Source organism: Plectropomus leopardus, chromosome 21, assembly GCF_026936395.1.
Source record: "Plectropomus leopardus strain MGB_pleo_1.0 chromosome 21, ASM2693639v1, whole genome shotgun sequence".
Lineage (NCBI taxonomy): Eukaryota > Metazoa > Chordata > Actinopteri > Perciformes > Serranidae > Plectropomus > Plectropomus leopardus.
The window spans coordinates 14198879-14304863 of record NC_142196.1 but is presented as its reverse complement, the minus strand read 5'-3'; the positions used below and the strand labels follow the sequence as shown (position 1 = coordinate 14304863).

At 39.6% G+C, this 105985-nt stretch overlaps 4 protein-coding genes and 1 long non-coding RNA gene across 6 annotated transcripts; 1 reads left to right on the top strand and 4 right to left on the bottom strand.

Annotated features, from left to right (window-relative positions):
• Nucleotides 1–963: 963 nt before the first annotated feature.
• On the bottom strand, nt 964–65181 carry pola1 (polymerase (DNA directed), alpha 1). The gene is made up of 37 exons (XM_042510657.2): nt 65002–65181; nt 64371–64498; nt 63498–63594; nt 63334–63411; nt 63109–63224; nt 62901–62963; nt 62198–62299; nt 61934–62087; nt 61673–61838; nt 61370–61542; nt 61133–61245; nt 60091–60204; nt 59921–59995; nt 59676–59814; nt 59347–59501; nt 59153–59237; nt 58969–59030; nt 58631–58720; nt 58379–58495; nt 58116–58291; nt 57750–57879; nt 56980–57099; nt 56793–56883; nt 56585–56712; nt 56231–56380; nt 55202–55324; nt 40009–40041; nt 38903–38995; nt 38588–38793; nt 38306–38438; nt 37298–37429; nt 36436–36610; nt 35610–35791; nt 31195–31326; nt 21674–21790; nt 13500–13596; nt 964–1989 (listed from the first exon to the last, which is right to left on the bottom strand). The coding sequence occupies exons 1-37, from the start codon at nt 65048–65050 to the stop codon at nt 1853–1855; spliced, it is 4431 nt and encodes a 1476-aa protein (XP_042366591.2). The 5' UTR covers nt 65051–65181; the 3' UTR covers nt 964–1852.
• Nucleotides 65182–66569: 1388 nt separating this feature from the next.
• LOC121960421 (choline-phosphate cytidylyltransferase B) lies at nt 66570–80417 on the top strand. Its single transcript, XM_042510091.2, is given in 9 exon segments — nt 66570–66798; nt 72694–72793; nt 74016–74132; nt 74284–74435; nt 75805–75883; nt 75971–76113; nt 76301–76489; nt 77988–78076; nt 78078–80417. Coding segments are annotated over 9 exon segments (1083 nt in total). The 5' UTR covers nt 66570–66717; the 3' UTR covers nt 78211–80417.
• LOC148186034 (uncharacterized) lies at nt 72764–77446 on the bottom strand. The gene is made up of 3 exons (XR_015775318.1): nt 76916–77446; nt 75741–75860; nt 72764–72876 (listed from the first exon to the last, which is right to left on the bottom strand). It is a non-coding gene; the product is annotated as an uncharacterized LOC148186034 (long non-coding RNA).
• Nucleotides 80418–80470: 53 nt separating the features above from the next.
• pdk3a (pyruvate dehydrogenase kinase, isozyme 3a) lies at nt 80471–93074 on the bottom strand. 2 transcript variants are annotated; one of them, XR_015775317.1, is made up of 12 exons: nt 92687–93074; nt 89307–89448; nt 89120–89191; nt 88014–88198; nt 87838–87927; nt 86620–86697; nt 85892–85968; nt 85657–85758; nt 85468–85575; nt 85250–85363; nt 83910–84124; nt 80471–81126 (listed from the first exon to the last, which is right to left on the bottom strand). XR_015775317.1 is itself a non-coding variant. In XM_088071775.1 (12 exons), exons 1-12 carry the CDS (start codon nt 92787–92789, stop codon nt 81092–81094), a joined length of 1227 nt encoding a protein of 408 aa, XP_087927901.1. In that variant the 5' UTR covers nt 92790–93074; the 3' UTR covers nt 80471–81091. The 2 variants fall into 2 exon arrangements, 1 of the variants encoding a protein (XP_087927901.1); XM_088071775.1 differs by having other exon boundaries at nt 84004–84124.
• A 3125-nt stretch (nt 93075–96199) lies between these two features.
• On the bottom strand, nt 96200–105599 carry slc51a (solute carrier family 51 member A). Its single transcript, XM_042510446.2, has 8 exons — nt 105365–105599; nt 101713–101864; nt 101544–101617; nt 101068–101226; nt 97740–97851; nt 96933–97079; nt 96565–96670; nt 96200–96479 (listed from the first exon to the last, which is right to left on the bottom strand). The coding sequence occupies exons 1-8, from the start codon at nt 105438–105440 to the stop codon at nt 96334–96336; spliced, it is 972 nt and encodes a 323-aa protein (XP_042366380.2). The 5' UTR covers nt 105441–105599; the 3' UTR covers nt 96200–96333.
• Between the last annotated feature and the right edge of the window lie 386 nt (nt 105600–105985).

Here is a 105985-nt window from a genome sequence, read left to right as displayed (position 1 = left end):
GCCTTAGGTGGAGACTATTTACAGCTGTGCAACAATACACTATAATACACATTTGGTGTACAAGTGAGTATCTATGATCACATTTACGTATGTGGGATCAATTCAGGTTCATGACAGTGAAGAAACCCATCACCCAGTGCAAACATGTAGCTTATTAGCATGTTATAGTTTTTGGACATTAATGTAGGCCTATATTGCATGAGGAATTAATTATACTGTTATATAGGAGTTGGAATCTCCAGACCCAATGATACAATATTATCTTGATACCAAAGTCATGATACAATATTATTTTGATTTAAATTGTTTCAACGTCAAAGAGCATGGCATAGCAAAAAATGTGATATATGTTAATTTACTATCTTATTTCAACTGAAAGTGATGTCCCCCAAAGAAAACGTCTGTCTTCTCTAATAAAATAAAGATTTGTTCATATCACTTCGATTGCTTTTTTAGTCCACTAGATACATTTAGCTTCAATAAAAAAAAGTTTAGATTATTATTCTTGTAGACTATCAAAAGTTAAACTTTTATTTGCAATATTCATATATTAATAAAAAAAGATACTTGGCACCTCAATAAAATATAGCCACTCAAAATATTGCAATAGCACACTGTACACTGATTTTTCCCTCCAAACCTAACTTTATCAAGTTTTGGCCACACAGGCATCACTCCATTGTTGGTTTTGTTGCTTTGGTAGGATTTGCTTAGAAAAATATTCAGCATCAAGAGACAAATTATATAAATATGGCACCAAATTAAGTGAGGGAATGCTTGATTTATGCAACCAAATGATCCAGCAATTTAAAAGTGGGAGATTTTGCTATCTTTAATTAATTATTTTATAATAAACTTTATTTTTATGGCATGTTTCATGTATTACAGAGTGTAGCGCCACTACAGAATATCTATCTACCCATTTCTGTCAACCCCACATTCCAATAACACAAGATTAACATCTTATCCATTTAGCTTTTTATTGAGGTTTAGTATCAAAACGGTACTCATCAATATCAGAATACCCAACACGAAATATTCTGGTCATTACAAAAATCATTACCCACCTGAGCGATACAAGTGGGATACATAGAAAATCACAGGCATTAAAACACAATCTGCACAGCGGAGGGAGGGCAGAGGAGAAAGAGTGAAAAGGATGAAACGGCATCAGTTAAACAGAGGCAGTGGAGGAGAAGGAGATCAGCTGTTCGATACGGAGACAAAAGAGCGAGGGAGCAGCGCGTGTGGCCTCCCTCACCCCGTCACTCCCTGCATCCTCCTTACTCCTTTCTTTCATCCTCTGATCTGACACACACACACACACACGGAGATGCACACACACATACGGGATGAATGGTGGTAATCAGAGCAAGTGTCCGATCGCTGCAGGCATCCAGTGGTCTTAGTGGCCGGGGTCACTATCATTGGCTAATTAGCGGCTTTTGGAGTATACTGGCTGATCTGAGGATAGGTCATTTTTACACATACGCTTGCGCACATCTGGGCACAGCTACCCCCCTACACATACACACACTCACACACACAATAGACTGTCATTTAGGTATGATTGCTTCTCCCCTTTACCATACAGAGTCAGGGTGATGGGGTCAAGTCATGAGTGTCTATGTGAGGAAACAGCAGAAAGGGAAAGGTGTGATTGGGTTTGAAGACATAACAAGCCCATTAGGTTCAGAGAAGATGATATAGGGGTAAAGAGGTCAAGGCCTAAAACCCTGCTTTATATTCGGAAACCGAAAAGAGGTGACTGAATGTGCAAAAGTCCTGTTTTGAGGCAGATGTTGGAGCTTCTTGGCAGGTGTTGTCGTTACAGATGTGTGTGTGTGTTGTTTTACTTGAGGGAGGAGAAGGCCTGGAAGAGTTTGGCCAGGTTAATCTCCGAGTAGCCGCTGGTGGCCAAGGCTTTGTCCGGCACTTCCTTCAGCCTCCGATACACTTCTCTTTCTCTGGTCCACAGCTTCAAGCTCTCTGGAGGTAAAAAGAAAAGAGGAGAGAAGAGTTGTCAGAGCTCAATGGAAGATCATCACTCTCTCAACTGCATCAACGTCAATATTAGCGGGACGTGTGCATTTCAAACTAGTGAATGATTCACTCCTGGATGACTTTTACCCCCTCCACATCTGTGATTAGGTTCTGCAGAGTCCCACTGGAAGAGGAGCAGCGTGCATGTCAGCTTTGTCTGATCACTAATAAACAATGAGGAGCATTTCACCCTTAACTGGAGAGCTAACAGATCCAATGCTATCTACCAGTGATGCTATCACTTTGAGGGGCATCGCAGAATTGGACAGATGGGTCGATGGCAACATGTGCACACACACACACACACACACAGGATCACAGGATCGATAGAAAAGCCCAATGAGAGCATGAAGTCAATATCTTGTCCCTGTTATCCCTTCGGGTGGGCTGTAATAAGGCCAGAGAGAAGACTGAGAGCTGCTAGCCCAGGCAGGGTGGTGACTAAAACCAAATCTTTACAATATTATACTGGAGCGTCAAGTGTAGATAAAGTATCATGAAACCAAGTAATAACACACTATCATACCAAAGAGTGCAGCGAGCTACATCAGGAATAATAGTGTGATGACTGGAGAGGTCACTGGGAAAGAAGCAGGAAAATGGAAATGGGAGAAAGTTTAGTTCTCTATATGACTGACCTGATTTTACAGCATTTATTCCACTTTTTCATATTGGATATGAATTAGGTTTTTCTACATGTTTACTTTATTTAAAACATTTTGTTCCTTAGATATTCCTCTGGTAAAAACAGTGTTCATACACATTTTGACCAATAAATTTCCACAACTTTTCCATAAATTTAAGGGAAAATTTTCATGACCACACATTCTCTGAAAAGACAGTGTATAACGTTAAATAAAAAATGTCAGGTCAAATTTACAAGTCAGTTCCTTAAAAGAGGCTACGGAGCCAGTCCCAAAGCACATAATGTATATGAGCACTTGTGTTTACCAAATGCAAATCTGAGAACCACCTGGCTGTCAGGGAACATGACGTGAAAAAGCTGGTTTATGTCTTCACAGTATAATGTTCGTGAGAATAGCACCCGCACTACATCTGCAGGTAGGGCTTCGTTCCTGGACACAGCACCTGAGTTGGTCCCTTGTTTAATGGTGGACAAGAGGGAGGCATTGAAGCCGGCAGCAGGTGTCACTCAGGTCAGCGAGGTAAAAAATGTGTGCAGCAGCACACATTTTTGAGGAAATGTCAAATATCTACCTACAAAATTCATATTTGTGTGTCCTGAGTCCTGGTCTTTCCCATGTTTGTCCACGTGAAGTCAGACATTAATAAATCTGCATTTAACAGGCATAACGTCAATTTACATCTCAACTAAGCAAAGCTGCAATTGGTGTTAACCCTATAAACATCACGTGTAAAAAGTACTGCTACTATATGTACATGTGCAACATAACCCAGGAAAAACCCACCAATGAGAGGCTGCTAGCAGCACCTGAACTCAGTGCAGAATTCTTTGATTCACTTATAATCCCTATAACATTTTTTTCCTGAAATGCAAAGGCTTTGTAGATCTGTAAACACATAAAAAAAAATACATAACTAGTTACCATGAAAAATGAACAGTGAAAACCACAGTACCCTTATTAGGAGTGCAACTAGAGCTAAAACTAGAGCTTAATTAACTAATTAATCAATTAGTCGATCAACAGAACACTGACTGGCTATAATATTCAACTGTATTAATAATCAATTAGAAACTTTTGCCCCATAAATGACAAAAATGAACTAGCTGTTGTTTCTGAAATGTGAATACCTAGAGTTTTTGTATTCTTTGAAAGTAAAGTGAAGCTTTTTGGCTTCAGACTGACGGCTGCACAAAACAAGCACTTTGAGGACGGCATCTTGTTGTTGGGAAAATTGCGAGGGGGGTTTTCACCTCTTTTTCTGGCACTTTATAAACCAAACATTTCATTGATTGAGAAAATAATCATAGATGAATCGTTAAGGAAAAAACAGTTAGTTGCAGCTACATTAAGCTTGGGCAATGTGATGGTATATGCTGTGCAATGGTAGAAATGTGTCCATCGATAGAGATTTGGCAAAACCATATCTACAGCAGCTATTCGGGGTTGGTTATCATGGGATTTTGTGTGATTTCGCTAATCCAGCTGCCTCACAAGGTAATGTAATTTGTCCAGACAAAGAGGAGAGTGAAGTTTAAATACAAAAATCTAAAGCACTTGAAATTATTTTTCTCAGGAACCATAAAACTTTAATTTTGAAATAATTTTAGTTCAGTTTAATTTACTGTCTTCAGTCTTGTTTTTAACTCAAGTGTTGTCTCAGGTGAGGCAACTGTTTTTTGTTTGTATGAAAGTTAAAAAAAAATAATTCGGTGAAGTACGGTATGGTTAATTTAAAACTTTTCTTAATTGAATTTATAGAACAATTACTGTTATATATAGCACTACCATGATATAAAATGACATACACTGTGATAGATTTTGGCCATATCACCCACCAAAAGCTATATCTCTACTTGACATCTCCAAATTGTTTGTTTTGTTTAAAATTATTGTAAAATACTCAATTAATCAACTAATTGTTTCATCAGTAGTCCAAATCTTGAATATCGAGGGTAAGAGTTAAAGTGTTTTGCTGCAAGCAAACAAATTTAGAACTTGTCTAAAATGTGACTTATTATTTATCAAGATCACATACTGTATATAAACACACACACACACACGCACACACACGCACACAGACACAGACACACACACAGACACGCAGACTGTCCATATGGCCGGCTGTCATGTCCTCACCCTCTCCACAGCCCTATCTCCTGTCTTCGTCCTTCCTGCCCGCTGCATTAGTGGCTGCTGGATAAATACCAGCCCACTGACTGCCCAAGGGAACAAAGGTTAGATACACAGAGATCAACAGTGAGGGACACACACACACACACACACACACACACACACACACACTAAAAGAGCATGCACACGGACGATTGGTGGTAGTTAAACACTTAAAACGCACACTAACTCACAGCCATGGAGACTCAAAAACATCCATGTGTCAAACAGTAATCACACGTACACAGAGGACGGTGTGGTTGACTTAAACGCCAGCAGCAACTATTACCAGATGATCCTCATGTTAGCAAGGACCTGGATGGAGGGAGAAAAAAGGGAAGAGGAGAGGCAGGGAGAGACAAACTAGTCTATTTATCCAGGGTATAGAAGGGGGGTGATGATGCATGATCAAGCGAAAGCAATCATGTCATCATTTCTGAAAGGTAGAAGAAAATAATTCTCCCCCTCCTCTTCCCTTTTCCCCTTCCTCACTCCTTTCTCTTTTTCCACCTCAATCACTGTGTGGCGAACAGATAAAAGAATGATTTAAGAGTCACGGAGAGGAAAAGAAAGAGGGAGAGACCTTGCTGCAAGTCGGAGCACAGTGGGGAGTGCAGTTCAAATAAATAGCCTCCCTTAAAGAGCGAGCGTGAGGCGGAAGGAGAGAAGAGAGGGGAGACGGCGGCGCTGGGAAGGCCGAGACGTGCAGGAAAAAAAAAAAAAAAGGAGCGGAGTGGAAATAACAAGAGAAAGATGTCGACTGGAATAAAAGATAGAAAATGATGCATGGATAGAAAGCATACTGTACACACAAATGCAGCTTCAGATCCCTAAAAAAAAACTTTGCCTAATTGATTGCATTAGACATCATCTCTCTTCCTCATGCACACATTCACATGGACACACACACACACACACACACACACCAACACGCGCACAGTGAGTGTATCAGGGGTTATCTTTGCTCTAACTAGGTGTTGTCACACACTCACGCATACTCTGGCGGTGCTGGGCACGAGTAGATCGGGGCTCTGCACGCTCTAACTAGGTGTAAATACAATAACAAGCCTGTAATTAAGTGAGCATGATGAAGTTAATGGAGATCGGCCATTCCGTCGGCCGCCTCCATGAATATTCCATTAGGCTGGTGGCGACGGGCAGCTGGAATAGCAGTTAATTTAATCACCACTCGGAGCACAGGGAAACTTCTTTGTGTGAGTGTAATTGCACAGAATGAATAATTGATTTGACAATCGCACCCGCGGATTTTGCCACCCCGCTTTGTATCGCTGGAGAAAGGGAGGGGAGAGTGGAAGATGGAGAGAGAGAAATAGAGAGAGAGAGAGAGATGGGAAGAAAATGGAGAGGGAGAGGAGGAGAGAAGGAAGATAGAGCGAGAGGGAGAGAGGAGTGGGAGGGTAGAAGAGGAGCGAATGCAGAGTGCTGAGAGGTGGCAGGGAAGCTGTCGGTAAATGGATCATTAGAAAAGCGCAGCTCAAGGACAATTTATATTTTATCAATGCGGCAAAATTACATTATTGCTCACACACGCAATCATACTGCCCACACTCAAGATTGAGACCTGGAGGGGAGGGGTGATGGAGGGAAGAGAAAGGCAACAGATAGACAGAGAGGGAGGAAGGGAAGGGGGGTAAAAGAGAGCAGGAGAGAAAGAGAGAGAAGAAAAGTGACATGAAATGATTTGAAAGTCATTGATATGGGATGTTCCCAGCTAAGGAACGGACAGCATGTTTTTTTCATAGTGTGTGTGCTTCTCTGTGTGTGCGTGTGTGTGTGTATAATCTATTAGAGATCTCCTGCAGCGGATGAAATTACCTCCATGTTTTACTCAGTTGCAGCAATCAGGCACAAAAATGCAATATACATGTAGATAAGACAGGCTTGCAAATGTGCACACACACACACAAACGCAGCGTAGCACCGCAGTGAGCGCACACATTCAAGCTGATCAAATTACATTCAGCGTTGACTCAGAGATCCTCTATGTCAAGCTATTTTTATTTATTGTGCTTTATTGTGTATGTTCAGTACACATGTAAACGCACACATTCTGACTTTGCTGAGGGGCTGGACGAACCATAAAAACCAAGATGAATTTCAAACAATATGGGTGTAAAGCTACTGCACGTTATGACTATTTTATCTAAGCTCATATTTCTCTGAGTTTACTATACAATACCTATGCAAACATTCAGTGAAGAGGCAGATGACTGTCAATAGTTTGATCAAACGATCAAAACCAACCACCTTAGCTGCTCTGAATACTTTCAGACCTTCTCAGCCTGTCTGAAGCTCATGTGTTGCTTAGTCTGGCTGAATTGGCCACTGGTTTGTTTTCCCCTTGGTAAACGAATCATGGGTTAGTTTGGGCAGATTTGAACACAGCAGTTGCACTTGGATGCAGACCAAAAGAACCACACCAAGTCTAAAGGAAGTGGGCTCAGTTTGGGTCAGGAGCAAATTCTGGAGCGGTTAATTTGTGGTGGGACGTGATCCATGTTTGAGCTAAAAGCATCCATAGCCAGGTGTGCTTTGAGCAGAGCTCATTGGTTTTATGTGTCTGGGGGTGTGAGTGCCACTAAATGCATCACTAAAAGCTTGTGTAGCTGTTTTTGTAAAAAAAAAGAAACTGAACCAAGGGGAAAACTCAACAAGTTAACAAACTCACCTGCTGACTTTGTACCAGAAAAAATTACCTATAGCTTTGAAAATTGCCCTCAATCTCAACCGCATTCATTCCTACTGAAATCAAAAACCTCTAAAAAATAGGTAAAAATTGTATATTTATATTTTGAAAAAACAGTTTCCAACACATACATTTATTTGTAGCGGCACACCACGATTAAAAGATCTGCCACCACATACTGATTTTATATTTTTCTGAGATGGACAGTTCAATAGAAGTGCTGTTGGAACATATATGTCGTTCTATTCCGTTCGTTTCACCACACTGTCATAGCGCAGAGTGTACTCTGGGCACAGACGGAGCAGCAGAACACCATGCACAACAAGAGAAAATAGTGTATTTGTTGGGACTATTTCCAACTGTGGATTAATGCACACGTGTCCAGTGCAAAGGTGTGGCTCAACTCAAGAGTGGAAGGAAAACTTTTGCAAATCCAGATCATCACATGTATTTGTCAGTGAGCTCCTTTGTTCTTATATTGAAAAATAGAAGGTGATAAGATCTCCAGTAGGTGTTTTGAGAAAAGGTAACACAGCCTGTATGCCAGAGATGCTCAACTGGCTTTGCTTGGGGTCCACTTTTGCAAAACGACAGGAGGCCAGGGGCCAATCGCAGCAGCCACATACAGGATTTTAGAATATTTCTAGGATTTTAGGACATTTGTGGGATTTTGAGACATGTCTATGATTTTAGCATGTTTCCAGGATTTTAGTGCATTTCTAGAATCTTAAGGATGTATCTAGGATTTTAGCATATTTATAAGATTGTGGGACATTAGGGACTAAGCTATGACCTCTGTCGGGGTGTGCGGGGATCCTGCCTAGGCACTTTTTTTTATAAACAAGCTCTATTTTGATGCTATTTTATGCACTCTGGCACAACTAGCACACTATCGGGACCCGTATTTGGCCCACAGGCCATAAGTTGTGTATCACTGCTTTATGTTTTCTGCCATCGCTGAATAAAGTGAACTCTGGTGAGAGTTGGTGCTTGTTTTTGCGTTCAATAAATGGAGGTTGTATGGACTTGTTAAAAAATAAATAAATAAATAAATAAATTTATAGTTTATTTTAGACAAAGAAAACTTTCAGTCCTGTGCCAAAACTCACATACTAAGACCAGCGATGACCAGAATTAACTGTTTATGATCTTTAAAAAGTGGTGGACGAAGCAAAGTTCACTTGCATTTGAAACTTGCCACTGTAGTGTCTAACCAGCTCTTCTAGTATCAAATGAAGCTTTTTACATTCACTTAGAAAAGCACTATCACCCCCAGAAAGACACAACAATGTGTGCTAATAAATCTCTATAGGTATATGCACACACTCCCACAGAGTCAACACAACAGAGTAGAGTAGCGTGTATAGGATTGTATGTCTCTTCCCTGTAATCTGAGCTGTGTGGCCCCTGGGTGTGTAATGCAGTAATATGGGGTATTACTGCCCCAGGACTGAGGGATAACACCTTAAACCTATATTTTATCGCAGCGTGAGTGTGTGTATACATGCATCTTCCTCCGTTTAAGGAAAGAGGTGGCATGAGCGTGCATGTGAGCTGGATATCAATCATTTGGTGGAGACAGTGGTTTGTCATAGTTGCCAGACAAGATTAACTGATACAGTCGAACACTGTAAACACTTTATCAACAACACAGTGACCCATATCTGCTGCTAAACACAGAAAAAAAACATCCAGGCCATATTCTGGGTACTACAAGTAGAGCTGTTATACAACTGTAAGCAAATGTTACCCTATTGTTCTCCATCATGGCATTGAGTTAATGCTGCATCATATACGCAGTCTGTCATTAAAGACTGATTAACTTTATGTTGTTGAAAACACATTTTAAATCAAACTTCCGTTACTCTAGTGGTGCTACACATTTTTGTCACCATCCCTGTGACACCAGTGGAAACTTGCTGTGAATCTTAACTCTGCAGAGTGCTGGGCGGTGCTGGGTACTGCAGCCAGGATGTAGCACCATATTCTGTCATTCAAACAGGTTTTTTGGGACGATGTAGGGAAAGTGAAGGTCTTGTGTTTAGGAAACCAAACCACAAAACAGAAAGGGTGATGATTTGATGGACTGGCTGCTCAGGGAACAGAGGGAGGTAGTTGCTTTTCAACTGACAGAGCCAGTAAAAAGCAAACATGCTGGTGTCTGGATATGTTGTAGTGTTTAAACCCAGAGCTTGTGGGTGATCCAAACCCTCCAGGACCTTCTGTCTAGTGTGTTCCCTAATCTATGACCCTATACGGTCCACTCAGACACTCCTCTCACCATCAAGAGAAAATCAGGCTGAATCACCAGTTCACACTCCGCAACTGCGACTACATTGTTTGCTTTTTCAGCAAACTTTAAAACCACCGACAGGTGAAGTGACATTGATCAAAGCCTCATACTATAATGTTTTGCTGGAAAACCTTGGGTACTAAACACCATCACAGATCAACTACCCCAACTTCATGGCAATGGCACTCGCCAAAGTCAGTGACCCCCGAAGCTGGACAATGTGCCATGCCACACTGAAAATTCCCCAGAATTCCCCATGCCTCAACAGGTCAGAGCCAAGTCTGACCAATGGTGGGGCCTCTGACCTGTCAAGACATGGACACAGGACCTCTGGATACTTGGTACCACATGGTGTGGTACCTGCACGTCCCACAGCTGATCGATCAGATTGGGATCTGGGGAATTTTAAGAGGCCAGGTGACTTCTTGACAAATGTTTCCTGTATGTTAATGAGCTTTGGTATTGGCTGTGTTTAAGAAATATAATACTGCATGTGTCAGTGGGGGTAACTTTATGTGGAAAGGTCCTGGGAACAGCTTGTCTACAGTTTTGTCTGCACAGTCTTTAACGTGTCTGACTTTGAAATATCAAGTTCGACAGACGGGACCTGTGAAACGTCTGATTCCTGGTGAAAGGCACTGATCTGGTATCAGTGCTATAAAATGCTTCCAGCCATCACGTCATGATGCTGAAGTGCTCCATAACAATGTACTGTGTCGTTTATTGTACGCTGTACCATCTATATGTAAAGTTAACTGTTGGCACACTTAACCAGTGTTTTACCGTGAGGTGAAAAACATACTGTGAGGAACAAAATAAGACTGAATATCAGAAGAGAAAGCCAAGCGCGGATCAAAAACACTAAAAAGCACAGGGACATAAAGAAAGGAGGAGGCCAAAGAATTGATTGGCGATGATTTCTTGCATCTGGGCGAAGACAGAAATAAAAGAAAGCAAAAATGGAGGCTATAATCATGTTAGTACTCCTTCACGTCCCCCCTCCCTCTACACCAGTCCAATCCCTCCATTTCAGCTCCCTCCATCTTCTGAGTGGTCATCTGTTGATTACACGTTATATTTACCTCTGCTGTCTCACTCTTTTGCTGCCTCACTCAGGTCCTGACTGGCACGCACAGTCGCTGAATTCAGGCATACATACATAAATAACATACATACATAAATATTTAATCAAATAAATAAATCACTCGGCCCAGCGGCCCTTTCTAATCAAGTGACATCAATCAGGGAGAACTATGGGTAAAGAGGCCTTGTGGCTGACGCCTACTGAGCGCGCCCAGAGCGCTGGAGTAGCGTCTATTTGAGTCCAAGGGGGGAAATATACGCTCCATGTCCCATTATAGGAGAAGGGCTATCCTTTCGTCAGCGCGCCCATTACTCCCCCTATCATTTCCCCAAATCTAAAACCTGTTTTCAATCAACACAGCCAAACGAGTGCCTGTCCAAGAGAGCGAGAGAGAGAGAGAGAAAGGAGAGAGTGAGCAAAGGAGAGAAAGCAGTAGAGATGGACAGTGAGGGTAAGGGTAGAGGGAGAGCGATGGAGGGCTCTTTCCTTCTTTCTTCCCGTGATTGGAGCGTTTTGCATTCTGTATGTGTGTGTGATTGAATCCGTCTCCTAAATTAGGGCTGTCGACTCGAGGAGCTGAATGTCCTTAACCCCCCTCCCCATATCCAATGCCCATACTCTGCTACATGTGTGTGTGCGCGCGCGTGTGTGTGCCACATCATTGGTGAATACTATAAGTGTAGCCTGGGTAAAAGGTTTACTTTGAGCCATTGATTGCTAATGGTATGTTGTATGTGTATTTGTGAGGAAGCATTGTTAGGACATCAAAATTCAAACTTCAATAGCCGTTCTAGTAACTTGATTTCAGTTCCAAAGGCGGTACTGCAGAATAATAAGACAGCAAAAAAATGAATAAAATGATAGAATTTTTTTAAAAAAGCCAGCCTGTTTTCACAACGAGCACTGCACAAAACTTTAGAAATCAATCCTGTAACAAATAGAAAAAAAGACTTTTGAAAGTTAGGTACAAGATCTGACGTTGAGTATAGTAACAAGCAACATGTATTAGGGCAAAACCGCACACAGAAATCACGATTGGGTTCAAACCCCGGTTTATGAGGCTCAGTTCAGTACGAGATTGAGACCGGTACAGTGTAAAAAAACCAACAGCAAATGAATAAAGATACTTTTCTGTGTCTTTTCATTCATTTTTGACAGATGTTAATGCCAAAGACATACAATCCTCTTGCTGGGGATTGAGAGAATCTGGACAACTATTGTCATTATAAAAATAAGGCTTACACTGTGCAAACACTAAACAAACACCTTCACAAAAGGCAACAGGTCAAAACAAGCGATAAAACTAAAAAGCATCTGTTATGCTATGAAACAGAGCATACTAAATACATATAATATTAAAAAATAAATCTTGTGCATTTGGGAGGAGTGTTTCAATTAATTCCATCTTGGCTATATGTCAATGTAAATGCCACTTGCTTCAGTATTTTTATAGATATTTTTTTATCCCGTTTGCTTTTGTGTCTTAAGGCTGCTTGAAAGCAGCAGGGGATAAGGAATTAATTTTTCCTTGTCTTGCTGATTGGCACATCTGGATGATACCATCAGATGTGCGTTCGCATGTTGGATGTATTTCCATTCACATACTCAACAACTGTGAAGCGACGCCAACACACCATCAACATCTTATACATAACTCCCACTCAGTTCCTACTGTAGCTGACCGCAAACCCGCGGTTGGCAGGTAGACCTCATTTGAGCCTGTTCACAACCTTAGATCCTCATGTGAGGTTCTTTTGTGTTGTTCCAAAGTCGAGGCTTAAATCTAAAGGTGACCAGGCTTTTGCCGGTCAGATTTTGAGAGGGGACAAAGTATGGCGCAAAGGGACACACAGAAACAGAGAGTTTGCAACTTCAAATTCATGTCAGAGATGAGATGATGATTTTTGTTTTCAAAGTTTTGAACTAGGCTGCATTGGTTTTAAAAAAGCTGACCTTTCAGAATGATACAGATCCTTTTCAGTGAGATAAGAGACAAGGTTGGTAGAATCAGTGACCTCTTATTAAACACTTCTTAAAACTAATCTAATTTTTCTAGACTTGATTTTATGTTATGTTGTCTTTTTTTTAATCCTGTCTTGATCCTCCATATTATTATTATTATTTTATGTATTTATATCAATTTAAGTTTTTTATTCATTGCTTTATTTATTTTATTTCATGTTTTACTGTATTTACTTTTTAGTTCGGCATTACTGTTTGGCTTCAACTGTTACATCATCTTTGGGCTATCTTGCTTCTGCTTTGATTTGTTTGTCAAAACACTTTGTCAACTGTTTTTAAAGGTGCTAATTAAATAATCCTCTATTACTTTTATTATGATTCCAGCGCTGGCGTTACATTTGTATTCATCATAGTGCATTGCTAACCTCAGCACGTTGCTAACAGTAAACAGCTTAAGGTTTCTGGGCAGAACTTGTGCGTGCAAACTTTGATCCCGCATTACGTGCATCAGTCTACAAACCATGTATTCTGCTTTGGCTGCATGAACCAAACCGTGACATACCTGATCATGTATGTGTGTGTGCATTGTCTTACTTTTCTCGTCACCCTGTAGCAGTTTGGCAACTGCGTAGTCCCAGTCAAAGATGAACCTGTAGAAGCAGAGCTGGTTGTACAGAGCCTTCTCGGAGTACTGCAGAAAAAACACATAGAACAACACGCATTAAAACATTGGTACAGCGACAAACACAAGGTGAACAAATATAATATTGAATTGAATGTGTAATTATATTAGTAACAGAAAACCTGTATTTAATTTGAATCAGTCATGTCATGGCTGATTCGCAGTACAATAAATAAGGTCAGCACTGGTGCCAAAACTGCTGCAAATGCCACCATGGCCGGAAGTCACATCTGAAAAGTAATACAATATTGTCTCCAGAAGTCCTGACAGTGTGAAATTAGTTATTTCTCTGTCTTATAAGCAAAGCGCAGTGTAGTTCCTCCTTTTTGTCCCACGCAGAGTTGTGTTTTTAGCAGTTAACATGACAAATGTCGGCAGCCGGTCAAATCAGCTCTTGATAATTAATATAAATTCTGTGAGTAACTTGATTACAGGGCAAAATTAAACTTGGGTGTTGTCTGGTGCATGGGGCTTAAGCATCCCAAGACTAACAGAAAGGTGCATCACTCTGTAACACCACCGTACAACCATACGTGGACTGAGTGTTTTCGTAGTCCTAAACATTCCAACAGAGTGAGATGTCTTCTCACTAGCTGGTCGCTGAATTATATTCATGTTACAACCAAACTCTTCTTCACTTCCCTGGAGTCAACAAGCACAAACAGATATAAACAGGAGCAGCGCCACTCTGCCATAGCAACTCAACGTGTGTAAATTTGCCGTACTAACTATTACACCAATAACGGTACTGCAGGAAGAATACCATCACTAATTAAATTCATGCCCTACTTTATAACCACAGTGGTTATGTCAAGAAACTAATACCCCTAACTGGAAAATACCTCTGCCGAGTCTATTTCACCAGTGTTTTTGACCATGAGTTGCTGCTATGTGGTGTGTTTTTCAGGGGTGATTTTAGTGATTTGGGGGCCATGGGAAAACATATGCTTTACTTTTCATCTTTTCTCTAACTGGGAATACTGGTAATGGCAGTGGTGAAAGAAGTACTCAAAACTTCTGTATTTGCAAAATACCACAGGCCAAGCAGTCGCCTTGTTCCAAACCAGCATGTTTTAAAGGGGCTCTGCATTGGTGGTGAATGCAGCATTACTCATCAAACTGCCTTTGGCCCAGTTTAACAGGAACCAGTATACTCACCACTTGTTAGATATGGTTAACTAATCAACAGTGCCACTAATTCATTTTTTTCCCTGTTTGTTTAGGTTATTAATCCTCATTATATCAGTCTGCTATTGGTGTAGAGTTGAGACCATGACAGGGCAACAGATTAATAAACCTCATTTACCAGTTTTAGAAACAGGTAGAGTGAACGACACTCTCCGAATGCGTACCCGACTTGAGCGACTATACCTCCTCCCTGAAAACATCTCCCTTCCTCTGTGTGACACAGTAAAGCAAGAAAACAAATTTGCTTGCTTTGTTAATCTCCACTGCAATTAACTGGAGCCACACGACAGCCTGCCAGAGCGAGAGAGAGGGAGGGGGGGCACGGAGAGGAAAAGCAAGACAGAGAGTTGGGAGGGAGAGAGAGGAGAAGAAAAAAGAGAAAGAGAGAAGATACAGAAAGAAGTGAGAGATAGAGATACGGTGGGGAAGAGAGAGAAAGAAAAGAGGGGATCAGGCCTGAAATACCCTCCCTCATAATAGTTTGTTGTGATAAGCCATTGTGAGAGAGGCATGCGAACAGCCGAGGCTGTCAATTTGATTAGCCATTATACTGCATGTTTAATTGCAGTTATTGGCTCGTCATTTCCCTGCTACGCTGGAGAGGGCACGCTAAGCCCCGACCCCACACTGCCATCAGGTGTGTGCTGAGTGCTTTATTATTACCACCAGGAAGAATCCCCTGACAATTCCTGTGTGTTTGTGTGAGTGTGAGTGAGTGAGAGTGAAGTGAGTTTGTGTGTGCCCATTATACCTGCCAATCGGCAATGTGCGTAATTGTAATTTCAGTTTTTACTGCTGCGGCGTAATCAAGTGGCAAGAGTATCTAATGCAACTAAATGCAAACTATGTGATGAGTGTGTGTGTGTATATGTGTTTAATGGCTTTCTATGGCTGTCCACATGGCACACACAGCTGTTGACCATTGATGCACTGCCTAGTCAACAACCAAACCATGCACATCCCATAATGGAGCCTCGGTTACGGTTGCCAAGGTTGAACAAGCTCGGTCGGCACAAACACTGCGCACCACTTCTTTCTCTTGAAAATCTCTCTCTCTTTCACACACACACACACACACACACACACACACACACACACACAAAGACACACACACACACACACACACACACACACACACTCAAACAATATAATGCTGATTGTGGGCGGGCCAGACGCTGCATACTGATTGACTGACAGGTGTCAGAAAGGCGTGGCTAAAATGTTACAGGGTTGTTATTGAATTTAGAGCCCCTCAACCCCACCTCACTCTCTCTCACACTCACACACAGACACACACACACACACACACACTGCAAAACACACACGCCTACCTCGTCATTCAGCTCGGTGCTTTGTTCCTGCACTGACACCATTTCAATTTGCTCCACAAATCTGCAGCATTTTCAGCCTGACTGCCTAAGGAGCAAACCAGCTGTGAAATTGCCTCTCTCCCGGGAGCGTAGGACCCCCCAGCCCCCACCTCGTACCCCTTGCTCCTTTGCCTCCCTCTTTCCCCGACTGACTCCCCCGACACATATGTGCACATCCCGGGTGCATGTACACATGCAGTTAGGAAGCGGGAAATGTGTGTGATAGAAGAAAGCAAGAATGGAGACGGGATGTATAGAATAAAGGAGAAAAGTAAGAAATAAGAAAAAGAGTCTAAATCGCACAAATTGATCCAAATCACAGAGCAACAGTCTAAAATGTCTCACACAATGAAACGAGCACTCAAGACTTCCTCTGAGTCTTAAAAACACCTGTCTCCATCTTTTAGGGGACACACATGCACACACACATCCGACCTCCAAAGAACTTTTGAGCACTACACTGTCGCTCAAGTACACCAGTGAAGCAGTTAATGAAAAGGTAGTCAGTCAGACAATATGTCTCTGCCTATGTGAGGAAAGATGGTGCAAAAACAAAAACACAGAGTTGATAGTGGATGAAAAGTCTGCTGAAAAACTACCACCATTAAATGCTTTTGCTTGGATACGGCTCAGAAGAAAATATCGCAGCAACAGCGACAAACGAGGCCTCGGCCTCACACGTTTTTCTCTATGCTCCGGCTTAGCAGCAAACACGCGTTGTAAATAGTGAAGCTACGATATCCGAGCCCACACACAACCGCAGCTGCAGAAAGAGAGAGGGAGTGAGAAAGGGAGGGAGACGGAGAGAAACAAACATACATTTTCCCTCAGCTGTGAGGCCACAAGGCTTTAAAACTCTTGAGCTTTTTAGATGCGATGAGCGTTATTGCCGGTTGTGGTAGTCACGCCGATCAGCTTCACAAGACACCATAATGAGTCAATATATGTAAATCTTTACTAGGCAAACACGGCGGGAAACAAAGGCATTTAACTGGTGCTCTCGCCCGCAAGCCTCCAACGATTCAGCACCGGTAATTTCTCCCCATTGAAAGGCATAATTGCCTGCTATTTGAAGATATTCATGCTCAATTTTTGAAATTAATTTCAATTGGAGGGAAATGTAGAAATGTCAGCTCCAGTGAAAGGGATTTGATTTCAATTATCCTCGCTCAAAGGACTGTGATTTCCAAATACACTTAAGCAAAATTATGACAAGAATTTTTGTTCGGCAAAATTCAGTGTTTAAAGAGCGATTAGGCGATAATGGGGCAGCTTTGAGCCGGCAGTGAATGCAGCCGTCTCCCTCTGAAAGGCACTCAATTATCTCTGATTGCTCCCGCTATAATGTATCAAATAGAGATACCTGCTATTGCCGTAATTTGTGTGAAAATTAACATGCTGCAATTTCCACTAGAGGGAAAAAGGGAGCTCTAATGGGCGCCTGAGCGTACATCAATAAAACGAGGGGAGAAAAAGAGAGCGACAGAAAGGGAGGGTGAGAGGAGGAGAGAAAGAGCAAGCCAGGAGAAGAGAGAATGAGTGTAAGAGCTAAGGAGGGAGGGGAGGGAAAGAGAATGAAAAGAAAGGAGCAGGGGAAGAAAGCATCGAATAAAAGGGGGAAGAAAAGGAAAGTCAGGACAGAGATTTGAGACACGGTGAGAGAAAAAAAGCCTATTTGAGTTAAGCGCTGCGGAGGGAGGGAGAAGAGCGAGGGAGAGATGAAGAGCGAGGGAGAGAGGAAGAGAAAGAAATTTAATTTACTGAAAATATTACAAATTGCACCTGTGCATAACTCCCCCAAATTACCAACCAATCAAGGCAGAGTGCCTATTACTCTCCCATTACATGGAGATCAGATCACGCTCTGAATCTGTGTCCAGAGAGGGAGGGAGGGAGAAAAAGGAAGAACCAGAGTGAGCGAGACGGGTGGAGGGAGGAGAAGAGAGGAGAGGCAGCACCCACAGTGATGCTAAATGTACCATGATGCAACAGCGAGGAAAGAAGGGAACGCAGAGTCACAAACAAGACGCTCCTTTACAAAAGCGCTGGCACAAACAAGTGTTTTTAGTGAGGCAAAGAAGAAACTGATTGTCTTTCTGGCTGATAATCTATGATGATACTGGCAGATAAAAAGCAGAATGTGGCCAGAGAGATCCAGCTAAAGGCACAGAAATCTGATGGAGCGTCCAACAACAAAAAAAACTCAGAGTGGGAACTGATGTCTTCCCTAGTTGTTTGAGCTCAGACTATCTACCAGCAGCTCAAACAGCCAGGAATGGCCTCTTGACTACTTTGCATAATTGGCAGCAATTTAATATGTAAGCTGCTGGGCTATTAATCTCCATGCACTGGCTTGATTCAGATAACAGTGTTACCTAATACTGAGGAGTCAGTGTTAGCCTAATATGAACTATGTTGTACCAATTTCTCAGAAGGAAAATCTCTCTTTTCTGCGAGAGGTCAGATTTACAGGTCAGCAGCATTTATTAGGGTTTAAATATCTTACTAAAGGGCACTTTAGCAGGGCAGACAATTGATATATTGTCAGTCTACAGTGTGGCCAGTATAAATATTAAAGACTAGTTTTAGGGATCCATGATAATATCAGAACTTCATCTGAATCATTAGATATTGGCTTGAAAAAGGATCAGAATTGGCCAACATGCTGATTTATGCTATCACAAACCAATATATATACTTTTTTAATTGACAAAATAAACATTTACAAAAAAAAAATCAACCCTAAGTTGAAGTATGTTACTTATTTTGCACAATTAATGAATATTGCATACATTAAAAAAGCATTCTTATTCATGTCTCCATCTGCTGGTGGGCTATCATGATAAGAGTATGCAGAATATGATGTTAATTCCACTACAGAAGAGACTTGATTAAGACCAAAATAAGGTGGGGGGGAGTGGATATCTTGGCATAACAGATTTCAGCATAAAAATCGTGCATCTCCTATTATTTCAGTTGTTAACTGTTATATACATACATTTCAAACCATACATCGACTCAAAAATGTGTTTTTCCTCCATTTATGTCCCCTAAAATGTCTGTAAATTACTGTGCTGACTTGTATTTGTGCAAAATTTGTCACTATTGAGGTGCTTTCAAATTCTTTTACTGAAGAGGGCAATATCTGTGCACTTCCCTAAAGTTTGAGATTCAACAACACAGGCAAAGAGCAGACTTATCAGTAAAGAGATCAGAGTTAGCATTAGCACGGCGAAAGTTTTGACAGCAAACACGGTGCAGACCTATCTGCACACTTTTAGTGCTGGAGAAAGAGGAAAGCGAAACCTAAGCAGCGGTGGTGGTTTATGCAATACTTTTCAACTTTAGTGTCTACTTTGCCTGACACTCACGTTTGTAACATTATGCTAACAAGACCAAACCAGCATATTGCCCAGGATAGAGATCCTTCAACCACATGAAGGCCTCCTGACTGATCACAGTAGGGTTTGATTCACATTTGAACTGACTACGGTACTAAATAATCTTTTCTGTAGAGGTATCTATAAATGTATTGTTTAAAATTTATTCTTATTAATATTATTATTATTATTATTATTATTTTCTACTATTATTTTAATTTTAATTTTATTTTATATTTTAATTTATTCTTATTAATATTATTATTTTCTACTATTATTTTTATTTTATTTTATTTTATTTTATTTTATTTTATTTTATTTTATTTTTTCCTTTTTTCTGCCCTTTCTTTTTTAGTTTATTCATAGATCATTTAGAATCTGTGTTCTGTGGTCGGCTGTGGGTATCTGTGTGTTTGGCTGTGTTTTGATGGGATGAATGTGTTGTGATGCAGGTAAATGTTGTTTGAGGGGAAAAAAAATTGTCTGTACAGTAACTGTTTTATTTAATATTGTCAACAAATAAAAAGACATTTAAAAGAAAGAAATGATTACGGTACTCAATGAAACCTTTTTTCAGCACTTTTCTTTCTCTAATGACAAAAATGTAATTTCAGTGTAAAAAAAAACTAAGTCTAAAATTCTCATTTTCAACATTACTATTTATGTAAAACATTTTATCATTTATTTAGAACATTTTAGAGTGACAGGGCGTAGTGTGGGAACACTGTCACGTTCATTTCTGAAGAAGCGGTTAAGTGTAGTAATCTAGGAAAGTAGTTTTATTGGGCATCAACCTCATGTTCACACCTGCACTGTTGATAAAAAGACTTGAAGCGTAAATAAATGCTTCAGGTGAAGTTTAGCTTGTGAGTGTCCAGCTTTTGATCTTTTGATTACAAATACTGCCATGACTGTTGTCTGTGTTGAGTTTATAAAAAAAATGTAACTACACTTGCAATCACTTTCGGCTCACCATTGCCCTGACTCTGTGACTCAAACAAGCTATAGGGGTGACGTAATCTCTCACTCTATACTCTAGGTCACTCTGTCACCCAGTCTCACGTACCAAAATTTGACACCTAATGATTTAACGTGAATCAGAACTCGGTTGTACCAATGTAATTTGGCTGGTAGCCTTAAAGGTACCCAGACGTGTACCAAAACCTCATTCACACTCATAAAACACAAGGAATCTATCTGATGGGTCAGTTCAAAATATCCAAAGGTTTACAAACAAATAATGAACTTAAAAAAATTAGCAAATACCATGCAAACTTTGCTGATTAAGCTGTTTGTAGGTTATCCTCATTTGTCCTCCACAGAAGTACATAACAGAAATATGCTGTGAGAGAGTGCAGAGATCAGACAGAGTGGTTGAGGAACAGGTAAAATGAAGAGAGGCTACAGGTTTTAAGGCAGAGAAAGGGTGCATGAGTGAGCACAGAGAGTTAAATGTTTTATTCAGCCCGCAGTTTAAAGTGCCACGGCCTTCAGGCACAGCAATGGCCGCCTAAGTGGCTACAGTGACAGCAGAAATTGGCCTTCTGGTTTACAACCTGTCGCCACAGAGCCAGACACAGCAAAGCAGCCAGAAGGGGAAGATGGGAGCAGAGCACGCAAGATAAAAAAAAAAAAAAACAAATTGACAAGAGGGAGTTAAGGCATGGCTTGAGGCAGGAATGGTAAGAATTGGACTGAGAAAAAGAGGACAAAAAAATTGATTCAACCGTCATGCTCAAATTGAAAGGGAGAGTGTTTCTCTTAAATCCAGTGGTCAAGCTAACAAAGTGTTCATAAGGCGGCTACAAGAGCTGCAGACACACCGTCACATGACAAACAGAGGCTGCAGACAAAGAGAAGATTACTTTTATCATTGTGTGTGTGCGTGTGTATATATATATCTATATATATGTTGAAATGTGATACTTATGAGTAAAGATGTACAGAACATATGTGAGGAGAGACTTCAGCTCCATAGCACCATCATCTGGACAAAACGTACAGAATGCAACAAGGTGTGTGCAGTCATCTCAAACTCAGGCTCACAGTGTGTGTTTGTTTCCCCCGCTCTGGTGTTCGTATTTCTCTAACCAAATAGGTGAATGCATACTCTTGTGTATTAAGAGTGACTTCTGACGTTTGTGTTACCTCAGGTCTGAGAGTTGCCCTGGTGCAGGCAGGGCAAATGGGTCCGTGGCGTGAGAAGGCGATTGGCAGTCGTCTGGTCCTGTTCTGGCAGGCCTGGTCCTCACACACCAACCAGCCCTAAAGAGATGCATCACACATGTTACAACTCCAGTAACTGTGAAACTTCCAAACTTTAGCAGAGCTGCAACCATTGGTCTGCAAGAGAATTGTTTGGCAACTGCTTTTATATCTTAGTACTGAGTATTTTGGGTTTTTGGATTGTTAGTCCAATAAATCAAGACATCTTAAAATGCTATCTTGGACTAAGGGAAAGTACAGGGTTCCCACACATTTTCATGGACAAGATTTCAAAACTTTTTTGTAAGTTTTCAAGGACCTAAAATGGAATTTCCAATTTGGTAAAGCACGCACTTCACTGCATCTGCGGCGCTTGCCAGGCGGTTACAGTACTTTTCCACACACACAAACACAGGAGAGACTTACCGTATATAAAAAATGGGTTACGTATATATACAAAACCCATTTTAAAGGGGAAGGCTTGGTCAGTAATAATCATGGAAAATGAAAACCTAAAAGTTTTCCATTTGTTGTAAGCAGCAAATTTGTTGTTTGAGTTAAGTTGCCTTACTTGACACGTCTCTCGATTTAACTACTGCAACTACTGACTACAGAAAATAAATTTGCCGTTATGTTACATTGTATGAAAAGCTATGCCCGCAATCAATGCCCGGACTACTGCAACAATGTCATTATATGCAACATAATATCATGACTTTTCCAAAACTTTTAATGATTTTTTTTTTTTTTTTACTAATTTCATGACTTTTTCTGGACAGGTTTTTTCCAGCTTTTCAATGATCAGTCTGGTTTCCATGAGATTGTGACTGCTTCGAAGACAAAACTAAATACTGAAAACCAGAATATCATTAAAGTACAGTAAGTTAAAAAGGCACTGCTGAATTGACCTATTTGTTAATTGCCATCGTAGGATTTTTAGTGCTCTAACGGTTCTTGCATTCATACTGAGCCTTCATTTATATTCTGCATGTACTGAACCATGACCGATACATGGTCATGGTTCAGTACATGCAGAATAAAACTGGTGCACATGATGTGGAACCAAAGTTCACAAGTGCAAATTTTGCCCGTAAACTTTTAGCTGTAGCATGAGTCAGTCACTATTGTTGAGGACAAATTAAACAATGCAGCTAAACAATCCACCTGCAGGTTTCCGTTCAGCTACAACAGCACTGGAGAGAGTCGTGAACAAAGTTGGGGTATCGGCATTGCTTAACCGTTGTAGGCTATGTGATGAAAACAGACAAAATGCTGCTTTAAGCGGTCTTTAGACACAAAAGTTGATCAAGGTAATACAATTACTGAAGGCATTTACATTGGCATATAAGCCAAGGTGGGGCACACGTGACACTTCTAATGCTCAATGTTTATTATTTGTATTATTCTTTTTATTTAATGTTTTTAATTTCATATCATATGCTTTTCTGTTTTAAAGTGACCTGTTGCCTTTTAGGGAAGTGCTTGTTTAATGTTACTACTGTGTAATACAGAAGTGTGTGTGTTCATTATTCTATAATGACTGTTTTCCCCCGAAGTTGCCAGTGGGCAAAATGCTGCCTCAGTCTCCCGCAGGAGGATTTTATCTGTCCTTGAAACTTGCACTACAGTCTGTTCAAGATAAATGAAAAGAGACATTTTTTTTCCTGCTGTACCGAACTCACTATGAATCCTAAATCGAGGTATGAACCAAACCGTGACTTCTGGGTACCGTTTCACCCCTAATGATTTTTTGAGCATTCATCAAACTGTGTGACTTTCTGCTACTGCAACACTGCTTCCAAATTACTTTAAATTCTAGCTTTCTCATGTCCAAAGGAATCCCTGATGAAAATATCACAACAGAAAAAAAACATTTAACTACCCTACGTGATTACTTGTTTATAAATGTGCTTGTGTTGCCATTTATTTTGTTGATAAAAGGTGTTCTTAAAAATTGACCAAAAAAAAAAAAAAAAAACTTTTGTTGCCTTGAGCCACTTTAAAAACTGTTTCTGGTAATGAGGACATTTTGCTGAAAATTGTTGCTTCAATTTAGCGGCTCTAATTCGGCACAACACAACTGACAAGAAAAGTAGTCGGAGGAAGAAAACGAGGGGTTGTAAAATAAAACCAAGAGACAGGCAAATAAAGAGGGAGCAGAACTGAGGTTTACATCTGACTTCACATCCCACCCTGCTCTCGCTCTCTTTACATTTGAATGTATCCTCAGCTGCCGTGTGTCGGGGTCCTGCTCTGTGAGTACTTGTCAAGACAGGCAGAGCGGTGGACAGCCAAAACGGCAGTAGTTAGGACCCCCTGGGGTGAGGTAGTGACCCTGGGCAGGTGCTGTGGTCTAACCCTCTCAATCTCTGCGTATTCTTATAGACCCCTCCACCCCCTCTGCTTCTTATGCCCTGCCATTACTAAGGGGGTTTAAAGGGGAGGGGGTTAATGCCCAACTAATGACAGAGCATAAGACCCACCGCCATCAACGCCTTTGCCTCTTTCCCCCCATCTAGCTATCCTTCCTTCCTTCTATTCACTCAAAATAAACCCCCTCAAAAACTGCTGCCACCTGTCTTTCTATCCACATCCCCCTCACACACACACACAGGCACACACTGTTTCTCTCATTGATTTTTATGTTCGGCTTTGTCTAGTCTCCTCATCAGTTTTGAGCAGCAACAGCTAAAAAAGAAACATTTCTTTTCTTTACAGTTGACTCTACAGTACATAAACTATTTTTCACTGCGCAGAAAGCTTCGATAATCTGTCATGTCAAGGACCGACCAGAACGAACTGAAGCTGGTCAGAGGGAGAGGTTAACTTTGTCCATTTCCTCTTTAAAGTGATTCATAAAAGAAACGGTGCAAATAAAAAACAGAGAAATAAAACGATATAAATTGGATGTTTCTTTAACAAAAAATGTTGAAATAATTTTGGGTGTATTTAAGCTTTGACACCGATCTACAGAAACTCTTCTCTCTATAAATGTGCGGTACAAATCAAAACTATTGAGTGCAAATTAAACCCATGAAGTGTATGCAGATGTGATCTTACCACCTTAACACATCTGGACACTTTGTCAACTCAGATGGGGATGAGAGTGGACAGCAGTCACTGCGCTAACTGGCTAAAGTTTTTAGATTATAATGCAGGTTTGGATTTAAGTTTGGAGTAACTGCCATAAATTTTTGCTTTTCTTTAGTAGAAAACAGCAAGTTTCCATCCATGTTTTTTAATATGTTGCATTCATGTTCCCCTATTTAGCAATGTAACTTTTCCAATAAGTTAATTAACAGCAGCTGGACTTCCTAGAAGTATTTAGCCTCATTTTTACACTTTAATCACATACTTAAATTACATGGAAATTAAGAGTTTCCTTATGTGGAGATAAAGGGTTAATTCTTAGGCACAACAAACTCAATATGTAGTAGAGGTCGTGAACCACACTGAGCCAACAAGATGACCAAAGAAGCAATGGCTGGTACTCGTGAAGCAGGGTTTGTGGCAGTCCGCCATGCTGTCAACATTTTCTGGGACATGCAGAGTTTTTATTTTTTTTGAGTTGGGCTGTTCATTCGGAGAGCTGTTGGTAAATACATATACATAAAGGCTACTCTGTTAATCAGAGCACCAAAATTTTGGAGCGCAGAGTATAGATCGAGCAGCAGAATGCCAGAAACAGTAAAAGTGAAACTTTAACGTTCATTGATTGATAAAGAAATAGATTGTTCGAATTCTTAGAACAGCGTTCTCATTTCAGTGTTGTCCAAAGTTTTTCTAACAAATCTGACATGAAACTGGCTGCCATCCCATGGAAAATGTGCACCCTGATTGACAAATTGATCACATGATCAGTTCCTCACCAAGTGACTCAAACTCAACAAACTGCTGCTAAGGGGGGAAAAAAAACTTTTCAAGAGTTCTTTCTTTTTGTCTTCATCTAGATTCCAGACCATTTGTTTAGATATAGATTTGATTATTAAAATTGTTATTTATTACAGTTTCTGTAAATCATTGCATAGCACATTGAGTGTCAGCTAGACTGGATTACAGTAACTGTATGACAAGAGAGGCTGTACATATACAAGTTGCAATTCCAACCTACAATCTCAATTCTTTATTTTAATATTAAAGCCTTTTCCACAATCTCTGAGCAGCGAGAAAGATCCTACCAAGACAATTATTTAAAATAATGTGAAAACACTTTGCAAAACTGGATTATTGTGTGGAGTAGGTGTATCAGTCACATACATTATCAATTAATAAAGTGCACATTACACTGTAAATGTCTTTTTGTGTGTGTGTATATAATGCAACAAAATAGGGCATGTAAGACTAGAGAGGAAAAGGAGTGCTTCAGTCTACACACACACACACACACACACACACACACACACACACACACACACACACACACACACACACACACACACACACACACACACACACACACACACACACACACACACACACACAGCTGTACCACAACACATCTGCACAACCGGCAAATCTCTTCTAAATGAAAACCAAACACACACGTTCACACGAACACACACATATGTCCCAAATCAATTAGAAAGTCCCAGAGTTCACAGCTTTACCCACAAACCCCAGCTCTAGGACTAATTACATAAACACCTCTGCCGCTCTTGTTCAAAGAGCTGAGCATCATGGGAAATGAGACTGCCTCGCTGTCCCTGATAAAGACATGTGCGGGACAATGACTGGCGGAGGTGGCAGATAAGCAGCATGAGTGTGATTTTGTTTGATCTGCGATTTTTTTTGTGTGTGTGTTTCTTGTGACACAAGCCTCGGCACACACTGCTGTTCCCATGGGACGCAAAAGAGGAACAAATGGACACACACACTGCATTCAGTGTGAGCACAAACATATTAATTGTTTCCCATTCACATGCATTAAAATGATTTAATAAGACACATCAAAGGCTCAAGTGCCCAGGACTGAGGGGGGGCTGAAAGGAAGAACAGCTACCCACAATGCCCTTGTGCTCTGGCACTGTGACCCAAAACCCATCCAAGCACACTCAAGAAAAATAAAAAATACAGCTAGATTAAGTGCAGTGGACCCGTGTGAGCAGCACAGAGAAATGACTAGGCAGGAGAGAAAAAAAAACTCTAATTGAGGCATTTTGCCGGTGCGAGGGTGGGGGTGTACAGTCGGACGTAAGAGAATAAAGGCTCATAATTGCATAATTACTGCAGTGGATACCTGACACACTGAATGCAGACGTCAAATGAGTTCCACATAATTTAACCAAACAGAGGCAAGACCAGGCCACGACAGGGCCCACCACGAAATATACCCTCTATCTGCTGCCTCATCTTTGTCTGTTTAGATTTTTTTTTGATACTCGTTTCTTGCCAAACGTCTCTGTTCTGTTGCATTCTTACTTTCTGTGGTCTGATACTTCAGGATCGTCTTTATTACTGCAGTTGGGACACATTTGGTCAAGAATGATTTTTTTTTTAAAGGACTACTTAAAGTCTGATATACAATGTCTATTTGTATATCAGTTACTGACCCTGTGTTACGCGGGATTTGTGAAAAAACTTTAGAATGTCTACAGGTGAACGAAGGATGCAAAAAGCGAGGACATTCTTCAAGTGTTTAAGTCAGGGGTCCACATTTAACAGCAAAACTATATCAAAACATCTTTTTTCAAACTCTCACACAATTTGTGCAGCATAAACCAAGACTCATATATCCAGCTGTCTGCTCAGTTCTTCCCAAACAAACAGCACTTTTCGACAGAGAACTAGAGGAAACTCAAACTTATCTATGTTCTCTTCAAAGCCAGACTCCATAGACATAAAAAGTTATTTTACTTCGCTTACTACTTGAACTGCTGGTCAACCGTTGCCTCGATCAGTTAGTTAGTTTGTGTTGTCGTATGACTTTGGTGAATCTGAACTAACCCTTTAAAACGCCAAAGTCATACAATAACACAAACAAACTAACTGACCGAGGAAACGGTAGACCGGCAGCTTCTGTGTTCAGCCACATAAAATTACTGTTTTTGTCTGGAATTCAGGAATTCAGCATAACACAAGGTGAGTAATTGATATAAAAAATGGTTATTTGGAGGGTGAAGTATTCTTTTGATCCCCAACTACTATTAACTAACAAATCATTTCAGATCTATTATTAAATCTTAACACTGTGGAAAAGCCTCTCTGACATGACTCCTGAAGCAGAGGAATCCACCTGCCACACACACACACACACACACACACACACACACACACACACACACGAAAGAGCTCTAACAGTTTTTGTGCTTCAGCAGTCAACACTTCTAGCTCTAAAGTGAATAGACCTAAAATCGGTCTACTTCACAAACATGCACTCTCTGTTCCACACACACACATACACTCACAGTCTCTCTCTCTCTCTTTCTCACACACACACACACACACACACACACACACACACACACACACACACACACACACACACACACACACACACACACACACACACACACACACACTGAATAGAGCTCAAACGGTTCCACTTTGTACCTCCTCCGCTTAATCAAAGCTTCTCTATTCAACAATTTGACCTTTTGTTCAAAACAGGATTATCACCTTCTCTGGTCTTCATTCACCCTTTCTCTCTCTCCCTCCCTCTTTCTTCTCTTGCCCCTCAGCCCGTTTCCAGGGGCGACCCGCATGACGAGGGTAATTGCAATAATTTGTTAAATGCCATGGCAACGGTGGTTAGATGGGAGGGGTTACAAAAAAAAGAAAAAGAAGAATTGGGTGGTTCAGGAAACAAGCGAATCTCTCATTTTGCCAAAGAAAGCAGGACGAGAGGAGGAAAGGATGACAACAGAGTGTGTGTGTGTGTTTATGACAGTGTATGTGTAACAGAGAGCGAACAAGTGTTTGCCCATTCTCAGGGTGCTGGTTTATTGATAATGGTGGGGATGGGGGGGGGGGGCAGGAGGTAATTTCACTAATGATTAATGTCTCTGGTCTGAGCTTAGGACGCCAACACACATGGGCGTATATTCGTGTGTACACACACACACACACACACACACACACCCACACACACACACACACACACACACACACACACACACACACACACACACACACACACACACACACACACACACACACACACACACACACACACACACACACACACACACACTGAGGTGCAGAGCCTTCACTCTATCTGGCCAGACAAACAGCTCTATTTGAACTCTCCCTCGGCCTGAAAGGAATCCTTAATTACACAATATTACCCCTCTTCATTGCCCTGCTGTGTGTGCTGTGTCCGCTGCTGTTCGGCCTCCAGTAGTGTGTGTGTGTGTGTGTGTGTGTGTGTGTGTGTGAGAGTGTGAGTTGCTGTGTGAGGTGTAAGTATTCAGTGGTAGCAGCTGTTTCACACATCCTGACAAAGGGGTTGAGGGGGACTCGCTCCCCGCACATTCACCAAACTAATTGATTTCTGTTCAGCACTGTGGGAGAGTTAGCCCCACGTACACACACACACACACACACACTTTCACAGACAGTGCATTCCACTCACTCAAGACCAAGGTGTTAGAAGCTACCAGAAGAAAGAGAGAGAGAGAGAGAGCTTCGCAAAGGCAACACAGGCATCCAGTTTGCTTCACTCTCAGGCTGCTCGTCAGGGGCAGCGTACAGTGTCAGTTTGCCCTGCTCCGTGTTTTGCTTCACATCCTGTTCTACTCGGGCTAAAGGGAGTTATTACACACACGTGAACTAACCACAGACACTTGCCTCATTCATGGACTCACTGCTACAGCTTACAGCACGCTGCTGCTGAATACTATAGGGGAAACATTGTACTGTTTTTTTGGGGGGGGTGGGGCTTAATATTTGGCATAAAACTAAAACTACCTCTTTGCAGTTGTTTGCCTCTGCAAACCAGTTAAGACTCATTTGTAGCCAGGACAGTTGGCTTTAAATGTTGCTGCAAAGACAAATTCTTTGAAAAAATGTCCTCAAGTCCTTCTTGTGATATTGTATTCATCGGAACATTATGGACGGACAGAGGCATGGACAACCCGAAAACATAATGCAATTATATGGCAGCAGTTTAAAATTTCAGGGCTGCAAAGTTAGCCCAAAATCTACACAAGATAAAGTGTGCTACCATTTTAATAACTGATGAATACTGTAACTTATTTTTCGGGTGACAACTTCTCCAACTAAAATGTCTTTTTCCAGCAACTGATTAGCACTTGTCATAGTTTTATTTCCTTAACAATTTAGCTAAAAATTATTACACCATGGGCACATTTAATCATCTCATGACATTTCTGTATGCATGCACGTATTCGATCATGTGGCTGTGCACATTCGCACATCTGAACTCATACGTGATTCATGGTCTTCTATCTTTACATTGTAAGCTATTCACATTTTCAGATCTAAAGAGCCAGTGATCCATACCTTCACACCTGGCGTGCTTTTGAGACGGCAAAATGTGTCTAACTGCAACACAGTGAGTGTTCTTTCCAGCCAAGAGTAGCCCTGTTTTACTGAGCCAAATTTGCTTGATCTCAAAAGTCAAATACATGTGATTTGTTGTATTTTTAGTTCCTACTGATTCTCCAATGACCTAGTTCTCCCAGATGTATCATTTAAATTTCACCTTATCTTCTTAAAAAACTGGCAAAGAGCGCAAGTTAAACTTGGTATTCAAAGTAAGAATGGCCATTTAAGTATTTTCATGGATCATGCTCCATCAAATCTCTCTGCTGCTCTTTTCATTTTGTAGCATAATGTGCTCGGTGCCCTGCTGAGGTTTCCTTCATCTCTCGTCCAAAATCTTTCTGATGGCTTTTCTTATCATTACAGCATCTGTTGAATCCCACATTGTTAAATACAGTCTAACCCTCTCACGAACACTTAGTGCAAGGTCAATTTTTACAAGTTTTGACTATTTCATTACATAGAGCTGAGTTTCTCTTAACACTTGAGCTTGTATTTTGTCAGCTAAAGCATTATTCATATCTAGCACATATTCAGGAACATGTGTGTGGTGCACAAACAACCACAATGCTCAGCAGTGCATAGAACTTAAAAGGTAACATTTGAAGTACCAAGATGTACATTTAGTGTAATATTTTAGATAAACTGGTGCATATGTTTTGAAGAAATTTGTATTGGTGAACTAACAGCAACTCCCTTTGGAGGAAAAGGTTTAAAAAGAAAAAAGAAAAACAGGCTGGACAGCTGTGCGAGTCTAACAAGTTGCAGCATTAAACACTGAATGAAAACTAAATGAAGTCCATTTGTGGCCCTGCAGGTGGTGAAGAAGTAAATACATGAATGTGTGTGTGCTTGTGTTTTTGAGTGTGTGTGCAAAGTAGAGGTTTATTGGAAGAATCCATAGTATTCATCAAAACCTCAGTCACGCTCGCAAACTGGCACACAAACAGAGAAATACTCACAGAGTAGTATTTCTTGATGTGACGGCGGATGTCAAGTAGCAGTTTGTTGCTGATGTTGACAGCGTAGTCGATGGGGCGACTCCCACAGGGGATGTGACAGCATCGCAGCAAGCTGGGCTCCAACTTTAATCCCTGAAAAAGAGGAAATGTGTAACAACAGATTAATTCAAATACACACAATATCAGCTGTAGCCATCAAGAAAAAACTCTTCTCATTGTGGTCGTTTTGTGACTCTTTATGGCCTGTTTGCATCTCTCAGTGGTCTTTTCACATCTCTATAAGGTCGTCCAAAGACGATAAAAATGTCATCACACTCGACAAAATTCCACGACTTTCCCAAAATATTTCATGATTCAATAATTGCATGCCTTTTTCAGGCCTGGAAAATGTGACTGCATCCTAAATTTCAAATAATGGAGTCCGTAGGCGCAATAGCTATTAGGGGGCGGCATTTACAACACGCTCACAGCAATAACTTTAATATCACTCCCACCAGATTTCATAATTGTAGCCTTTTGAATAAATATACTATATGTGTGCACAGGGATTCTTCACAGATAAGAAGTTAGGTAACATAGCAACCCGACCATTACCCTTAAACCTGCGTAGAGGACATGTCACAAGTGTGGAAGGTGTGAGGGCTTGAAGTCCAGGAAATTTTAACTTTATTATGGCCAGAAGAAAACAGGTCAACATGACCTCAATACCCCTGAATTTTCCACTTGACAGCAAGGTTTATAGTTGAATGAATGCAATGAAAAAAGTAGCCACAGTACATAACAATTACACTAAATATAACAGCTTTAAACACTCGCTCCTTTAAACCTCAACTCCATTTAACTGTCGCTTTGACAGCAGCAAAAAAGAAAAAAAAAAAGGTTTCTGCAGGGAAGTCAATGGCACACAAGTATGCATGTGACACCCCCCCACCCAGCCACACACAGTTTTCTTGTTTGCCTACATCATTCCCTTTTGGAAAAAAACTACCAGATTTTCTGCCAGTTCAAGTCAATCAACTCCCCCTTAATATGCAGCTACATTAACCCCCTCCATCTCCTCCTCTTCTTCATGTGTTTTTTCTTTCCTGTCTGCTCTGGATGAAAGCAGCCTCCCTTCTTCTCTACTCCTACTCTTTTATCTCACTTGTTTCATTCCAAACTTCATTTTGATAACAGGCTTCTTCCTCCCAAATGAGTTGTATCCATAAAAATTATACAACGCTCCCTTGCCAGTTAATTTACGGCTGCACAGTTAAATGAAAACATGAAACACCCAGAGTTGTTTCGGTCTTGTGTTTATGTGAGACTTGTGTGAAATGTTAAAATATTGCGATTCAAGAATTGTTTCTTTCAACATTCATCAGTTTTGTCTAAAACCCAAACATCTGTCATTTTTCTAACTGAAAGTCTGCACTTCAAATAGCCTTCTGTAAACCCGTAAAACAACAGTTTACATCCATGACTGTGAAAACATGGACGCGTCGCACACATCAATTCAGTATCTGACCAAATGTCCTCCCTTCTGTTTCTGATGTATGACATTTAATAACGGCCAGAAAGTGTTTTTGTAGAACATTATGATGTCACAATTAGGGTTGCAACAATATGAAACTTTCACAGTAACCATCCAAAAAAATACTGTGGTTTCATGGTGTCACTGTATTACGGATATATTATTATCAGTTACAATGGACCTCAAAAGGAATTTAAAATTTAAAAAAAGCTTTTTTCTTTGTTTGGTTACACAAACGTTTTATTACCCTTTTGAAAACAGCAACAACAAAGATGAAATTCTTCACCCAGTTGTACTGTTTTTTCTTTTCTATAGATAAGCAAATGTCGATTTATATACCACGGAATACCTTGAAACTGGTATGCCACAAGTTGATCTTTGACTTTTTGGCCATAAGCATAAATTGAGAGACCACAGTGACCTTGATCTTTAACCTTTGACCACCAAATTCGAATCAGTTAATTCTTGAGTCCAATGGGACGTTTGTGCCAAAAGGCCTTCTTGAGAAACTGCGTTACTAAGCATGGGACTGACGGGGTCATAGTGACCTTGACCTTTGACCACCAAAATCGAATCAGTTAATCACAGAGTCCAAATAAACATCTGGGCCAAATTTGAAGAAATTCCATTAGTTCTTGAGATACAGCGTTCACTAGAAGGGGACGGATGGATGGACAAGCTGAAAACGTCGCGCCTCAGGACACGGCTGTCACCTGCACTGAGGCACAAAACATTTACCCAGATAGTATTTATCCACGTCTTAACCTAAAACTTGATTAAAAGTTAACTCAAGGAAATCCCTGCAGCTCTATCCAGCTTCTTCTCCTCCCACACATAACCTTTTCATCCCCAGCTACCCCCCCACCCCACCCCAAAACAACTTTCCTCCCCTGTCTGTCCTCCATCATCTATCACCGCCTCCTCCGAACATCTCTGGCTCCGTGTCAGCGGTGGAGTCAAGGCCCATCTGTCCTCCCCTCTCACTGAGCTGTTAGACCATGTTCACCACCCTAATTAACTTAGTGTCTTATCAGTTTCTCTGTGTGTGCGTGCATACCAGCCTCTGACGCATGCTAGACAATTAACACCAGTAATCAGACAAATCCTAGTCGTTTAGTGTAAAGTTTGGAAATATTCCAACCAACGTTTCAGGACCACATCAGAGTAGGAAATAGGAGGTCCTCTTTTTTTCTCTGAATGTGCACAAGTATATGATGAACTAAAGCTGAGTCTAACAAAGCTTTTCTGGCATGATTCCTGTGCTAGTCTCAGTAAAACATATCAGCATATCTGCTGAAATGTGTAATGATCAACTTTTTATGGAGGTTGTGTATAATACTCCTTTTTTAATTTAATGCGAGTTCTCTCCGCCAGCAGAGGAAGAAGGGTTGTCAGTTTTATTAGTGTTTCTCAGACAAGGAAAAGCTGCATGCCCTGCTCCTCATTAGAAGCTGATAAAACACACACACACACACACACACACACACACACACACACACACACACACACACAAACACACGACCTTGGCCTGACAAATGGTAGGAGATCAGTGTGTGTGTGTGTGTGTGTGTGTGTGTGTGTGTGTGTGTGTGTGTGTGTGTGTGTGTGTGTGTGTGTCCATAGAGCAGCAGGGGTTAAGGAAAGGCTTTTCAAGTTGTGGAGTCCAAACTATGCCAATGAAAACAGAGTCCGTATTGGAGCCAAGCAGCTGTCTAAAAATACAGACAGAGACACAATATGGAGGATGACTAAAGCATGAATCCCTCACAGGAAGTTCGACTGAAATGCCTTCAGAAAAACCATTCTTCCACTTTCAGACTCTTTATCCGTGTCTCTGCTGATTAATCCAGTGAGACACACCATGGTGATAAAAGCTCTTTAGTATCTCTTTGGTTTTTTTGTGCAGCACACAAGAACAAGACGGCATAACTTGGTCTCCTCTGGCTATTGTGACATAGGTTTAGATCAGGTTTACCTGGCCTAAAATAGTGCAGTCTAATACAACAGTGCTGCTATAAATCCTCTCTTCATATAGGTCATTATGCTCAGTTTTGCTTATTGAGGTGCTGATTCAACTGCGTGGCAATGCTGAGTTGTATCTATTATGCAGACAGATGTTCCCATTATTTTGTCAACCACATTCATATCATTACTATAGGATAAACAACAGAGACCCTCTTTGTATTGGACAAGGCTGCATTCTTTTATCTCGGTGTACCTGATAACCTGGCCACGGTCGATGCCCTAAGATCCAAAGATTCTTAGACAGAGGATCACACATTTTTTTATTTCTCTTCAAGAAAAAGTGTTTCCAGAGACTAAAATTTAGGTGTCTTACTAACATCAAATAATTAGCCCAAGAACTAGTCTGAGTTTTTAGACAAATTACTACAAGGACTAGCCAAATGTTTTGACTAAATACTATTGATGAGCTACGAGTGAAGAATTTCTTTCTTTTGTGAAAACTTTTCTCAGAAATCTGAGATAATAAGCTTGTTAATTAAAAAAGGACAACATTTGATTTTTCGAAATAAAATTTGTATGTATCCATAAAAAGAAATGTTTTTTTTCTATTGAAATTCCACTGATACTATCTGCATCAGTGTAGTAGCCCCGAGAGGGGCTTTGTGCTGTGTTTACATCACGCCCATCTACAGGGCAATATGGGTGTGAAAAGCATAATTTGCAAGATTTAACATATATTGGTTCATAGATTACTCATTGAAAATCTAACATTTTGATTAAGCCACAATGTGCTGAAGTGTAATGCATCCACTGTGGAAAAAAATATCTGCCCCTTTATTCTCTACGGCCACAGAAAAACAAGTAAAAGAACAGCAGAAGATCAAGAGAGGGGACTCTCATGGAAGCGAACATTGTGTGCATATTGACTTCAACTCACAGCTCCTTCAAAGACGCTGTCGTAGATGTTGTCAGTGCCACACTGAGGGCAGGTGAAGGTGAACCTCTCGCAGTCTTTGTAGCGCTCCTCGTCAGTCAGCTGGACCGGAGCTCCCAGCATGCCATCAGCCTCCTCCTCCCTCTGGTACTGCTGGTGAGCCCGAAACTGACCCGGGTCCAGACCTGGTGTGGACACAAAACAATTCTAGTTGACGCCACAGATCGTTTTATCCTGTCACATTCTCTTCATTACACTAATCAATAAGAAATGTTAACACAGAAACGGGACAGAGCAGGCCAAATATTCTGGAAATTTCCCTCTAAACATCTTAATTTTGACTATTAGACAACAATGAAACATCTATTTTGTACTTTTATTAAGCTGTTGTGATATTAGGTGTGACAGCTTTTCTATGTTTGGCTGCCTCAGCTGTCAACAGACTATAAAACAGGAATTATGACTAACACTAACACATGCATAAAGAGAGATTAGTACTATCACTCAAAATAAGCTGCATCCCACAAATACCGTATGGCCAGTGTTTACAGTGTTTATTTATAAAACAGTGTATCTGTAAACTGCAAATGAGTCGTTTAATTACAATAAGTCGCATTATGCAAGTTGATGTCAACAACACCAATTAAAAACATTCCACATTAACATTTGAATTTTTTTTTTAAATTAATTTCTGTAACTGCTTGTATTTTAAAGGCTTAACGAAACCTGAAATCCCTCAAATCATACTTGAACACCACAGTGATGTTGGGCCATCCACTCTTAAAGACTGAAGTCTTGCACTGTCTTCTAAAACCTGTCGTTAACTTACCAAGCCACGTGGCGATGAGCACTCCGTCGATGCCCTCAATGGGGTCACAGATGCGGGACACCACAGGGTGGACCTGCTGGGCGAGGTAATACTGAGTGTCCAGACTGAGACCCTCCTGCTTCTGGAGCTGCTCCAGAGCGTAGGCTCTCTGACTGGCTGCAAGCGTGGAGCCGTCCTTGGGGAGAAAGAAAAGACATGAAGTGGTGTGAACGGTTGCTTGTACTTTTAGTGTATCCCAAAAGTCTATCTTTGGATATTCTTATATTGGTATCAGGGCAAGTTAGATTTAAGACTTTTTCAGACTTTTTTAATGCCACTTGGAATGTATTTTGAGACTAATTTTCTGATAACCAAAACTGAAGGACAATTTTATTTTGCCCAAATGTTTAGTAAAAAAAAGTCCAGTAAAAAAACAACCTTTTTTGAGTAAAACCCATGGAAGACAATGAATATATTAAATAATCATAAAAGTATCTTTTAGGTTTTCAACTGCTTGGATTCCCATCATAACAAGTTTAAGAAGAGGAATTTATTCAAATTATTTAACAAAAAATAAATGTTACCAATTGTTTTGAGATTTTACGAAGCAACGTCAGAAAAAAATGATTCATAAAATCCTACATCGCATGTCTGAACATTTTTAGGAGTTTTTTAAAGATTAATTTCAATCATTTTAATACTGATTTAGAGCTTATTTTTGGATTAATGAATTCAATGCCTTTTAAGATTTGTTAAGGATCTGCGGGAACCCTGGGTACCTATCTATTGTGTTCATTGCATTCTGGGATTTTAATGATTACAAAAGGACTAGTTGACCAGTGTATCAAGAGATAATATTCCTCTTTCTCTTCTTTACACACACCTTGCAGATGATGTAAGAGACTGTATCTCCAGCTTTGACCCGACGACCACCCTGGGAGTTGATCCATAGAGCCACATGGACATGAGGGAGGCTCTTTTTGTCTGGATAGTCCTGAGGATCTTTAGTCAGAGCCTGGACCAAAGAGTGACAGCAGCAATGAACAGACAGGTAATGGCAAAATACAAAAGAATAAACCAAATAGAGACAAACATCTTCCAGAGCCTCACATAAGTGTGCTGGTTTGTCACTGCCTGTTTCCCCACTTTACACGCTGTACGTAGTACATTTAAATTGCTGGTTGCCAAGAGGACGCATACAACACAGCTTACATAAAGGTATACTATGCAGGAATTGTTGGTTATGGTTTAAACACAACATTAAAACTTGGCATCTCTTCTCTACACTACTAGTGCTTACATTACAGTCCTGCATCGGGTCAGGTACCTGCAAATACCAAGCAGGTGAAGAAAAAAAAGTGTGGTATTTTGTCTTTACTTATTTTTGGGGGTTCAGCTTTGGGTGAAACAAAGAACATGAAGGTTAGGTTGTGGATGTTGGATGATAAATATACAGAAATAAAATAAGAATAATAATGTAACTCATTTTTTGTATCGGCTGTGTCTTCTGCATCAGCTGGACTATTAGTATTTTAAGCCACTTGGTCTGATTTTTGCAGCTTCCTCTTGGATGCGTTTTACCAGATCACTTTCTTCTATTAAAAAAAAATGTAATAAATGAAAGACCTCACATGTGCGCCGTTATCGGCTGGGGGATACACAATGTCCAAAACACAAGAAAGTAAGAAAAACTAAGAAAGCAGAAGGCAGAGTCTCTGCAGATAAATACAAAGCCACACACCTCTAGTGGGTCCTAAGTGATAACTCAGAGGGATTACTTCTGCAGGAGTCTATATATTGTTTTTTAGGAAATTCCTGCATAGTATACCTTTAAGGCTTTGCTAATGTGGTGCAGAAATGCACATACACACACACACAGCCATGTCCTCACCTTGTGTATCTCATACTGGTTGAGTGGTATGGTTCCAGCTGCCACTTTCTCTCCCACCTCCACCAGATGTTTCTGGATGTTTTCCACAATGACGTCACGACTCTGATCAGACAAGATTTGACCGATCACGTAGCTGCAAGAACAGAGGAGAGCAAACACATTTTATCATAACTAACAAGTACTTCCACAGTTTTTAAAAGATCAATGAATATATTTTAGGTCCCACTGCGATGCCTGATATGTAGCTTCCAGTCACATCTTTGCTTGGTTTATCTAACGTACTTGCCACATTCCTTGGCCAGGTCACACCAATCTCTGCGGACGATGTCCAATCCTTTGAGCTCCTGCTTGACACTGTATCGTCCCTCCCCGTGGTTCTCCACCACCAAGGCAGCGTACTTCTTCTTCTTTAGCAATAAAAGCGACTTAAACACACCGTCAATGTCGATCTCCAGCAGTTTGTAGAGCTTATTTACTTCTGCCTTCACCTGGGAACAACAAACAAATATTCAATGAAAATGTCAATTCTTAAAGAAAAAAAAAAGAAGAGAACACACAACCTCTCTACTGCTGGGTGAACAAAGAGACAAAACACACCTTATTGCCAAGTTTGAAGACTTCCTCCAACGACTTGCTATTGGTATTGATCATAATGGAGTCCGTATCTCCATAGATGACTTCCAGATTCATCTGTGTCGCACGAGACAAAAATGACAAGTATGAAATGAAAAGTATATAAGCAAGGAAAGACAATATGTTCATAAACCAAATGTTTTAAAATAAGTCAAATTACTTTCTCTTACAGCGCAAAATCTATCTCAATATCTAATCAGAACTTTTTATTAATTGATATAGGCTTATAATAAACTTGCACATCATTAGCTGTACTACTGGACTACTTATGCAGAAATATTTGATGAATTCACATACACAGTCCAAGGTGTTTTAATGTCAACTCTTTAACCAGTCCCTGCAGGGTGTTGCCTCATTTCTACAAACCAGCTAATCCCTATGGATTCTGCATTTTGTCAAATCACTGCAACAGTTATTAACATGTTTGATGGACCACGGGCCATTTCAATATCAGAGTCAAGTTGTTGGGACCGCTAAACATGTCGGACAGTTGCCCGTGCTGCTGTGTTAGCTTGGCTAACTGGGCAGAGAGGGCAAGAGGAGAACGACTCATGGAGACAGTCCTTCAGCGTCAAATGGCAGCAGCAGCTGATCGTGACGACATGCATCACAAATTTTTTTGTGAAAAGCTGCCGTGAAATCAGGCATCTCAGGCCACAACCATCCCAAAAAGAGCCTGTGAAATCCTTAAGGGACTGTCTAATTTTGAATTCTTTTTTTTCTACTACTGATTTTTTTCTTTACTTTCTTTCATTCAAATTGGTCTTCATCCTTTTTATTATCCTCCTTATAGCCCTTCTCTGTGCTCCTGTAAGATGCATATTTCCACCCAGGCATCAATAAAGTCTAATTTTAAATTAGAATTTTTACCTCTTAATAATCAGGATATGCATACCAGACGTGATCCAGCACCAAAAAAAGTATCATGCACCGATATACTGCAAACATTTTTTATCATTACATTCACTATTATTTAGGTAACTGTGAAACTGATGCGGATTTAAAGTCATATCTTCTTATTGTACATTTTCCTTGACTAATTTTGTATTATTAGTTTGTTAATAACCCACCTTCTGAACCATGTCTTTGGTGTGCATCAGAATCTGGAGGAGAAAGCAGACACGACAGCATGAATGGAGACTGATACAAACAACAAAAAGCTCTACTACTCGTACGCCATTTCATCACAGTAAACAAACAAATCACTCAGGAAAAAACAAGGATTAAATATTAAGCTTCTCTGTTATGTATTCATGTGTGTGTGTGTGTGTGTGCATTTGTGTGGACACTGGAGTAGAGCAGGTGACTTGCTTTTAAATGGGGGATAATTGGCTAAGAGGGCAATTATGAGAGCGTGCTGTGACAGGCGTCTTTTCAACCCACACACATCCCAGCCGTGCAACACACACTGAAACACACACGCACACCTTAATGACTCATAATGGCCTTTATCACCCGCAGAGTGAGTGACGGACAAATAAGAGAATTCTGTTAACGCAGGTTGTCCACTGTGTGTTTGCAAGAGGGAGAGAACTGAGCAGCGGAGGGATCCCAACAGGTGGGGGCCCAGAGGAGGGGAGGGCAGGGTGGGGGCTCCGGGTGGCTAATCTGGGGGGTCGGAGGGATGGAACGCAGTGTGACCTGTCACCAGCAATCTGCTCCTCAATCAACCACAGCCGCATATATACACACCCAGACTCACACTGTGCTCCGTGTGGGGACAAGGACGTGGCTATTTCAGAGTGTGAGGAAGGGGCGGGGTCGGGCCGCGGCAGGACCGGGGGGGTGTTCCACTCCCTGAAACCAGAGTGGGACTTAAGCATGCTTTATGGGCTGCTACATACCAGTGTGTGGCGGGGGGAGTTTGAGTCATTCACAGAACAGCCTCCTCCATTAGGGACTGCAGTCAAGGTCAAGGTCTCACCAGAAACACACACACACACACACACACACACTCATGCACACACAGAAATCTTGGCCTAAGCACATACAAACTGATTTGTGCTGCTGAGCTTTAATGCAGACAAAATGACTAGCCTGTCTCACGCTAATTTAGGACACAAAGAGGAGAGCACGCAGAAAGTCTCAAATTCAGATTGAGCGAACAGGCAGATACATCTTCAGAGCAAAACTATGGTTTTTAAGACATTTTCAATACCTCTAAAAGCAAAACATTACGCATTGTTTGTGGTATAAAAGCCTTCGAGTCATGAATGAAAATGCTCTTTTTCTTCCAAGTTAAAAATGTGACTCAGAGCTGCATTTAGTTTGTGTAGAGCAGGTTATTTAACATACAGAAAGAAGCTGAAGAAATGATCATTGTTGAGAAATATAAAATAAAACGTTAAGGACTGAGACGAATTTAGACATGCACATGAAAGATTCTACTCATTTCAACATAATTTTGACCAAAAGTTGAAGTGTATCAAACACTCCAACTAAGAATGGCTGGTGTCTTCAGTGAAACAGGCTACTAACACAAAGGTTGCAGATGTAGTACAGTAAATGTCACAGTGGGACAATCTAGACATAGACACTGAACAGGATGTTCTTCTGTCCCTAAACAAATGCCACTGAGGAGTGAGGAGCTTAGGCTGCATCTTGTGACACGACAAAGTGTGTTTCTAAAACGGTGAAATTTTGGCTTAAATGGCGGAACGTATCTGACTCATTACAAAGAAAATATAATGCATCAAAGCACTTTTGTCTGGGTCTGGCTGAGCAGGGAGCGAACCATTTTGAGGGGCTTTTTCTTGTTTTGAGGGGGAGGTTTTTTCCCCCCAAAAAAACAGGGATTTCATGTATAAGGCATAAGGCCATCAGAAGTATAACAAACAGAGTACAACAAGTATACAACTGTCCTACAAATGCAAATAGCAGGTCTTGGAGTACTTTAACAACCAAAATCCCTTTAACAAGTATTGAGAATGTTATGAGCCATTTAATCTGCATTAAGGATTAAAATATGGGTGGGTGAATAAATGTTTTATCATACTATAATATTGTAGTGAAATTTCTAGAAACTAAGATTCGATTAAATTGAGAATTAATTTATGGATAAGTAACCACACAAACTAGCAATCGCACATCTTGCAGAGACAGGTATGGTATGACATTGATTGATGATGACGGAAAATGCTGTATATCATTTACTGCCACAAAGTAGTCCTGCTCATTGAATTGAAACATTCCCCTTGAAAAACTAATGTAGCCTTGCTGTGTTCAGACATTCAATAGCACTTTTATTCATTTGTGTGGGTCCATTGCATTGGCTGATCTAAAGTGGTCCCATTCAACTGGATGTGATTGCTTGAGGTGAAAAAAAAAAAGAAAAAGTAGTGGCGTCCACTGAAAAGAACTTTTGCTAAAACATTGTCCAGCAATGTGCTGCAGTGTGGAAAATCAAATCATTTTAAGCACATATTCGGTGTAGATGACACTGTATTCGTATGGTTTACCTTAAGGATTGCCACAACAAAAGTTAAAGGCGATTGCTGCCAGGATCATTTTCCAGATGTGGAAAAATCGCATTTCACAGTAAAATGATCAACCGCTTATATGGATCAACAATATCATAAATGCCGCTCAAAACACTTGTTGACAGTAAGCAAATAGTTTGTTAATATTGGGTCTTTTAACACGGCATCATATATAAACTAGAATTACCGCCCTATAGATGTATGCCTCCACTCACCCGTCACGTTTCTCTTATAGTTTATATCCATGTCTGTGAAAACATGGATGCCTAACATGCCTCTCCCCACAGCAGCACAGAAAATCTACCCAATCAGCAGCTTCAAGGTGGACACCCAAAATCACAGTCATCAATTCAGTATCCTACCAGACGTCTCCCCTACTGTTCTTGTCATATGATATTAAGTAAAGGCCAGAAAAGTGTTTTTGCATAACATTATACTGTCACAGTGAAGTTGACCTTTGATTTTTTGGTATATAAAAGGTCATCGATTTGTCATTTCATCCTATTAGACGTTTGTGTGAATTTTTGTTAGAATTAGAATATGATTTCTTGAGTTCTAGACAAATATATGTTTTGAGAGGTCACAATGACCTTGGACAACCAAAATCAAATTAGTTCATCCTTGACTCCAGTTGGACGTTTGCGCCAAATTTGTGGAAATTCCCCTCATAGACTTCTTGAGATATTGCATTAATTAGAATCAGACGAACAGGCCAACAGACTGACGTACAACCTGAAAACATAATGCCTACAAACAAGGCTGCTGAAGGTACTGAGGCACAAAAAATGTGGTTATTATAAAAATAAGCTAAATGTAATCAATTTGAACCAGAGAGATATGATCACTTTTAGGGGTTTCCACAGTATTAAAACTCACTGAACAGCATCTTGGCAACTGATAATCCTTCAGATTCACAGATCTCAAACCAGACATCCCCACTTGAACACCTACTAATATAGATAATAAGGGAGTGCTACCTCAGTATAAGTCAAAATCTCTTAATGTTGACACATTTCTATTGTGTCATGGTGTTTTGTCATCATATCAACATTTCTACATACAAATCTAACATTTACTATAAGCTAAAGACTTTACAGTGTCACTTGTTACTCTAGTAAAACGCCAAGAAGAAGCACTGAAGGAGGAGAGAGAGATTAAAGGAGAGGGGAATGATCAGAGAATAGATGGAAGGAAAGGGCAGAGAAGTGATGAAGAGAGAGATGTGGGAAAGACAAGAGGCAGAGCGACAGCACAGTGAGGCGGGAGGGGGAGGCAGGCGAGGTGAGAATGCGTTGATGTAATTGATGTGTGGACTCATTTAGACAGGTTTTCCATATGCTGTCAGTCCCAGCAGGACAGACTGCTTTAAGGAATGAACCGCGTGAAAGACAAGTCGTTTGACCATGATGCAATGTGTGCAACTGACTGCGTGTGTGTGTGAGCGCTCATCTTTAGATACATACCGACACACACACATACTGTATGGACCAATGCAAACACATAGCCCCAGGGGGTACAAAGAGCGTGTGTGTGTTCATCGTTCCTCTGATGACTACACTAGTCACCACTGTGCATGCCGCTCATACTGGAGCAAACAACTGAAAAAGCCGGACTCGTGTTACTTAGCTTTGTCCAGACGCTGTGTCCTTCAGTAATACAACTCAGTCTTTCACATCAACCAGGTTATCGAAATAAGATGAAATACAGAGCTGCAATGATTAACCATTTTGACTTATAATTTTATTTTATTTTAGAAAAACTTTACTGGTAATAGCTTTTAAGATGCAATTACTTTCCTTCTCATCTGTGACCGTAAACTGAACGTCTTTTGGTTTTGAAGAAGTGGACGGACAATCCAAAGACATTTGAAAAAGCCACAGTGAGCCCTGGGATCTTATGACAGCCATTATTCACCATTTGCTAGCATCTAGCAGACTTAATGAAAACCTGGATTACATACGTCTTTAAGTTATGAAGATCTGATATTTCCTCGTTCCAATGACGTATGGTTTCTCAGAGTCCGATGTCAATAGCTTGGTGTCAACAATGAGTCACAGTGAATCTCCTCTTTTCTTATTTTACCCATTTATAAAAATCTTTTATAAATCTTTTAATGACTATTTCTTTTCTTGTATCACGCCTAAAACATCACTCAGTTTTCTTGCGTTCATGTCTCTTTCACTTCTCAGCCCCTTATTATTAAAACACTGAAATTAGGCTGGACAGTAATTGAGCAGCTAACTGATAGGTGCCGCACGGCGTAAAGGATGAAGATTTGTCAGTAAAAAATGATGATTTTTTTAAAAAATTACACTCTTTATCCCACGTCATCCTCCCATTTCAGACCAAGATGGAGGCGAGGGCTGTTAGGTCAACAACGTCCGGAGGTCAAATTAGTGACATGTGTCTTAATATGCATATAGCTGAGGTGGAACCATGTCATTGTTTTATAAGTAAAGTCAAGTCAGGCAACTTTGAGTTTTGAGTCATGATGCACTTTTTCTGAGGGCAATTCCAATTTTAAAAAAAGAATAAGAAAAAAAAACATTCCCAAAAATTAATGACTGCTTTTATTTATTTTGAGCTGTGTTAAAAGCTTTTTTTTTATTTGTTAAAATGAGGTTGTTGGCAGTTGTGTCTGTAATTTTCAACATGCATGTTTTTCAGACTGCAATTTGGTTTTTGTGACACCCGCATAGTTTTTGTACGTGAACAAAATTGTCATTGGTGTCATTTTTGCCAGTTGGTAATTAATATAACGGTGGTTTTTCATGTATCTCTGCTGCAGCCTGATTGGACACTAACAGTCTGCTTCAGACAAAGTAGATCTGAGGATTTAAGCACCGACTTGCTGGGTCTGGATAATGGTAAAGTTAGTTAAATCAGGAAAATAAGGGAAGTTACTTGATTTTGTCAAACTTTATAAATAACATACTTTTTTCATCTTGGGACCTTTGGGGAAACTATCAAGTGTTTTTTTTTAATGAAAAGGCTCAAGTCAAAGTATTGGTGTTAAAGTCCAAGTCAAGCTGCAAGTCTTTTTAGATGTTGTCAAGTCAAGTCTAGAGTAACTAAAACTTATGTCTTGAGTCTGACTTGAGCCCAATCATGTGACTCGAGCGCACACCTCCTGTATTTAATAAAGTGCCTTCTGCTGTACTCATGTATACGTGTTGCCATTAACTACTGCTACTCATATTTTTTAAGACAACTATTAAGAACAAATGCAGGACAATCCAGCATGCATAAGTAAGAGTAAGGCGTTGAAGGAAAACGGGAATAAGTTTGCGCTGATCGCTCATTTCACAAGCACACACCACCAAACGGTGTTTTAAAGGGTTAGTTTAGATTCACCAAAGTCACACAATAATAGAAAACAAACTAACCAATCAAGGCAGCCTTGATTCAGCGAGGTACAATGACTGTTTTTGTCAGTGGAGTCTGTCTTTGAGGAGAGAATAGATAAGTGACACTTTTGGTTCAGTTCCCCATTGGACAGGGCTGACTTTTTAGGAAGTACTGAGTTGTATAACTGGATAAAAGAGACTTGGATTATACTGCATGAATTCTATGAGAGTTTGAAAACTGATGCTTCTATATAGTTTTGCTGTTAAATGTGGACCCCTTTTACTTTAGTTAATGAAGAATTTTCTCTAGTTTTAGATTCTTCATTCACCATCGAGGTAAGCAAGAAAAATAAAGTCTTCTTACACAAATAGTCATTTGGGGGTGAAGTGTTTCTTTGAAATTGATTAAAATATTTTTCAATAAACCGTCAACTTGAAGCAGAAAGTAACTTCAAGAAACTGCAGTCTGTAGCTGCAGCTTTGTCAGACCAACTAGTATTAGACCTGACAGTAGTGCATGAGTGCTGTGGGGAGTTCTTGTGTTCATTCAGTATTTCAACACTGACTTGCACAATTTACAGGTGACATTTTCACTTTGTGCTCCCCATTTTTAAAACATAATGTACCCAACAATCTGCCTTGAGACTTGAGGACACAGACTTCAGGGCATCTGACCCTGCCAATGTTGCTAAAAGATGTAGTTGGGTTAAGTGGTGCTGCTGTAGTCTGTAACACTCAAAGCTGCCACGAAGTGAACGAGGGAGACAACTACAGGAGCACAGGTCCACGATAAATGACAAATACTGTCCAGCTGACTAGTGCAGCTGATTTAAACCTAAATCAAGGTTTTCAGAACAGAAATTAAGTTGGAAAAGTTGAGAGTGAGATACTGGAGGTTTGATGTTTTTACAATTAACACCATCTATTCTTTAAAACATTTAATATCTCATTGTAAAATCTGCATGCGCCCAGTCTCTGACTTGACTTTTCACAGCTTGCGATCCCTTTTAATTTAGTGCTTTTAACAATGTCTCATGTCTTTGCATGTGCACCCCTGTGTCTGCACATGAGCTGTACCCATTAGCTGTGTGATATTGCACCCTGTCATGCTAATTGATGACTGGTTCAGCCTTGTTGTGATATCTGGCTTTTCCCCAGCTGTTGCTCAGCCATTTGCTCGCCTTATCTATTAGTGTTATGTGTCTTGTTGTCATGTCCCTCTCGTGTTATTCTTCATTTCATTCCCCCCACCTCCTCATCAAAATATCTTTTGTCTTTTGCCAGGCTGTCATTTTGAATAAGAATGTGGGTCTTAACTGATCTGCATTGGATGAGTGACAAATGGTTTATAGATTGAAAGGAAGCAATAAAGATAATACAGAGATACACACAAAGATGAAATCCATCTCCCCCCACACACACACACATGCACACACCCTCTGATCAGCAGATCAGAGGCAGCATGTTAAACCTCAGTTCGGCAGAGGGCCCTTGTAAAAAGAGCCTGGGGCACCAGTGACGATTGTTTTGAAAAGCACTCAGCTGAAAAGCATTTTGGGATGACAGTCGGCCGACTGAAATAGCACCTGTGGAGGAACACACCACTGTCAAAGCTGGGGGGGGGCGTCGTGCACACAACACGTACACAAGGCGTGTGTGTATGTGTGCACATACATACACAAACACCCCTCTTTCGCTAACACAATCTCGCACACAAAGATGCATAAAAGATTTGTAGTCCTCTCTTCTGCTCATGTGAGCTCTCAGGTGCACACACCTCCGTACACACATGCAGAGAATGAAAATTCTTCTTTCACTGAAATGATTGCACTTGCATGCAAGAATGCATGAGTGCAAACACACACACGCGCGCACACACACGCACACCTGTCCTGGCAGATGCCATTGCTGTGTTCTCATGTCTGCTACTGGGAGGGTCAATCTGTTGTAAAGCTGCGTCTGATTTAATACAACCGGCTGAGATCACAAACGCCGGCGTTCATCGAAAATAACTCGACAATGACAGCAATCCTCCTGCTGTCTGCTCAATTAAAAATGTGGTACTTTAATAGCTGGAAAGGACACATCCTGGTGTGTCACTTCATCCGTGGCGCAGTCAAAGTAGTTACCAGTGAATTCTTAAAATGTTGTCAGGCAAATAAATAATGTACGTGTGGATAGCCAAAAGGGCTCATTAAACTGTGATATTTGAGATAACAGGCAATAGACGGTTTAGGAGGATAAAATGACCTTTGTCATTACACATCAGCTTCAATCTCATAAAATGAGACAGGTTTAACTTGTATGAATCTATTTTAGGGATGCACCCATCTATCGGCTGCTGAAATCTGTAGGAGGAGACCCAGTTGTTTGAAGGAGACATTTGGTGATGATTTCACAGCAATGTAAACCAGATATTAGATAGGGAATTATGACAGATTTTATATAATAAAAAGACTTTTGGAGCAAGTATTTTTAAACATCTTTTTTTATGTTAAAGACGATTATATTGAAGGTTGTTTAGTACATTTTTGGGGTTGAATTTGCAATCATTCAAATACAGTATAATGAGTGAATTTTAAAAGTTAGAATTTTTTATATAAAAAAATAAATATAATGAAGATTTATTTGTTTCTGTGGCACAAAATGAGGAAAACAAAATAATCAACAAAAACACATGTCATTATCAGCTATTGGCCAAGAATTTTCAATCTCTTTCCACACAAGCAGTGTGTCCCTGAAATGGTCAGAAACATTTCCTGGATGGTGGCTGTGTGTGAATGGGAGCAGGGACTGGTATTCAAGGAAATAAAGTAAGCACATGTCAGTAATTTAGTGGGCACTAAGCATAAAGGAGGCTCAAGTTACAACTTTCTCTCCGTCCTTAAATCAAGAAGTAGTAAAATGTTAATATATTGTTCTATTTTTGGTTCAATGAAACAAATGCAGTAAAGGAGATTAAAGGGATTGAGTTCATTAGGGTCATAAGTCTGGAAATATTGAGGTTATAATAGAAGTGAACATGAGTATCACCTACTTGTCAAGTCAGTTTCAACCATGTACTAATTGTCCTCTCATTTACAACTCTATCAATGGCCCTGATAAAGACACCATATGTCAGATCAATCCGCAGTGAATTATAATCCCTGCTATTAGCCTGGTCTCACATGGCCTCATTAGCAGGTGTTGCTAAAGTCGCAGTTTAGATTCTGAAACCTTGTCCTGTCCACTGTCAGCCCTCACAGACAAGCTAATGTCGCCAAAATAGCAGCGCTGCTCCCATGTGACTATTTGTTAAGTCCACTCCTATCAGCAGTAAAGCCAGCTCTGCGGAGTACCGGACCATGGAAACATGCAGCCCGCATTTCCCCAGATATGAGCGTGCATACATGCGCTCACACACACATCAGTGTAGGCAGGCTTATGTACTCTTAAATCTAATTCGGGGAAATGTAAAAACGACCCTTGTGATTCTGAGACCGCAGCAGCGTTTGAGACCCTGAATGAAAGAAATGGGGGCAACAACATTTACTCACAGCACATCACGGCGCAGCCTGACGGACGCACACACAGACGAGACATGATAGGCTGCTTTAGGTATTCCTGCGTCTAATTCGGGGAAATGATTTGTGATTCCTGAGACAAGAGGAATGATACAGAAACTGAACGAGGGACACTGGGGGCAACAATATTTACTTAGACTTCATTACCAGCACACGCAACCTCACACACACACAAGTGCGCACAGAGGTTTAACCTAAACCAAACTTTGACCTCTCCACACCCTCGCTCCGTTACCCAAGCCCGCTTCCATCCCTCACTCTGCATGCCATCCAATAATGTGAACTACGAGCTCCTGTCAGGCTGTTTTTAAACACAAGGACAGAGACTCAATTACAGCAGAATGGCTTTGCGGAGTCGTCCTCTGTCCTGAGACACACACACCTGCTAACAGTTGTCAGATTTGCTGGCAAAAGGGTCAAAGGTCAAACCAATCTGCGTTCCACAACAATCAACGGCTTGAAGCAGCCTCTGTTGTTAACATCACTCGATTAGGAGGAATTAGACACACTAACACACACACACACAGCTTGTGTTCAGATACATAAGGTGGTTAACATGCTTTAAAAAACTGCCAAAATTACAAAAATGGGTAATAAAAAAGAGCTACTGATTCATTCTGTGCCATTTCTTCCATTTAAAACACACGTAAGATGAACTGCACTCCAGGAAATGCAGCTTTTGTGGTGCCCTTGACTATTAACAGATACTCCTCTATTTGCTATGACTAGCAACATTAACACCAGCAAAGAAAATTAACACCAACGACGAGCCAAATGCTGTAGAGTTTTTCCTGCAACAGATCTGTTCCACAAGAGCATCTGCAGAAAATCTTCCTTTCTTTCCATTTAATTTTCTAAAGTGAAACCGAAGTCAGGGATTCACCAGCCGGCGGTCGATGGACAATAAAAGTCTTCCTGGTATGACAAATGCATTTATCAGCCTATTATAACCACATGCGTGTAAGTTGTCCGTGTTTCATATATCAGTTTCTCTGCACCCAACTGTTCTCTGGCGAACATACAAAAGAACCCAAAATAACGCTGAGGGGTTGAGGGGGACATCAATCTGTGGCTGTGTAATCCTAAACCTTCACCTTCCTCTTAATACCCATCATCCCCCCCTTAATACCCACACATACCAGGACAGAGTAGGGCCACAACAAATGGTCCCCCGACAAAGGGCAGAGTTCGGCCAGTAGCACTTGTGCGCGCACACGCACAGACACATGTACGTCGACATATACATGCAGACGCAGATAGATACAAGACATACTCAAGAAGCGCACACAAGAGTCGGGAGGGGAGCTAAGTGGGGGCTTTCCCCTCTTAAGTTGGCACATCTGATCAGAAGAGCCACCGCCAAGGGTCTGTCATCCCCCCCTGAGCCCCCTCATCTGAACCCTCCCTGGGCTGAGAAACCACTGTGGCCCCTGGGTCTGACCCGTCCTGCCGCAGGGGGGTTAGGCCTCAATTTAAAACGAGAGTGAGAGAAAGATGAGAGCTAAGCCAATCAATAAATACACAGAACACATGCACATTCACCCTGCACACTCGTCCAAACAGATGAAGGGAGCGCGCCGAGGGGGCGGGAGGGTGGATTTACACCGCGGACAGAGAAGTGGTCTGTGTACGTGTTACAATTACAAAAATAAAAAGCCTCCTAAATCACGATATGAAAGTAGAGTGCAAATGTGACGATTAAAATGGGGGTCGGGGTGCAAACGGCAATACCCACAAATACACTAGAAACCCCGCCATAAATGCCAGCTGGCCTTTCTGGCTCGCTGCAGTCGGAAACTACCAAGAACTACTTGGCTTACGGTTATTAAACTGTTGCCTGGACCAAACAGCTCTATGCATCTTTACATGAGCCAGTCGGCATACATATAATAAAAAAATATACTGATAATAAACCTAATTTAGAGTGCACGAGATGTAGCTTAACTTGCTCTAAAAATCAAAATGCAAGAAAAACAAATGGCAAAACAAGGGCAAATAGACAAAACAATTAAACAATAAAAATAAAGTCGATAAAATGTATAAGTGAAAGTAAAAACTGAGACCAGTAAGAGTAATAAATTAAGAGAATGAAAAAATGACATTATCTAAAAGCCCAATTAAATAAGTGTGTTTTCTGTTGTCGTTTAAAATTGTTCACAGAGCCTGCATCTCTCATGGCTCTTGGTTAGGTAACATAATTTTGTTAAAAAAGCTAAGCTGCCTATTTTATTGTGTATGGTTAGTGTTTGAAAGCCCTGATACTAGAAGTTAAAAAGACCAGCTTTACGTTCGTGTAGTCAATCCAGAAATAATTAGATTGTTGACCTGGAGGATCATGACAAAACTTCCACATTAATGTTAAATATAATGCAGTTTAAAACAGTAGTGACTAACACAATTTATCAGATAAAAATGTAATTATCCAACTGCATCACAAATGTTTGCAGATATCAAAGATTCTTCACAGAATATCTAATAAATGAGAGCCCAAATAAAGACTTAAGAGCACTAAATTATCCTCAACAACATTATTTACAGCATCTCATTTACAGTGGGAGTCCCTGGTTGTTGTGTTGATGCTGTGCTCTCCAAAAACACACAGCCTGCAGTATAAATAGATTGGTGTCTAGGATCATGGATACAAAGTAAACAAAACACTTAGATCGTGCAAAGTGGGATCTCGTACTACCTCAGTAAGCTGAGGTCCATGCCGTGTACTCAGCACACTGCGGGTTCAGATCTGATGGATGACCTTTTGACGCACACGTCGCTCTAATCTGGCATATCACTCTCCACTGTATGCAATGTACTAATGCAACTAATAAAATACAATCCAATTAGTTTAATGTCCCCTCGTCAAACTGGGTAACTTCAGAAGACTGAGAGAAAAGTGATATCGAAGCAGGTCATCAGCAGGTTTCAAGAGTAGGTTTAAAGGGACAGTTCAACCCAAAATCAAAAATACACACTTTTATCAATCTAGATTGTTTTTGGTGTAAGTTGTAAAGTCTTGCAGATATCAGCTGATAAGATGTTTGCCTTCAGTTGAATATTATGGAACTAGACGGTACTCTGTTGGTGGTTTAAAGAGCCAAAAAAAAAATACATTTGAGAAATTAAACAGCGATGAATCTTTCCAGAAATCATGATCTTATCAAATAATCCACAGACCTTGTTGTGAGCAGTTAGGAACTATCTTCTTTCTACCGATCTAAGCCACCCATCTGTAACACTGCACAGAGGAAGCCATGCAACGTTACAGCTTAGCCAAGGAGGACACCATTAATGTTTACTGTTATCTGGCACTGCCATGAGCGCGAGCCTTTCGTCCGTGAGTAGATGCACTCTTCCTTCGGTGCAGTGATACAGTTGGCAGGTGTAGTTCAGTAGAAAGAAAAAAAGTTCCTACATGACGCTTCTCACAATAAAGTCTGTGGATTATTTGAAGTAACTGTGTCATGATTTCTGGTGTTGAGTTTTTTAATGTATTTCTTTGGTGCTCTGAAGCAGCACAAACTGAGCGCCATCTACTTCCATTACATTGGAGAGAAAGCAGACATATCTACAGCTGATATCTCAAACACTCAGCAACTCACACCAAAATAATCTACACTGATAAATAGCACTACAGGTAACAAGAAAAAATAAGTATCTCTGATTTGGGGGTAAAATGTCCCTTTATCTTATCTGTAACCTTTTAAATGTTAATAAATCTATTAAAATCTATCAGAATATCTATTAACACAATCGGTATTCCTGGCTGAGGTTGGCATGTATACAAAGATGACTATTTCTATAATATAAAATACAGCAGCCTCTTAGCACACATTATATGAGGCCTATTATCTGTCTTTTAATTTTAGCATGTTGAGTCAACATTGAGTTTTCATATCAGTCACTGGGATCACTTGAATCTGTCAGGTATGATATATAACACACATTCCTTCAAGGTTTTTTCTCTTAAACTCTGACACTTTCCTTTGATTGTTTCCTTGAGCTCAACCTAAGCCTTCTTTAAACATTTTGTTTTTTATATCTATACAGTCTTCACTTCTGGAACAACCAGTAAGAGGACCTGCAGGCATCAGTATTAAGGCAGTTTCTCACAAAACCTTGATGTATATCCTGTGTTTACATTACAAATACAACTGCATCAGTGTTTTTTTTCAACCTCTCCATTTTTATGTTTTAAATATTTGCTCCTATGTTCAGTTTCTGTCATTTGTATTACGCAAAACATTTCATTGCCACTTTCTGAAAGGATTATCTTCATATGTTTCTATGTAAACATGTTGTTTAAATGTGTATGTTTATTGATGAACAAAAACAAAATGTCACTTAATATCATAAGCAAGGGCCAATATATCCATGTCAGCGTATTTTTGAACGACTGGATCAAAATAGGAAACGCTTGTGTTATTACCACCCTGATATTCCTCAATGACAACACTGCGTAGTTGTGCACCTTATAGGAGAACACTTTAGTTACTTGTGTGTGGTGTAACCAGTGCTGTCGGTGCTAACACTGCAAAGGATAAAGGATAATGTTTAGAATATTTTTAACCTAAACTGCTACCACTTAACTACAATACACTGGGATTATGCTACAAGGAGAAATGTTGTGTTGTTTTGGTTGAAGTTTGAAAAAGACTTTTTAACCAACTCTATTTATATTTACAGCATTTTGTTATTCAGGGCTGTTTGCAGAGTGCAGCAATGTCACTATTTGAGGTACTGTAAATGTAGCTGACTTCGTGGCTGAGAGTGGTGCCACTTCCTGGATGAAATGAAGCCAGAAGAAGGCAAAATGTAATTAACCCATCCACCTCTGGCACACACAAGCAGTGCGTCTCGAGGGAGAGAAACTCCCACCTGTACCAGCGAATCAAATCTGCACCTTTTACAATGTAGCTCTGTCAGCCGAACAACAAGCGTGACTGCAGGCACAAATGGACTGACAAAATAACAAACACGCACACACTGAGTAACTGCCCTGCCCTCTATTAGTGAGCACAATGAGTGTGTAAGGGGATCTTAATGAAGGACTCCCCTGAGGCAAAGCTTGACGCCTCTGCTGAGGATGTGTACTGTTGGAGCTCATTAAATGAACATGAGTACAACCACTGACATGGTGGGACAGAGTGTGTGTGTGTGGTGTTCAGTTACAATACCAGATTTAGCTGTTTATGTCATGCAGTACACATGCTTCTATGGGCCAATTTATTGAGCGTGCACGCCCGTTTTGTTCCATTTGTGTGTGTTGAAAGCAGTCATTCCACATTCAGACTTTACATGGAGAGTGTGTGAGCTTCATGTTTGCGCCTGTGGCATTTTGTTAGTGGAAAATACTTACACAGAGCTATTGATATCACAGACAAAACAACAGGTCTCTTATTCTGATTTTAACTTGAGGCTATGGCCATATTTAGAGCGGAGAAGGCCACAGGGTGAAGGAGGAAGAGATAATGTTGTGGAGAAAAAGGATAACAAAATGTGAGACAAGAGCACGAGAAATAGAAGATGTGGCAGAAGTCAGAGAGAAAATGAAATAGTAGGAGTGTTGCGTGACGTGAAATTTGATGCAGCAGTGCCCTCTTGTGGATGAAAATGAAAGTATTTTCATTTTTATTGAGGTGCCTCCAAAAACTAGAATCTAAATCACAAAAGGACTCATTATTTAATCACTCCAAGCGTGTTTTGTGTGTTTGTACACCCTGCATTAAAAGGTACCACTTCCATTTAACCATGATCATCTTCTTTTTGAGCTCATTTGGCTCTGTATTAGCTATCAGATGTCTGGCAGTTAACACGTTAGGCAACTATTAAGGCTAAAATCACTGATGCATTGATGCGCGGTATGCAGGATACACTCACCTCTCTGCCCTTGTGTGTGACCAGGGCAGCGAGTGGCTTGGCATAGAAGCGGCTGTAGCTGAATCCCAGGCAGCCGTACATACTGTTGGCAGTCAGCTTCAGAGCCTTCTGGCGAATGTCGTACTGATGGACAGACAGACACAAGTTAGGCAGAATAGATTAAAGGATGGTAGGATGGGAAGGAAGTTATGAAGTTTATAGGTTAGGAGTTGCCTCAACAGTAAATGAAAAAAGTTGACAATAGAAACATCTCAGCTAGGTGCAAGATTAGTGACGTTCATCACCATGCTTAGACGGTTGACCACACCTGAGCTGAGTCTATCAGCTTATGGGTATACACTATATGCTTGTGGTTACCATTTTACTTAAGTTGGACTAAGAGCTAACTGTGATTGTCTATTTAAACAATTGTGCAGTTTTAAGTCTAAATGAAAATGTTCAAACAGCACCAATGCACTTGCTAAAGAGCTATATGCTTGACTATCTATTTTCGCTGAGAGCAGAAGACTATAATACACTCAAAATACTCAACTGCTGTCCATCAATAAACTAGCACGATCCAAACATCTTTTCACTGATCTGTGGTTGAATAAATATGTAATTTACTGCAGTGCTTTGGATTTTGAGGATGACAAAGCATCCCTATATTTTTTATTCCGCATACTTTGGCCATAAAAAGACTTCGGTACATAAGAGAAGACAATTCGGGTGTCACAATGCACATATATGTATTTAACTCTTAGTTATGAAGGTTTTGGTTTGGCACACAATACAAACCAAATAATACATTGAACATTCCTATTACATTTGGAAAATAAAATATACATTTATTATGTCTATACCTTTTACGAGTAACTTTAAATTTTAAAAAAAGTGAAAAATAACTTTGGAAACTAACAAAAGGGAGGCAAGCACTCACACCAACTTATATATTATTGTTGATATTCAAGATCAACACTGGAAATAATTACACAGTGTGTTCAGCATCTGAGTGTTTCAGTGTGCATGTGTAGATATATTTGTGTTTACCTGCAGGTAGACGTCCGGGTTGATGTCTTGCTGTTTCATCAGCTGTTTGACCTGTTTACGCCGCTCGACCAGCTTCCTGATTTCTTTGGGCAGGATTCCCATCTCCAGGTCTGAATCTGGAATCTCGGGAATCTCCTCTGGGTCATCTTCCTGTAACCATGGAGATAAAAGCTGGAAGTCATCTTTAAGATCTCCTTGAGGATAAAAAAGGCTGGGGACCAGGATGTTGAGTCTGTTTAAACCTCCAAATCTGATTTCAACTGGTGAAACTCTGAATCGGGTACAGCTTTAAACCATAAGTTTAACAAACACACCTGTTTCTGCAGCAAACATATGAACAAACTGTGCACGCACCTCATCCTTCTTCTTCTGTGCGTTACGAGCCTCCCTCTGCACAGTGGTGAAGCAGATGTTGAACTCTTGGATGATTGACGGATACAAGCTGTTGAAGTCGAGCAGCAGCACAAACTTGTCATAGAAACCTGCGTAAAGGGAAAGAGAGGTTATAGAAATATGCATATACAGAATAAAAGGACACTTTAAACTAAAAACAGTGACTTACCAACTTTAGGATCCAGCACCAGACCTCCAGCATATGCTGCTTTCTTTTTCCGCTTGCCTTTCCCTGCATCCACATCTTCTTCTCCCTCGACCTGGGACACAGAAACAAAGAGAAAAAGGGCATAAAACATTTGTCACATGACTCAACATTACAAAAAGAAGCTGTGCGTGATTGTGTGAGGCTTTACCATTTCCAGCTGGGCCTTTCTGAAGGAGGGCTTGTCAGGGACGATGTAGTTTTTGTCGTGGAAGGCATGAAGCAACAGGAACTCGTTCCTCTCGGAGCGACCGCCCATCAGAGTGCGAGACTGCAGACAAGAAGCAAGGTGGAAAATAAAATTAACAAAAGGAAACGAGTCATGAAGCAGAGGCTGCATATGACTTGAGTCAATCAGAAGCATGGTTCAGGGGTGATGGCATCTTTATATCCCATTCAAACTAAAATCTAAAATGTTATCTGTTTCCCTGTGTATTTTATTTTGTAGTTCTCCCTGAAACATGTTTGTTGATCAAAATATGCTGGCTCTTGATAAACATTTTATGATTTAACGCTTTACTCTTCATTCACAGGAGAACCGGGTCTAGCTTTTGTCAGCAAACTGTTTTGTTTCGGACTTCAATTTTCAGTATTTGTATTCCAGCTGTAAAATAAACGAGAGGAGCTGCTGCCTGGAATTCAAAAACCTCAATGATTGCCCATTCCTGTTTCTTTTGTCTAGTGTGTTTAAACTGCTTTCTTTAAATACTGTTGTTGGTGCAGACATTTCTGAGATCAGGATGCACTTTAAGCATCAGTTATTTGTATGTTAGTATCATGACATTCAGCAAATTGTGAAGCGACTGCAGTTTTAATTACTGTTTGCGTTTTCTGTTCGTGCTGAGCAATAAGGTCAGACAATAGCTGTGTTCTAACATTTAATGGTTTTTTTTTGTTGGAAATAGTATTGTTGTGCATTACCATGACGTTGCCGGCAATGTTGGTGATCTGCAGGGCCAGCGGCAGCACGTTGAGCTCACACATGATCTGGAGGATCAGTTTGGCGTCTGTCCAGGTCAACTCCAACAAGTAGAGCAGGTGAGGAGAGTCACTATCACACAAACACAGACAAACATGTTTTAGGATACAATTTAATGGTAAAGCGATTCTCATTTGTGTTCTTTAAAAAGAAAATAAATAAAACTTTACATAGAGCAGAAGATCAAGAGAGTTACTGACAGACACTTTATTGTTTTCTGTTGCAGCATAGACGCAAGAGCAAATACATATTTGCGAGAACAATGATTTTCTCATTTGGTTAAACTCTCACTTTAAGGACAAACAAACCTGTAGAGATTCTTGATGTTTTCCGAAGGGATTGTGACTCTCTCTGTCTTCAGAACTTGTGCAGTCAGTTCGGTCAGATGGTAACTTTTACAGCGAATCAGCTCCTTGGCTGAGATCTCCACATCGCACACCAGACGGCCACAGGTTGCACTTTTCTCTGCAAAGGCACCACGACCCTGCCACGCACAACAAAGATTAGTGATGTAAAATATGAAACAAAAAAATACATCTACTACATCACAACAGATTTTCATTCTTCTTACTCCTAGTTTGGGCATATTTGCCCTTCTGAGGCGTCCGATCTTAGACCAGTGGGGAACCTTGCACACATTGATCCTCTGCAGAATCACTTCCAGGTCAAAACCAAAGATGTCGTGACCCTGCAGGAAAAGACTGAGGATTAGCGTACAATTTTTTGCCCAGATAAAACACTGCACCATTATCTGGGCAAATGTTTTGTCTGTAACTGATTCAGAAAAATTGCACAGAATCAATCCATCCAAACATCTACTCACCACCAGCACATCAGGGTCGATTTTGTGCAGCTTGGCCAGGAAGAAGCCAAGCAGAGTCCGCTCTGTAGAAGCTATCTCCACCTTCCCATTCTGACAAAAGAAAGGAGTCAAATCATCAATGTTTTTGTCAGTACAAATATACTCTCAATTAAATATAAAATCCCATCAATCAAGATATACTCTCAATCAACTCTAATAGAATCTGCTTTTTGTACAAATTTAACCAAACCACCTTCCTATAAAACCATGTACAAACAGCTTTAATTTAAGTGCCACGTGAATCAAATGTTTTATATTGTTTATAGTCCTTGGATCTGTAAACCACTGATCTCTCTCACCTTCTTCCTCACAGCATCTTTGAAGTCGTAGGGGAAGATACAGTCAGCCGGTTTACTGACCACTGCAAAGACAAAAAAATATAAAGCCTGTCCCATTTTACTCTTTTTTCATACTTTCACTTGTCAAATTAGCTTTAAAGTTCTATCACATTCATGCATTACATAATGAGTATAAATAACATACCACAGAAATGGGTCTGGTATGGAGGCTGAGGTGGAGCTTTGTCCATATGGAAGCAGTGGTGGACCAGTGCAGCCAGGGACACAATCTGCAGAGGAACATTTTTATCATCATGCTCTTGCTCATTAAGTATCTCAGTTTTTCGGAGCACATGATAAAAAAAGCATGGCTAAATAACACAGCAAATTCATCCTGACCTCATTGTGGTGTGTCTTGGGGTTCTGGATAGTCTTGAGGCTGATGGACATGACGGTGATGGGTGGAGGGGGCAGGTCTTTGACCACAGTGACCAGGTCACTCCTCAGGGCCAGAGCCTCCACCTTACACCAGCTGACCGGCTGGCTGATCAGCTCTAACGGACACAGGGACTATATGTGAGACTTACAACATACAATGTATTGTTCTTATAAATAGCCAAAACCCTTAAAAACAAGTCAAGTTAAACTAAATCAAAGGTATTACATTTGTTATTCGAGCAAAAAGACTTATAATTCAGATTTTATAGACAAAGGGACATCCTCCTCACGTGGTGTTTTGATGTCCAGCCAGCAAGGCCCCTTTATCTTCCTGCTGAGGAGGAAGTGCTCCAGACTGGAGGTGTTGGTTCCAAAAATATGGGAAAAGGTCGCCCCCTTAAGGCCTGAAGGCAGCGCAGGGAACTCAGCCTGCAAAAATGAGATTAACCACATGAAAAATAGGTTATCATTTAAAATAATAAAAGGTCTGGATCATTTCTACCCAGCAAGGGTGTATGTGCACACATCCACTCACAGAATATCTGACTTCCAGGTACTCGCACTGGGTGGGCACATCAGGAATTTCAAAAGCATAGCTCTTCTCCACTTTCTGTAGGACAAACACAAAAAAGACATGCATGATGTCAAACCTGCCAGAAAATGACATTCATGCTAGAGAGTCCATAACTAAAGGTTGGCACTGACCTTCGACTTGAACTTCATGATCTTAAATTTCTCCGAGAGTTCGTTGAACTCCTGGTAGACATCCATCATTCCTACAGGAGTGTCGGACACCTCCCCTGTCTTCGTGTTCACTTTCTGTTCATGAAAAAACAGCCAAAAACTTGAAAGAATTCCTTAAAGTGTTTTCACACACACACAGAGGTTACATGTGAGACAAATCTACCCTCAGTAACTTTGTACTGTCTTTTAGCTTTACAGATTTTTTGGGGATGGGGACCGCATTGTGTACTGTGTCTTAAGCCTTATTTGCATGGAATTAGTATTACAAGAGAACCTCGTGTAATTTACAAAATGATCCCCCCACATATGTGTTGTGTGCAGCTTATTTGCATGGGTTAAGTGAAGTCTATATTTAATTCAAATTTACTGACATTATTCCCCAGATATGATGTCGAGGCTCGATTTAATATCAGCTTCCTGAATGACATGAGCTGAATTTGCACCCACAATGCTGTCAAAACTTTCATTATAATTGCCAACACAGCCTCCATAAATCCTGACCAGGGAAGAGGCACGGAGAAAACAAAAAACCCACATTATCACATGATCTCTGTGTTTGCAAAATATGGTATGTAATTTGCAATGGAATGAATACAAATCATGGACATAAAAGATTGATATGGGATTAAGATCACAGAAGACCTCCAAGATTATTACAAATTACTAGAGAGCACCAGGTGATACTCGTTCTATGTGAATAGTGCTTTAAATAGTAAAAACATCTATTCACACAAATGAAGTACAACCTTACTTTTTAGAATTCCAGCAAACACAAAAAAACTTTATATTGTGAAGTGTTTTGGAGAAGTGATGGCAACCAAATTTGCATTTGCAGCCCTAATTCTCATTCGAGTATCACATAAGAGCGAATATCTTCCAGTATGAGCTTGGTGGGTTTTCCAAAAAAGCATATAAAAGGGGAAGAATACTGGTTCTTTCTAAGAACATGGTGATCTTTTTTCTGTAATATCCTGGCAGTAACATGACAGAGTGGGAAACTTACATATTCGCGGGGCAGGAAATACATCGTCCGCTCGATGTTCTTGACAGTGACGCAGCAGCTGACATGAGACTGTGCAGACTCAATCCACACTTTTCCAAATAAGTACACCACACCTAGGCCACAAATGAGGTAAAAATACCAGGATGTGTTCCACAAATCTATGCAGAATCTCTGGATTATGGCTGTACATTATATAGCATCCACTACATAACGTCTCAGGGTGTGAATGTGGCTCACCTGGTTGGCTGTAGGGGTCTTCAAAGGCATCTAACCAATAGAAGCGAAAAACCTGCTCCCCCTCTGCCCCCTCCACCAGTGGAAGTCGGCTGGAGTCGACCTGTATCTCTGCAGGAGCCTCGCTGGCTCCACCTTCCTCCTCTTGTCCCCAAGAGCTTCCGATCCTGCTGGATCTAGAAAAGGATGGAACATTTTTTGACATGTTAGCTTATTGTGTATAATGTATGTGCAGTACTTTATGACTGAGCGGGGAAAATTATATTTGCTAATGTAGGTGAAGCAAACAAACAGACAAAAACATACAATAAGACGGGGTCCTGAGGCTCTGCTTTGGGCTCCACTTTAACAGCCACCGCTGCCGCTTTCGGTGAAGCGTCAGCATCCTCTTTAAGCGCAGGTTTCTGCTCCTCAAGCCCGACCTCCATCGGCTCATCGAAGTCCACCCCGTCAAACGCCAGAACATCATTCACTGAGAAACACAGTGTCATAAAAGGTTAGTGATTTTTTGTTGCTGGAAGCAAGAAAAGGGGCAAAAGCTAGAACAGTTTCATCTGTCTTTCTTACCTCCTTCTTCATCAAACTCATCCACTTTTGCCCTCTGCTTCTCCACAGGAAGAGCAGGTGTGGAGGGAGGGGGGCGGGGCGACAACCTGGGGGCCGGGTCAGAAGGCGGAGGCCTGATAACTTTGGCCTTTAACCCCGTAGCTGAGGGTGACTCCTAGTATTGCAGAGGTGACATACAACACAACACGCTGTAGTTATTGAATTCAAATTGTACAATTTCACCAGTGATGTAGCATATGGATATTTCCGAATTGATCAGGATACCTTCGGCATCTGAGGTTTGATAGAAAAGGGATTCATGGGTGATCCAAGAGACTTCTTTTTCTTCAGAGTGACCACTGGTGGAGGAGCCAGAAGTGTTGGTTTCTGGGTAGACAGAGTGAGAGACGGATTTGAAAAGCACTTATCACAGCATATAAGATTAGGCATCTGGCACGAATGACAAAAGATGTAATCCAGTTTAAACAGTTTACTGAGAAAAAGGCAAGGTAAAGAAGCAATGTGCTCCTGTGCCTGATGCAGCTCTCTGCCAGACTAAATTGCACATGACATCACTCACTTAGTTTAAAGGAGAATCACTATCAACACACAATATACAACCATTTGTCTTTGTACATTTTTATACATTACCTATGTTTTATACAATTCCTGGAAATTAATTTTGCTTTTTTTTTTTAAATCAACTTATATTCACACTTACACTGGTTGTAAAATAACTAAAAGGTCACTTGTTTAATTCTTGTCACTCTTACATTTAATCACATTCATTTGGCCCTTTAAACTACATGACTTGCTCACTCATTAAACATCAGCCAAAGGCCTAAACGTAAAAGTCAGTGTGCAGAAACCATTTGGATGACTGTGGGGAAACTGCTCACTCAATACTGTCATGACACTGTCTCAACAGAGAAGTCATATTGTGTTAACATCAAATTGTGTTGCATTAGGCTGATTAAATGATACCAACCTCAGAGTGCAGGTCCTGCAAGATGTCTCCTAATATGTCATCTTTAGACAGGTCCACGTCTTTCTGCAAGAGACAAAAATATACTTACAGTCAATGCAAGAGCAGGAGAAAGAATAAAAGATCTCTTTATGTCAAGCTGAGATCTGCACAGGGCACACTTTGGAATATCTGTAATAGAAGCGAGTCAGTGATGCCAGCAGAAACACACCTCAGCAGGCCTCTTGACGTTGCTGTTCATGAAGAGGCTCTTGATGGTGTTGGGCTTAGCTACAACAGACTTCTTCACATTTTTCTTTGAATCTCCTCCTTTAGGACCACCTTTTCCTGCAAACACACAAAAAAATCACTTTATTTGCAAAACTATGCACTGCAAATTGCCCCAAACTCACAATACACTTAAATTGTTGCAATGCGATATTATATGGGTGTCTACCTTGGTTGTTTTCAACTATATCATCATCCAAATCATCGTCAAAGATTTCTCTTCCATCCTCCACATATCCTGTTCCATCTGAGAGAAGAACAGAAAAGAAAGTTTTAACATTAGACTGCTCAGTCACACATAATCCCGCAGTGGACACAGGAGGAAAGACTCACCATCATCAATAATCCAGTCATCCTCTTGTCTTTCTCGTACCATCTTTGAATACTGCTGCTCGTCCACCTCCTCATACACACTTGTTAACTCCTCCACCTGAAAAACATGAACACTGGTTTCAGGAAGTCTACCGGCATAAAAAAATTACAATTAAGAGCTTTTTAATACCACTTTTCATTAAACTTAAAACAAAACCTGAGATGGACATACACACACAAAAGTAGTTTCATGCACTTTCCAACTAAACACATTGATGTCAATTCAAAATAAACAGTACAGAAAATGACACTAATGATGATTACCACTCTGCATATGCAGAAAAAATAAACAATCAATCAATGTCTTCGTTTAACAATGCAGACTTATTGCATGATCTAAATACCTGGAGGGGGTGAAAATAGGAGCATTGCACACATACAAGTGCCTTGTCAATTTCCCTGTCAAATAGTGTTTTTATGTTTCCTTCAGCACCAACCATGATAAGTCTGCAGTGACGTAAAAAAAAACATTTAAGACCCATCAAATCTAAATTAAAGACAATGAAATAATTTTAAGGTCTTTAATTAGAATAAATGTATTCTAAACGCAGCCATTCTGGGTTGACCATGGCTGATTATTTCTATAATCAATTCTTTCAAATAATCTATAATTGTTTCGTCTGTAAAATGTCCAAAAACAGTGGTAAATTTACACCACAATGTCCCAGCATCCAGGATGCTTAATGAGTTATTATCGAAAACATTGCTGATTATTTTTCTGTCAATCAACTAAGGATTAATTTACTTATTTGTGCTCTGAAACAGAGGAATATTAGCCTTCTTGAAGGACGGCAGCCTCATATGTGGAAACTTTTAAATCTTGTGATTTCTCACCTCATATTTGATCTTCTCCCCCATCTTGGCCTTCTTAAGCTGGTCCAGAGCTGATTTCCTCCCCACCTTCTCTCTCTTCTCCCGTCTGGAGCGAGACCTGACCAAACCAGCTGCATCACCTCCGTCGTCTGAGGACAGAGACACATGGACATGAATACGCAGAAGCAAGTATGAACATGACAGCTGCATGTGCAGAGATGTATCAAGACAAATGTTTCACACTTAATGTCTGCGCTTTGAACACGACCACTTGTTTTGACTTCACGTTAGCTTATTATGCCTCTAATGGATAATAAGAAGAGTTCATTCCTGCATTTTACTCACAACACTAAGGAAGTTGCAGCGGAGACAAAGTCATGTCAGAAAACTGACACCGTAGTTAGCTAAATTATCTCACACTAACGTTATGTCTGTTATGCTCTCATAAGCTTAAGCAACGCTAGACTCATATGCCAAATTGTTAGCTTAACTAAAGCGAGCTACGTTTCAATAAACACACAGTATTAGTGGCCTATGAGCTTCCCTTGTTGTAGTAAGGCAGCGTAAGCTAGCTAATGTTAGCTAACTTCTCTCCTTTCCCTGTTCAAGTCAGCTGAAGTCAGCTAGCACGCGACGCCAAACAAAAACTCACCAACGTCCGGAGCGTCCATGTCTTTCTCTGGGTTTGACACCGGAGCCATTAACTTGGACTTTTTTTGCCTTTAACGTTTCCTCACTGACAGCTGCTCAAGGCAAAGACAGCAGGTCAACACAACAACAGGATAGTCCGCGCCAAATCGCCTTCCCGGGGAAACTCATATGCAGGAAGTGACATCAGAGCGCTATAAGCCAATGAATTGAGGTGGTGCCCGCACGTGTCTGTCCGCACGGTGGCAGTGTTGTTCAACTGTGTTGTTTACTCATTTTGACCACAAAAGTACAGTATTTCTACAATGTAAGCAAGTGAGACATGTTTAAAGGAAATGGTAAGTCACTCTGTAAAACAGATTTTACATTTATAATACTGTTCAGTTTTTCTGCTCCAATACTGTAAACTTTATTCTGACATTATTATTGTTATTATTATTATTATTATTATTATTATTATTATTATTATTATTATTATCATTATTATTATTATTATTATTATTATTATTATTATTATTATTATTATTATTATTATTATTATTATTATTATTATTATTATTATTATTATTATTATATATTTGATTTGCCACTTTTGAACCTTATTATTATCTTGACTTTTTTATATTTTCTTGTATTTGGAATCTTTCCACTTTTTATTGCAACTACTAATATAAACAATATGAAAAAATATAGCCTGTATTATACAGTACTCTAACATAAAATATTTTAAATGATGAGACCACTTGCAGTTTCTAAAAGCTAATTTATTACGTTATATTTACGTTTTAAAAATGAAAAAATACTGTATTTGTTTTTGCATCTGTGTCAGACATAAATGCAGTCAGAAAGGAAAGTATATGTATTAAATATAATTAAACAAAATCAAAGGCAACAAATTAAATATACAAACGAATATATAATGAATCAAATATACAGAAAATAATATTATAACCTTATCCTGCAATAATCATTCTCAAGTTACAGGTTTAGGACATTAGTATCCCTCTTTTTTACAAATCAGTGGCTTTGCCTGTGTATCCCGATGAAGCTCGTTTCCATGGCGACCAGGCGGGACTTTGTGGGGCACAATAGATTCCTGTCCCATATTGGGGCCACAGAGCCACAACAGTGTGTCCAACAATGCAAAACAAAGCTTGTTTTGTCCTTCATCCCCTCAGCCTATTTTGGATTTTATAACCTAAACCAAAGTGATAATTCATGCCTGTCCCTATACTGTACGTGCACACTGGGTTTATTGCCATTGTATTATAGCCTATTGATAACTTAAGAAATTGTTTGTTAATATCGACAACTGGCTAGTAGCCAATTGTGTACAATATTACCTATTTAGGTGGCAGTTCATATTTGTTGCTGTCCTTTTTTTAGGCATTTTTGTTTTGTAAGAGAGAATTGGTTACTTAAAAAGCCACAAGTTGCATAGTTTAGTTCCTGACAAAGCCCCCCCTGTAGAACAATAGGAAAATGGTTCATGTATGTACAGCCCAGTAGCTGTAAGGTCTGCTAAATGGACCGTGGCCCACAGTTGTCGCAGCTCATCAGCGGTGAGCAGCTGATCTGTCCTGAGGACTGGACTGGACAGACGGGCTGTGTCCCTCTGCTGGTCCTGCCCGCTGTGCTGGAGCAGACAGCACAGAAGACGGATAGAAAAGCAAGCAGTGACTAAATATCTTACTTTATATAGAGTTTGATTTTGGACACGATGGTGAAACAGCGACGCATCAGAGCGCGCTCCTGTTGCGCGGCTGTCGCGCCTTTCTGTAGCAGAAGAGGACCAGTGAAGGTAAGCTTGCTGCGACTTTCAGTTTCACCAAATTCTGCTTAGTTATTCTGGTCCACCAGCAACGGTGGGTGAGCCAAGTATTCTGGTGGGTAAAGGGAAAAGAGAAAAGTAGCCTTGTGTAGCCTGAAGCAAAGCTAAAACACCCTGTTTAAATTTCCGTGCCAAACTACAAATATACTTTTGTGTGGTGCATCTGTTAAGTACCATGGGTGTGACTGTGATGGTTAAAATAGGATATACTATCTTCAACTGTACACAAGAGACATTGAACAGTTGACTGAGCTTTATAGTATAATACTTTTATTAATATGATTATCACTGTTTTGTTTTTTTTCTATTTTGCAAAGACAGTGTTTTTTTAATGTCTCTCATCATCCTTTTTTTTTAGTTTTTATTATTATGCCTGATTGTAAGCCATATGAAATACAAAGTAAACTATATCATCTGTGTTTACATTAATTCTCCGTACACTTGACACACAAATTGTTTTCTTCCGGAGCTAATGAATAAGTAGTTACACTCAGTATCATCTCACCGATGGTGCTATGGAGCACTCCACCAATCCTCACTGTTTATACTGATACGCTGCTGCATCTGTTCTCTGATTGGTCCTTTCTGGGAGCTCTCTCCTCTTTTCCGTCGCCATGGCGAGAGCTCGTCAGCTCCGCACACAGAGATCGTTTATTGAAACAATGATTCACTCACAAACAGGATCATTCTTTTTTTTAAACTGCCGGAATAAAAAAAAGTATTATTATTATTATTATTATTATTATTATTATTATTATTATTATTATTATTATTATTAATCTATTTATTTATTTATTTTTATTGGGATAACAAGGCAAGGTATATTTATCACACTTTTTCCCCATATTTTCTTCCCTTACCAAGACCCCCCGTAAAAAAAAATAAAGGCAATAATGGAAATCACACAAATGGATATATGGACAGGATAATTCTAGATATTTCAATTATATTTCTTTCCTTTTCAACTCATCTTTACCCTGGAGTAACAATTGCCTCACAGTCATGAGACAATGGACACCTGGGCACAGACATGCAAAAAACCTGCACACTTTTCCTACACAGAAACAAGACATAGGCCTACACACTTTGTGGTGCTTCTGTTTTTTTTCTCGTTGTTGTTGTGCATGTCTTTTTAGATGTGCATCTCTTTCTAGTGTCTATTTGTAAGTAAGTTGTTTCCTTGCGGTTGTTTTTGTAGTTATTTTGTGACTCTTTACAGTTTCTTTGTATCCCTTTGTGGTCTGATTGGGTGATTTTGTGTCTCTTTTTGCCTCTTTTTATATTTATTATGTGTCTCTTTGCATTTCTTTTGCATCCCTTTTTAGTTGTTCTGTGTCTCTTTGTGGCATTCACGTCTCTTGGTAGTCATAATGCATCTTTTCCTGTTTTTGTGGGTCTTTGGGGTCATTTTGTGTCTATTTATAGTTGTTAAATGTGTCTTTGTGTTTGTTTTTGTTGTTATTTTTATCCTCTATTTCATCTGTATCTTTTTACAGTTCATTTTCACCTCTTTGTGTGTTTTTTGTGTGTCTGTGTTACTTCAACTCTCTTTGTTATTCTTTTGCTCCTTTTTAATTGTTATTTGTGTCTCTTTGCAGTTTCTTTTTGGTCTTTTTGTGTTTCTAGTAATTTTGAGTCTCGTCTTAGTGTGTAATTAAGTAACATTTTGCAGGTGAAGACCAGGGAGCCTCTGACACTTTGGGCCCCTGGGCCTGTGCCTGGTAGCCCTGTTCCGTTATCCATCTTTGCCTACAGTTTCATATAAAAGATTGATGACTGACTCTAGATCCACTGTATTGCACTTGTCACTTCCCTGTGATTACAATGACCCCAAAACACCTATATTTACACTACTGTCTACTATAGGTGATCCAATGCTTTTAACTGAATATATCTGCAAGAATATCAAGATAAGAGCAGAGTTCATCCTTGTTTGTGGTACCAAAAAATGGCTGCTGAGTGAGACCTCCTCGCTGCCTCCTCCTCTCTGCAGCAGGGGATCAGAGAGGTGGAGGAGGACAGACAGAGAGGCAGAGCAGGGAGTGGGCGGGGGAACAGAGGAAGGAGAAAGAGACAGAGCTGTTAGAGGAGAGAGGCAGCGTCTCACTGATGCTGAGTCACATTACAGAGGGACCACAGCCGCATCCCATGAGTCTTTGGGAATCATGGAGGAGCTTGAGCACACCTGCCCTCATCCCCGGACGGTAGGGCATTTGAATGTGTGTGCTTTTGTGATGTCTTCATGCCTTGCAGTGTGTGTGACAGGGAGGGAGAGGAAGACAAAGGATGCTGCTTTCTCCCCTGTTACGAAACAGATCCCCTATAGCATTAGGCTGAGGGAGATGCTCAGAATGCTGAGTGGACAGTGTGTGTGTTTGAGTGTGTGTTGCCAAAGAAGGAGGGGGGTTACACAATGGACTATAATGCATGAATGTCCTGCTGATGAGACATTGCGGCAGTGAGGAGAGCCTCCTGTGTTTGGATCTTTATTTCGTGTAATCCCTCATCCTGGCATTCATGTTAGTCTCCTCATCTTTGCCTTTCCCTCTCCTCTGTCTTCACTCTTTTTTGTTGTGAGGCAGTCTCGTCTTTACTGCCGTTTCTTTCTCGTGGCCCCGTGTTTCTCTTTTTTCCAGCTTTAATCCTTCTTATGCCAGATGTTCTTTGCTTGTGCCAGAGTGGGTTTTACTGTGCGCGCTCACGCCACTCACCCTGATAGGCCTGTGCTCTGTGCCCCCTGGTCGGCGACTTTAAGCTTTACCATCTGCTCTGTGCTAAGTGTTTGTAAGCCACCCTGTGTTCTCACCATGCCCAAGGAATCATGGGTGATAAGGGTGCTCCCCAACTACAACCTCTATGCTCTTTTGTTGTTGTTGTTGGCTAGTATTGAAATTGGATACCTCTCTGTTGGAAATCATGAGCAATTAAAAGGTTTAACACAGTAATACTCAACTTACAACCGGGGGCCTGATACGGTGCCAGGTGGCACGCCAACTATTTTCTAATTCACACTAAAAATATATTTATTCATGCCGGGAATAATTTTTGAACTTTGAATGTAAATATGGTAATAGAGTGCATACAAAGCATCAAAATAGAGCTTGTTTATAAAAAAAAGTGCCACAGCAGGATTAAAAAAAAGAAAAGTAAAAACACAAAAACAGGAACTTATGTGAAAAAAGTGTTAAAAAATTTTTTAAAAAAAAATTAGAATTAGAAATATAGTTTTCTTGGTATTCTTCCTTTGTGATTAAAATTTTCTAATGATTCTCTCTCTCTTTAAGCTACATTTTTAATGCCTTTTTTTCTCCTTATTCTTGAAAGGAATCAAGCCAAGGTGCTCAGGTTTCAAAGGGTTAAACGCTTGTGAAAGTCATCTGAACACAGCACAAGAAAACTGATGTCAATTCAGGTTTTAAAGGTGTAACTAGCCCCTGGCCTCCTGCTATTTTACAAAGCAAGTTGAGTGTCCCTGGTTTGACATGACCTGACAACATATTCAATGCCAATCTACAAAACAGATGAAGGATGTGCAATTAATTGGGACAATAGATGGATAATCCATAAAAGAAGTCTCACAGAGCATAAAGCATAATCATTACACCAAATGAGGGCATTTTTTGTGTTTTATATGTTATATGGGCTATAGGTTTAGAAGCAATTCTCATGAAGCCGGGGAAAAATAATCCTAAATATCAAGGTGATAAAGTAATTTAAGGGTTTTTTTGTTTGTTTTTTAGAGCTGCTAAACATGTCATCTCTCCAGATGTTTGTGTTTGTTTATCAGAGCTTTTTTATTGTATGAAAAATGAATCCTGGCTTGTAAATACTTTATAACCCTAAGGAGGTCACCTGAATAGCTTATGTTGTGCCTGTCATGCAGAGATGGGTAACACAGTGTGGCAGGTTCCCCTTAAATTATAGTGATTAAGAATTACGACAACGCTCTGTGAAAACCCTGTGATAAAACAGCTGCAACTTTACGTTTCAGAATAGTTTGACCATGTACAGTACTTTTCATAATATTCAAGATAACAGAGTGCCAAAAGAATTGTATATCATCTGTGGAAAACATGATAGTTACCAAGGAAAAATCATTCTGGAGAGCCTTCATCCTGTTTTGTCTTTAATTGTTCTCTGACTGTTAATCATTCGGAAACCAAAACACAGCAAATGTTGAGGATGACCAATTTTCATTGCCTCCTAAAAAGATGCAAAAACCTTCTGACATTGCTAATTTTAGGTCACAGGGTAGACAGCAAAATCTTGAAACCTATTTTTTTATGCTGGAGTAGAGCTCACAAAATTAATGTTCTTTTTTTTAAAGCAAACTCAAGACCTACCTTTTTAGTTTGAAACTTCAACTATTTATTTATTGACTATTTATGTATATGTTTTTTGTCTGTTTTACTATAGACTGTATATTGTTTTATTATTTCATTTTATTATTAGATTTTCTATATATTATTATTAGTACTGTTATCCTTTCATTTACTTTTTAGCTATTATTTAGAGTATTTTATGTATTTGTTCACTTCAGTATTTATTTGTTTTATATGTATATATATATATGTTTATATATTTATCTTTAAGTTTCATCCTGCTTTTGGGTTTTCCTCACTAGTGTTTCCTCAGTTCCTGGTTTTAATGAGTGCTGTTATTTTAGATCTTCAATTGGTTACAAAGTCTTGCTTTTTTACCCATGTACCCATGTGTACTTCCTAGATTTCTTTAGAGAGTAGCATAGTTAGATAAACATGTGCATATATTATTATCTGAATGACCCAAACTTGAAGGTATTTTTAAAAATTTAAATATTTCAGGGAATTTGAGAAAACATTTGGGCCACCCTCTACTACTGGGGGTAGGTGTGCTCTACTCGCTTCATTTTCTTTAACAAATAACTTTTAGGTCTTGCTCTCTAAACCTGTGCTTCAAAACCGCTGATATGATGTCTGATTGTCCTAATCGGTGTTGTTGAAACATGCAATCAAGCTGCACTCTTGTTTTGTTGCTGTTCAAAGAGGATATGATGACGTCAGTCGCCCGCGGTGTCCACAGAGACTGAATCTGTTTCCATTTTTCATCCTCCTCTCACACTCCCACAGCTTTCTGCTCTGTGCAGACTCCGATTCTCATTTACTGGTGTGAATGAGATTCAGTGAATATTCCCTGCAGTCAACAGATGGCACACAAAGACAAATTTTCCAGCAGGCTCACACTGCAACACTTTAACCTTGATGCAGCTTTGACAAGCGTTAACAAGAAACATCATTTATCTCACTTGTCCCTTTTTGCCCTCTCTGTCTTTGTGTCCATACACCACTGTCTTTTTTTCTTTATTTATTTTCTTGATTTATCTACAAATGATCATTATTTTCTCCCCTGTCAAAGTCACCACTGGGAGTCACCTACATCTCGACCTCTTCCATCTTGTTCTCCCTTTAGAATTTTAGCTTATTTCCAAAAGGGTGACAAATCAATAGCCCTGCCCTTGTTTTCTGCCACACACACACACACACACACACACACACACACACACACACACACACACACACACACACACACACACACACACACACACACACACACACAGAGTGATCAATAACACTGAGTGCAGCTTGCAATCCATTGTCCCAATATGGAACAGGCATCAGCTGTGGTCAATAACCTAATGGAGGTTACTGTAACAGGAATAAGCGAGGAAAGAGAGACAAATTGTGTAGCTTTGAAGGAATGAGGGCGGACAGGTTTTCTAAACGCCGGTGCTTTAGATCAACATCAATCTCCTATATTCATTTATCCTCCAAAATATGATGTTTGTGCTGTATTTGATCTGTTAACCAGTCTCTCTGTTTGTCTCAGACTCTGACAGAACCTGCCATCTTTGCCCGGGAGACCAGTTGTGATTGTCGCGCCCCTCATGAGAAACTCACCATCGCTCAGGCCCGCCGAGGCACCCCAGGTACAGTAGACCTCCTACTGCTGGGTCTCCTTCTCTGATCCATTTCCTGCAGTTTCTCATTCTTCCAGCTTTCATGTTTATCTCTGTCATATTCAGTGGTGGAATGTGATTAAGTACATTTACTCAAGAACTGTGCTTATGTTGGAATGTGAGGTATTTGTACTTTACTTGGGTCTGGTTTTTTAAATGCTGCTTTATACTTTTACTCTACTACATTTCAGAGGTAAATATTCTACTCTTTATTTTAATACATATATCTGGCAGCTTAAGTTGTTTTACAAATTAAGATTTCTTTGCACAAAAAAAAACATAAGAAGAGAAGAAAATATGGTTTATATAAGTACAGCTGCAACAATTAATTGATTAATAAGTTGATTTAAATTAATTGCCAACTATTTTGATAAACTTTTTGGTCTTCTTGTATTTTTTAAATAATTTTGAGTTTGGAGTTTTTCTTTTTTTCTATTTTTATTTTAAATATATGTTTTTTTTTCTGGTCCCTAAAATGTTGAAGTTTTGGGTGTTTATCCTTTTTTAAATTATTATTTTTTTGGCTTTTGGGGCATATAGTCTTTCATTAATAAATTTAGTTTTTTGGGGTGTTTTATTTTCTTTCTTTTTTTTTTTTTTTTTAAATTTTGAGTTAAGTCCACCTTCTCATTATCATTCTATGCAGTTAGTGTGACTGGTGTGCACTTGTACATTCACTAGTTTTACAAGTACACACTTTAAGTCTCACTAGTTAACTAGTAAAGTACAAAGACACTTCAACTAGTTAACTAGTGAGCATTTTGATTAACATTAGTCAACTAGTAAAGACAAATGAAATCTGATATCAAGAATATGTAATAAATGCTCAGAAGGCTTTCCATACATCTAATACTACTATTACTACTATTGCTACTGCTAAAAGTGCCACTGCTACTGCAGCTCAACAGTATCACTATCATCACAAGTAGTACATATTAATACACATAACTACTGATGCTTATGCTACTGAGACAACTGATACCTTTTCTACTACGATACTGTGCTACAACTACTGCAAGTGCAGCTACTACTATCACTACTATTAGTAGCAATACAACTGTCATGACTGTTGCTTCTCCTACAGTATCACTATCATCAGAGCTATTACTGATACTCTAACTCTTAGTATGATACCAGTCATATATATCACTTTATGGTGAGTTTTGATGATTGTTTTTCTGTGTGTTTTCAGTGGACCGGCCAGTCAGAGTATACGCAGATGGCATCTTTGATCTGTTTCACTCTGGACACGCTCGCGCTCTCATGCAGGCCAAAAATCTCTTCCCCAACACCTACCTCATAGTAGGAGGTAGGACAGTCCCACTGAGACAAAACACACACACACACACACACACACTGAGATTCCACAAATGATTCAAAATGACTTAATACAGATTTGCCTGACAGTGATGTATCTGCTCCTGTGTTTTGTGTTGTTTCCCTCTCATGTGCTTGAACAGTGTGCAGTGATGAGCTGACGCATAAGTACAAGGGTTTCACAGTCATGACAGAGATTGAACGTTATGAAGCGTTGAGACACTGCCGCTATGTTGATGAGGTTTTGCGAGACGCACCCTGGACTCTCACACCAGAGTTCCTAGAGAAACACAAGGTGTGTGTGAGTGTCTCTGTGTGTGTGTGTGTGTGTGTGTGTGTGTGTGTGTGTGTGTGTGTATGAGTGTGTGTGTGTATTGTTGTCTGCAGTGTCAAACTGTGCATTAAGCATCCAGACGACATAATCAAATTCTAAGGCCCCAAATAGCCTCTAACAGAGTTAGGAGAAACTCCTAAAATGTAAGGGCGTGTCAGTTCTAACTTAAGGACTCCCCTGAGTAATTTACAGTCTTTTGGCACTAAAAGTAGGCATTAAGTTTGAGAGAAGTTAGAGAGAGTCCAGAGTACTTTTAAGTCACTAAATTCTGGTCACAATCAGTCAGAAACTGCAGATAATGCGCCCTATTGTCTCAGTGTTTAGAAAAAAAAACCACATCAGTGATAAACTTCTGCTTAAACTTAATGTTTTAATGTTGTTTGAGTTAATAAGAAGTAAATCAACTCACTAACAAATCAAAACAATCCAATAACACTGGAGATGACTACCTAATTTAATTAAAAAAAATTCTATTTAATTTACAATTCAATTTTAAACTTACGTATAGCTTGTTTAATTTGAACAAATTTTATTTTTTATTTAGTTTTATTTTAAAAAACATCAGTTTGATATATTTTTTAATATAAATGTAATGTGTAATTTAAATGTTTTTTAAAATTAATTTAAAAATATTAATTTAATTTAATTTGATTTGATTTAATTTAATTTCATAAAATGTAATCTAAACTCTTTCAATTTAACTCTTACAATTTAATTTTCAATTGATTTCTTAATTAATTTGAAAAAAAAAATAATTTAATGAATTGAATTGAATTTAATATAATTTAATAAAGTGTAATCCAAACTAATTCCTTTTCACATTATTAATGAATTCATTAAAAAAATAATTTCACTAAAACAGTCACCTGCCAAACTATCACTGTGGACATAGTAGTGATTACATCAGTGATTACATCAATATAGAAACATGATGGGAGTACATCAATAAAAATGCCATTATGCCATCTATAGCAACAGGGGTCGACTCCCCTGCCCTTTCTCTTGGTTAAGGATTTCTCTCTGTAGAAGCAGCTGCCAGCAGCTAAGTGAATATATCTTAGAAGAAAACTTAAAGTGCCATTTACGAGGACTTGCTAGTGGTCAAATAAGACACTGAATATGTATCCACGGCTTTTTGGCATGTGTGTGGAATGCATGTGTGTTTATGACCAAGCCCTCCTCGTGCATTATTTTAAGTATGTGTATTCTTCAAAACTCTAATCTACTTTATGTTCATGTGAGTGTTTTTTTTTTTTTTTTATTTACCTTATTGCTGTCTGCCAGTGCAGTGTTTTATGCCATACAGTCATGTCCTTTGATTGCTCCTCAGATCGATTTCGTGGCTCACGATGATATCCCATACTCCTCAGCAGGAAGTGAGGATGTCTATAAACACATCAAGGAGGCAGGTCAGTGTGAGATAGCAAGAAGATGAAATTACTCTGTACATTTCCTCTTAAAAAACACCTCTCTCTGTTTTTGTGCGTGAATTCTAGGGATGTTTGTGCCGACACAACGGACAGAGGGAATCTCAACATCTGACTTGATTACTAGAATTGTCAGAGACTACGACGTCTATGCCCGACGCAACCTCCAACGTGGCTACACAGCCAAGGAGCTTAACGTCAGTTACATCAACGTGAGTGCACGATCAATTCTTTATGTCACCTTCATGGTATAATGGGTATAAACAATTTTGCATTCAACAGCTTAATGCAAAAATTATTAGGTTCATTTTTTTCTGGTTAAGGCTTTGGTTCTTCACTGATGGTTTTATTTATGCAACACCTGCATCATGGCTTCTCGTAAACATTCAATCCCCTCAGGAGAAGAAGTACCGGCTGCAGAACCAAGTGGACCGAATGAAGGAGAAGGTTCGCACAGTGGAGGAGAAGAGCAAACATTTTGTTTACCGTGTGGAGGAGAAGAGTCACGACCTCATTCAGAAATGGGAAGAGAAATCCAGAGAGTTTATCGGCAACTTTCTAGAACTTTTTGGACCTGACGGGACTTGGGTAAGAAGAACTCACATTTGCTGCTGATGTAAAGATGTGAAGCAAACGGATCTGTAAATGTATTTTGATATTAAACAACAATGTGTTGAGATTTTAAAACTTTACTTTGAATACTGCAATTTCTTGCAGTCTGCAACCTCACCACTAGATGTCACTAAATCCTCCACACTAAACCTTTAAGTAGCAGTACTTAAGTTAAAGAAAATACTTAAGTAAAAGACCTGCATTTAAATCTTACTGAAGTAAAAGCAGAAAAGTAATAGCATCAAAAGATACTTAAAGCAAGTGCCATTTATACAGAATTTCCCATGTCAGAATAATATAAAATACTGGACCAGAATTGAATGCGGCTTCCAAATAAACTCAAAACAGCTGCCCACAGACGCCATGATAGATATGATCAACTCGCTGTATTTGGTTACTCACTGTTTTGATCCAGGAGGTTTCAAGCTTTGACTGATTTGCAGGATGTGAGGAGAGTTGCTGGGTCGAGCTAAACTGATTTGTCTGACTGTCATGTCAAAACCAAATCAAAAACCCCAAACAAACACTCCAAAATAAATGTGCATGTAGCAAAACAAAGTTATTAAAAAATAAAACTAAGATTAACCAAACAGATGGCAGCTGAAGACTGTATCCTCTTAGTGTCTTCCCCGCGAGACTCATTCAGCACACCTGCCTTTAATGAGAGGATCCTGAGCTGCCAGGTCAGGTGATGCGTTCAAGTGACTCAAAGAAAATGAGAAATTATAAAGAATTACTAGAAATGGCTCACACAATTATTTATCTATTAGCCATTGAAACAGTTTCTTGTGTTACATTCAGACATTTCAGACATTTCACAAGCTTTGAAATCTATGAAACAGGAGCAAATTGGTTTGAAAATGAGGAAAAACTGGCAAGAAAGAAAAAAGAAAAAGACAAGAGAGGAAATAATTATTAGAAAATCACTATTTAATTCTATTTAAGTCAATTAAATTTACATTTTTAGCATTTGTAATCAGTTTCCTTGTTTGTTTTTTTGTTTTGGTTCGTGTTTTTTTTTTTTTTTTTTCCTTTTTTTTTTTCTTTTTCATGTGTTAATTTTCTGGTAACTTTTTACTAATTGCTTGCTTATTTGGGGTAATTTCTTGTGAGGTTGCTCATTGCCTTCTTCCCGTGTTTTTGAAAGAGATTAAGCCAATTTGCTCAGTTTTCAAGGGATTATTGAGTTTATCACTATGATGCTGCAGCTGGTAAATCTGTAATCTGGAGCTAATTTTAATGACTTTGGGACTATATACTGCTTGGAGAGTCGTTAGAGTATGTAAGAAGTATAATCACTTATTTTTGTCGCTATGTTTCATCAGTGTCAAATTGGCCTATGGAAACATTGTTTGTGAGAGTACCTTTATGTCATATCAGATATAATTTAATATTAAAAAGGTTTTTTTTAATGAATGGACCTTTTTGCAGTTTGCTCTAACACTTTTTCTCTCCCCCTATTCTCTCTGTACAGAAACAGGTGTTTCAGGAGCGCAGTGGACGAATGCTGTCTTACGCTCTATCTCCCCGAGAGTCGCCTTGCAACAGTCCTCCCATGAACTGTCCCCCTGCGTTCTCCCTCACCCCCGTCTCCCCCTGTCCGCTGGCACAATGCACGGCCCTCGCCCCCAACCTCCCCCAAAGGAGCATCTGCCTCTATAAGCAGCATGAGTGAAGGTGATGAAGATGAGAAGTAGACTGATTGTTGAACACACTTAAACACACACACACACACACACACACACACACACTCACTCACAAACACACACCTCACTCACAGTGCACTGCCTGAGAACTGTTCACACACACACACACACACACACACACACACACATACATACACTCTGACAAACACTGGTTGGATACTGAAACAGTTGTCCTCAAGGTGGACGGGGATCATGGGAAATGAAGTTCTGTGCTGCAGAGCTAAGAAGCCATCACTGTCTCTGTTGTCTGGGCAACCAAGCAGACAGAAGAAGGACACAGGAAGAGGAGGATTTATGTACACAGTGTCACATATCGAAAGAAGGCCCAGAAAGCTTTGCAGCGTTTCTCTGAGGATTTGCTTTGGATTGTCCAGAGCTGATAGAGACTGTCCGTCAGCCTGCTCATAACGTCACCTCATTGCTTTTTGTCCTGTTCTGTTTAGTTCAGCATTTTTATGAAGATGCCAAGATTTCGTGCAACTACTGTGACCACTAGATGTGAATAGGCACAAAGTTACGGAGCATTATGTGTGACGTTCAGTTCAACAGGTCATGTGAATCGACAGGAACAGGATTCATTCATCGCTGAGTAACTTTGTGCTTGTTGAACAGCGAGTTAGAATTAAAGAAAAGACACTGCACACCTTAGATTAACACAAGCGAAGTTTTGGACAACTTCTTGGCACTTATACACATCAGTGCTAGTTTGCAAAATCAGTAATCTACAATCCTTAATTCACTTGTTCCCACGCTACTGTTATGACCACTAAAACTAATCCCTGAGAAAATCATATGAAATTTATATTAGCCTGTAGGAACAGCAGCGCGTATGTTCCTGAAATGCATCCAAAACTGAAATGATTGGTGGAAAAACTAGTGACAGACAAAAGAATTTAGGAGGTGGTGTTCATCACCTCAGTTGTACAGCTTTGTTTGAAATCAAACAATATGATATTAGTTGTAAAGTTCATGTGAAAAAAAGTTTTGAAATGAAAATGGAAAAAAGGAGTGTCATAAACGTAGACACTAAAAGGAGCCCCTTTAATATGGAGGACTAAAAGTGACTTAAGTATCGATAGATAAACAAATAAATGTATATATATATGAAGTAATAAATAAATTAATATTGAAATTAATAAATAAATGTGTGAAAAGTTAATATGGAAACAAACAATAGAATAAATGCTGAAATAAATAAATGCATAAACTATAAAGGAATAAATAAATTTTAAAGTAAAGATGGAATTAAATGTGTAAATGCATAAACACAACTAGACTAAAAGTTAATATTTGAACAGGACATTATTAAATACTTTAAATTATTTCTACACTTTTTTACAGCTATATTTTTTTTTATTCTGTATTTCCATGGCTGTATGTTAATTAGATAGGCTGTCCTAACCTCTTCATATATTTATTCATGCATCCATATTGTATTTCTGAATTTATTTCATTTTCACTTACTTATTCTTGCATTTATATATACATTAATTTATTGATGCTTTTGTCATTTTTTGTCCTCCATACTTAAGATCTGATTTTTGAAACACCTTCATTTATTCGCTTCTTGAATGTAAACCTTGTCTTTGAGACCACACCTACAGCAGACCGAATCTGTAATCACTCTAATTTCTAGTCACATGCCAGACAAATATCACTTCACAGTAATAAATTAGAAGAAACATTTATGGATTTTCAGCATAAAAAAGCCATGTGTTATTTTCGACAGTTTGTCATGTTTTATCTATCAATGTTTAGCAGACACTCTTGCTCTTTGAAATTTGATGTCAGCTGTTAATCGAACCTGGCAAACTTGGAGATGCAGCCTTCCTGTAGGACCCTGATGATACTTGAAATATACAATAAATGAAGCCCTCCAGGTGAACTGTCAGGTCCTCATAAGCCGGATAATCACCTTAACATTTTATTTGCTGTTTTCAGAAATGTATATTAAAACTTTTTTTTTTTTTGCTCAGGTCTGCTCACTCATGCCAGGATGCCCAGAGCAGACCCCTCTTCCACCCCAAGTTACAATAAATACCCTAATAATGCAATGTAGAGACCTTAATGTCCTGTACGCACTACATGTTAATCTGCACTATATGTACAAACTTTGGGAATGTGTGTCTTTTTTTATTTTTTAGATTTCAACGTTCAAACGGCTTGATATGTAAATAAATCGAAAATCTATAACCGAATGTGAATTAAAGTGCATTTCACCTTTTCATCAAATCACGACAGACGGCTCACACACGACAGCAGTTTTCTTTATTGTCTGGTTTGACAAGTTGATCTCATGCTAAATCACATTATCAGACTGCTCTTATCACCTTTTTTTGGTATATGTTTACATTGCATTAATTGCATATCTTTGCATGAGCGCCTCCACAGTGAGGAGTTCATGCATACAAATACATTTGTTTAAGCTGGAGGTACAGTAGGATGGAAACAGTGATCACTCCACACTGGCTGCATGTACAGCAAACACATTATTTATAGTTATGTACATAATATCTTCTAAAATACCAGAGGTACAGAGATGGTCTTTTACAGTAAAGGTCGACGACTACTGAAGATAAAAGATCCTCGGGCCTCTAATTTACACATCGAAATTTTGACAAAGATGAGAACTTTGATAACAGTCCTTAAATGTGATGATTATGACTGATTAAAGGAGGTGAACCGAGGCATTTAAAATGAAGACGAGTGTTTCTAAATAATGTGTCTATAAAACTTCCTTTACAGCAGGTTTGTCACTGGGGTCTCTCAGTGAGACTGGCAGGTTACAAAGGCATTGGCAGTGATGAAATCGTTCAGTGAGGCTGAAAAGCGGAGAACCTACAGGATGAGGACGCTCTCCGCTCTGAATTCTTCATCTACACTCCTTTCTTTTCACATCAGATGGAGCTGAACAAAATGAGAGAAGGAAGTCATTTTAGATTATTGTAATTCTTAACATATGGTGCCAGGTTTGGGCTATGTTAAACTTATCTTTTTCAGAAAGTCCAAAAATTATATTGCTATTATTACAGTTTTGAGAGTGCAAGTTCAGAACTAGGATCCCACCTGATTTTATTTAATCTTCCACTAATATGATTGTATGAAAGACATTTAAAGGTTAAATATATGTCAGGTCAGTAAAGTGCATCAAAAAAGTTCCTGATGGTGATTCATGTGATAAAATCGAATGGTGTGACGCACCAAAAGATTGGTTACAGATGCGTAACGTTCACTTGAGAGAAAAAATTCTGCTCTGTTTTTCTGACAATAAGGTTCAGTTGGTAACTTTTATAAAGAATACTTTTGATCATATTTGCTGAAACTCACTTTTTCCTGTCAGTAGTACATGACAGGTAATCTGTGATTTGTGAGATTTAGGTTCTACTGCCTCCTTCCGAGTACTCCTAATGATATTTGCAAAAATTCACAATGCCTAAACAATAAAAAACAACAAATCAGAGCCAGAAGGGCTCTCTAACAAGTCAATCATTGCTTGCATACACGCGGTCAACAACGCAGGCTTCCATGACAAAGACAAATAAACAGAAAAAGACAGACAACCAAAACTTGCCTTAACTAGTACTTTCAAAGAAGACCAACGTCTTGTCTGATTGGTTGTTTTTTTCTGGCATGTCAGATTCTGGCAAATGTCACTAGAGCCAAGACAAGGCCTGAATTTTTCACATATTATCTGTCACATGTGCTACTGTCAGGATGCAGTGACAGTTTCAGCAAATTGGACAAAAAGTTGTTTGTTTGGGTTTTTTTGTTTGTTTTCTAAAGATGATTATCTCGTTAGATCAGAGAAATACAGAGGCTAAAACTCCTGAAATGTCATTTGCGTAATACTACTACTACTACTACTACTACTTCTACTACTACTGATAATAATGATAATGATAATTATAATAATTTAGACAATTAGTAAAAATGAAAAAAAAAAATAAATAATTAAAGCAATTTAAAAGTTATACAACATGGGACAAAAGGAGCTACACATGAGAGAGAGTAGAACAATTTTTCTTGTATGCAAAAGATAATTATTTTGTTAATTAAAATATCATCTTTTGGACTTTAGGGACTCCATAGAAAATTAATTAAGAAAAAAAACAGATTTTTTGTCATGAAAACTTAAAAAATTCTGAGATAAACTTTTGTAGTTAGTTAAGAAAAACAGGGCAAATTTTTTCCCCCAAGTGAATACATTACACAATCCTAATAAGTGCCACTTAAATTTTTTCCCCTGCTGACTTTTCCAAACACAATCTCTTAGAAATCATTTGAGAAAAATCATTAAAAGTAATTCTGTTACAATGTCAAATATAATAAGTAGTAAAAGACAACAGTGTAAACGCCTGCTAAGGTAGCTATTTCACTGTGATCCCTAATAAAATAAATTAAACTGTCAGGTGTTGATTTCCTGTTTACTTCAGCTGTATCTTCTAATGTTGTCCTCTTCAATAAAACCAAAATGTACATTTTAAAAATACGCAAGCTTTGTTTCAAACTCATTCAGAAGACTGTCAGGGTTAGTTAGTAATACAACAAGTGAGTCACGAGGCTGGCTGGATGAAGCACTGTTAGGGTCACAAGTCCAAGCTGAGAGCATGTATCCACCATGGCAGGAGTAATGAGTTTGCAGGATGATGTAATGATGTATTCCCACTTTTATAGTCCTTGAAAGATGTGGCAGGTCCATTCCTCTCTGTGCAGGTTCATACAATACATCATGCTGGTGTGGCTGAAGCTACTAGGCATTTTCTAGGCATCCTACAGATGCTCCTTTGGTCCTTTAGAAGTTTTTAAATCAGGGTGCAAAGCTGGCGTAGAAGCAGAAATGTCTGATGAAAGTCAGTATTGCCAGTCAACTGAATGAAGGTGGGAGTTCAGTGAACGTCTATGAGACAAAATACTTTCTTTCTGTAATATTCTTACATTATAAATTAATTTCAAGTTGCAGTAGAGCCTTGAAGGCAGATTTTTTTAAACATCAAATATGCTAGAAGTAAGGCTTTCTCTTTTTAAGATGAAACATAACTTCTTCATCTTTAAACTTGATGAATTGCTTCCTATTCTTTTTTCTTTTTTCTCATCTATAGGCAATCCTGTTTTTCCGTGTTCCCAAGCTTCAATACAAACAGGTCTTTGCTATGCCAATGACACACTGGCCTACTTGTGCGTTCAGTCAAAAGTGTCTCCCAAAGGAAGGAAATGAAACCTCCTCCTCTTCCAATTCGCACTGAAACTCAAACCCCCCCCTGACTCTGCTTGTGTTTGAAAGGGAGAAACTGAATACAAGCCTTCACTGACGGTGAGAAAGACACTCAGCAGTGCGAGGCGTATTCAGCTACGGGGAGCGGCGATCTACTCAGCAAAGAGGAGTCAGGCTAGACTGCATGAGACGGAGTGAGAGGGGACGGAGGTGCAGTGAATTTAGCCTGAAGTAATGGGAGAAAATCGAGTCAGTATTATGACAGAGGGAATCTATAATTTGGAGGTTCATTTTAAACCATCTTGGGAGAGCCAGCGTTAATGCCACACCAATGAAAGCTACGCTGATGAATGTCATTGCCATTGGGTACAGAAACAATTCAGGGTCATCCATCTTTTCCGAATCTTTAACCACCGGAATGTGAGAACAAGTCTGATCTGAAACCAAGTTATTACCCAAAGGCAACATTTCATCGTACATGCTCTGGGCAGGAGGCCATTTTGGCTCCCAGCAGAGGGGCGGGGCTAGCAGGGTCAGGCAGAGTTATCTGTTGGCTTTGTATTTGGACTTGCTGGCATCACGCGGCTCTTTGCTGGGGTTGCTCCAGTCGTCCGCCTCGGGGCTGGTCTTGTAATGCCGCCACGCTGACTTGTTGAAGACAGGAAGACGCTCGAAGGACTCACTGGAGAGGGCCTTTAAACACAGGAACAAAACGGAGAACATAAGAACTCACAGTTATTTACTTTTAAAGGAAGAGTTTGATGACGCCAAATAGAACGCTGAAGCCAGAGACGATTAGCTTAGCATGAATAATATAATAATAATAACAATCATCATAATTATAACTTTATTTATATAGCACTTTAAAAAACACTTGTTTACAAAGTGCTTTGACAGAAAAAGCAAAGGCAAGAACACGGGGGTATTATAAAAATAAACATTAACACACATGCGAAACAAAGAAAGGTCTAGAACAAAACAAAACAAAAAGGCAAGAAGAAAATGCGCATAAAAATGTGGACAAGAAAGTTCATAAAGCATCTCGAAAAACAGTTAAATTACTCAATGAGTAAAGTTTTAGAAAATATCAGAATAAATGCAAGAAAAGACGATAAAAATAATGTAAGAAATAACAACATCATATCAGTGGAAATAAAACAAAGATAAGCAGATAAAATAGTGACAATGTAACAGTGACACTTCCATTAATGCACGGATTAAACAGAAGAGGTAAAACATGTTAAGTTTTAGGCTTTAGGTTGAAGTTTCCGCAGAACTTTTGTTGAAAAGTAAGATCCTTTGTGTTTAACCAGAAACAACTCTGAAATCACCATCGCCAGCCCCACTGGACCTTATCCCAGGCCTATCTTACTCGTTAACAAAAAGGTCTTCCTCTGTAGGGATCATTTCCAAGATGTTATCAGACTCTCGTAACAACAATCTGAGCCTGCCATTGGCAAAAACAAGCACTTTTAATGATGCACGTAGATAGTGCAAACATGCCCTGAGCGGCTGCATTACAGCCTGTTAAGTGGCTTTCAGCTGCAGCGCTCTTGCTCAATACTGGACCAATTTCAAAAACTGCTGGTCCAAAAAGTCACTTAGACACAAAAACATTTGAAAATAGCATCCTGGTTGACAAAGACTTAAGTTACCCTTTAACAGACAGATGCCAAATTAATTCTTGGCAAATAAGGAGAAATGAGTGCTTTTCCCAACATATTAAACTATCTCTTTAGCCTCTGACGTAGCTGAGTCATGACTTCGGGAGACAGAAATACATTACAACATGCTCTACATTTGACCAGCTCACTTTACCTTCAGATAGATGACAGCATCAGTGCCAACACCCTCCATGGAGTAGAGTTTCAGGTCCCCCTGGAAGTATCGGGCATAGAGCCTGGAAATGGGCAAACCGTAGCCAAAACCAGCCTGGAGAGGGGAAGGAGAGTGAGAGAAGTATAACAAATGTATGGGCAAAAAAAGGTTTGGAATGGTGACCGGGGTGGATAATGATGTGAATTTTAGGAGTGTACCAATGGGACAGCTCCTGGCTCCAGGCTTGGTGTCGGAGCAGTGGAGTACATGTAGTTAAACAAACGATCTATCTTCCTCAGAGGGACTCCTCCTCCTCTGTCGCTGATCTGAAGACAGGACATGAGAGAGATGGAGCAAGAAAGACACAAATATTTGTCTAATGATGTGTGCACCTGTGTCCGCTTTACCTTAACGGAGAGATCTTCTTTACCCAGAGTGACTTTTGCCTTCACTGGCGGTAATCCCTCTTCGCTGTTCTCGTGAAGCTCCACTGTGGCTCTCATTGAGTTCTGCAAACACCCACAGAGTTAATTAACTCAGCTCAGCACAAGTCCTTGCAGAATTATACTCACATTCACATTTAATTACATTCAAAGAGCACTTAACTAGCTGAGTTAGCGCCACTGATGCTGCAGTGCTCACCTTGAAGAGCTCGAACAGCATGTGGAACAGATGAGAGGGTACATACACCGCCTGGATGGGCTTTTTTGGGGCCTTCACTGGAGGACGAGAATGAAAGAGGTGTGTGAAGATCACAAACGGAGCCGGGTCTTTTGAAGTTAATGAAATGGTGAACATTATGATCATCACAAGGCTAAATCTGGACGCCAAAGCTGCACCCATACGCTCTGGATCAGTGGTTCCCAACTGGTGTATGCACGGGGTCCAGATTTTGTCCTTAGTCATTGATTCAAGGTCCAAACATAGGATAAAATACCACATATTCCACAAAATGTATATAACACGCCAGCGTAGAACACAATGAAATGAAACATACTGCAAGAATATAGTGCAATAACTTCAAACTTAAACTGCACTGCGGCCAAAAAAGTGCATATTATTGCTTCAAGATCAGTGACATAAAATTACTGTAAAGAAACAAATAATACAAAGATCAGGGCAATAAACAGCAGCTGAACAGGAGAAAAAAAGTACTTCAAAATAAAAGCCCAGGATCAGAAATTCAGAATAAAGTGTGTTTTTCACAAACATGTTCGGGAGACACTTGCAGTCCATTCAGAATGGACCCATAACCCACTAGTTGGAAACCACTGCTCTAGACAGACTGGACAAAGTACACTGTTTCACTGCAGATTACAGGGACAAACAGTCAATTGCATGGAGCACAAAAAATAAATTAAAAATCTTACTGTTGAACTCTTCAATCTTCAGATCGGGAGCTGCCAAGTAGTACTTCTCACACAGCATCTTTGCCGTGTCGTAGGCATCTAACGGAGGAAAACAATGTGAGTCAGAGCAGAACCAGCACAATATCTTGGTTGTTTACATTTGGATTCCTGTTGCAGGTCATTAATATAGCTCCCGTCCCTCGCTGGGTCACTGAGAGTACAGCTTTGGAGCCACGCTGCTGGAATTCTTTAAAAACTATCATTATGTAAACACGGCGTTTAGTGAAGACAAACTTGTTTGTTTCGTGTCACTGCTTAGAGTTGCTGGTTTTATGTCTCTGTTTCATATAAACACCAAGCATATATTTGCAACAAATTTCAACCCATTCAGTGGCTTCAGAGTGTGTTCACTTTTTTGCACTCTTTATAGTAGATTTAAAGGGGCTCATTTTCAGGTGCATACTTGTATTTTGTGTTTCTACTAGAACGTGTTTGCATGTTTAACACTCGAAAAACACTTTATGTCCCTCATACTGTCTGTGCTGGAACACCTGCCTTCAGCCTCTGTCTGAGGTGCTATGTTTTAGCGTCCTCTCCTAAAAAAGGAGTCTGCTCTGATTGGGAACATCTCCAGGTCTTAAACATTTCGGCGTCTCTGCACCCTCATAGTACGGCTGAATTCTCTATTGTGAAAACTCACCAATAAATGCTTCTAAACCTCAAACTTCACAGCCGGACATGTTTCAGCAGGAATATGATCCAACATAGGGAAGAAATTAACAAAAACTGGCAACGAAGATTAAGTTTCCTTACATTAAACTGTACTGTAGCATATGTCCATAAAGAGGTGTGTGCCTTTTGAAACCACATGTATATCCAATTGATTCAATTTCCCACAGACGAACTCCAGTCGGGTTCTAGAAACATCTTGAGGATAATAAAAGCAAACAGTTTGGAGAGCCACAGCAAAGAGTCTGAATTCTAAATGAGAGTTTTTGACTTTTAACCAATGTGCAAAAATGTTTTTACTTTGGCATTATGGGTTATTGAGTTTAGAGTGATGGCAAAAATGTCAATTTTATCCATTAAAATCAAACGAACAACACAATATTGTGCACAAAAAGTTAAGGACTTCTACCGATATAGATGACAAAAATATCCCCACAGATTAAGAAAACAGCACTGCGCTCTATGATTACATATTATAATGATTGTGTTAACTGACGGTTTTAAACTCACCTCTGACGACTTCAGCCACACTGCAGGTGGGATCAATACCGCCTATGTGTTTTGGATGCGCAGGGTTTGTGTCGTTACCAAACAGGAGAGCTGCACAGAAGGACACAGAAATAAAAAGTCAGCTGCAGAAAAAAGCTCAGTAACAAAAATGAAGACAGTATGTTACTGAGACTCACTGTGCTGGTTGATGAGCATGCGGAAAGAGATGCGGTTGGTGTAGAAGCGGTCGAGGAAGTACTGAATGTTGCTGCTGATAAAGGGGTCAAAGCCAAACTTCTCCTTGTACTCGATGACTCCCTGAGCCATGGTGGGAACCACATCGTTGTGACGGTTGCGGATCTCAATCATGAGCTCCAGGAAGCTGAAAATAAATTAAATAAATATAATGAAGGAAAATAAACCCAAATTATTATTAACACACTCATCAGTGAGCAACCTGTCATGCCACTTTGAGATCGCACACATATTTCTATCATTCGAATTGTGGAATGGGTTGGGTGATGGGTTGAAGCAAAGCACGAACATAAATCAATTTAAAAAAAAAAAAACAAAAACAAGATATTTTTGGCAGGTATATGGATGAGGAATGGTTGTGTTAGGGGTGTTTCTATTTATTTTGTAACACTGGGGGATATTTGGATTGTAAATAAACCTGGAATAGTTATTTATTAATTTAACTGGGCGGAAAGTAAACTGGGAGTGGTTGTTCATACACTAGTTGTAAATAAATTTGGGAATTTGTTAAAATAATACAAAGAAAAAAGTGAAATGGGGTAGGGATGTATAGGTTTTACCTCTTCCTTCCTCTTTTCTCACACTCTACTGTTATTTTGTTTGTTTAATTTTTGGTTGAAAATAAAGTCATTATTTCATTCAAAAATAAAAGTTCTTGATTTGAAAATCAGAAAAAAAACTGCCTATAAATTACCAATTTTCACTTTTTTTGCTATTTTGAAGGCCAGAAAATGATCAGGAGGAGCGCTTCTTTCATTTTCCACTGACCCTAACAGTTCTTGCTAGTGTGCTCTCTAAGCAGACGGCCTTATACAATTTCCTGTCTGTGTTTATCAGTTATGTGTCTGTTTATCACACAGACTTGGTTACAGTATAAATATGCACCGTTACCTGTGCAGTCAGCAGAGATCTATGCGTGCTAAGTGGATTAGCTGCAGCAGACTCCAGACATTACGCGAGTATGCAACAGCTGGCTGGCTCACAAATCTGTCCTTACCGTACATAATATTGTACTTATGAATCTTTGATAAAGGCAATATTCACTCACTCATTCAAAGCGTGTGGGTCCTCTGGCTTTCTGTTCTCGTAATCCAGCAGCTCAACAAAGCTCTGCATGTACCTAATAAAACAAAGAGGTCAAAAGGCAACTTTTACACACACCCGTATCTTATCACTACTGTAAACCTTATTGTTTGAGAGCAATATAATGTGTATTTCTCAAGGAAGCGTCTCACCATTTCTGCACCAGTCTGACAGAAGGCTGGCTGAGCAGGTTGTCAGGTAGCAGGTTGACCTCTCTCATGGTGTTAGCCAGTCGCACTGGCAGCTCCTTACGCAGGAACATGTAAGATGTTTTCTCACAAGCATTGTCCCTGCCTGAGGAAAAAAAAAAAAAAGTTACTGCCTTATGGTTGTGTGCCTCTGCAGACCAGTCAAATGCACTTATAGTTTACAGCCATGTCTGTCCAGACTTCAAATTCGGATGTCGCTGCAAAGACACTACATATTCTAAAACATAAATGCTTCACACGGAGCACAGAAGATCGAGATATCATCATAGTGTCAAGGTGGACACCCAAGATTAGTGTAATTCAGTGTATCTCCCCTTCTGTTCCTAACATGTAATGTTGATTTATGGTTAGAAAAGTGTTTATGCAGAACATTACCAAGTCAAGTGAAGCTGAACTTTGACCATTCATTCATGAAATGTTATCACTTCATCATTTTATCCCATTAGATATTTGCGTGAAATTCGGTCACAATTAGCATATGAATTCTTGAGATATGGCCAAGGGCATGTACAGTGAGGTCATAGCGACCTTGACCTTTGACTACTAAATTCTAATCAGCTCACTGTTGAGTGCAAGTGGACGTTTGAACCAAATTTGAAAAATTACCTCAAGGTGTTCCTGAGGTATTGTGTTCACGAGAGTGAGACAGAGCCACAGTGACCTTGACCTTGGAACAACAAAATCTGATCAGTTCATCATTGAGTCCACGTGGACAGTTATGTCAAATTTGACCAAAATCCCCCATGTTCTTGGGATATTGTCTTCACAATAAGGAGACAGACAACGTCATAGAGACCTTGACCTTTGACCACCAAAATAGAGTCAGTATATCTTTCAGTCCAAGTGGACGTTTGTGCCAAATCTGAAGTGATTCCCTCAAGGTGTTCTTGAGACATCACGTTTATAAGAATGAGACAGACAAGGTCACAGTGACCTTTGACCTTTAACCACCAAAATCTAACCAGTTCATTACTGAGTCCAGGTAAAAATCTGTGCCAATTTTCAAAAATGCTCAAAGTGCATTCTGGAGATTTCATGTTCATCAGAATGAGCAACAAACAACTAAGTCATGTCTACCTGCAACACAGATGCACAAAACAATCGCTGTTTGTCAGAGTTACACGATTAAAAGTGAACGAAATATCTTAAAACTCTGGTTGAGTTTTCACTTGTAGGAATTAACTTTTCCTGTCAAGAAAAATATTCTGGATCTTGTCTTGCTAGTCATAGTGGCTTATAGATTGCAAAATCCACCTTTCTTCTTTCAAAACCACAACACCTCTTGGGCGTGACAAACCTTTCCAAAAAATAATGGAGTAAATGCAGTTGTTATCATTATTCAAACATTCCTGAAACGCTTTGTTCTCACCCTGTTACAATGACGTGAATAAAAAAAGATTTCACATGTGACTGGTAGAGGAAGCAAACACACCAGCTAAAATATAAGCATCTGGTTGGGAGCAGTTTCATTTTGCAACCTTTAATATGATACTTTAAATTCTGCTAACTGGCTGGAAACATATTTAGTGCCCGCCAACATTCGCTGTATAAGGAAATCATGAATCTTGCTACAGAGACAGAGTCATGGAAAGGTTAAGACGATTTATGTTTTAGAACTAAACAGGAAAAACTGTCTGTGGTGTAATGATGAAAGTCTTTCACAAAAACAACAATGACTTTGCTTTTTTTTTTTTTTTTTTTTCCCCCAGCTCAACTAAAATGTAGTTTCCACAGCCCAGCCAAATTCACACAGAAGCGTGTGAACCTTTTTGGCACAGAGAAACACTTCACACGGTGAAAATCTGTTGGAAGAAAACGCTTTCAGGTTTTTCTAGATAATAAAAAAGAAGCAATGGCAAACTCTGAACAGATCTTATGATGCAAAGAAATGTTCACAGCTAACAGGAAGCTCTTTGGGCTGAGTGGCCCTGTGAGTGACTTAAAAACACAGACACACAGATTTCTGTGTCTTTGGAGTGAAAACTACATTAGCTGGCGGAGAGAAGGGAAACGTCCGATCGTCGCTCCTCAAAGGAGCGGCTTCCCCTTACTCAGCAATATAAAGGGTAGGCTCCACAGTTATAAAATGGGGTAGTGAAAGCACCAAACACTGACTCAGCCCTGGGATGACACACTGCAGCTTGCTGACTCTCCTTGCATGATGTCTCATTTGTTCCCCTTTGAAACACACCTATGCCGTCTGCCCTACTGCTCCCACAGAGACGTGATCGAACGAGACCCTTGGCGTGCATTGCTCAACGCAAAGCATACGCTTCCTGCTCTTGCACATCCAATGCAAAGCTGTGAGAAGAAATTACGTAACAGAGATGACTGTGATTAATCAGAGATGGATTAAGAAAAGGCTTGAGTGTAGCTGGCTACAGTGTCATCTTGTGTTTCAAGTCTCACGTCAGAGTGTTGTACAATTATTGACACAACATGCGGAAAGAAAAAACACTGCACAATGGAGATGTATCTTTCAAGTTACTTTCATTGGTGTACTACTACTAATGATAACTTTATTTATATTGCGCCTTTAAAAGCAGAGTTTATAAACTGCTTTGACAAACAAATCAAAGGCAGAAATGGAAAACTTTGAAGGCAATACAACAACAGAAAGCCAAACAGTCCTACTGAACACAAGCGAGACGAAACTGGAGTAGAGTTTGGATAAAAATTCTTAAAAAGCAGACAAATGCTGCAAGATGCAAAATGTTAATATAAAATAATACAAACAAATATGCCAAAAACAATAAGAGCAAGCAAAGGAAATAAAACATGGATAAAATAGGTAAAATAAATAACATGAAATGAATAAAAAGACATCACATCAAAGCAAGTCAATAAAATGGATTTTAAGAAGTGATTCAAAAGAGGTCTAATGAATAATGCCCTGAAATAAGCACCTGAGGATGGAAATAAGCCTGATAAGATGAGTAAACATGAGTAATTTAACAACTGGGGTGTTCATCCTCTACTGATCATAATGCTGCAGTGACAATACCTGCGTGGATTAAGCAGTGTGTCACATGTCCACATAGTAAACAAACCTGCAACAGAGAGCTGCCATCAGAGTACACAGGACTGTTTGTGCTGTCATGGTAGTGACATTAAACACCAAATTCAGACGCCATGTGACCATAACTGAGTATAATGTTTCATGGCAGCTTGGAGGAGACTTCTACTATTAATAACAATTCAGAGACTGCCTGTGACACTTCAACTTGATAGAAACAGTGAAGAAAATTGTAAAATACAAGGCCCCTGGTTGTCTTCCTTATCAGCGAGCCCTTCCTTTAAGATATCAATGCTTTGATACTCACCAAAATCCAAAAACTGCTTAATGGAGAGCGGAGAAGGAGAAAATCTGGAGTAATACTCGATTTTGGGGTTTGTGTTTTTCAGCAGAGACACGAAAATCCTCATTTTGAAAGTTTAATGATGATGCCTGGATGCGACCGAGAGAATGAGATTCAGAAAAAACGCGAGCATTTCATCCCCGGTGCTGCTGACAGACACACGGACAGTCCTCCTCTCTCGTCGGCGTCCACATCTGTCCCAGCCCGGCCTCCGGAGGACACGACACCGAGTGATGAATAAATGTCCATAAGGGTCCAGATAGGACACAAACAATTTGCTCTCAAGAGGGCTTCCTGGGTCTACATTGTTGGACACTCACGGGAGCTCAACACTTTCAAGCTAGCCGGAATCAAACATCAACTTCCTGTTCCGGGTTTTCAAAATAAAACTGTCAAATTCAGCTAATGTGAAAAGTATTGGGAATAATAATTGGAACGACTAAGTAGTAAATTTGATACTTTTTCAGGTGGCATCTTTTGTAAATTGTTTATATTAGCTTAATTAATGTTGATAACTAATGTGCACATAGATTTCTACCTAAAAACCAATTTATAAGAAAAATGTTTGGGTTGCCATGTTTCTATAATGATAGCATAATAGTAGTAGTAGTTATAATACTAATAATAATAATAATAATAATTATGATAATGATATGCACCTTTCATACAAGAAATGCAGCCCAATGTGCTTTACAACAAGGAAATTACATGCACCAAGTACTTCACATGATAAGACATAGAGGACATAATGACATAATAAAACCTGCATGTAAAAGTAAGAGTAGAATACATAGAATGCATCTTCACATGAATAAAACCCACTTGATAATACCAATAAAAGTAAGATTAAAAAATAAGGATAAAAATAGAATGTACAGAATACATAACATAAGGTGAAAAATATAACTCACTGAGATAATATTAATAAAAAATAAAGCTAAAAATAGAGCTTATAAAATGCAGAAAATTAAGGAAAATGCAACATTTCAAAGAGGTGCAGCAGTGCATAAGTGTGAAGCAAAATGCAAGCAGTTAAGTCAGCGCTGGTTAAAGTTTAAAGTAAAAAAGGTAGGTTTTTAATATTCTTTTAAAAATATTTAGCGAGGTGGCTTCTCTGATATCTATAGGTGGCATGTTCCAGAAAAAAACAGGATCATTTAACCTCTGACCTCCTGGAAAAGCATTTATTTGAAGTCACAAGTCACAATATCATTGAGACCCATTTGTCAAAAGACTGACTTGTGTCCACTCAGCCAGTTTTAAGGATCAATGTCTTAGAGTCTCTGTACAGCTATTTTATTTTGAAGGACACACCTTGATACTTCCTGCCTTTTAGGACACACTTGACGTTTTTTGGCTGCACGTACATTGGAAAGTCTCGACTCAACCGCACTTGTCCCTGGCTTGTTGATGCACAACGATGATTGGCTTAAAACCAGGAAGAAGGAAACAGCAACAACCCTATTGGACGACTGTGTGTCGATCAACATCCTTTACATTACCTTGTTTATACGCAGCCTCGTATACATGTGAAGAGATATAAGCTGTGTTCTTATGACTGGCAGTATTTCTCATTGGACTGTGGGAGAGCAGCTGTCATATCACTACCTGTTACAGTAATAAGAACAGACAGGTGATGATACTGAGACTCCAATCAAACACAGTTTTACTGCAGATGATGGAAATCTACTAGATTTTGGTTTCTGCTGCCACCTAGCGGCAAAAGATTTAAAGAATAAAATGCAGGTGAATGTGAAAACTGACGGTACTGTAGCAAATGGCACCACAGAGTGCAATTTGATCTTTAAAATGCTTACACTGTGCATAGTAATAGTGTCAGTAAAGGTCCAGTGGTTGTAACAGAATACAAATGCAAAGGCAGTTTGTCATCATTTATGTAATAATAGCACTATTATTGCTTGAAATCTAGAATTTGATATGTAACTGTAAATTTAAAGAATAGTAATTTTGTTCTTCAATTGTTAAACTTGGAAAGTCTCTTAGTCAGTGCACTGCAGGTTGGCTGAAAAATGTCAGCATTGCCAACCAGCAGACATGCAATTTAGCTTACATGGTAAATCAAATTTCTGTTTATATATTAATAATAAAACAATGTTTAGTTTATCCCTTGAAGAAAATACCTCTAGAAATCGACGACTGAACACAAATCTCAAGTATCGGCAAATCTTCTCTTCATTTCCTCTGTAGTCATAACAAAAATGAAACCTCCTTGGAAATTATATGATATAAACTGATATAAAGCATTACGAAAAAAAAACAAAACTCTACATATATGTGCCTGATCTCTTTTTTGGTAAAAAACTAATTTAAATGACACTTTGATTTCTGGTGTGATTTGCTGGCCACCATTAGCAATACTGACAGACAGAAAAAGATAGAGCTGCCAGCTGTGGCCCACTTGATGTTGGGACAGATTATCTGATTAGGGGTTACATGGTCCCAAAATTGTCAGTAGCCTACCTATACTGTAATGCAGGTGCAGTGGCACAACGGTTCGGTCCATCTTGAAATGTCAAAGGTCAAACATGAGAGGTCAAACCGTAAATAAATGAAAACAAGACAAAGAGCAGAATAAGTAGAATGAAAATACATGTTAGATGGAGAAAGGAGCTAAAAGACAAAAAGAAGACAGTGGCAAACTCTGTAACGGCACCTGGTCCAGAGGACAATGCCAGGACCAAATTTTGTTCCCAATCCGCCGCTTGCTGTCAATCAAATGGTTTCATTAAGGATTGCACCCCTTGAGGAACACTCACAAGGCGACCCCCGGCTGAGGGGTGTTGGATCTGTCGTGTTCTGGGGGGCTGTTGGGTGCTCTGGTGGCTTGGGTCTTGGCCTACTTGCCCCTGGGAGTTTGGGGGATGTTGTTGCGGCCCCCCCGTCAACTACAAACCACATCCAATGACAAACCCTCACACACACACACGCACAGCACACAACTGTTATACAATCACACACGTACAACAGTTACAAATGTTGATGTTATCCATGTCAAAGTTATTTTGGGTAAGTATTTATGCAATCTGTTTTTTTGTTTTTTCTTTCTTTTTCTTTTTCTCTTTTTTACTTACTCATTTTCTTCCTGCTTCCACTGTTAATACTGTTGTAAATATTTGCAGCTATCATTATTGTAGTTAGCATTGTTGTCATTGTTTTTATTTTCATTGTTGTTGTTGTTGCTGTTGTTTTTGTTGTCTGTTGTGTCTTTCCCTCCCTTCTGTGTCCCCCAACCTCTCTGTTTTCTCTCTCCCTATCCACTCAAACGTTGTGCTGTCCGGTAGCCTTGCCAATAAATCTCAGTGCAGACTGCAACAGGAAGAAGTATATCAGACTCCTCCTTTGCAGAGCAAATCTGTTATGGCACCTCAAGGCATCCAGACCTCTCATACTGCATGCCTAACCTGCCGAACAGGACAGGTTTAAAAAAAAAAAAAAAGAAGAAGAACACTCACAAGATACATTTACATGTATTCATATTACATTTATTCATATGGACATATATAATCTCTTAATCAATACACACAGGGAATAAAAATCACACACACACACACACACACACACACACACACACACACACACACAGACCATTCTCATGCAGACTCAGGAATTGCAATCATCTTGGTGTTTTCGTTGATGTCTTCTTCTTCGGGTAGAGGATCATACTGTCGGCGGTACAGCAGACGTGTTACCAGTGTGATGATAAACATCTCCAGGATCAAAAGCTGCTGACTCATCACTATGGAGACAGAGAAAAATTTGTTTAAATTTTATTAATTTAATCAACATATGGATGAACTGTGTCTGGATGAACGCTGACTTACTGTATCCTCTGGCTGCAGCGGAGAAGGGCGGAGTGCAGGCGATAGTTCCATTCAAAGCCAAGATGTTGATAATGGCTGTTTGCAGCTGGCTCAGGATCAGCACCAGCTACACACAAACACACACACACACACACACACAAACACACACACACACACACACACACACACACACACACATTCACTGTTTAATATGACTGTTTAAATGCCGTAAAAAACATTCATGACAGCCCTATAACCTCACATGTGATTAGAAATGTTGACTTACAGCCAGCTGCATATATGATCAGTGCTAGTTACTGCCCACCATGATGTGTGTAAACAGCTGTTTGTGTGCAGTACGTGTGTTTAAAGCGCCTCCTGTGCCTCACCTGGTACATAGCGTACTTGGGAATGATCTTGAGTGTCCGCAGCGCAGTCCTCAGGTGCATGAATATGATTGCTACAGGCCACAGGGCTATGATTGTCAAGATACCCACAAATGGGTTGATCCATATAGCAGCTCCTTTGATGGTCAACTGAAAGGTCGTCACATACAAACAGGAGAGTCAGGAAGTTGGTAAAATCAACAACAACAAAAAAAAAAGAATAATTCTGAGACAGCGTGAGCAAAACATCAAGGACTCATGAGGCACTGCTGAAAAAAAAGAAAAAAGATAGATGTGCTTTTTTCAAAAAAATTGGCACCATCATTCCTCCATATTTCTGATTAATATTACTAATATTTTTAAAGCTCTATAGAGAGTCTATAAAATGGATGTAGTAACCCTTTGTTTTACTCTCCTCTATTGCTCCTTCACTTAGGAATACTTCACCCTGAAACAAAAACCCTCTGTATATAAAATAATCCCCCCATGTTTCATTGAAATTGTGATGTTTACACATTACCATCTTTACTTTTGCCTGCATGTCAGAAAAGGTATTGGGGCTTGATTATTACTGTCATTCTTCTATACTAAATTTTACATATATCCTTCATCCAGAGCAACGTTGTTGTTTTTTTAATGAATACAGCAGATTCATCCCTGGAACATTACAGACAAACAACAGTAAACTGTCGGGAATGGGTATGACTCATCATTTCACAGAAAAAGAATCAAATATAAATAGCGAAAACAGACAAATAAACAATAGCATGGAGAGAGAGTTTCTCTATTATTTCCCTGTTATCAACTCACATCAGCAAGGTTGAATGTTCCGTTGGTATAGAGGACAATGGAAAGGACTGTGAAGACAATCTTCAGGAGAGCAAACTGGAAGGATCCAAGTTTGAGCAGGAAGAGAGAACGCCTAGAATTGGAGCAAAAAAACAATTCACCCTCTTTGTGAACCCATCCTGGATCATTAACTGCAGAGTATTCTGAAGATTTCAGGATGGCCTTTGGCACTCTTGATTAGCTTTAGGCATGTCCACATTTGAGTGTGCTTGTGTGCAACAACAACATTAATCGTCATGCTGTCATGCAGTCATGCAAGACATGGTGGATGGGAAACTGAGCACTGCATCGATGAAAGCGGCAAAGCATGCCTTGGCTTGACCATAATAATCACTGTGTACAGACAGAGAGTTTAGGTGAAAGGATTTGCACTGAGTGAATGCATCTTAAAAGGATACTTTGCCGGTTTTCAACCAGCTTTGTATCAAAATGATGTGGGTAGTATGTGCAGATGAACTGCGGCGAAAGTCCTCTGGCTGGCTCTTTGGCTGTTGCTCAACCTACAGGCTGCACTTCTGCATTTTTGAATTGCCCACCAACCATGCCGCCACCACAGACACAAAGAGTATACAGCTGGATCAAGAGTGGTGGCGTTGAAAAAATAAAAATCTAAATTATGTTACTGCACTGTATATTTCTCTCCTAATATGTTTTCAGAAAAATATTTTAATGCCCTGTTAAGCTTTAATAGCTCAAGTTCATGAACAGGAAGTGGGTATCATACTGCTTCATGCACAGTGAAAATGGACACCAAAAAAACGTGATCCAGCGGTAAACCTAAGCAGCACTGATGTAATATGAAAAAAGGTTCTGTTACTGCATGTTTTCTGAAACAGATTACTTTTGAAACAGATTACTTTTTAACTTTTTAGATTACTTTTTAACCGTAATACGAGACACAGCTGACACAACATACCATTGTTTCACAGTCCACATTACGTCACCCACCAGCGGGACTGTTTATTGGTCTGGTATGGTGCACTGTATTCTGGTAGTTGTAGGTTTTCTACTTCTTAAGCAAAAGCGTACTTTTACTTTGTTTTCTCTGGTCATGTGGCACCAGTTTCAAAAGTATTTGCATCTTTCTACTGCATAGACGACCTAGTTTTATGTGAGAACTGTCTTTATTTCGATAAAATACTTTTTAAGAGGTGCATAGCATTAGAAATAAGCACAATTGTTTGTTGTTGCCTGACAGCAGCATGCAGATCATTTTGGTGAGAATCGCACATAATCTCAACAGAGCGTACCTATTGCACAACAACAAACAGTGTATGACGGCAGACTTTTTAAAAACTTGCTGGAATAATCAGTCACCTCTGACATAACCAGTATTCATTCAGACAGATGTCATGTGACATGATGACATGTGCTTGCTGTGTAAAGAGTCCTAAGATACACACTGGGCCCCGCCTTGAAAGAGTTGAACGACCTGGAGTGTGTTCAGCCTGTAGTGTTTAACATTTATTCTGAATGTAATACTATAAGTACAGAGGATCTCTGAGATTATGCAATCTTCAAACAGACCAAACACGACATCAAAGTGCACTAATCTGACCCCTCGAGCAACACCTGGTTGACTTTTGTGGAAGCTGCACAGGATCTGCACTTAATTAGTACTGCAGGATGTTGCAATTACCACCTCAGTAATGCAGGGATTGCTCATATCAATGGATAATTCAAGTTTATTTAAAACTGGCGGACCGTATTTTTTTTGTGTAATGTGGCAATTTTGTCTATGTTTCAGATGTTCTGGGACAAGTGCAGTTTCTAGATCAACATGATCTCTACATGAATCATGTCATGACAAGTAAAAGCCCTCAGAGTTTCAAAAAATTTCCATTAGGATCAAAATCAGTAGCAACTTGCCTGCTGACCACATCACCCTGCATATTCACTCAGACACAGGCTTTTTTACTGGACATGCGTGAGGTGGGCTTTTATTGCGGATATGATATCACTCAAGGACACTCAAAAAGACCAATACAATGACTGTGAGTCATTTTTTGTAATGTCAGCTGTGTTTCTGGAAAATACACCAGGTTGGAACAGACTGAAAGTTTTCCATTAAAGCAACAGTGTATCAAAGTGAGGACTATGAGACCTCAGCTGTCTTAGAAAAAAAGTTCCCCCTTAAACCAAATGGGAGTGATCTTAGATATAGTTAAAACAACAGTTTGACATTTTAAGAGGCAAGCTTTTTCAGTGTCTCACCGACAGATCAGTGAGAAGGTTCATATCACTCTCAGGGCTGTGCAGTAAATATGTTCACCCACCAGCACCACTAAAGCTCACTTTTTACCAGTTTATATTTTTCTAGTTTAATCCATACAACCCTAGGAAACAGTTTACCCTTGACAGACTAGCTGTTTCCCCCTTTTCAGTCTTTGTGCTAAATTGAGCTAAGCTAAACTAAGCTAAGCTGTAGCCATATGTTTAAAAAACATATAGGAGTGTGGTAGTGATCCTCTTATGTGACTCTCAGCAAGAAGGAAACAACACATTTTCCAAAATGTTAAACTAAAACTGAAACTCTATTATGACAACGCTCTACACTTGCTAAGGATAGCCGAGGTGGAAGAATAGTTCTCTTCCTTCATACTGCTCCATTTTTATTAAATATAAAACAAAGTGGAAAACATGAACTGCAGTTAGAAGTCTTTTGTGAACAGCAGCAATAAAAAAAGATAAACTTCATGTTGCTAAATTAAAGCAAGGCTGTCCAAAGTAGATCCTGCAGGCCAGACTTGGTCCACCATAAGGTTCATTTTGGCCCACCAGATGTTTTCCGAAAAAGGAAAAAAAAACAACAAACCAATATCTGCATTTGATCCTTCTTGTAGAAAAAAGACTATTTGTATGGTTTTGCTCACAGACAGTCACCACTAGCATTTTTCGACTTGATGCAACATACCAGTTACAACCTCTGTCTGTGGTGTGGTGAAGGCAGTTCAGTTTGCCAAAATGCTGCCAAAACATTTGAAAGTGGGGTTATACCACATGCTTGTGGCATCTGGTACCATATCACGTAACTAAATGCTGCGATACACATGATGGGTATCAAATAAGGTTTAAGCGTACTGGTTTTGGGACTGGTTAAATGAAACCTACAGACTCTATATCTACTCTACAGACTGTACTGATGATACCAAAGCTCCTAAGTCTTCTCCTGCCGAGAATAACGGGAACAGATTTCTAAATGCACAGTGATGCACAGAAATGAGCAGTGTTTGTTGTGCTTGTTGTATTGATTATGATAACCACAGACTGTGTGTTTATGTTTGTTTACCGTGTGATGGCGACATATGGCAGGCAGAGGCAGCAGCAGCAGCACGGCCCCGTGCTGATTTTGAGTTTATGTTTCCCTGCTCGCCTCAGGAAAGCCTCGTCACCACCCACCTCCTCCAGCATCAGGATCAGGAACTTGAACACCACAATGGCGAAGTAGCTACAGAGAGATAAGAAGAGGAGAGACGGTAAATGCAAATAAGGAATAAGGGAGGTAAAGGACTCAAGAACAATTAGAGAGGAATGAGTGGAGGAAATAATGGAGGAAAGATAAGAGAGACAGGATCAGTAGAGAAAATGAAAGTCACACTTTGCACAACAGTGTGGCTGTTTTCTATAAAAACCTTCAGGAGGATGTGGGGATCAAGTTTCCCCATCTGTGATTTTTTACTGTGGGGTTCTGTGGGGACATACAGCACAGCCAGAGATGGAAGGTGAGAAAAAGGGAAAAAGAGAAGCAGAGAAACAGAGACCCACCAGGCAGATGTCATATCAGTGAACATGGTGGCTCTCGGGATCCACATTCCCAGACACGACATGGTGCCGATCACCTGAAAGAGAGAGGAGAAAGGAGAAACACCATGTGAATATACTGTATATTTAACAGAAACTATCCCCATTTTTTTTTTTTCAGTGTTATTCTCACCGGTGCTGCCCCATTCACCCAGATGATTACGCTCTTCTTATTGGCGGGCACTTTCTTGTAGATGTAGATACACTCCTCAATGTAGATCAGCATGGACACTGCGGCCATGAAGGTAAGCACAGAGTACAGGACGATGCCAAAGATGTCCAAATCTAGAGGGAGAGATGCGAAATTACAACAAATTAGCTGTCTTTAAATTTGAGCTGGGACTCTGGACTCACAGGTCATTAACTGGAAATTGAAACCTGATAACATCTTTATTAAAGGTAATGGATGTTTTTATTGGCCTTGAAATGTTTATTCAGACAGGCTGAAGTAATTACTGCTTGAAAATAACAAGTAACCTCAAAATAAAGAGTGCGACATGACCTATTCAGAGTCTAAAGCCATGTTAGCATCTCTGTGAGGTTATACTGTTACACCACGTGAATGCAGCAAAAGGCTGCAGGGGTAACTGGGGTGTTTAACTTGGATGTTTGCTATTTGCCCCTCAAAGGACAAAAAAATCATTGCCCAGTATCATTTCTCTAACATCTTGTTGAGCTTATAGGGCCTGCATACCAGTGGTGTGCTTAATACATTGAAATTAATATTTTATTTTTATTGATGTCAACCTATACATGATGACTGGTGATGCATAGAAGAGAAGCTTTGTGAGGCGGGCAGCAACTAGCTGTCAAATGTGCATGTACTATAACGGGGTGTCGTGAAGAAATTGCACAACATATTTTCGTAAAAAGTATTAAAATTTGGTTTGAGACATTTTCATGTAGCAACTCGATGAATCAATACTGCGGAAAAAAAATCAGTCCACCCATCACTATCTTCTACATGCTTTGAGAGAAAGGCGTAACAAGGAGGGGTATTTAGTTGGTTGCAATCTGAAACCTCACCACTAGATGACACTAAATCCTCCATACTGGTCCTTTAAACCTATGATAACCGGAGGATAAGCAAATATGTATTTGATCACTTTAACAAATAATGTGACAATCATATTTTAAGGATTAATCAAATACTGATAGTAGCCCAGAACTGAGTGTAAACTCCCCTTAATTGTATTTCTTTGACGTACAAAAAGTCAACAGTGCTTCAAAGTTGATGTTGAATCGATACAAAAATGAAAACAGCAACACAGGAAAATCAAACGCAGACTGTTAGCACAGACATGTGTTTTCATCATGCCATATGATATATGCAAGCTTGATAAGCTTTGCAAAATCAATGATTACTAAGAAACAGAACTCACAGCCAAAGACGAGGAAACAAGTATTTGGCGGTATGATGAGAGACAGTGTTTTGCAAAACTTTCCCTGTGATGCTAAGACAGTCATAATCGGTCAGTGCATGTGGGAGGGATTGTGCACAGATTAAGAAAGAAACAGTGTGACATTTCCAGAGAAAAATGTAGAGGAAATATGTTTCAGATAGAGGAACATATAGATGACGACAATGCTTTAGGTAGGAAACAAAGAGCAGGAGGAAAGGTTGAGTAAATTGTTTCAGCATGTTGCCAGAAATTGTCAGTATTGTGGCAATCTGCATCATTTATTCTCTGGCATCTGAAGCCATTAGCGGTATCAGTACACAAACATACACACAACCACACAAACAACCATTCCTTCTTTGATGGCTGGTTCCTGTAAAGGTGGTCACTTTCCCTCATGTTGTTTATTCAGTTACTTTAAAAATCATGTGTCTAACTGACACGACAACCTTTTTGAATTATTCCTAAATTCTGATAATGTTTTTTTCTTTGTTCCTTTGTCTACTGTAATGACTTCTGTGGGTTCTATTCTTAAACATTTGACATGTTATGTAACCACACATGTTTAGCTTTAAGATCTTTTTTTGCTCGCAAAACAGATCCAGATGGCACTCGAGAGAAGTTTCCCCATCAAAGCTATGGCCCAACCAGTACGGCATGATTGAGGCTGATACCAAGATCAATGTCTGGGAGTTAAAGAAATGCGATAAAGATGGATTGGCCAATTTGTTCTACAGAAACACAAAACTCAAGAAGAATCCCTTAAACTTGGGTTTTAAAGAATTGTGACTAGTGATCTGGACATTTCACAGCCAAAAATAAACTTATCGAAGCTCACTGAGGATTTTGGTACTGTGATTTCTTGTTATTTATTGGCTGACATACAGTACATGCAAATACAATATACCTGTAATAATCTGTATATTTACTGGCCCAGCCAATTGACTGATCACTACAGTATGTATTTGGCCATGGATGTAGACTTTGGGTCCCCCTCGATGTTTAGAACATGTGCGCCATTGAAAGGAGGGTTTTCCTCAACAGCTCTGAGTTTAAAAAAAGTATATAAATAAATGTGTCTCCCCGATATAAAAAAAAGAAAGTGACAGTTTTTTACTGAGGTAAAATTCAAGACATTTACACATAAATTGAAGCAGAAAAGGCACATATTGCCGCATTTTTTTTTTACCATAATGCAAGAAATTAAGCATGTGATGAGCACCTACATTTTCCACCAGAAGGCCCCCATAGCCCCCTTACACATGTGACCCCCCCCCAGTGTTGAAATAAAACCTACGCCCTTGCATTCAGCAATATATAGTGAGTATATTAAAATGAGAAAAAAACATTTAAAAGTTATTTTTCTAAAAAAAAGAAAAAAAGGTGCTTTGTTGATTAAGCATAATCATTAATGTAATGGTACAGTGTGAGTAATCTTTAAAACACATTTGGTCTTTATCATAATGAAGAAAATATTATTTTCTTAAAGAACACATTTAAAAAGAAAATAATTTACACAAGCCAAATGGCAAACAAAATCTTCATGAGCATCTTTAAAAAAAAATGTTATTAAGGAAGAATCCCCAGTTTCAAAAAAAGCCTTCTTTACCGCACTTTCATGTAAACACATTTATTATGACTTATTCAGTGATTTATTAGGATTTAAGTCATTGAAATATTGTAAAACCTATTTAAGTAGATTTTCTCTCTGCGCTACTGCAGACGTCAGGCTGCCAAAACATCTGAGGAGTGTTTATGAGCAGTGAAAAGCAAAGTGAAGTGGATTATGAGTCAGAAGCCTAAAAGTGAATTTACAATAAAACCTGGTGATATGGATTACTGGATTATCTTGATAATTTGATGAAAATATAATAATAAGTGAGATCTGTCTGAACAAGTCAATGGGCTGCCTGTGTGAACACTAACCTCACTTTGTGTTTATGTTTGTGAACATTTTTAAAAAGCTGAGAATCTAGCAGGGCTTTTGAGAATAATCTACAGCAAAAATCTTATTATTATTATATTTACATAGAGAATGTAAGTCTGGTGAATTTAAATAGGTCTGATCTAATTCTTAAAATGAAGAGAAATCTCTGTCGACTTTCACTTCAGACCATTAAAGAAGCAAGAGGACCATGGATGCTGTACTGGGAAACCACTAGTTCCCAAAGTGGGAATATAGATATCTATCAAGCCGTAATCACCACCAGTTTAGACTCTTTCCCCGACTCTTCTCCTAATGCTCTCTGCCTAAATACAGATGGATTCCTGGGATGAGATATGATCTGCATCCAGAGTAACCACCCTGTAACGAACCATCAGATGGAAATGTTTGAGGAAACCCGCTGACGGACTGATCCGCTGTATCTAAGCCGGTCTACTCACTGAGGATGATTTCCATGGCTAGAGGAGGCTGCATCGTGCAGCTCGGGTCTCGGGTTATGTTTCCTCCGCTCTCCATGGTGGTTGATGTCGGTGGATTTTCACAAGCTTCCAACTTTTTCTCTTATATCCAAAGACGCTCACTGCGTAATGGTCTGGAAGCGCGCTCACCCTTCCTCTCCAAAGTTGCAAAGACCGTCCTCAAACCTAATGCCCAGAGATATCTACCTCCCAGGCACCCCAAAACACTTGTTGCAATCTGTAGACCCGCCTCTTTTCCCTGTGACAGAACAGTGAGTCGTCGACCAAATCTCCACGTTCTGGGTACTTGACGTACAAACGTCGTCTGTGGGCAGTCATGGTATGTTTTTTTTTTTTTTTTTTTTTGTCCTCAGAAAAAACAATTGATAGGATTAGTCACTTGTTTTACCTGCCTTAGCTTCAGTTTTATTTGTTTTAACATTTTAATGTAGCGTAAAGGTGATGGAAAATATGTTATTTGGGCACGGAATTAGAAAATTTAGGAATAAATCTCAAACACTTTTTTTTTTCTCTCCAAACGTAGTTTGATGTTATTAAGTAAAGAGGTTTATTTGAAGTTAAGATGGGAATAATGAGGGCCAG

Excerpts from the sequence above, each read along its gene's own strand:
- pola1 (XM_042510657.2), bottom strand. The coding sequence starts at position 65,050 with ATGGCTCCGGTGTCAAACCCAGAGAAAGACATGGACGCTCCGGACGTT. Across the intron at positions 63,412-63,497 it reads TGACTGGATTATTGATGATG|ATGGAACAGGATATGTGGAG; the intron begins GTGAGTCTTTCC and ends TTCTTCTCTCAG. Across the intron at positions 61,839-61,933 it reads TGAGTTTGATGAAGAAGGAG|TGAATGATGTTCTGGCGTTT; the intron begins GTAAGAAAGACA and ends TGTGTTTCTCAG.
- pdk3a (XM_088071775.1), bottom strand. The coding sequence starts at position 92,789 with ATGAGGATTTTCGTGTCTCTGCTGAAAAACACAAACCCCAAAATCGAG. Across the intron at positions 86,698-87,837 it reads TGTGGCTGAAGTCGTCAGAG|ATGCCTACGACACGGCAAAG; the intron begins GTGAGTTTAAAA and ends TTCCTCCGTTAG. Across the intron at positions 85,969-86,619 it reads GAAGATTGAAGAGTTCAACA|TGAAGGCCCCAAAAAAGCCC; the intron begins GTAAGATTTTTA and ends CTCGTCCTCCAG.
- slc51a (XM_042510446.2), bottom strand. The coding sequence starts at position 105,440 with ATGGAGAGCGGAGGAAACATAACCCGAGACCCGAGCTGCACGATGCAG. Across the intron at positions 101,865-105,364 it reads AGCCATGGAAATCATCCTCA|ATTTGGACATCTTTGGCATC; the intron begins GTGAGTAGACCG and ends CTCTCCCTCTAG. Across the intron at positions 96,480-96,564 it reads CGCTGCAGCCAGAGGATACA|TGATGAGTCAGCAGCTTTTG; the intron begins GTAAGTCAGCGT and ends CTGTCTCCATAG.